General features: G+C 46.0%; 1 protein-coding gene across 1 annotated transcript; it reads right to left on the bottom strand.

Moving 5' to 3' along the window:
• Nucleotides 1-47,429: 47,429 nt before the first annotated feature.
• Htra1 (HtrA serine peptidase 1) lies at nt 47,430-98,384 on the bottom strand. The gene is made up of 9 exons (XM_051193170.1): nt 97,821-98,384; nt 72,161-72,260; nt 71,544-71,748; nt 53,557-53,751; nt 53,017-53,049; nt 51,239-51,353; nt 50,790-50,847; nt 49,346-49,441; nt 47,430-48,129 (listed from the first exon to the last, which is right to left on the bottom strand). The coding sequence occupies exons 1-9, from the start codon at nt 98,290-98,292 to the stop codon at nt 47,961-47,963; spliced, it is 1,443 nt and encodes a 480-aa protein (XP_051049127.1). The 5' UTR covers nt 98,293-98,384; the 3' UTR covers nt 47,430-47,960.
• Nucleotides 98,385-114,765: the final 16,381 nt, after the last annotated feature.

Below are 114,765 nucleotides of genomic sequence, written 5' to 3'. Positions count from 1 at the left end.
CACACCCTGCTCTGGAACCTCTCTATCCAACTCTGCCTTTGCCTAGATCTTATCTAATACTTGCTGATCAGTGTCCCAGCCAGACTTCTTGAAAGGCATGCTTCATGCCCATCGCTGTCTTGAGGACTCATCTCTGTCCCCTGATTGGTTCTTGAGTTTCATCTTAACAAAGTACATTTATATTTTAGTTATTTCCATGCCCAAAGTGCTTCAGCATTTTCCAGGAATCCCAGTGCTTGGGTGGCTAAAGATCTCTGATAAAGTTCAGAATTATCTGCATAAGGAGTTCCAGTTCAGCCAGAGATACATAGTGAGACACCACCACCTCACACACAGAGAGAAAAAGGGGAGAGAGAGAGAGAGAGAGAGAGAGAGAGAGAGAGAGAGAGAGAGAGAGAGAGAGAGAGAGAGCACTGGGGGATCTCACCATGTAGCTCTGGCTAGAACTCCTTATGTAGACAATACTTCAGAGTACTCGGATTAAAGGTACATGCCATCATTCCTGGCAAATGTCGAAGCACTTTGGGCATGGAAGTTACTAAAAATATACATGTACTTTGTCAAGATGAAACTCAAGGACCAAGCAGGGAACAGAGATGAGTCCTCAGGACATCAATGGACATACCTGATTGTGGGTGTGGGGATGGCCTGATGTAGTCTGTCCTAAGTTCAAATCTCACCTTCCTATTGTCAGCCAGAGAACTGTACACATGCAAGTATTGACATATTATCTAAGTATATGTTTTTTCATCTGTAAAATGGAATTAATAATACTTACCTCAAAATATTGGGAAGGTTTCATGATAATAGCACATATTACCTATACTAGCTGAGCATTGATTATGTGCAATATTTTTAATTGTTGAGAGATTTTTTATATTTAATTATGTACACAGGCATGTGTCTGTGTGCGGGTATGTGCACATCAGTACAAGGGTCCATAGAGGCCAGAAGAGCATCAGAACAGCTGGAGATGGAGGTATAGGTAGTTATGAGCTACCCAATATGGGTACTTAAAACTATTCTTGGCAGTGGTGGTGCAAGCCTTTAATCCCAACACTCTGCAGACAGGGGCTAGGGTATCTTTGTGAGTTCAAGGCCATCCTGATCTATAGATCAGGTTTCAGGACTACACAGAAAACCCCTGTCTCAGAAAAGAAGGAGAAAGAAGAGGAGGTGGAGGAGAAAGAGAAGGAAGAAGAGGAGGAAGAGAGGAGGAGGAGAAGCAGAAGAAGCAGAAGTGGAAGCAGAAGAAGAAGAAGGAGAAGAAGAAGAAGAAGAAGAAGAAGAAGAAGAAGAAGAAGAAGAAGAAGAAGAAGAAGAAGAAGAAGAAGAAGAAGAAGAAGAAGAAGACGAAGAAGAAACAAACAACTTGGGTCTTGTACACATTTTGATGTGTTCATTTCATACATGAAAATGACTTGGGTTGGAGTGCATAGCAAGTTATCTGGCTCTTGATGGTGATGTTATTTACCTTTGCAAGAACGGCTCTTATTGTACAAAGGAAGAAACAATGACTATTTCCAACCAGCTTTTCTGACACTAGACTAAAGATAATTTCACCCACCAAGTGACTGAAAGGCATGGGGAAGAAGGAAAGGGAAGGACATGGATTGGTGGAGTACACCCATGTCTCTCATCTTGACTCCATCCTTGAATTCTGTGTCCAAAGCTGCAATTGGATTCCACTAGACAGCAGCAGCAGCAGGGTGGTCATCTGGCTGAGCTAGCTCCACTGTCAACTTAGCACATCTTAGATGCTGGGTTTGTCTAAATCACATTTGCTTATGGCAATGACTGTGGGCAATTGTCTTGATGGATAATTGAGGGTGACTACCAGCCCAGTGCCCTGGGCATGTGAACCTGTGCTGTATAAAAATGCTAGCTAAGCATGAGCCAGAAAGCCAGTAAGCATGGCTCCTCCAAAGCTTCTGCACCAGTTCCTGCCTTGGGCTCCTGCCCTGGTTTCACTGGATGATGGACTGTAACCTGTAAGCTAAATAAACCCTTTCCCTTCCATTTTCTTATGGCCAGTGTTTTGTCAGGGCAACAGAAAGAAAACTGGTCCCCCATCCTGAGTAGCCTAAAGCCAAAGACTAAGAGCAAAAGAGAAGGCCTTACCATTAATTGTTGGATCCGGATTCAAAAAACCTTAAGAAAGATGAAACTCAGTTTAGAAAAAGATCTACTGTTTAGAAATGGTCTCCTACAGGTTACAAAATTAGCCTCAACTGCATGGTACATTCCTGCTGGGGGTCAGGGAATTTGTCGTTCAGTCTTGGCTATGTGCACTGCCCAAGGTCTTGATCAAAATGATTTTTTTTGCAAAAAAAAGATAAAAGCAAGTGGGTTGGAGATAAAAGTACACATCATTTCTGATACGATAAAGATAAGTTGGGCATGGTAGCACACTCCTGGAGTCCCAGAACTCTGGACCTAGAGGCAAGAGGATCTGGAGTTCAAGGGTAACCTTGCCTACACAGCAAGTCTGAGATCAGTCTGGGCTACATGGGCCTCAAAAATAAATAAATAGATAAATAAACGAGAAAAATATGTACATACTTTCTTGTTTTGAATGCTTAGCAAATCCATGGCCCTATAACCTTGTAAATATTAAAGTCTTATTAATCTTAAGCCAAGCAGGAGTTTTCTCCGAGTATGGAGGAGGGCAGGTTATCCTTTCATATCATATACCAAAGCACAGATCCCAGAGCTGCTCTGTGTCTCCCTCCGAGTCAGATTCTCTAAAGGGAAGAACATGAATCCAGGTACCTGTACTCAGATATTCTATTAGGTCTGACACACACTGAAATTTTAGGAAGGGGCAACATCAGATTGAAGACGTGGCTGATTACCACATGACCCTTTGTGTTCTAGCTGGCAGAAGCTTCTGTTGTCGTTACATGTCTAGATGGGACACAGAGTATTTAGGGAAGCCTCATATCATTCACTATCATTTAGTGAAGCAGTCATTATTATTCTAAACTGATACAGGTCCATCTTTTCAAAGTACTTACCGGATGTGGGGTAGTTTGTTTGAGAAGCTGTAAGGGAATAAAAACAAATTCAGATGTGTGTTTCACCCACAGGGATCCTGGAAAAAAACTTACCTGAGACGGAATAGCACCGACTCTTGATCAACTAGGAACACATGAGGCCAAGTTCACCAACCCCTGAACAGAAAGATTTTGCACCTCTGCTCTGTGGGCTCCCCCAAAATCAAACAACATTGAGGTTCCATTTTCATTGGTCAAATGGGCAAAACAGTCTTAGTACATTCCAGTCGGCACTCTGTACCCATGGTTTCCTTCACAGATTACACATGCAGTGGGGGGAGGGGGGGACACCTTCATCTGTACTAAGCTCGCAGAGACATTCACTCTTGTTGTCTTCCCAGAAGCAATGTGGCACAGCAATGACTTACACAGCCTTGATATTCTATCTGGTGCTGTATCTGAGGATGAGTAGAAGGATACAGGAAAACATGTGTGGGTCACATACCAGGTTATATAAAGACTTGAGGATGAGGGGTGGGTATAAGCAAGGGAGTTCTTAGAACCAACCTCCTATGGAGACTGAGATATAATTGCTCAGGAACAGTGAGGATGTAGTTAATATTGTTCCTGGTTTAGCATATGTGTATTTGTATGTATGTATGTATATGCATTTATTATGGTAACAGCAGGGCTGCTCAGGTCTAGCAGGAGGCATGAGGTTGGGCTGCTCAGTTACATCCTTTGGCTTGCTTGTTGAAATGCATCCTTGTGAGCCAGGCACCCTGTTAGATTCTTGGTACATGTGCCAAGCTGGGCACTACATGAACGAGGTGTGTTCCCTACCCTATAGAGCCTTCCAGCATAGTTAGGACCCTGAAGGCATCATCAGACAGTCTTGTACAGGGGACAAATGCTAGTAGAAATATGGTGTGGGAATATGAATATCTACTGGATGACATGTGTATGGGTGTGCCTGTGTGTCAATGTCCATATCTGTCTCTATGTGTCTGTCTAGGATTGTATTTGTCAGTGTCGTGTGTGTGTGTGTGTAACAATTTCTCTCTATGTCATATCTGTCTGTGATATACTTGTTTGCATGTGAGAATATATGGGTATGTATTTCTGTGTCCATGTCTGTATCTCTCTGTATGTTTTTGTTCATGCAAGTATCTATGTATGTATAGTTTTATCTCTCTTTGTGTGTCTGTGTATGTGTGTGTGCATGTGTGTTTCTAAGTATATTGAGTATAAATCAGGAAAGGGCTTCTAAAGGGGAAAATGCCCCTGGTCTTCTAAAGGGGGAAATGCCCCTGGTCTTTAGAAAGAGCAGTTACAACAAGCTGGTAAAGAAGAGGACAAAATAGACTGTCTCTAGAGACCAGAGCAGTGAGAGTGAGCTGACTTGCCTACAGGTGGCGCTGTTGGAGTGTGGACTGTAGCAAGCATGGCTTTGTATCGTGAGTGAACTGCAGACCCCTTTATGGTAAGGACAGTAATAAATAAATAAATAAATAAATAAATAAATAAATAAATAACCAGGAGGTATGCTGGGCACAGTGGCTCACAGCTGCAATCACAGCACTTGAGGGGCTTGAGGAATTAGTATTTGAAAGTCAGCTGCCAGGGTCATACTGATAGACATGTCTGGGTGAGACAAGCAATGTAGAAAATAGCCAGAACATGGAGGAGCTGACATACACAGGGATGTCAGCCTGCAGCAGCAGAGACACAAAGACACAGGTCTTTGTGTGCCAGCCCGCAGGTCACCATTGTAAAGCCTCACCACCCCCCCCCACCACCACCACCACCACCACTCAATTCAATAGCATTCAGCAGCGGGGTTCTATATGCCCAGTGGTGTGCTCATACAGCAATAATGGCATTGAAAAGGGATAGGGATATCTGTGACATCCTCGGGGCCCATTATGTCAGTGACCCGGAGAAGCCTCCCCAATCAGCACCACTTTCAGTGCTGCCTGGAAGGCTCATTCAGATCTCCCCTGCCCTCGTGTGAGGTAGGACACAACTTCAGTTACACTGTGGAATGCCTAAGTACAAATGAGGAATCTGCCAGAGATGTCTTCATAAGCAGCTCCCTCATTCTGTAAAACCTTGGCTGTGAAGAAATGGGAACAAATGAGGTGAGGTTTAAAAGGTGTTTTGCTTGCTTGCGTGTTTGTTTTTGTTTTGTTCTAGCTAATTTTAGATTTAAACCAGCGTAGCAACAACCGCAGAGTCCCCATGGGCCACTTATTCTCTACCCTCGCCCAACTATAGCAGCCTGCATCTCACAGTGCATTTGCCACAACTGACAACCCTCCTACTCCCTGCGGAGCCTTATTTGGATTATTCCCAAGACTCCTCTTCTGGGAGATATTCTGAGATCCACTCTTTCCTGAAGAAGTCACATTAGGACACAATGTTAGGGAAATGCCTGGAATAGAACACAGACCATCTTGAGGCTTATTCCACCTGATAGCCCTTCCTAGATGACCTCATTCCTTGATATCCCTTTGTATAACACACAACATCGCCCCATTTGCAAACAAGTAGACTGCGGTCTATGGAAGGAGTTAGGCTGCAGCACCACTGCTATCCCAATGATGTTCTTGGCTCTGCCACTGAGCAGCAGAGGTGCCACAGCCTCTCTCCTGCCCAGCACAAGATGTGCACCTGACTTGTACAAAGACAGCGTTGAGATCACCCATGCAGCAGATTCAGCCACCTCTGCTCCCTGCCTGGGGAGACCATGGCTTTGCCCACCATAGCTGCTACTGACGTGCCAACACATTGGGTTCTACTTCAGGTTCAAAGTCTGGTCCAGCTGCCAGATACCTGATCTCCTGAACCTGAGTGTCCCCCATATGATGATGCCTAACTTTGGGGTGTCACCAGGCTTGATTCGGAGAAGCTCATGTGGAAGAGGGTCAGCTCCCAGCTGCATGCTGAAGCCACAAGCTTGTATGAACATGCAGGCAGGCAGGCCTACATGCACACGTGCATTGTCTATACATAAGCATACATGTAGCATCAAGTTAAAATGACAAAGTCTCTCAGCCCCATAGTGCTACTGCCTTGATTACTTTGTGGCTAGGACAATACAATTAGTTTTCTGTTCTCCGGGTCTGTGGTGATTTCAGGTTACTGGGCGAGGACAGAACCAGTCTGTACCCTGAAAGCTGGCCATGCCTCCCATTTCATACTCTCCAAGATGACAGCCTGTCTAGTGCCAGGCTGCTTCAGTCTAGAACCCCTTGGTCAGTAGTGCAAGCCTGAGGATTTAGTCATGCTCTCATGAAAGCCATCCCCCCAAATGAGTCTTCATCTTCAGCAGACCCTCACCCAGCCTGGAGAGACTGGTTGTTATGGAACTCTCTGGCTAGCAAAAATGTGAAATCTATCCGAAAGTGCCCTCAAAGGAGGGCAAAGGGGGAAAAGATGTGTGAAGATGAAAAAGGAAGGAAAGGGAGGGAAGCTAGAAGAATGGAGATGAAGGAATGAAGGAGGGAGAAAGGGAGGGAGGGAAGGAAGGACTATGAGGAGATGAAGAGATAAGGGAACCAGGAATATGGGGAAAGTAGGGGAGTAGAGAGAGACAGAGACAGAAAAGAGAGATGGGCAGAGGCAGAGAGCAGACAGAGAGACAGAAAGCAGAGAGAGAGAGAGAGCAGGTAGATGGGCTTGTCCTCTGTGAGATGACACAGATTCAACCAATGCCAGCAACTGGCCAGGTAAGTCTTCCTTGCTCATAAATTGACACTCTGAGAACATGAAACCGTGTTGGAGCGACTGAGTGTAAGTAAGTGACTAGCACAGTGACACCATTCTGTCTGTCGATCACTTGACCCAGCTTTGCTAAACAAATACTGGTCACAGAGCCAAACATGCAAGAGAGAAGGCACATGCAGAAGGTTGACAGAAGGCTGTCTCTGTCCGTTTTCACAGCACACCACCTGTGTGTTTAGCAAGGGCTAAGGCCTCTTCCTCACACCATAAGCCTTTCCTGAGCCTGGGGACTGGTAAGCAAAGTCAGTCATTCCCTTCATTGAACGACTCCCTGAAAACATCAACAGAGAGGCTGCTTTTTCTCACTGTCACCATTTGTACCTCTCAGGCAGACACAGAGCATTTCTTCTACATACTTGCAAGAATGTACACTTATTAGCAAATAACCTCCTTGACATGGACAGTCACACAGCCATGGACAAATTCATCTAACCCACCAGGACCTAGGTTTACAGGAGCACGATTCATGAATATAAATAATGAGATAGAATACCTGTACAAAAAATTGGACCCCATAAAAGACATATTTCGATGATGACCGTGGAGATCCCCATCGTGCAGTTTCCTCTCAATTTGAGTAGAAATTCCTTGATATTTATAAGTTCCTAGGTGGAAGGAGGTGTGCCCTCCTGGGTGGTATATTTTTATTGCTGCCATAAATCAATATGAAGGAAGTGAGGAACTTCGTTAACTGCCTGGTTAATCCGTGGGAACAAGGTTAGGTGTGTTTGATTGATTGTGGTATGAACAATCTGGCTATTGCCCAATGCAGAGGCCTGACTTCAGTGATAAAACTTCCTTCTAAGTGAGCACCAAAGATTCCCAATGGGTCCTTGAAAATGGCCTTGGTTTTCATCTTGGAGAGAATGAAGGAAATTATGGGAAGCAGGATGTGGGCTGTTGGGCAAATAAGAGACGCAATGCCAAGAGGAAGGCATGTGTTTGGGATGGTTTATACTGGCAGGCTGTCCTCCTAGTTGGCTCTTGTGGGCATCTCCAAGGCTCAGAGAACTGAGAATGCCTTTGCTTACTGGCTAAAGAGTGGAAGGCATGAGGGAGTGTCTCACCCAGACTGTGCACAGTACTAGCTTCCACCAGATGGGCCACCAAGAGCTGAGTCTCACCAATGCTATAGCCCAAGAGCTGAGAAATGCATGACCTCAAACTAAACCACCCCCAACCATCTCACCTAGCTTTGATTTCTTGTCCTCAGCAATCACACCATATGATGCTCAGGCCTTGACAAGGATACACAATTTGCCCCTTGTTTCTGTCTCTCTTACACTCAATCTCCTTCCTCAAGCTTGTGATATAAATGCCCCCTACTCTTTGGGACACACCACTCTGCATCCCAGGAGTCTTATAGACCCCCACACTCTGAAAAGGTTGCTTGGCATTTGTAAGATACTCTCCGTGGTATAAAGTGGAAGCAGCCAGCTCAGCAGAATTGCCTGTTTTCTGGCCTGGTGAGTAGGGCCTTGCCTCCTAAGATCCCAGGGTACCTTGGCTCCTTCACTTTACACTGTTTCCCTGTGGTCTCTGTACTTGATTCTAATGGGATGCTGTGAAGTCACCTTTAGAGGCTGAGAATCTGCATCTAATTTCATCCAAAGGCAAGCTTGATTTCTATGCTGGCTAGGGTCTTCAGACAGTGAGAACACCTGTTTGAGGAAGGTCCTCACAAGGATAGCACTGCCACCCACGTTAGACTTTGAAATCAAACTCAGCACAGAACACTCAGATCACTGGAAGTCCAACTGCATTAATTACACTGCTCAGATGCTATTGGTACACCAGGAAATTTTAGTCATTGACAATGGAGGTGTATTTTGGCTTTAAAATGAGTCTGCATGAACTAAATTATGTTCCAATTGTTTGTTTGGGAGCAAAAAATAAGAACAAGGAAACTGAATGGCATCCAAGGGCAACTCTTACCCAGATAAAGGAAACTGTCATGTTCCTCCTCAGGCAGTTTCTTCACAAAGAACTGTTCTGGGCACCTCTAATTGTTTGGTGTCACAGCTGCCCCTCCAAATCATGAACATATGGTCACAGGTAAGTTGGAGACATGGGAGAATTGACTAGGTCATCTCCAGGCTAGACATGCATGAGTATGACCACAACCAGTTCAGTTCATCTAAGGATTCCTGTTGAATTCCAGTTGGCATTCATTGGCCTTTGGGGAGAAGTGAGGGGCGGACCCATTTCCTCCATCAGAAGACCTTTGGGTCTGAGTGGCTGATGTTGGGATAGTCTCATCCAGAAGGAATGCCCAGCTAGAGTGTCTCCTCTTCCCTTCAGTCATCACCTGGACCTGTGAGGGAGAGATGAACAGGAAACAAAGGTGCCACCAGCACCCATGACAGTCTAAAACTACAGAAGCCACTGAGAAAGCAGAACATGAACCCCCAAGTCAGATCTGTCCTAGAGTCTAAAACTCAGCTGTGCAATTCTTGGAGGGTGAGGATGGTATGCATCAGGAGGCAAATGGCAAGGCAATGCTGGGTTGAAATCAGTCAAGATTGACTGCAATTCTAGTCTAGTGGACTAGGCTACCCCAAAAGGTAGATTGATCTTAGGTCCTGAAAGGAGAAAGACTATTTCCCTCTGAATGAACCACCCTACCCTAAGCATTTCTGCACTGAACCCCTTGCTTTCAAAGAATGGGCTCTGAACTACATATATCTGCTAAGAGCTTATAGAAAAAATTCCAAGACTGCCACATAGGACTTGGTGATGTATTCCAACAGGCCATGCATGGGTCAGAACCTTACTCAACATAGAGAATATCTATACTGAAGAGCATACAAGGAAGCTTGTCAGTGTGCCAGGTTTGTTTACATCTGGGGACACAGGGACAAAGGAGGCACGGCCCTGAATTCCATAGACCAGGCAGTCAGTGACCACAGGAAACTCCATAGATGACAGTTATTTTGGAGAAATGGGCACACAGGAAACACAGGAGCCCAGAATGACCCTCAAAGCTGGGCTTTGAATCACTGGAACCAATTAAAAGGTGCCACCTATGTGACAGGAACCCAGACAGAAGGCAGGAATTTGGAGAGCAAGTATTCCCTGGGCCATGTCCCTTCCCTCAACTCTTCTTCCTCATGACAGTCCATCTAGTCTGCAGCTTCACTGACCTTCAACAGACTCAAAATCTCCCCTCCAGACCTGCTCTTAACTCCTTTGCAACCTACAGACTACCTCAACCCTGTGAAAACTGTCCTGTAGAGCTGTCCAGAAGAGGAGGACCAGGGTCAAAGGTATACTGGAGCACTAACAGGCAGTGGCAGTAGGAATGGGTTACACAGAAGGGGCCCAGACCTACTCAACTGTGACAGCTTCTAGGAGAGTAGAGAAACCAGTACCTGGTGATTTGTCTGGAAGGTGGAGACAGAATGCTTGAAAATGTAGTGGGAAATAACACAAGTAGGACTGGGAGAAGGAGGAGCTGGTGAGGGGTGGGCGCATGGGTACAAGGGAAATAAAGTGAGGCATGGGGACTTCTCCAGCTACACAGTGAAGCCAAGGAAGAGAAGGCAGGGGCCTGGGCCAACATGGGCACTGGTCCACCAGGCTATTATCTTTGAAGTAGGCAAGACTAGGGTGTGGAAGTATGACTGTGGTCAAAGTTCAAGAAAGGAAAAGTCAGGGAGCACAGGAAGTCAGAGAGCGGAGGACTTCTACTGAGCCCCATGCCTCAGGGCCATGTGAACTTCCTTCTTCCTACTAGATTTCACAAACCTGTAAATATTCAGATAAATTCATTTCTGAAACCAACACAAGGATGCTAACTTTTATTTGGTAAACAGAAGGACTTCATTGAGGTCAGTTTTCATCCCCTCCATGTCATAAACCAATGAATAATTAAACAAAAAAAGAGGCAAGAATGATACAAGCTCAGAGTAGAGGCCCAGCCTCGTGGACAAGTACCAGTCTCTGGTTTAGCACAGCTACATAGTCATGGGTGACCGTGTCAGAGATGAGTGGCACAGGCTATTCCAAAGAGCCATATCCCAGCCCAGAGTCAGCCTCATTCAGTTTCAGCCCACCCTAGTTCTGTACCTCCATGCATCCCCTTCCAACCCTTCCTAAACCCATCTGTGGGCACCTCAATGTATCTGCATAAAGACTGAACTCAGTGACTGCCCCAAGCAGAGGCCATGTGTCCAGTCAGCCTGGGCCAATAGGAGCCCCTACTTCGGATCCAAGGGTTGTGAATGTCAGAACCCCTTTCCCTCACATGGATGAAACATTGGGTTAGGATCATTACGTAGTTACTGGACCTAAGGTTGTTCCCAGTGCATGCCTAAGCCCTGTTCGTCGTCCTTTGCCCTCTTGGCTTCCAGCAGACTGGCCCTCTGGCCTTCCTTTTCCTGAGATCTGGAAAAAATGTTCTACCCACTGATCTTTCTCACCTTTGATATTATTGAGCTGTATGTTTCAAGTCTGGGAAGCCACACAGGTGGGTAGGGCAAGAAGCAATGTGACCCAGGTTGGGAGAACAATGTTGCTGTGACTGCTCAGAGGAAGACATGAAAGAACCCAGGTCTGAACAGTCCTGGGGCTTGAGCCGCAGCAGAGCCCTACGGGGCTCTGGTTGGGGCCTCATCCCAAGCCATGATTTCTCTAGCTGTGCAGTGCCAAACTTCTCTAAAGACAGAGGCAATATTCGGAGATGCTAGCTGAGTAGGTCATGTTAAACAACCCAAAGGATCCTCTCTAAAAGGAAAACCCTAGAAATGGAGGGGCTGTAGCTAGCAGAGTGTTCACTTAGCATATATGAAGACCTGGGTCCCAGCCCCAGAACATTACAAACCAGATATGGAGGTACATGCCTGGAATGCCAGCACTTGAGGTGGAAGGTTCATAAATAAACTCAAGGTCATCCTTGACTGCACAGCAAGTTCAAGGTCATCTTGGGCTAAGTGAAAATCCTGTCCAGAAGAAAGGTAAGAAGGCAGGGAGGGGGGAAGAGAGGGAGGAAGGGAGGGAGGGAGGAAGTAAAGAAGGAAAGAAGGAAGGAAGGAAAAAAGAAAGGAAGGAAGGGCCAGCCCATGATCTATTGCTCACTTTGACAAAGAGTCTACCACATTTGCAAATGAGTTCAGGTGTGGCTGTGAGGACCCAGCAGCCACCACCAGGCCTCTCCACCATAAATTATTGGTTCATGCAGAGTTTAAGGCAATGGCTCAGAACCACTGATTTGCCCAACAACTACTACTATGTTCTCAGTCAGCTTTTGTCCATAGGCTTGGCAGGTGGCATTGAAAAATACAACAAACACTGTCACTCCAGGGAACTTGGAACAAAAAGGGAGCGCTTTAAAAGTGTATGGAGCAATGACGGGTACACGACACTAAGCCAAGCAAAGAAAATAAAAGTGCCATTGGTGTCACCAAGCTAAAGGGCAGCAGGGCCATAATGGAATTCTTATGTGTGGCTAGTGAAGGAGCAAACCGCAATGGATGGCCTCCACTGAGCTCACTGACACTTAGATGAGTTCTTTGAATGGGGAAAGCACTTTGGTTTTATTTCCTCCTTCCTTATTACAGCCTCAGGCCGGAGAGCTACAGTGTGTGTGTGTGTGTGTGTGTGTGTGTGTGTGTGTGTGTGTGTGTGTCTGTCTGTCTGTCTGTCTGTCTGTCTGTCTGTCTGTCTGTGTGTCTGTGTGTGTCTGTGTGTGTGCATACGTGTGTGTGTGTGTGTGTGTGTGCGCGCTTTCATGTATGTTGAAATGTAGTAACCCACAGCAGATAACACAAGCCTGTCTTGGTGGGTGTAGTTAAACAAGCATGTGCTTTCCACTGCCTTGAAGGCCACCTTGCTGGGGGTTCTGATAGGACAGTGTCAGCCTCCAGAAGAAGCTAGCAGAGTGGGAGGAAGTAGCCTTTTCCTGGGATGCTCTCCACTGCCCCCAGGTGGACAACATGAACACTGCCAACAGGCTCTGGCAGAAAGAATTTAGATGCAGCTCTGCCTGTGTCACACAGGCCAGCGACCAGGGGGTCTTCCTCACCCAACCAGAAGAATCCACTAAGAGTCTTGGATTCTGATCCTGTTCCCACACGGAAAGCTGGCACCTTCTTCTCCAGCTCCTGCACACAGGACAGCTCACCTCACTCTACTCACACCACCTTTATCTGTCACACCATGCTGCTGCAGCCTAAATCCACACGCACCCATTCCAGATCCTACTTAGAAGTCCCACCCCCAATTCTATCCCCATGGCATGACCTCAAAAAGCAGCTTGGAGTGTCTGGCAAATGCCACCACCTTCCTGTAACCTTCATGAGGTACCCTGCACCTCATGGAACAGTTCCACAAGTCTTTGGACAGTACAGCCATCTTTCAAATAAAGAAATGAGGCTCAAAGGAGGGAAGTGACCTTCCCAAGATGGTGACTGAGAAGTGAGGACAATGGGGCAGGTTCAGGACATAGGCCATGACTGTCTAACTGAGGTCCTATCTGTCCCAGGGACACTCACTGTCCTTTCTTGGCTGATATGATAGTTTGATCCTTTGTGGCCATCCTACTTACTCCAGAACAATCTGATGCCATTTTGAAAACCTCATGAAGTGCTAGAGCAAACAACGATGTGGTTATGATCATGTAAACAGAAAAGTAATGACAGGCAAGGACATGGAAGCTAGGGAAACGGAGCATAGACTTGAGACGTACCATAAGCCTTTCCCATAAACACAGCCGTACGACTCTCCACCTCTACCCTTCCCACCACCTGCTAGAGGGACTTAGCTACTAAAGATCACTAGCATTGTGCATGTGAGCTTCCTAACAGTCAAAAAAATTGAAACAAGATGTTAGCCCAGGCTGGAGATACAGCTTTGCCAATAGAATGTTTGTCTGGTGTGCTGAAACTCAAGGCTTGAGCTATCTCCACCCTGGTGGAGGGGTTTACGTACCCATTACCCCAGCACTCAGAATTAAAGTCAGGAGGATGTGAAGTTTAAGGCCATCCCCGGCTTCATAGCAAGTTCAAGGCCAGACTGGAGTACAGGAGACTCTGTCTCAAGTCTCTTTCTCTCTCTCTGCCTCTCTCTCTCTCTCTCTCTCTCTCTCTCTCTCTCTCTCTCTCTCTCTCTCTCTCTCTCTCTCTCTCTCTCTCTCTCTCTCTCTCTGTGTGTGTGTGTGTGTGTGTGTGTGTGTGTGTGTGTGTGTGTGTGTATGGTGTCCGTCCATAAGATTATAACCCCTCTTTTAGTTCTTAGATGCATTACTTTCCTATTCCCAGGGCTGAAGTTTCTTTCCAGAACTTAGAGTCTACCTAATGGACATTTCTTATTTTCCAAGAAGGAAGTGAAGGCTGCAAGGTTGTGTACCATCCCCAGACCTCTAGCTAAAGTCTCACCACTCCATCTGTTTCCTCTTTGCAGGCTTTTGTTGTTTTATTGATTAAGCCTTACTTGACTAAACCTGCTAGTCAGAAGAAAGCCAGGAGGAATGAAGAGATAAGCCAGTGACCCTCTAATTTTTCTGCCCTTGCTTCCTGCAGTGACACAATAGACGCAGACTGCCTCCTTCTAGTCCTTTTAGAAGCTGCCTTAGTTGGACAAGAGAAACTTAGAGTGTAGGGCCATGTGAGTTGGCTTCATTCCTCTAGGATGCTAAACGTCAGCTGACAGAAGGACTAGCTTGCTCAGAACTGACCAGGCCAAACTCAGAGGCCACTGAGCTATTCTTGGTGATGATAAGACTCTCCACAGGTCTGCCTGAGCTTCAAAGCATATGGATTCTGAGTCCCTGAGCTTAATATAAGGAGGGCTGCAGATAGTGTGGCCTATAAGCTGTAAGGCACTCAGCAATCAATGTCCACACAAGACTTGTTTTTTGAATATTCTCAGTTTATATATACAGATGTTCCTTACAATATCATGGAGATATAAAGACTAAACAAACATCTCCCCAAGCAGGAAGTAGTTGTTTGGGCTGAAATATTGCTGCAAGGTTCTATTGAGAAATCTCCCATAAGAATTCTTTGGAAGCTTGCAGACTCAGCCTACATCCTCTGTGAAGTCTTTCAGTTGTGGCAGGCTGGAAGAATGGCGCTGACAGGTCCGGGAGATCCTTGAGAGCGTAAGTCAATTGCTAGTGCTGACAGGTGGACCTGTGTGGGCCCAGCAACAGTGCCATTTGACCAGTGGCCACTGAGTCCAGGGCCGTACAGAGAGAGTCTCAAGTCTTCTTGATAATGGGCACCAACTCAAAGCACATACAATGGTGTTTGAGTCACACAAAATGGTTTTTTACTTATGCTCCTAATAAGAGCCCAACATGTTTTTGCTCAATATAGGTTTAAAATTTTCTAGATTAGTGATCTACTGAGATAAAATACACACACACCTGTGTGCAGGTAAAGAATTTTGCCAGGTGGTGGTGGCTCACACCTTAAATCACAGCACTCAGGAGGCAGAGGCAGGCAGATTTCAGTGAGTTCGAGGTCAGCCTGGTGTACAGAACAAGTTCCAGGATAGGCTCTAGGGCTACACATAGAAATCCTGTCTTGAAAACTAAAATAATAGTAATAATTACTAAGTTTTAAACTACAAAGCTTTTAGGAAAGCATGATGACCCCATACTGCCCTACTTTATCCTGCCTGGAATATGCGCTGTCTCACTATCCGGCATCTTCATGCCTTGGATGGTACCTGCCTATTGTCACTTAGTAGCAGTCTCAATCATCAGATTGATTGTTGTGGTGTAGTAATACATGCATTCAAGAGACCTATAGTTTCTAGCTAGTTACCATAGTTACTAACACTGCCTCACAGTGCCTACATCATCACCTTGCTTTACTTCCCACACTGGACCCTCACATCTTCAAGGAAGGTCAAGTGATTTACGATGATATTTAGAGGGAAACATAGTCACAGAACCTCTAGAACAGTGTGCTGCTGGTGGTGGTCATACCAAAAACTGCCCACATTCAGGAGCCAGGTCCCTCGGAGCACCTCCATCCCCCAACCCCACCTTCAGTGACTCGGTGCCAACGGCCCATGGTCACTAACCAATGTTGCATGTTTCCACTGTTGTGTATTTCCCTATACTTGCTCCACGCCCCATTTAAAGTCTGCCATCACTTCCTAGCCTGTTGCTGTCTCCATCTTCACTCAGAGGCAGCCATTTTATATCCGACCCCCCCCAATAAATCTCTTGCATGAGGTCCCTTGTGTGGTGCGAATTTTGTGGTATTCCTGGGTCCCCTATAGCCAAGGTACTCTTTTGCCACAAAACCCTTTCAGTTAGGCCACCAACTAGCTCCCAAGTCATGACTAAGGAACTTAGTTTTGAATGTTCAGCCCTAGCTTAGCTCTTATTTTAATCTGTTTCTTTTTATCTAAATTTTGTCTTGGGGATTGTTACCTTTATGTATGTGTGTGTGTGTATGTATGTATGTATGTATGTATGTATGTATGTATGTATGTATATCCTACCTTCACTGCTTCTCATGTCTGTCTGGCTGGCAGCTGCCTAGCTTCTGGCCCCCAGGCATGCCCCTCTCTTTCTCCCTTGTTCTCTTCATCCTTCTTCCCATCTCTCTCCTATTTATTCTCTCTGCCTGCCAGCCCTGCCTATCTCTCTCCTGCCTAGCTATTGACTGTTCAATTGGGTGCCTTAGGCAGGCAAGGTGAAATAGCAAAACATTTTTACATCGTTAATAAAGGCAGCAGAAGCAAATGTAACACACCTTCACATAGTTAAAGTAGTATTCTGCAGCATAAACAAATGTAACACATCTTTACATAGCTAAAATAATATTCTACAAAAGGACTCTACTAGAGGTCTTGAAATACATCATTCATGGATAAGGGGGCTGCTGAACACTGAGGACTTTGGGAGCTGCAATGCAGTATTGCCTATATAAGTCATGAAGGACTCTGACTATAATTTAATGGCAATCAAGAACCCTGGTGGATTTTTGAGAAGGGGGTAATAAGAAGACAGAACAAGAAACTGTTAGGTCTCATACAGTGCATATGTCTATATGTGCTCTAGCTGGACTATAGAAGGATTTCTGATGGTTAGGTAAAAGCCAGAACTCATCAGGAATTTGTGAAAAGTGTTACTGATTCCCTCAGAGAATCATTTCCCTGGCTTGTGGCAGAAGGGATACATGGCTGTCTGTTGACATATACCTGTGGCTTCACATCAAAGTCTATGCTGGCCTCCTTCAGTCCCTATTCATAAGTACCCATTGTACATTTCAAAGCCACAACACTAGCACCCTGGCCCTTCACCTCTGCCTCTATCCCAGGCCTGTTCCAGGTCATGGCTCCCCCCCACTCCACTACTTAGCCTTCTTATAACCCACTATCCTCTACTATTCCTGCCCTTGCTCTCTTGTATCTCTGCTATCCTCTCCCCCATTCTCTTTCTTCTCACAGCTAGAGTAAGGGCTAAAGTTAACCTGTAAGCCCCACTTGCCTAGGGACATATAGCTTCCTGGAATGCTGGGGGCTGCTGTTCATATGAGATAACAAGTCGTGTGTTTTTACTTCGGTAAACAAGGTTGGTTTCTCCCAACTTCACTGGAAGTGCTCGATCATACATAGGTGAGAGGTATGTTAGGAAGTACATTAGGATGTATGCTTGTCCCCAGTTGGATGAAGGTGGGAAGTACCATAGCCTTGTGGGTTCTACCTTAATGAGCACCTGACTAACCTAATTGGGTGCCATTCTCTGGGAATCCCAAATGGACCTGGCCAGCATCTATTTTCCTGGCAAGTACTAAATAAAGCTTGCTTTAATTATACAATGGTGGATTTAGTCTTCCTCTTTGCAATTTTAGGTTTTACAATAACCCAGACCATGTCCGGTCTACTTCTTTCTCTCTGTGCTCTGAACTCTTCCAGATGCTTCTGGATTTCTCTCTCTTTCTCTTATTCAGAATAAAAACCTTTCCCCCAATGGAGCAGTCATTTCAAAATCTGTTTTTTTTTTGTTTTGTTTTGTTTTGTTTTGTTTTGTTTTACTGTGCCCATTACATCCAAAGTGAGAGTCAGTTTGCCCTATGTACACTGATTCATAGAGGACAAATGTAGTCAACGCACTGTTCCAGGCATCAGCAGAATTGCCACAAAGACGCCATTCCTATCTGAAGGTACATACAATCCATTGGGGGGGGGCAGTCATCAAAAAAACAAAAGAACTTGATGAAGCCCTGGAAAGTAACTGACAACTTCGGATAACTTGGATATTTCAAGAGCTCTGTAACAGAGCTGGCACTAGAAATGTGTACTCTAGACCTCAGGGACCGCTGATGTTAAGAAACAGGCATCATACAAGTCAAAGGTCTCATGACCTTCAACCTAGGAAACAGATAAGTGTTTGATCAATCATAGTCAAAGATTTATGAGATGGAAACCGGACTTGCCTACGTACTTGAACTATAAATCCTAATCATCTCTACTATACATCACTATTTTTAGAAATAGGAAGTCATTATTTTTACATATAATCTGCTAAAAATAAAAGCACAAACAGATACAGGCTGCTCTGCTGCATTTGCAGGTGATGTGAGCTCTGCTGAAGCCAGCACTCTGTGCTTGAAGGATGGAGTGAGGCTCACAGAGCAGTTTGTGGCCTCAATGGGGCCTCACAGGGGATGTCCCAAAGTGACCACTGACATTTCTGAAGTAGCTGTTTTCTCTATCTTTTGTTGAAACACAAACCACTTTATTATTATTATTTAGTTTAGTGTGTGTGTGTGTGTGAGCTGAAAGGAATTTAATCAAGGATAACATATATCTCCAGCCATATTTTTAATTTTTATTTTGAAGCAAGAAGCATTGTGTTTTGATGATATCATGGATAATATTATATTAATTCACTATATTAATTGTACTAGCAAAGTTCTTAAGGGCAAATACAATTTTTCTGAGATCTTTATTTTTATTTAATATGTGCCCACGCGTGTTCATGCACTCCATGCACAACCTCATAGATCTAACAAATACAATTTTCAAATGTAGTTACTATGCACTGTATGAGTCTCTTATCGTTGTACAAGGTACCTACCTACTCCCAAAGATTCTTGGGTCATGATCTGTCTCTAGGCAGGTGCTGCTTTACACAGCAGAACTGTTCCTGAACCATCATATTTGTGAGGGGGGACTTAGGTCACTGAAGAAATCCTCCACCGTTCATTGAGAAATCTATTCCTAGTTATCCACACTCGGGAGGGTGATAACCTTACTTCTCAAGCATCAGTGTACTCATAGAAATGTTTAAACCATTTTTCCCATTTGGAACTAAGAATATGGATATGAGGAAGACACATTGGTTGACCTTGAAGCCAAAAAGTGAGGGCACCAGTGAAGAGCTTTTTCCTCAACAAGTTAGCAAAAACCCCTTGTTTCTCTGTTTGGAAACTACCATGCATGAAGTTAGAGGGTTCCTTGAGTTGTAGGACTCTCGAAGCAGTAAGAACCTCAGGGGATAGCCTGGTCCTCCTCTATTCTACAGATGAGAGAACAGTGCCAGAGGGCCCACAAGAACAAATTTGCCCTCCTCCACTTCCTGTTCCATTCCCTTGCCCCTGGACCATGGCAGGAGCTGATGGTCACTCCAAGAAGGAAGCCCACTGTAGATGCCCAGTTTTTTCTTTGAGCCGGGCTCATGGGAAGCACTGTGATGGGAAGGCAGGGTGGAGTGAGATGAGGCCACATTGGAGAAGGGCATCTTACTCAGTCTCTGAGTGGTACGAGAGATTTCCACAGGTCCCTGTGTTCCAGAAGGATAACTGAGCAAACTATCTGCCGCCCGGCCACTCCCTAGAAACCCTGGCATAGGAGACAGGTTATCTTATTTCTCTTTGTGCGGCAGTGACCATAGCTGAGTCTGCAGAAGACTGGGAACAGCTTCCTCTTCCTGCTGCCAACGCTGATTGCTCAAACCCTCCCACTTCATCCTTAGCCCCAGCTTGTTATTTCATGAGGTGAGGTCTTCACTGTGTCCACCCGCTATAAAATCCATCTCCCCTCTTAGTTTCCCCATCTTCCTTTCACCTGGCTTTCTTCCAGAACCTTCTTCATCGCCCTCTCTCCTGATCAATTGGTGTTTGGCTGTCTCCTCTCAGAAGGCTGTTTGGTATTACAGAGGAGCTTAGGGCATCTTGGACCGAGGCCTGCCTATGCCTGGCACCTACCTGCCTGTCTCTATCATAATGAATTTCCTCTTGGCATCTGGCACAGTTCTCGTCCGTGATGCCTCTTTCACAGCCATCCTGTGCCGCTCCCACTCTGCTTTTCCTTTCCTCTAGGATATCCAGAACACTGCAGCTGTCCATCATCACACAGAGCTTTGTTTGAGGAAGTGCTTTTAGATGCTCTGTTAGGGCACTCGGCTAGGCTCACACCACAGCTGTCTTCATCACAGAATGTGTATCTCTGGGCAAGAAGGGACTCATAAAGAAGCCAATTCATCCATCCCTCAGTCTTCTGCTTAAGATATCTCTTTGAGCCACCCCAGATGATGAAACCTGTTTTAAGACATTTAAACATGAGGTGCTGTGTCTGGTTTAGTTCACTTAGCATACTCCAGGTCCATCTGTTATGTGACAAATGCCAGGACCATCCTCTTTTCTAAGGCTGAATTAGGATCCATTACATGTCTCTCTTTCGTGTGTGTGTGTGTGTGTGTGTGTGTGTGTGTGTGTTTTATATGTGTATATCATATGTATGCATATATATGCATATATATATGTGTGTGTGTGTGTGTGTGTGTGTGTATCATGTGTCCATTGATAGTCATCCTAGTCTGTTTGGATATCTTGGCTATTGTGAACAATAAGCTTGCAATGAACACAAGAGTTCAGATGTCTTTAATCAGGTGTAACTTCATCTCCTTCAACTCTAAACTTGGGGGGGGGGTGGATGGAGGGATGTGGGTGTGTAGGAAGGTGATTATTCTGTTTTAATTCCTTTAGGGATCTACACCTGTTTTCAATCATTATTATGTCAGCCTATATTCCTCCAAGTGAACCAGAGTCCCTTTCCTCTTGCTAACATTTGTTGTCCTCTGCCCCTGTGCGCTCCCCCCACCCCCGTCCCAACATCCCTCTCTGCCAGACAGGGCAAAAAAAATACTAACATACAATTTCTTACATATGGAATAGAAAAAGGAAGATGATGAGGTTAAAGTATACTGAGATGAGAATGAAATAGTAGGCGTCCAGGTGAGTAACAACAAGGAAAAGATTTGTTAAAAACACAGAAATAACAGACATGTACAATGAACAAGTTTAGATAGCTAACATATAGCATAAAGATGAAAGGCAATAACAGAATTGTGTCGAGGTTCTGTTAAAAAATGTATATGACACTAACAACTGTCACACACACACACAAGTAACCAAAGTAACCATGTTTGATGGGTAGTTTCATCTACCTCATCATAATAAGCATTTTATTCTCCACATGTATCCCATAATGTTGTGGTGGAACCCTCAAACATACATAATAAAAGTTATTTAACAAGGAAAGAAAAGCACAATGAGGTTCCATAACTCTTACTCATCCTTCTTCATGAGAGACAAAACACAAAATGTACAAAAAGGAAGGCTGTTAAACACTGACCCAGATGTGGAAAGGAAACACCCATCTCCTTTGTCCCCACATTGCAAGGATGGGAGCTACAGGGCAGCATTCCTCTGTCTGTCTGGGAGACCCACAGAAAGGAACTGATATACCTTCTCCTGGCAGAACATTTCTGTGCAAAGCAGCAGAGAAACAAAAGAGATTCAGGTGAGAGCCTGTGCTGAGGCCAGCCAGTCAGCCAGCATGTTTTTAAAAATCAGTTGTATCATCATCTCTCAAGTTGACCACACGTCCCCTGGATTTTCTTTCTGACACAGAATGTGGTTCCCCTCCTTTTCTTGTTTTAAATGCCCCCCCCCACATATGAAGTCATGGTTCGAATCTCAAGTCTTCTGCAGGCTCACATTTTCATTCCCTGGGCGCAGGACATGCGCTGTTCTGGGAAACTCGGAAACGTTTTGGAGGAAGAGTTAGGCAGGGAGAGGCTGGCCTCTAAGGGAAAGCCTTTGATGGTTGTAGTTCTGGCCACCCTCTGCATCCATCATGCCCCACAATAGGCTCCTGATACTGTGAGTGAAGCTGTTCTACCATGCAGCTTCTGTAGCATACCCAAAACCCTCCCAAGGGCCAATTTAAGTCTCTCTTCCTTCAAGGTGCTTCTTCTGTGTTCTTAGTCATGGTGGTAAAGAGGACATTAACAATTACTCTGTCTTGTCATCTTGTTACAGGGAACCCACCAGAAATGACCACTCAGACACAGTTTATAGTCTGTTGAAAGTCTTTATTCCAGCTGATTGGGACAACACTCAGATATTCGGGACCCAAGTGTAGCTCCAAGTCTAAAAATTGAATAACCTTAGATTTCATAGAAAATGATGAATTATTGTTTAGATGTTTAGAAGTAAGAATTAAGGGGGCTGGAGAAACAGCTCAGCTGTTAAGAACACGACATGTGGCTGGTCCAGAGAACCTGAGTTCAGTTCCTAGCACACACATAGGACAGTTCACAACTGCCTGGAACTCCAGGTCTAGGGGAATCTGACATCTTCTGATCTCTGCAGGCACCTGCACACATGTACACACACACACACACACACACACACACACACACACACACACAAATAAATAATATTAAAAAGTAATGATTTCTACCTATTACTTGAGCAGAGAAGATAAAGAATAAATGTTAATAAACACTATCATCTATTGAAGGTAGGATGGAAAAGATACACAATCAAAGTCAAATGTGACTGTATATACCTGTCTTCCAGCACACTGGAAGTTGAGGCATAATGATCAAGAGTTCAAGGCCGGCATAAGCTACATAATGAGCTCAATACCTGTCTGGGCTATGTAGCAAGATCCTGTATCAAAAACAAAACAAAAATGAAAGAAAAGGAAATTGTGGTCAGACATGGTGGTACATACCTGTAATCACAGCACTTGGGATGTTGAGGCAGGAAGATTGCTGAGAGCTCAAGTCCAGCAAGAGTGAGTACCAGGACAGACAGAGTGGCATAGCAAGACCTTGAACAAGAAAGGAAGAATGGAAAGAGGAAAAAGGGAGGGAGTAAGGGGGAAGGGAGAGAGCGAGGAAGAGAGGGAGGGAGGGAAGGAAGAAGGGAGAGAGGGAACCAAAAGGAAATCATGAGGGTATGAAGTTTAATCTTGGTGTCAGATAAATTGGTTAGGTTTTGAATAGAGGATAATTCAAGAGGACACTGAGATGAATCACTGGAGACTAAGAGGTTTATTAGAAGCATTATTAATATCATGAACATCAGATAGAGGGGTGACAGCATTGGAGAGACTTCAAGGAAAATTCAGGCAGCATGCAGAGTATGTGAAGAAAACCAGTGCCCACATTGAAGGAGTCTCTTCTCATACCTTTCTTAGGATGGAAGACATTTACAATAAAAGCCTGTAGCCAGGCAGAAGACAAGGAAAGGAGTGGAGAGCAGGATGTGGTTCTTTCAGGTGAGCTGTCACAGTACCAGAAAGTCTGTTAGCTAGGGATCTACAGACAATGTCCAAATATGGTTCTTGTCAGAATCTGTGAGAAGAAGCCTGAGATGAGACTGGATTCTAATATTGCATTCTCCCATGAAAATCTGAATAACACAGGAATGCAAATAAGTTGGGTAGGAGCAGAAAACATAAAATATTTATAATAAGCCCAAATAGATAAGAAATCACACTAAATGTAAATGGTCTAACTTCACTTTTCAGTAGAAGCAAAATGTCTACTGTGTTTTCTCAATCAAGCTATACCCTGTCTACAAAAGTCATGACTAAAAAAAAAAAAATGACCTTGAGAAAAGAAAAGAGATCATTCAAATATCAAATAAAGACTTGTGTGGTGGTGTCAAACTTAAGCAAAATTATAATTTATACTAAAAATGTCAACAAGGATAAAGAAGAATGATACAGTCTTTAAGGGAAATACTACACCAACATCTGATTACATTTACCAACATGTGATCTCAAAGCACATTAGACAATAATTTATATGACTAGAGGAGAAATTAAAATCATAACCATCATCAAAGATTTTAGTTCATATACTGTAAAATAAGAAGGTCCAAAATTGATAGGAATATGAAAAAGTTATAGAAACATGATTAAAATCAAACCTCTGGCAGGAGTTCAGCAAAAGCTCTCATACTGTGATTTCGACACCCTATGTCAACATCATTTCCTCTTATCACTCTCTGAAAATCACTAACCTATAACCAACCAAGTGGAGATTGCTACTGGGAAGTGATTCAAGAGCCTGGAGTGGGGTGCAGACATATTTACAACCCTTGCAGAAGGATAAGAGCTTCATAAAAAAAAAAAATTAAAGTCAGCCCCTGACTTTTTACCATATGATCACCTTGAAAATAATGGCAGGAGTTTAGAAAACAAAAAGGCCGTTGATGCCCTCCTCCCCCCAATCACACCCCAGGACTTATGGCTTGTGATTGATAACGCTTACAATTCTTTCTGGGGTAAGGGTTTCTGTATAGGATTTTTATGGGGACTTGAAGAATCAAACATTCAAAACAGTGTCGAAATTCACAAGAGAATTTCTGCATTGCCTATAAAAGCATCAGGCTGGTGTGATTATCCAGTTCTTCCCACCAAAGCTCTGGCAAGGAGCTCTTAACATCCTGACTATACTCACATGTCCACATCAGTCTCAGGCTCAACTACACACTAAGCTCCTAACTCTCCCCTGAACAAAGATCACAAAGAAGTTCTCTCTCTCTCTCTCTCTCTCTCTCTCTCTCTCTCTCTCTCTCTCTCTCTCTCTCGCTCTCGCTCTCCCTCTCTCTCCTCAAATGTCCTGATTCACTCAACAAGCTTTTGATGGGTACTGCAATAGCAATATGTCTTTTATCATAATGAAAATGTATTGCAGATGTTGGTCCAGATCCACTGACTATCTTGAGAAGAGATCACAACACATTGAGTTGCCAAAGCCCAACCTCTGAGAACCATGATGCTAGCTAGCTAGGGTCTCACCATCCTTACACCCTTTATAGAACTGTGTAATGTGTAGAGCTTTGCTTTTGTATATTTAACCTACACAGTTCATTTAGAAAGAACATTTAAAATGCCCATTCCATGTTAGGTCCTGGATCAGCTATTAGGAGTCAAAACAGCTGGATGGTGGTGGTCCATACCTTTAATCCCAGCACTTGGGAGGCATAGACAAGTGGATCTCTGAGTTCCAAGCCTGGTCTACAGATTTCTAGAACAGCCCAGGCTACATAGAGAAACCTTGGCTCAAAAGAAAATGAAACAAAACAAAACAAAAAAGAAGTTAGATAGAATCAAATAAGGCTATAAGAGCTTATGGTACAATGGTGGAGAGCAGGGAATGAGAAGGTAATTACATGGCAGGGCAATGCAAAAAGGCAGCCAAACAGGTGCTAAGGGCACCAAGGAGAGGTACTTGCTGGAGGAAGTTGCACAAAATATGGACATTAAGTCATTAAAGTAATCATGAGAAAAAAGTAGGCAGGGTAAGAGGCAAAAGCAAAAGGGATAGGGGTGAGAAAGAGGGCTTCAGAGCGGAACTGGCATGCACAGGGGGCATGAAGATATTAACAAGCACTGCAGTGGAAACTAAGAACGTAACTACAAGTCAGGAGGAAGTGAGGAGTGGGAGATGGGACAGCAGTGGCAAGTGAGGGTCAGACAGCAGCCTTGTACACAGCAGAAGACTGGTGCACAGACAGCAGCCTTGTACACAGCGGAAGCCTTGTACAGACAGCAGCCTTGTACACAGCAGAAGACTGTACACAGACAGCAGCCTTGTACACAGTGGAAGCCTTGTACAGACAGCAGCCTTGTACACAGCAGAAGACTGGGGCACAGACAGCAGCCTTGTACACACACAGCGGAAGCCTTGTACAGACAGCAGCCTTGTACACACACAGCGGAAGCCTTGTACACAGACAGCAGCCTTGTACACAATGGAAGCCTTGTACACATAGCTGAACAAGTAAGATGCATGTCTGGCTGAACAGGAGACTACAATTAACAACAACACAAACTCTTCATTATCTGAAGGCTAGGAAGAGCCATTTTGCTTTGTCTTCTTTGGGATTTGAATCCATTTTGGCCTTTTGTAGTTTCCAGCAGCCACCAAACTCACTTTCCATAACCTTCAATGCCCACCACCTACAAGACAGATTCTTAAATTTGAAATTCAAGGCCTTCCCCCAGCTGCACTTAATCTACGTGGCTGTCCATGGGCTTTCTGTCCTGGACAAGCTGTGCCCTAGTAGCAGGACCAACAGGCTCCAACCCTGCAGCAGTTCACCTATCTTTCTGCAACACAGCTTCCCAGAGCAAGCCCAGTAACACAGCACTGGACAGATGAACTAGTGTGCATTCTTGCCATGAAATGCAAATGAAAAGTACAGCAGGATATTACTAACCCTTGAGAAGCATGAGTTTAGGGTCTCATTGTCCTTGTGTTGGCTTTGCCCATTTTCTTGTGTTTATTTCTCATCTTCTGAGCTGAGCTGCTAGCTCCTGAGGTGGGGAATGTGTATTCAAAGTGGGTCAGAAGCTGAGTTCTTCCCCACCACTGCGGCAAGGGAGACCCAAGTAGCTAGAGAATACAAAAATCCACACCAAACAGAGCCTCTTGGCGTAACAGAATGCAGGAGGAGAGATGAGAGCTCACCTGTCTCATACCTGCCTACCCACCACCAAGATCAACTGTCTCCCAACCGGCAACTTTTATCAGTGAACTCTGTCATCCACAAAATTCTGGATCACTGAAGATCCGGGTGTGAGGGAGATTTACCTTTGAAAGTGATTTGTGTAAGTGTCCAGGGACTTTACCATATGCTCTGTGAACTTTGATATCATTTGAACCCTTAGCTGTCATTTAAAATACACTTATAAACACAATGAATAGCTTTAAATTTTTTAAACAACAAGGAAGCACATAAAGGTCACACACACACGGATTTTGTGTCCTCTTCTATCTTCCTGAACACTTTACAGCTCAGGCAGGTGCCAAGGAGACATGCTGAGCTGGGTACCAATAGAATTCAAAGCATTTTAATTAAAAAACGTAAGTGTACAAGTGCATAGCATGTGCTAAGACATAGACAGACAATGCAGGCAGCAGACACCAGTCAAGACAGACACATAGAAGTTCTTCATCCTGCCCTCAAAAAAAAAAAAAAAAAAAAAAAAAAAACACAGTTCTTAGAACAAGAGAAAGCAGGCAAAGGATGACATTTTGATTGGGGGGGGGTGCATCTGCTAAGAAGACATCCATTTTCATTATTGTGCAACTAGAGAAGTGACAGTAATATAGGGTGGATACCCCTGAGAAAAAGATACTACACATTCTGGGAAGATATTTTCTATCCAGTCCAGAGTTCTTAGGGATGGAGGAAAGCTGCAGAGGTACATACAAAAGTCATCTCATCCCTGCAAGTTCACGTGACCTGTAGAGCCATCTGAGGCCATCCAGGATGGCAGAGAAAGTGCACACTAAGAAGTCCCTTCCACAGTCCCCATGTATAACCTCTGGACAATTCTAGCTGGTGGTACAGCCATAGCATACCCCAATCTGTTGCTGATCTATCTTTTCTGCCAGCAGACCAGTCCAGACTAGCGCCTCCTCTCCCAGACAGCTTCAGGAGTCTCCTCACTAGTCTGCTCTCTGTCTTCACGCAGCCTCCATGACCCTTCTTTCTTATACGTACACCAGGGACTGTGTGAACAAACAAGCAAAACAAAAAAAAAAAACCCACAACACTTAATTTGTATTGAATATACATGATGGGATGGCTAATAAAGCTAATACATATGCACTGTCTTGTACTTACTGTTCTGAAGTATGAATGTTTAGAATCCATATATCAATTTTCAATAATACAATGCATTGTTATCAATGAGATCCCATGTTGGCCACATTGTTCTTGAATATGTGCCTTCTGTCTAAACGAAATCCTATACCCTTACTCCAACACCTTCCAATCCACAGGCTGTGGCAACCACCATTCCATTCTATACTTTTATGACTTCATTTTATTTATTTTCCTTACTATCTTTTTTTGTTATTTATTTAGTTGGTTGGTTGGGTAGGTGGTTGGTTGGCTTTGGTTCTTTTGAAACAGAGTCTCACTATATAGCTAGCATGGCCAGGGGGCTTCAAATTTGTAATTCGACCTCAAAACTGATTTGGCTATTTGGGAATATACATGCTAAGCTCTGTGAAGAGATCAAAGAGATTGGGATTCTTCCCTCCTGAGTCTTCTCAACAACCAGGGACCAACAAGCAAACACACTTTTAAAAAACGGGGGTGGTTGTACCTATGTACTTCTTTATCCTGACTTGCTAGAATCACCCAATGTGCTGTTCAATGACCAGCAAAAAATGAATTTTTCAGAATTTCACCCATTTTTTTCTTAAATGGGTTCCTAGACTAGCTTGTCTATCTTTGACTGCAAAACGCTTCTCACTTGAGTTATTAGCTGTGGGATGATTCCCACTATTATGGGTATCTTAATCTGAGAAGCCAAGCCTTCCACTGCCAAAAGATGCTTCTCCCTCTCAGAGAACCTAGATTAGACCTGAAGAAAAGCACTATAGCACAAACAAAGTGACTGAGGTCAGCCTGCCACATGTTCATTTTCATGGATCTTCACGCATGATGCATTGTTCCATGTTTGTGTTCCATTATTGACTTCATGAGCTGGGGCTTCCTGGACATGGCCCAACAGACATGTGGGCTTCAGGACTCCATGATAGAAGTGCACTTGCTCTCTCTCCTGGAAACCCAGGAGCCCTAGAGTTACAAAGAGCCTATGCTAGTGGCATGGAAGCATGGTCAGAGAACCTCTGTGCATTTTTTTAATTTATTATTTTTTATTTTATTTTACATTCCAAACACAGTTCTCCTTCCCCCCACCTCCTCCCCCCAAATTCCACCCCCTTTCTCTTCTTTCAATGAGTAAGGGCTCCCATGAGATGTCAACAAAGTCTGGCACATTAAGTTGAGGCAGGACCAAGTTCCTTCCCCCTGCATTAAGGCTGAGCATGGCATCCCACCATAGGGAATGGGATCCAACAAGCTAGCTCATGCACCAGGGATAGATCCTGGTCCTAATGCCAGGAGCCCCTCAGATAGACCCAAGCTTCACAGCTGCCTCCCACACACAGAGGGCCTAGTTTGGTCCCATGGAGGTTCTACAGCTATTGGTCTAGAGTTCATGAGTTTCCACAAGCTTGGGTCAACTGTCTCTATAGATTTTTCTATCATGATCTTAAACTCCCTTGCTCATATGTTCCCTCCTCCCTCTCTTTGACTGGATTCCCAGAGCTCAGCCTGGTTCTTGGTTGTGCATCTCTACATCTGGCTCCATCAATTATGGAATGGAGGCTCTACGATGATAGTTGGCATTCTCATTAATCTAATTACAGGGGTAGGCCAGTTCCAGCATCCTCTCCATTATTGCTAGGAGCCTTAGCTGGGGTCCTCCTTGTGGATTCTTGGGAATTTCCCCAGAACCAACAATGACATCATGGAATTTGTAGGCAAATGAATGGAACTGGAAAAAAAATCATCCTGAGTGAGGTAACCCAGATTCAGAAAGATAAACATGGTATGTACTCACACTCATAAGTGGATATTAGGCATAAAGCAAAGAATAACCAGACTACAAACCACAGCTCCAGAGAAACAAGGTAACAAGGAGGACCCTCAGAGGGATACATGGATCATCCTGGGAAGGGAAATTAGGTAAGATCTCCTTTATGTAACTTAATTACAGCTGAGCAGAGAGACAACGGCCTCAGTTGGCACCTTTCAGATCCAGCTACTTACTGTGGTCTGTTCAAAGATGAGAACCAAGTTCTTCATTGCCTGTCAAGATGACTTTTCCAAAGCTACTAAAGCCCACTCACCTGTAATCTAGGCTGAGCCTAATACAACACAATAGGCCCCAGGCAACTGTAGGCAGGAGACTGGACACAAAGATGATTCCAGCACCTTGTGTAGCTTCTCTGGAAAGAATCAGGACGTGCCTTGTGTAGTTGATAAGTGAAACAATGGGATTATTGAGAGGGTTTTGTTGTTATTTATTTTGTTTTGTTTTTCAGTTTTGGTTTGGTTTGGTTGGTTGATTTGCCTTTTGACACAGAGCATTTTGATACATTCTGTATTCCAAGCGGAAGCTGAACTCACAGCAATCCTCCTGCCTCTGCCCCCCAAGCACTGAGATTACAGATGCAAACTACCATGCCCAGCCCATTACCATCAGTTTTATATGCTGGGGCTTGTGTATTCTTGACAACTGCTCTAGCACTGCTACACCAGGGCCCAAACCACTGCTTCAAATGTGTCTAAAGGGCCAGGTTGAAAAATTGTAATAACACAGTTTCCATCTCCAATTAATAAGGACTGAACTTGAGTACAGAATATGTTTTCATAGAATCTACACAAGTCTATGAAGTAGACTTTTTTACAGATGAGGTAGAGCTGGGAAAACTATGCAGTAGCACATAGTGAAGGGCCCAAGCCAGGGCCTAACCTTGGTTCTCATTGTCCCCAACCCTGCCATCTACTGAGATGAGAGCCTTTGACTGTAAGAGCAATGCAGTCCCTAGTTTATTCCATTTAACCACTTATTCTTGCAAGAAGCATATTGAGAATACTGATACAGGAAATATACTCTAATTCTATATTTGCAATTAGAGATTATCCAATGTGGATCCGTGTCTAGAAAAGACAGAATATAACATCATATGAGACTCACATCCTCACTCAAGCATGGGCCTAGGGGTCCAGATGCCATTCCTGAGAGCTATATAATAACACTAGCTAATGAGTTGATTTCCTTTGCATAGAAATGATTATGAAAACATGTCCTAATTGTCATCCCATTTGGGAAAAACTCTAATCTTTTCATTTATTTACTTGTTCTATTTATTTTAAGATTTAATCTATTGTTGTTGATATTGATGTTAGTAGTAGTGGTGGTGGTGGTGGTGGTGGTATGTGTGTGTGTGTGTTTGAAGACATATGCATGCCACTATATGCATGTGGAGGACAACTTTTGGAACTCAGTTCTCTCCTTCTACAATGTGGACCCAGGGATGGTATGCAGGTTATCAGTCTTTCATGGCAAATGCTTTTCCTACTGAAAGCTGGCCCTCTAAGAATGCCCATCCCTACAATGCAGTTAATCATTCACAAGATCCCTTGCTATTTGAATGGTGCCAGTAAAACACAGTACAAAAAAAAAAAACCTATCAGAAAGATTAGCTTTTGTCAGAATATGTTATAAAATAACCGCATTGCTGGCCCAGAGGTTATCAAGCACTAGGACTATGTAGAAACATGCTGTGTTTCTACGCACTCTACTGTTTCAAATAGACTTGATTCCAAAAGCTTTCTAGGCAAAGTCCACCACCCTCCACTTTTTCCATCAGCTCCTAAATGCTACACATTATCCTGTAGTAAACGGATATTACATAAAATAAGGCGTTGAATAGGAGTCGAGATAAATTATAATTTACTGAAATTGGTGTATGATTGAGGGTCCATAAAATACTTACCATCGTTACCTCTAATAGTTAATAGACAGGAACTATGATATACCTTTTATCAAGACCAATACATACTCTGGAGGAACTTAATCAGAAATTAACCACAAGAATCAGTTGGTTCAGCCAGCATACACAAAGGTCCTAAATGTTGTATTTTATTAATTAAGCTCATAAAACCACTATAATAGTATTTGGGGGGAATGCTTTGTCTGATAAGGAAAAATAATTATCCTGTCCCAAAATCTAGTATGACATCAGAATTGAGAGGTCTGAGATGGGCTTAAGATCCATTAAACATAGGGATACACACCTTTAATCCCAGAACTTAGGAATCAGAGGCAGAAGGATCTCTGTAAGTTGAGTTCTAGGCCAGCATGGTCTACATAGTGAGTTGCAGAACAGCCAGGGATACATAGTGAGACCGATAGATAGATAGATAGATAGATAGATAGATAGATAGATAGATAGATGCATAAATAAATAATCAATCCTAATATGGGAGCTGGAAAGATGGCTCAGAGGTTAAGAGTATGACTGCCATTCTATATGGAAAGATACCTTGCCCAGCCTAGACTCAGGGGTGTGGGGGTAGAGAGGTGCCTTGTTCCTGCCTCAACTACCTGACATGGGACAGACTTAGACTTCCTAGGGGAGGCCTTACCCTTTCCAAGGAGCAGATGGGAGGAGGGAGTACTGGGGGGGAGCAGGATGAGAGAAGGGAGGGGAAGCTGGGATTAGAATGTAAAATATAAGTTAATAAAAAAGTAAAAAAATTAATAAAATCTAACCATACACCCCCCCCCCCAGAAAAGAGTATTGGCTGCTCTTTCAGAGGTCCTGGGTTCTATTCACAGCACACACATGGAACCTCACAAACTATGGTCTATAACTACAGTTTCAGGGCATCCAACACCTTTTTGCTGGCTTCTGTAGGCATCAGGCACATGAGTGATACACCAACACGCACACACAGGCAAGAAAAAGCTCATACACTGAAATGAAATAAAATAAACTGTAATGTGTATTGCCTTCCCTCCGCTGTGAGTGAACGCAGACAGAACTATGCAGAAGAGACAGAGCTGACCTATGCCTGGACAGTAGCCAACACTGCCCAGGGTCCACCCGCTCTGCTGCCGGGAACAGTAACTCTAATTGACCCAGCCCTACCTCCTACTTTCTTTTCTGAGCCAAGGGCTAAAGTGTAATGATAAAAATGGTGTTATCCTTTGGGGGGAAAGGCTAATGTATCCATTAGCTTAAAGAGAGGGCTAAGAATACATAGCTCACAAAAGTCAGAGCTATTTACAGAGCCCCTCCTCAGCCCAGCACTTCCTGGCCTATTGAACTCTACTGTCCTCCTACTGAAACAGTATCTCACTGCATAATGTAATTCAGACCTTGGACTCACAATCCTCCTGCCTCAGCCTCAGTGCTGCAATTATAGACATGTATCCCCACAATGGCCACAATCATCTTATTCCTCCCTCTAGCTAGTCACCAACTTATAATCTTCCCACATCTCCTGAGGGGCACATGCATGAAGATACCAAATTCTCAAAGTATATCTGCTAAGTAGACACATGTTCCCAGGGGAGCAGAGGGTTCATCTGGCTGGAGAGATAGATACCTGCCAGAGAGAGAAATCACAGCATAAGCACAGCCCATTCTAGTTCCCTGTACAAACTTAACTATTTCACAGTTCTTGAGGCAGGTGGTGCAAAACAGATCTTAGGTGCTAAGACCTAAGTGTCTGACAAGCTTGTTCCTTCTGCAGGCCCTAGGAGAAACCATCTGTTTACATTTCCATCTTCTAAAGGCCTTTTGGCTTCCTTGGTTTTGGCCTCTTCCTCCACAGCCTTCAATGCTCATCAGTTCAACTCCTGCTTCTGTGGCCACTTCCCTTCTGCCTTCAGACCCTCCTGCCTCCTTCTTACAGAGAACTTGGGATACACTGCACCCATCATATAATCCAGAGCAATCTCCGAATTTCAATGTCCTTAATCTAGCCACACACACAAAGCTACCTTTGCTACAGAGAAGAACATATTCACAGATCTCGAGAATAAGGATAAACAGGGGTGTTGGTTATCCCACCCCCACAAACAAATTCTGGGAATCCAGAAAAGAGGGCTGGGAGGGGATTCCCTTCCCATAGGTTGACAAATGTTGGCACACTGGTAACAAATTAAAGAGATGGTTCCTGAAAGTATAAACATACAATGTTGACATTCTAACTAGTACCTTGCCCACCTCCTCCTGTGAGATAGGTCAAGTGAGGTCACACTTTAGAATCCAACCTGAGGGAGGCCTTAGTTTCTTCTGTGGATAAGTCATTAGTCTACAATCCAAGATGGAATTCAGGCCATTTCTCCTCAGCCTCTCAAGTGCTTGTGATTATGGGTATGACCCATGCTCAAATTCCTTACACTGTAAGTATATTAATATCTATTTCATGGCCTTACTCAAAGACTAAGGTACTGTCTGTAAAGTATCTTCATGGTGTGGCTAATGTGTAGAAGAGAAAGGCTGGGGACTTTGCAGACGCCACAGATGACCTCAGCACTCATTTCACAGGGCTGAAAGGGCACAGAAAAAGAGAAATTACCAACGGAAAATACAGCATCCGAAAAGAAACCACAAACACACTAGAAGATGCTATTCTCTCCTTCCCAGAAATTGTAAGGGCCCCATCCAGTGGCTAAGGTCTCCTGCCAAATTAGTTGGCTATTTCCATTCAGAAGGAAAAGCTAGAGGGGTGGTTAAACCAAAGGAAGAGCTCAGCTCCAATCAGGAAGCTGTTTCCATGTAACCTAGCACCCAGCTTAGCTTTCTGAAAAAAACTGGGCTGCATTCATGAGAAAAATGAGTCTGACAAGAATTGCTGGTTTCAAACCCAGAAGTGGCTGGCAGCTGGGATCACCCTATTTGCCTCCCAAATGTGCAGGATCTGAGTTCTGGTATTTGACGATACCATAGGCTGAATGTCTGTGTCCATGTGCTGAAAGCTACTACTCAACATGGTGAAATGTGGGATCAAAGCTTATGATGGTTGATGCGGTCAACTTGATTGGGTGATCTAGATAAAAACAAATCTGGGCCATGTCCATGAGGGAACTTCTAGAGTACACAAGTTAAAGTGAGGAAACCCTCACTAAGGGTATGTGGCCTCATCCCATGGGCTGAGGGTCCAGACTGGATACAAAGGAGAAATCGAGCTGAGTGCCAGCCTTTATGTCTCTACTTCCTGACAACAGACGCAATGTGTCCTCAAGTTCCTGCCACCATGGCTTCCTACCATGATGGGCTGAACCCTACAACGTGAGCCAAATACCCCCTCTTCTTAAATTGCTTTTGCCACTTATCTTATGATAGCAACAAGGAAAGTACTTAATATGGATTTACTGGGAGGTAATTAGGGCAGGAATACTATGGGATTAATACCTACTAGAGCAGTGGTTCTCAACTTGTGGGTCGAGATCCCTTTGGGGTCAAATAGCCCTTTCACAGGGGTCGCACATCAGATATCCTGCCTATCAGATATTTGCAAGTCATAACAGTAACAAACTTGTAGTTATGAAATGGCAATGAAAATAATCTGATGGTTGGGGTCATCACAACATGAGGAACTGTATTAAAGGGTCACAGCATTAGGAAGGTTGAGAACCACTGTACCAGAGGGACCCCAGAGAGACCTCTTGCTCCTATGAACACACAGAGAAAAAGACGGCCTCCTATGAACCAGGAAGAGGGCCCTTGCCAGACACAAAATTTGCCAGTGCCTTGACCTTGGGCACAACCAGGTGGCTGACAGTGGGGCAGGGAAGGAAACAGAGTGCACTTCCTCCTCAAGTGACATGATTTTTCTAGTAGTGAGATGTGACTGATGGAACCAGGCCAAGATTTCAGTGCACTTCCTGGAGGCTTGGGCTGGACTGCTCTCCAGCTTGCGTAAGCAAAAAGATCAGTTGCAAACACAGAAACACAGGTGTCTCCCATCTGGGGGCTGACTCCCCCCCATAACTGAGGCCAGGTTGATCCTTTTAACAAAGCCATGGCTTGGCCCTTCTTAAGCTTTGGATTGAATTTCCCCTGTAGCTCCTGCATTTTATTGATTCTGGTATCCCACTGCCTTCCAAGTCAGCAGAAGTAGCTGAGAATAAATACTCATTTCAAAACAGGCTTCATTCATCCAGGGTGTGTCATAGTCCCCCGTGGGCAGGATGAAGCCAGTCTCCGAGAGTGGAACTGTGGACCCATGCCCCTCAGGACTCTGTCCTTCCTGCATCTCTGCTGCTTCAGACTCTGCAGCTTTCTGAGAAAGTGCTAGAAGTCCCCTTCTTGATCAGTTTCCTCTGCTGCTCAGAGAAGCCTCAGACTGTCCATAATTCTTGGATTGTTGAGTCTTCTTAACACAGCTTGAAGGTCCTTGCACCACAGATCTCCAAGAAAATCGGGAATATTAAGCACCCAGGATTATTCTTTCTAAAGGAAGGACATATAACTTGTTTTTCCAGAAAGCTTGGAATTGGCCTGTGTTATCTGTTGGAACTGGCCATGTCAAGCTCCTACATTCAGGACTAGTAGTCTAAATGACCCTAACTGTCAGCCAAGTTATACCTCTATGCTATCTGTATAACTGAAGCTCTTAAGCTTGTACAAGTAGCATATCTAGAAATGTTACTTATGTGGAGAGGTCATTATGGGCATCAAAGAAGAGGGGCAGGGACAGCAACCAGTTCAGCATCTGTTTCTGCCCATATGGACTGGAACAGTGTCAATATGAAATAGTCCCCTTGACTCATATGCTGAATGTTTGGTCCCTAGCTGGTGTTGATATTTTCGAAATCCATGGAAGGTGTTACCTCAGTGCAAGAAGTAGGTCACTGCATGGGATGGAGAGATGGCTCAGAGGTTAAGAGCACTGGCTGCATTTCTAGAGGTCCTGAGTTCACTTTCCAGAAACCACACAATGGCTCACAACTATCTATACTGGGATCTGCAGGCATACATGCAGACAGAGCACTCATACATTAAAGGGGGGTGTAGATCACTGAAGGTATGCCTTTAAATATTCTACTTGGTCCCTTCAATGTTCTCTACTTTCTGTCTACTACAAAGTGAAGATGCCCCTCCTCTCCACACTCCCATCTGTGTTCTGCCTTGCCACAGGCCCAGAACCAACCTTGCCAAGGACTGTGAGCTCAACTCTGTCCTCCCTTAAGTCATTTGTTTCAGGCATTCTGTCACTGTAATGAAAAGGCTAGCAGAAAAGCCATCATGTTAACCACCACCCTTCCTTCTATAACTTGCTTTCTCCTTCAGGGCTCTTGTTGCTCCAATCCTGAGTAGCAGGAAAGACTCCAGATGTCTGAGGAAGACTGCTTGCTCAGCTTCCCAGAAATAAGTGCTAAGGAAGCAGCCATAATGGAAGAGCCTTGAGGGCCTTGTGAGAGGAGGCAGAGATGGCTATAGATACATTCTTGATCATACACACACACACACACACACACACACACACACACACACACACCCTGGAGAATACTGACTGGGATGACTAGATCTATCCATTCCTACCATGCTAGAGAAGCCTGGCATCTGCTGATTCACAGCTTTTTTCCTGAGAGGAAGAGGACCCAGAAAGAGAAACAAAGTGTTGTAGATAGTTGGACTTCTCCCCTCCATTGCCCCCCCCCAAGAAATCTAGGGCTGTGAGGGAAAAGAGGCTGGTAACCCAGGCAGAGGGGGAGCTTGTGCCTGGAGGTGAGAAGACAATTTACAGGGTCAAAGCTCGTCAACTCACCTTGCAGCCGAGACTGGAGCTGAGACAATGGTGGCTCCATGATGAGCAGGGCTGCACCTTGACCAAGGCTGCTTAATTACACGTCTGCCGTCTTCTGTTTAGATCCCATCCTCAAGTTAGGACTCTGAAGACTTCTTGTGGGGAAGAGGGCCATTCCTGGACCTCTTTGCCCCTCTTCCCAATGTGGCCACATTGAATGAATTGCCTTTTCTTGCTTTTTACTATTAACTATTTAATGGACTTATTAAGGACAGGTGGCTAAATGCTGTATGGCATTTTGATCATATTCCAATGCTCCTGAGACTGACAATAAAGTTTGCTTTGAATCAGAGAGCAGAGTTAGCTACTAGAGGACCAAAATTAACTGTGGATATTTTGGAGGACTGAGGAGGACAGATAGACACAGGAAGTAGTGGGGTGGAGCTTAGAGAGGAGAGGGAGAGAGAGAGACAGAAAGAGACAGAGAGAGACAGAGGGGGGTTACTGGTCACTTCTCTGCCAATTCTCTGATCATTCAGGCTCTTACCCCGATATCTGACTCCTGTGCTTTTATTTGTTAAAGAATAATTAGATAAATGCATCAGCCATACCTGGATCATTGGCACTGCCAGGGCCCAGGATCTGACTCTTAGTAACTCTGGTCACAAGCCCCTTTCTTAGTGGGGTTCTCATGGCTATTTGCATGCCTATTTGCAGACACAACCTGGGTAGATAAGAGTGACTCCATGCTGAAGGGGATCCCTAGATGTTATGCCCCTGTAAACAAAGGTTCAGACCTGAGCATCTCATCATCACCAAGGAGATAAAGCCTTGTTAATTTTCCATATAGGAGAAATTTTAGAAGAGTTTCTTAACCCATCAAAGATAAATGCAGAGAGATGTGACGCCACTCTTGGAAATGGACCTCAGAAAGTTTCTCTTGTCCCATACAATGTTCCCCTGCCCCTCGGGTCCTAAAATATGACCATATTTCAAGTTACCTAAAGGCAGGGACAGCAGGTATTTCCTTTAGAGTGAGCCAGATATGGGGCATTTTCTTGTGGACTTTTCTTCTTTTTTCCTTCCTTTCTTCCGCTCCCCCCCCCTTGGATTTTTGAGACAAGGTTTCTCTGTATAGCCCTGGCTGTCCTAGAACTCACTCTGTAGACCAGGCTGGCCTCGAACTCCTCAAACTTAAGATCCGACCACCTCTGCCTCCTGAGTGCCGAGGGACCAGCTTCTCATGAACTTTTCTTTCTTCCTGTACTGTCCATATCTGCTGCATGCTTGTTTTGCTCCTATTTTCATCTCTGTGACAAATGCCTGACAGAAACATGTTAAGAGGAGGAGGGAAGGTTGCTTTGGTTCAGTGTTTTAGGGAATTTGGTCTATGGTCCCTCGGCATGGCAGCTCTATGCCTGAAGCAAGGCAAGCTATCATGGCAATGGGTGTGGGCAGTGCAGGAGGAAGCTTGCTTGCCTCATGACAGCCAGAAGCAGACAGAAAGTGCCAGGGACAAGATATGCCTTTCAAAGTTGTCCCCAGTGATTCATTTCCTCGAACTATGGACTGTCTTCCATACCATCAAACTATGTCTCCATGGATAGGTTAATCCATCTGCTAGGTCCAAACTCCTCATGATCCAGCCACCTCTCAAGATTAGATCCACCAGCTGGGGACCAAACCTAGAGCAAACCCCATAACTGTGGGGAAACACTTCACATGTAAGTATCATACTGCTCCGTGCTGCTGAGGCTGAAGCATCCACACACAGGGAAGGTCCTCACTGCCACTGGGCTTCTACTTTAGCAGGAAGTAGAATGACCGAGCAGGTGAGTGAGTTTTGCATGTACAGGAGGTGAGTGTGACTGCAGCAGAGGAAGATGGGAAGTGGGCTCTGGGCCCCTCCCTGCCTGAGGTCTGATGGTGCTGTCCTCCACCGTGGGGCTACAGGATATAGGGCCTGCTGTTGCTACCAGACTCACATCCTCATTCTCTCTCCATCCCTCCCTCCAGGTTTGCATCCCTCTCCACAGGTGACACCTCCCTCAAGTCCCATGAAGTCAGTTCACCACCTAGTGGACAGACACATGTCACCACCTGCACAAGTTTTGTTTCATTTTTTCCCCTCCTTCCTAGCAAAATAAGAAGCCGTCTAAGTGCCCTAGACCTTGGGGCCCACATGCCTCCTTCACTGGCTAGTTCAAGGGTCTACAGAGAGACAGAAACAGGAGGAGGTGTTCAGGTGTAGAAGAAGACATGGACTACGAGGCATTGGCTCAAGATGATGCAGGCTGGGAAGCCCCACAATTACATGTACAAGCTGGACTCCCCAGCAAAACAGGTGCTATTGTTCCTGCCCAAAGCTGACGTCCAAAAAAGAGGAACCCTGAAATCTAAGATACACGTCTCTGCTGAGAGAGAAAGAAAGCAGCAAACTTCCTCTATCTGTTTGTCCTGTTGACTCTTGATGAGTTCAGTGATGCTCACCTATTGTTTTAGGGGCAATCATCTTTATTCAGTCCACTAACTCAAAAGCTAAGCTCTTCCAGAAACTTCCTCCTGCATAATCAGAAATAAGATTTTTACCAGCAGTCTGGGCTCCCCTTAGCCCCAGTCCAGTAAACACAAAAAGTTAGCTATCACACCCACCATGATGAAAAAGGACCAGGGCTAGAAACTGAGCCAATGAGGGGGGTGCTGTGTGAGCAGGGACCAGACTATCAGATTTGCCAACCCAAGCATCCCCTAAAAGAGCTAAGCTTGGTGGGATACAGGAGGAAGGAAAGTAAACAAGCTGCCCGAGCAGGTGCTTCTGAGGGGTTGATGAGGCAAGGAATCAAGAAAAGCAACCTACAAGGCCAGCAGACAGGGTGGGTGACTGTTTGGAGGAGGCTGTAGTTGTGGTCACAACGACAGGTCACTACCCCTCACCACCTCAGGAAAGGCATATGTGCTCCTAGTATAGAAATACATGCTGAAGGTGGCACCAAGCAGGCACAATGTGTCCATCTACCTTCTCAGTTCCCAGAGAGTCCTCAGTCCAGAACAACTTTTCTTTCACAGGAACATGTGTTTCTATCATAGGAAAAGGGTGCGGCCAGATGTGCTGGCAGAGTAGGGAGGACACTTAGAGCCTTGTGGGAGCATCTGCCATGCTCCCAGCAATTGCAGCAGACTTCTCCCTTTTATTTCAGGTTCATTTTACAAGTGCAAGCTTGCTGGGAGTCTCCTCCTTCTCTAATGAGTCCTTCTATGCTCATCTTTGCCCGGGACATGTCTTGGATCTAAGTATGCCCCAATACGGGTTGAGGCAGAGGGTCAGTGTGCCATCTCTGAGTCAGTCAGGCCCTCCCCCTGGGATTGATTGCTACCTCTTATTGTTTAGGTTTTTTGTTTGTTTGTTTTTTAATCAGTGAACTGTATCTTTAAGACCAGTTTAGGATCACAGCTAAGGTGAATATAAAGTATAGAAAATTCCCATATATGCCTGGGCCTCTAACTATCTCTCCCACTGTCAACAGCCACCACCAGCTACATCAGCCCCTCATTGTCACCCAAAGTCCACAGTGTCCTGTAGGAATCACTTCTAATGTTTTGTTGTTGTTTGTTTTGTTTTTGTTTTCTGAGACAAGCTGTCTTGGAACTTACTATGTAGATCAGGCTGGCCTCCAACTCACAGAGATCTGCCTGTCTTCACCCCACTGAGTGTTTGGATTAAAGGTGCGCACCACTACACCTGACTTAGTTGTGTGGGTCATATGTACGTGGGTATACATGCCTGCACATGTAGACAGCAGGGATCAACATCGGCTGTCTTCTTCCCTTATTTTGATGCAGGGTTTCTCATTAAACCTGAAGCATGCTATTTAGACTCTCTGCCCCACAAGGCCTTAGGATCCATTTGCATCTAACCCCTGCCCTCCTGCCCTCCAGCTCTGGGCTTACAGACATACACACCACATCTGACTTTTTCCTGAGACTAACTCAGTTCCTCATGCTTGCTCAGAAAGCTCTTTACACATGGTGTCATCTCTCCTATGGGTTTTGTCACCTGCGTGCATCATGATCATCTCTCCCATTGCAATATCACACAAAGGAGTTACACAGCCCCAAAGCCCCGCTGTGTTCTTATTCATCAGTCCTGGCCCAGCTTTAGTTTCCATGATCTCACTCTCCTGGGATGCCCTCTATTGGAACCATCTCAGGGTGGCATCTTCCAATCAGATTCTCCCAGCCGCATGCATTTAAGCTGCCTCTGTCTTGTTTTTTCATGGCTTGACAGCTCAGTCTATCTTAGCACTGAACAAACTTCCACTGGATGGCTACACTACAGTTTGTTTAGTCATTAACTATTGAAGGACATCTTCGTTACTTCTAATTTGAGGCAAATATGCATAAAGTATGAGTTTTCTAATCATACTCAATTTTAAGTACTGCTTTCCAAGGCTAGCCTCAAAGTTGCTTACATTAAAGCTGGCCTTGAACTCCTGGTCCTCTTTTCTTCACTTCTCTGGTTTGGGCACTATAGGTATGCAACATAAAGAATAAAAAAAAAGGTAGCACTCAGGAAGCAGAGGCCAGCCTGGTCTACAAAGAGAGTTCCAGGACAGACAGGGCTCCACAGGGAAACCCTGTCTCAAAACACACACACACACACACACACACACACACACACACACACACTATCTCTCTCTCTCTCTCTCTTTCTCTCTCTCTCTCTCTCTCTCTCTCTCTCTCTCTCTCTCTCTGGATTATTGCCTACAGTACTACTTTAAGGGCTAAGAGGGGGCTTAGCAGTTGAGAGCACTTGTTACTCTTACAGAAGACCCAGCTTCAGTTTCCAGCACCAAAATGAATGTCTACAACTGCATTCCAGAGGGTCTGATGCCCTCTTCTGACCCCCACAGACACTGCATGCATGTGGTACAGACATACATGCAGACAAAACACCTGTACACACAAAATAAAAATAATTTCTAAGACACGATTTTAAGTACTTTTACTGATAAGAAAACTATATTTGATGAATGTTCACTTCCATCTTCAGTAGGGATAGGACTGTTTACCTCCTGACCATTAAGCCATTGAGGACTGCAGGCCTAGACAACCTGATGCAAACTTGGCAACTGCACTGGGAACCAGCACACAGGCTAGGTCCTCCCCTTTTGCTTCTGTAGCTGTGTACCGTTGAGCAAGGGAGAGTGCCTCTCTGAACTCTGAACTTGTGCTCTCCCCACTCTCGAAAAACCATCCACACATTGACTGTGGCAACATGGGAAGTCAGTGGAGTGTGCGTAGCACTATAGTACCCTGGTTCCTGAAAGCAGGACATGACCTGACCAACCCCCACCCTGGTCCCTGATGCAGAGACTAGTGTCTTGAAACCTCTTTTCACTTTGATCCACTTTCCTCTGTGGCTATGAGAAAAAAAAAAAAAATCACACACTCTGACCAAAAAGCAACATGGATGAGGAAAGACAAAATGTGGGACAGAATTCTAAATTCTTTTTAAAGTTTTTTGAAATAGGGTTTCTCTGTGTAGTCCTGTATAGCCTAGAACTCATTTTGTAGACCAGGCTGACCTTGAACTCAGAAAGATCCACCTGTCTCTGTCTCCCGAGTGCTAGGATTAAAGGCATGTGCCACAACCACCTGGCTAGAATTCTAAATTATTGAAACATTTAAATGCCATATTCTGTAGGTCTTTGAAGTGTCTGAAGACTACCTGTCTATGTGGAGTACATTTTCGTGCATCAAGAGAACATAACATAAGTATAAGTGTGACAAAGATGGGTGACTATTAACCTGAAATTCTCAATAATCTATGTAACTTAAAGACGAAAGCTTTACATTATAAAAATAAACTATTTCAAACTTGTGTACAGAATGAGGACAATGATCTCAAAATTTTAACAATATATAAAATATCTTAATCAAAGGTAGAAATATATATTGCAATATGACAAAAAGTATCCTTAATTGGTATAAATACACAAACTATCTTAAGCACAGGTAGAACTTAGGAACTTGAAGCAGAAACACACTGCTTGCTTGCTCAGTCACAGGCTCATACTTAGCAGACATGCCCACATCAATCAACAAGACAATCCCTCCCTCACAGACATGCCCACAGGCCAACAAGACAATCCCCCACAGACATGTCCACAAGCCAATCTTATTGGGCAATCTCTCAATGGAGATTCCCTTATCAAATGACTCTAGACAGTTAAAAACTAGCTACAACATCACCTTTCTCAATTTCAGCTTTTATACCCAACAGTGACTGATTAATGAGGGAAGAACAAGAATTAACAGGACAGAAGTGGTTGGAAAATGGGGAGTATGGATTGCAGAGCAATTGAAGATGGAGCTGTGTACACAGTCTTCTGGGAACCAGAACGCATTCCCTGAGCTCCGCACCAGCCAGGGGTCTAAGCTTATGGAGCCTGAGCTCCTGAAGACTTGCATGTACTTCAGACTTCACATCCCAGTCCAATGAGTTGTTGGAAGAGAACATGATAGTTATTGCAAGATAGACAGACTATCACAAGTTCATGGAACCTAAGCAGCTGCATGAGAAAAAAGTGTACCTGCCTACTTCCTCTGCGCGCCTGCCTGACTCCTCTGAGTGCCCCCTGCTCCCTCTGAGTGTCCCCTGCTCCCTCTGAGTGCTAGCCTGCTCCCTGTGTACCTGCCTGCTCCCCCTGCATGCCCACCTGCTCCCTCTTCCTCCCTGCATGCCAATAATGCTTGCACAGGAAACAGTGCCCGTGGAACATGGTGAGAATCAGAACATGGTGACAATCTATCGGTCTGAAAACTTAGTTGCATACCTACCCCTAACCCTTGGTCAGGCCAGCTTTTCTTTAATGCTATTGTAGAAAGTAAGTCTTCGGTGACAAATGTCACTGGAAATCTGACCAAGGGGATCATACAGCTAAGGGAGAAGGTTCTGGAACCCAACATCCTGGCTTCTCATGTGTCAGCTACCTTTCCTCTTTGAGGATGATTTCAGGCTGGTCACTGAACAGCTCTGAGCCTCAATGTCCTCATTTGTGGAATGGGGATCCTAACATTACCTGTCTCTTGATTCGATGAGGCTATAACTACCTTCAGCACGCTGCATGATTGGTGGTGAAGGCAATGATGGTGGATGAGGAAAATGAGACCAAGAGACTGGCAAATTCCTTACCATGCATGCCTAGCTTGCTTGACCTAGTAAATAGAAAGCTGTCACCAGACAAAGGCTGAACACATTTTTAATTTAAACTGAAAGAAAAATGCATGTGTTCGTGTTTGCTGCATTTGATCTTTCCTGGCTTTTGGCAGGGGCCCCGCACTGAGGCAACTGCTTTGCAAAGTTCTAAATAAAACAGAAAGGCCGCTCCCCTGGCTCTGCTCCACCTACATCTTGATGGAAGCACCAGAGGGCCCATGAGTCCAACCCATCTGGGCCCCAGACACTGGACGCAGTGGGCAGACCTCCCAGCTTTGCTCTCCCAAGGTCAGGCTGGGTGCCCTGGAAAGGCCGGCCCCTCTGATGTGCGCTTGCAGCAGATAGACACAATTTGATTCTAAGCACGGGCATCTTGCTTGGTGTTTGAACTTCTTTCATGCTTTCGATATGTTGGAAGATGGAAAGCACAGCGTACCCACCTGGAAGCTATCTGTGTGGCTAAGTAAGGCTCCAAAGAGAGGCCAGATCCATATATGCCACAAGGGGACCTGTACAGGATCTCCAGGGATGTATGAAAGTTGTGCACATACCAATAATGTGAAGACCCAAGAAAGTGAGGGAGCAGTATGGTGTGAGAACTCTCAAGTCATATGGACATTCACATATTGGCAGTGTCCAAGCCTCAAACAGCCATTCCTTTCCTGGTTTCATGGAACTAGGTGATAATTACAGATAGTGAGGAGACAGAAGTGGGTATGGGATTGGATCTGGCCCTGCCTCTTTCCAGCTCTTTGTGCTTCCACTTCCCCTCACAATGAATGAATACTTGGCATATATCACCGTACACTCTGCACATGCTCAGTAGGGACCACAGATTAGTGATGGTGGATCTGATTATGAAGAGGACACTCATGGTTCTGGGTCTCCTCCAACATTCACTGCCTATTCAGACCTCAGAACTGTTATCAGTTAGTTTATCAACTTGACACAGTCTAGATCCACCCACTTCTGCCTGGGATTGATGGCATGCATCACCCCACCTGGCTCCCTCTCTGCTCTTGACTATGGATGTGATTGGCTGCTAAAATTACCTTGGGCTGTCTTTAGTCCTATTAACAACTATTAATCACCAACTTCTGTATCTGACCTAAAATTCTTTTGGCTACCAGGTACAATCTTTAAAAAAATGTATTAATTAACTAACCAACTAATTAACTAACTAATTAGTATACCACCAGCTTCCACCAAACTAAAATCTAAGTATATCATCAATAGTATCTAAGGCCAACAGCAGAAGGGAATTCCACCCAGGAGTACAAAAGCCAAACTGGGAAGATTAACCAGGAAAAGACTGGACAGGGTAGAGTCCTCTCCATACCCAACAGCACTTTTCATCTGCTCCTCTCAGGCAGACAGCCTGGGAGACCTCATCTACAGAATGCATAAGCCCAGTGCTGTGGGCTTCAGGTAAGGGGCCACCTGAGCACTGGTCCACTTCTGAAGAGATGATGGAAAGACAGTAAGGTCTGCTGTGCAGAAGGCATAGAACAGTATGCTTTGATCAGAATATTAGAGAAGTAAGAGCCTTTTAGAAGATGCAGACATGCTAACAACAACATGAACTTATCCTTAAAGAAACAGAGGTGAGCTGGGAAGGTAGCAGGGGCTGCATCAATAGAAACCACTGGGTACTGGGGAGATGGTAAGACCTGTTCTTGATGGCCTAAAGGCCCAACAGTGTCCATTTATGTTCCCAAAAACCTGTACCAAAGGGACATGAACTACCATGGCACCCAGTCTGCTTCTTGCTTCTGTACATGCCCACAAAACCACATTCACCATCCACCAGGGACAAGCAGGGTCGCCTTGGGCAAGCTACTTCTTGCTGATTGTCATTTCTATACCTCTAAAACAAGGAAGCAGCAACTTCTATTCCTAGTTACTGGGGAGCTAACAATGGTGTGTGCATTACCTGCACTGTGCTTGGCACAGACATCCTTAGCCACTACCCTGATGCAGCCCCTCAATCCCCGGACCTTCCAGGGAACAGCTTCTCAATGCATTTAAGGATTAACCTGAAAGATCCTTCCCCCTTAAGAAACATAACATAGAACACATGCTAAGAACCTAAGCATTGTTTGGATCTTTTCTGACACACCTACACCATCTAAGTAGAAAGCAGAAGGCTAGACCAGGATGCAAGGACTACCAGATACCACAGATGCAAGGACATCAAAGACCCTACTATCTGGCCTTTGACAGCCTCTCCAGGTACAAAACTGGACCTTGCTGGAGAGATAAAACTCAGTCTGAACAAAGAAAGCTCTCTCCAGTGCCAGAACCATTTTGTTGATGCTGTTGATTACTCGACTTTTGACCACACCTCCCCCACACACCGTGTAGTCTCCTTATGGGCACCTGGGTATGTGTACAACCCACAGCAAAGCCATGCAACCAATTTTGTGAGTCCCACTGTCCAGACTCTTGTTAAGCTTTCTCAGAGATAAAGGAACCCTGCAGCTGTGGAGACTATACCTGTGGGAAGGCAGCCTGAGGGAGCCCTGCTCTAAACTCCAGAAGATGGAAGTCTTGTTCTTATTTTGGACCTAGGATAAGTGAGTTTGCAGTAGTTTGTACATTCTATAGGCTTAGACCAGGCCACTCCTGGGAGACCTGATTGACTACAGAGCTTGCATCTGTCCTGTTGTGCTCTGGCTCTCTTCCACACTTGACCCACAACAGTACAGATGCAAGGCCTTTTGGCATAGAGCAGAGACCCAGGGAAATCATTGTTGACTGATTACATGATGTATGAGAGCAACAGACCTTCCTTAGTTTGGCAAGCTCCAGATAAAAGTAGAATTGTCCATTCAGCAAGCCAAGATGGCCAAACAGGGTTGTATAACACCAGCAAATCCCAAGGGGAGATTTTTGATACAACTTGTAGGACTGAAAGCTCAGTCCTGCATACCCAATGTGACTGAATGAGGAGCCCACTGACATCAAGACCCATTTCAAAAGGACTGAAGCCAACTGGGAAAAGAAGCACACACACCAAAATCCAAGTATGAAGAAGTACTTTAATGGCTGAAACTCAAAGTCATTGTGCTCCTGGTTCCAGGATTCCTAAGAGGCATCTTTGGCCATCTCAGAAGCCAGGGTCACCCACCTATGGTCTCAGGGCGTCAACTTCATCTAGGTGCTGAGTTGGAGGAAAGTGTAAACTCGTCCAAGACCATGACTGTGAGGACCTCCCTCTCATCTATGCATCCAGTCAAATGCATTAGTTGCACAACTTGGGCTAAGGGAAGAGACAAACGTTGACTAAACAGGAAGAGCCCAAGCTTGTAAGAAAAAGCGCGCTGCATACATAGCATACGGAGGGTAGGGCTTCTGCCCATGCACCTGCAACATTACATTTGTTTTGCCTGCAGACTATCAAGGAGAATTCTGTCAGCAGGGGTGTTCCCTGAACAAGCAAAATGTCGGGGGAAAAAAGTCCCAGATGTCCTGCGTCACCAGCTTAGAGTTCTCATGTGTCATTCACTGGAGAGTTTTGAGGGAAACATGAAGTCAGGCTCCTGCCTCTGCCTATGGGTCGATCTCTTCAGGAATCACCGTAATCATAATGTCTTCATTGCCCCTGCGGACAACCATGTTCAGGGTGTTTTCCTTTTTAATGACATCACTGACATCATTGGCAGTGACCACCGACTGTCCATTGATGCTGATGATGACATCATTTTCTTTGAGCCCTCCACTGAAACACAAAGGAAAACATACTGGTAATATTTCTATTCTTCCCCAGTCATCAAGAAAGGCACCGCTTATAACCTGAAAGCCCAGAACACAGGGGTTTATGGGATATGATGCTGGACTCAAGCAGAAATGACTTCAACTGGAATATATGGTATTTCCTATCCAGACTTTTTTTTTTTTTTAAGGTCAAATCAACAATGTTCATTGAAGAAACTTCTTTGACATTTGTATGAACTATGATCATCTGTCCACAGATGGGGCATGGAAATGCCAGGTACTATGACCACAGCCAATTTGCTCATGAATGGCACTGTAATTCAGAAAGTGATCCCTCCAGGAATGTTGAATACCTCTATTCAGAGAAGCTTCTTTGTGTTGTGGCTGGAACTTTAGCTCATATATGGTAGGGTCACTGTGCTACCACAGGACCCCTCGTCCTAACATAAGTCTATAGACTTGCTCCACGAAGGGCCAGATGGGAAACAGCTCAGGCTTCACAGAGTATTTGGTCTCTGTGTCTTAGCTATTGAATTTTGCTGCTTCGGCATAAAAATTGTTCCAGACAAGATGTCATCTTGTCTGGGGACAGGGCTGTGGTCCAATTAAACATGTGTGTACATATGCATTTCAGAGAATTTACAGTATCACAAAGCAGTGTCATTTGGATGCTTTTTTTCAAACCATGAAAAAAAATGTAAAAACTTTTTTTTTCTCAGCTCTCAGGTCATTGTCGACAAGCAGGCATCAGGCCAGATCTGGCCCCAGGGCCTCATATCTGCAGCTTCAGTCCACACTGATTTAAAGATGTCATGGGGGTGCAGGTAACAAGCTTAACTTTTGGCTGAACTGTTTCTTTCACAATTTTCATGTTATTTGGATTGCTTTTCTATAGGTGCTGACACGTATGACATCACTAGTCACAAACATAGCTAGACAAGGCTCTAGGGAGGATGAATCCTGCTCCATGAAACATTCCCTATAGCCAGGCTTCCCGGGAACTCCCAGCAAGCCCACCAGTCAAGTGCCCTTCCTATATGGATGACCCCAGCAATGACTCAAAGCAAGAAAGCTCCTTCTATGGACAAGCCAACACAGTCAGAAGCCCTGGCTATTAGGAAACTGTGGGCTGACATGGTCATCTGAGCCAGCACATAAACACTGCTTCCTAACTCACAAGCCATATGGATAGTAGGAAAGAGGAAAGACTTCTCACTCACGCTTCTGCGGGGGTGTCAGGAATGACCTCAATGATATATGCTCCAGAGAGTACATCCGGGAAGTCTCGGTGGCGGTCCTTCAGCTCTTTGGCCTTGCTGCTTAGGAGAAAAAGCTCCCGTGTTAATATCAAGCACCCACAGCTTTTGGGTGCCAACACTCAGCTCTCACAAAACTCCCCTCTTATTCTCAGCTTCAAGACTTTGGATTTACTTGATCTCAGCACACACAGACACAGGCTTTGGCACAGCACAGCACATGTGAGGAGGTCTGAAGACAGCCTCAGTCATTGCCTTGTACTTTGGCACAGGGTCTCTCATGCCTGCTTCTGCACACACTGGGCTAGCTGGCCTGCGATGGAGATTCTCCTGCTGACCTCCAATCTTGACACAAATAGCACCGAACTACGGGCATGTACTTCTATGCCCGACTTTGCATGGGTCCTGGGGATTTCAACCTAGGTTCTCATATTACCATAGCAAGCACTTTATCCACTGAGCCATGTCCCCAGCCCCCAACTCTCCTTTAAAATGGCCTGCCTACTAGCATCAACAGTGGCTATGTAATAGCAGATGACTAGTTTAACCACCAGCACAAGACAGGTGCTGCTACAGCTGCTTGTCAGGCTGAGCTGTACCTGACGATACAATAGGCACACCCACCCACACTGTTAACCTCATCCTGAGCGAGAGTAAACTGAGAACTATAGGAGCTTGGGGACGCAACCCAGAAAGGTGACCCCATAGCCTAGCTTCCTCTCCCACCCACACTTCCATCTCTTCTGCTCCCCAGGACAACCAGTGTGATTTCAGTCTCAGCAAGCTTGGCAACACTAGGAAAAGTACCATTGTTCATAACCCGTATGGGGAGTCTTAATATTTTAACAACTGGGTAAAACGGTACTATCGACAGTACATCGGCTCTAGAGTGACTCAGACATGCTGGTCAATTCAGTTTCCTGTATCTCATGCAGGTTCCCCCAACACCTCCTCCCTCCCCAGCATGCCATGAGCTTGGCAACCCCAGGCAGCAACTTCCACACTCAGGAAAACAAGTCCATCAATCATCAGCACCCCGAGGCAGGGCCTGCCCGGGCATTCCTGCAGCCACACCCCGTGCTGCAGCATGCAGGGGAGGAGGGTGGTGCTCCAGGCTGGGGCACTGGAATGTGAGTTTCAACAGAACAAGTGGTGAGAGGCAGGCACGAGAGTGCGCAGGAGTGAGCCAGCCTTCCGCTGTTCGGGCCTGCCTTCGGGGAGGAGGGCAGAGTTCTCCAGGTGGCCAGAACACAACAGCGAAGAGGCCCAGGCCCGAAAGTCCCTCCCCTTCCCCAGTGAGACTTTTAAGCAGAAACTGAGTTATCTGAAGGAAAGAGTTTCCCATGAAGCCTTGTGATGCCCCAGGTAGACATTCCTATTTATATAATTGTGTGTCCTGTTTACCCACCTAGATGTGAGCGACATCATTCGGATACCAATATACTTCTTCTTGGTGACAGCTTTCCCTGGTGTGACAACAAAGGGGCAATAGGTCAGCCCAGTTGGTGGCAGTACTGGGACACAGGAGCCAGAGTCCCAACGCTCCAGTTTGTAGCATGAGCCAGAGGGGGGCACCCAAACACTTGGTTCAGCCCTGGCCTGGATTCCCATCTACAGTGGGACTTTAGAAATGTCTCTCACTTCAGAAACTGCCAAAAACTCGGGCACGACCTAACCCCTATAGGTATGTGGAATAAGACCCCCTTTGTTTAGTCTTCACCCTCCCACCCTGGTAACAGATACTGGCTCTGGACTCTTGAGAGGCCTGGTCTTAGGAACTGTCATCTTCCCCTTCCCCAAGTCCTCAGGGGCCAGCTAAGCCACGGGACTAAACCTGCAATACCTGGCCCTGGTTACCTTTGGCCTGTCTGTCGTGGGACTCTGTCAGGAACTTCTTTATCTTATCCGATGGGATTGCGAAGGAGATGCCTGCCGTCACCTTCAGTGTGTTAATTCCAATCACCTCGCCGTCCTGAAAAGCAAGCATGGCTCACTAAACAACCCAGGAAGGTCAGAGTCAGACATAGGCTGGAAGCGAGCAGAGAATCCTTATGACAGAAGTCTTTCAAAGGCGTTGCCGGCTGTGGGGCCTCACACCTGTAATCCCGGCATTCAAGAGCAGCTGAGATAGGATCGCTGTGAGACCCTGGCCAGCCTGAGCTCTGGTTTGGGACCTAGTTTCCAAAAACAAGAGTGAGAAGAGGGTGCTCTATCTTCACTGGTCATCGTACACTCTCCCCCACAGATGCGTACAATTAAAACAATAATAAAAAGGAAGAAAAAAGGCGCGTGGGCTGAGAAGATGACAAGGCGGTTAAAGTGCTTGCCATGCAAATGAGAGGACTGGGAATTGGGATCCCTGTGTATATGTTGGGTGTGTGTAGTGGCTTGCCTGTAATTCCAGCCTCAGAGGCAGAGGCGGGATCCCAAGGGAAAGCTGGCTAGTACCTGGCTGCAGTACCTGGCTATGGGTTCAACTGAGAGACCCTGCCCCACTGAATAAGGGGGAAAGTGAATGAGAAAGATCCTTCACCAGCCCTGAGCTTCAGACACAGATACATATGTGTACAGGCAACACACCCCCATCCACCCACACTTGTGGCCATACATGCAAGTAAATGATCATACATATAGACAACAGGGATATTACTTTGGCCACGTCTGAGAATCAGGAGGGCTGGAAGAAGGCCTGGGGATAACAAGGTGGGAGACATTAGGGTACTGTGTAGTGTCAGCCACACTTGGCTTTGGGATGACAGACACAAGCTCTAGGTAGGAACTTAATGATTGTCTTGTTGCATGTACAGATGATCTCAAAATTCACAATGTTTGCTATTTTCACAGGAACAATACTTCTGGAATCTCTGAGTTGCTAAGGTGATCATTTGCCCTTCCTTGCTCTCCTTTTCCAATGATGTAATGATAGATGCCAAGTTGAGCCTTGACTCTCAGGCTCTACTCCCAACAGCCACCCCAGTGTAAGTATGGTGGGGACAAGTGAGGATGTGGCTCTTCCCTGAGAAGTTTCTGGTGACCTAACGATGTGTAAAGACAAGGATTCTAGGAACATTCAGCATACATTGCTGCTGGTGTACTTTGTACATATCAGTTCCAGACACCAAGGGACCCAGCAGGAGGTATCATTGGGTGGCCTCGATTTTATACTCCCAAGCTCTGGCATTCTGTGACCTTCAATTTTATGCTGAGCTATTAAAGACTAGGTTAAATGAGATCTCTGTGAGCAAACGGATGGTTCCCCGTCATACCCACAGGCATTCAGGGAGGGTTCTGGCATGGAGACAAGCCAGGCCAGCTCATCCCCTCTCAGCCACCCTCGAGGCTGAAGGCACCTTTCTGCAGCTGGCAGCACTGCAAGGACCTTCAGTCCCCTTTCTGCCTACAACTTCATGGCATCCACCTGTGGCCTGAAACACAAGAGTGTCCTCTGGCCTTGCTGCTTCCTGAAAGGGCTGGTGGGGTAAGGTGCAAAGATACAGCACACACACACACACACACAGCTCACTGTAAAGTTAATTACATCATGTGCTCTGACAAGCGCACGTCCAAAGAGAAAGCAAAGAAAGTAACATGCCCACAGATGAAACAAACACAGCACAGGTACTGAAAGGCCTTACCAGGTTTACTAACGGGCCTCCGGAGTTTCCATACTGAAATAAAACCAAGAGGGAAAGGTCAGACCTGCTTCATGTCACCATTTAGCCAATGTCTCTGCCCAGCGTGTTTCAAAGCACTGTGCTGAAGCAACTGGCAGGGCTCTTCCCAAGATTTGTCTCTGCTCACCTAATATTCAGCTTAGAAAAATGATCTTGACCGTTTTCACAAAGCTTTGGATGTGCCATAGTGGGATTATTTACCTCCACGCCCACTCTGAGCACCTAGCCCGCTTTCACCTCCTCCTCCTCGGATGACACTGGCTATCCACTTGCTTCAGGACTGCATAGTTCAACTCTGTTTAGCCCCAAGTGGGATACCACCATCAACACCACGACCACCACCACCACCACCCATACACACCCCAGTAGGACTACACTCTATGTGGTTTATTCTAGTTCCGAGAAGTCATGCAGAATACAAGTAAGTTTGAGAAGAATAACTAGCTTCCTCTGGCAAAAACTTGTCTCCACCCCAACAGGCAGAGGGAGCGAAGGACTCACATTGATGATGGCATCTGTCTGAATATAGTCCATATCGGAGTTCCGGAGCCCCAGCTCTTTGCCGCCTCGCTGGGTAGTGCTGACAATCCCGGTGGTGACTGTGTTTTGAAGTGAAAAGGGGCTTCCGATGGCTACCACAAACTCTCCCGGCCGCAGCTCAGAGGAACGACCAAGCAGCAGGACTGGCAGCTTTCCCTGCAAGCACAAAGGTGGTCATTGCCACATTGCTGCTTAGCAAACTGGATAGTGCAAATAAAGGGGGCACAGAGCAGTCCGGGCTCTAGGGGCTGAGCTTGGGGCTGAGCTAGGCACAAAGCCCCTGCATAATCCACACTCCACAGGCCATTAGAGAGCCAATGAAACAGAAGATACTCACAGCAAGGGAAATGGGAAGAAGTGATAGACCATTTCTAGGTCTCACATCTTGGAGCCAGACAGAGGACAAGGGGAGACAACTTAAGCTTAAGATGGTCTTAGAGATCAAAGTCTCAGATGGGGGATCCTGAGCCTCAGCAGAAGCAAGGAACCAGGGGCCTACTTTCCTACATGCATAGCTTCCTGAGGCCTGGAGGAACTCTGAAGGCAGGGACTCACAATGACTTCCATGTGCACTCCAGTGGTGGTGAGGCACAGAGATGAGCAGAGATGCCAGCAGCATCCAGCACCCAAGTGTTGGACTGTCTCTCATGTCTATCCTGGGAAGGTCCCTATGCTCCCAGCCTAGGCAAGCTGAGGATTCAGCTGAAGAAGTCCCATCCCCCATGCCCTCTAGAGAATGGGCAGAATCATGAGCCCTAAATAACTCCTCATAACAAGATAGGACCCTCTGAGGGCCCTGGAGGTTGATGGGCTGGGGGAAATGGCTTCTTTCCTTCACTAGCAAGGCCCCAGGCCCTGCTTTCTTCCTCCCACATAGTCCAGCAATCCTGGGTGCTGCTCACAGAGTTCAGTAAGAGCTAGTCCTGGCTTCCTTCTAAGGGAAACTCTTTATATTCATTCACCTTGAAAAGTAATAAGCTAAAGATGATAGATAGACAGATACATACATACATACATACATACATACATACATACATACATACATAGGCAGATAGGTAGACAGATACCCAGTGTGGGTGGAGATGGGATGGACAGAGACCAGTGACCATAGCAACATTTCTACAGAGAGAACTGAGCTGCTGATGAGCTGGGACAATTGTTAAGCAGATAAGGGAGTCTCCACGAACCTGGGTGACTTGAGACAGAACACAGCACCACACACACACACACAGAGAGAGAGAGAGAGAGAGAGAGAGAGAGAGAGAGAGAGAGAGAGAGAGAGAGAGAGAGAGAGAGATCAATACTGGGTAAGAAAACTCATGTAGAAGGTGCAGATTCTCACCAGCTAGGACCCTGAGAAGCCACACCTCCTGACTCTGAGATACCACCCCACCCCACAGAGCACCAGTCATCTGCAGCATAGGCTGAGGCCAGGCTGTCAAACCAAAATTCTGCATGAGCTTCCAAGCATGAGCTCCTCATCTGAGAAGCGGGAATAAGACTGTCCACCATTCTCGCTGGTCTCCTGTGAGAACCGAATGGCAGGAGCCTGACTGGCTCTCTGGAAGCCGCTGGCTTGGCTGCTGTATCAGCTGTGCATCAGCTATTTACCAGTATTCAAGCCCCTGAAAATTGAATGAAGGATTCCAGCAACTGTGCTGTGACAAGCTAGCATATGTCACCTTTCCAGACACAGTTCCACCCTGTCTTTGACCCTTTCACTTTAAGGTCACCTGAGGCCAGAGCCTATGGCATTCCCCAAACAGACCCACTCAGCATCCAATGGCATGTAGCAAGATCAGCGCGACGTGTTTACCCTGGGTGGGCGCCAACCATCCCTGCCAGCAAGCTCTGCCAAGAATGACCTCAGCAATCACAGCAGGGTGAGGCAGAGTCTGGCTGCCTATGTGTGTTCGGCCACACTGGAGGAGGCCCACCAGGACAGCTCTGTTCCTTTGGGGCCCAGGGCTGGCTGAAAGTCCTGTCTTGGAGGCTTCAGGGATAACTGTGAAGGGCAGGCAAGAAGGGTGGCCAGGGCCAGCAGCCTGGACATCCGAGGAAGCAGAGCTACACAGATAGAGTCAAGCTTAACTTGGAACAGTGGGCCTGGCTACCTAGTGGGGACTCTATCAGGTGTGAGGTAAGATCCACTGTGAGAGTCAGTCAGCATTTGGCTTGTGCCATGCCCCAGCCACTGCTTCTGCCTGCTAGGAGTGCCAGATGCAGGCTTTAAGCCTCAGGACCCTTAGACAGCAGGGACCTAATGTCAATTCTGTATAGCACTTCTGTTCCAGAGTCCAAGCTCAAGCCCACAGGATGCTGGGAAAGAGACTTCTACAGTGGAAGAAGATAGAGGCCTCTACATTATAGAGCACTCAGAGGACATGCCAGGCTCAAGATCCAATGGACTTATCCACTGTCACCAAGATGACCATGGGCTTGAACAAGGGGAATACCAATGATGAGGCCCCATAGAAATGCCCATGTGATCACCCTGTCACACCTGCCCAGGTGGGCAATCCCAATGACCATGTCTCTTTAAATATATGTTCTAAATCATGAAGGTGATTGTAAACACAATAATAAACAGGCAGACACATAATGGCAGGGTAAGGAAAAGGGATATCATAGTCCAAATCCTCAATTTATATGAAAGGGATGAACCTTTCCCTGCTAGATGACCAAGTTCTTACAGGGCACTCTGATGACTTGGGACATAACAACCCACCACACCATTTTACAGATATGGAAACTGAGGCTCAGGACGGAGGCGCTTCTCTCAGCCATGAGAAGTCTGGCTAAGCTGGAGAACCAGCTTCCATTCCCAAAAGGCAGGAATTCTAATTGCTGAACTCCAATTATAGGCAGAAATCCTTACAAGGGGGGAGGGGGAGGGGGGAGGTGGTGCCAAGATGGCTCCCAGGCCAGGCTCTGTGAGATTTACTGCTCCATGAGGTCAAGCCGCCTTAAGGGGCCCTTTTGGCCCTTGCTCCCCACAGGTGCAGGCTGGCTGTGAGCCGCAGGCTCTTAGCCTTATTCCCATCCAAATGGGGCTGTTCTCAGCCACATCCTCACCCAGGCCTGTCTGCTCAGTAGCTATGCCTTTGCTGGCCAAATTCCTGCTCAGTAATTGAGCTTTTAATTCTATCCCTGTCTAGACAGCCACACTCTTGGGGGAGACATAGGAGATGAAATGTACATGGCTAGAAGGCATAGCCAGGCTGCAGCCTTGACCTTCAGGCACTCTGCCACACTTCAGGGTCCCTGTTCTATGTTCACAGGCTGCTTCCCATGTGTCCACATCAAAGCTGTCTCCAAGCTCCTGGCTGCAGACGCTCTGTCTAGGGTTCCCTTTGAAGCAGCCCCAGCCACAGGCTATCCAAGAGACCAGCTCCTCTCCTGACAGGCACTTCCCACACATACCCCCATCCCACATCTCAATACTCTCCTAAAAAGTAAACAGGACAAATATCCATCCTGATAAGTTGCAAAGGCTGAGAGGAAGAAAGGGACCCATTGCTGCCTTGGCCTCACTGCTGGGGAGGCATGAACACGCAACTTGTGGGAATAATAAAGTCATAAGATGGAAAAACAGAGCTCCAAGACTCCATATCATGAAGCGAAGAAGGAGCCAGGAGCCTCTAACAGGACGGTCAGCAGCTTACACTGGGCCAAAACTTAAGTCCTTCTAGGATATGGGACATTGTACAAGTGAGTCTCTCACTATGAATTTTTACCAAGCTGGAGAGAAACAGTAGCCTAAGAGGCCAGCAGAAGAGAAGGGTATGAAACAGGAAGATGTATAACCGCCATATCTTCAGGGTACTGCCTGATGATGCTAAATGGTATCCTCAGTGTCACTAAGAAAGTAACCAAGGAAAGAGAAGAATTCCTGGGAGCTGGGAAAATAGCTTAGGCAGGCAGCCAGGTGACCTGAGTTATACTCCTAGAAACCTCATAGAATGCCACATGAGGTGCCACACATCTGTAATCCCAACACTCCTTCTTCAAGATGGGAGACAGAAACAGGAGATGCAGTTCATGGACCATTAGCCAGGATAATTATATGCAGGGCAGTGGCAGAAACAAGAGGGATCTTCAACAAGGTGGAAGACAAGAACTGACACCATAAAGTTGTCCTCTAATCTCCGTGCACACACCTGTATACATATGCATAGGCACATGCACATGTGCATGTACACACACACTAATAATAATAATAATGATGATGATGAACCTATAATTCCCAAATTATAGGCACACTATCACCTGAGTAGTAGGAGAATGTGCTCAAGAGAGTGTCAGTGGCCCTGAACATAGACTCCAAACTTTCCACGTCCACACAAATTATTAATACCTGACTGGATGCTATTGGTAGGTCAAGGGCTTGTCCACAGCATGGATTTAGAAGGTTCCTCCTAGCTAGGTAAATTATAGCCATCACACAAACAGGCCTACGAGCTTTGCTTTCAGGACACACTGCCCACCTGAGAGGGAACAGTCTCAACAAATTGTCTTCCCAGTGCCTGGCATAAGACTTCAGAACCAATATATCCAGTCCAGCTCTCCAGACTGCCTGTCTGATGGGCAGAATATGGATGTAGGGTAGACGGGAATGGATCTATACCCTTGCTGTAGGCAACTGGGCACAGAATAGTCTATAATGCCTAGCATAGAGCAACATTGCAAAGATCTGTGCCTGTCTCACATGTAAAGAGGAGAAAATTCAATCCAAAATGGACACAGCCATGTGTCTAAAGCCAGCCTTGTACCAGATCTGAGAAAAAGGAGAAGCACTTTGTGAGGTGAGCTAGGAGTGGGCTTGTCCACTGTGCCCAGGCTTTGAAAGCTGAAGGACAACATTAAGAATCAGAAGCATTGTCCTCTCTATTCCATCAACTTCAGCAAGCTCATGGTCAAAGACAGCCACCACCACTCCAGACATTACACAAAGACAAGATGCCTCATACCAACATGACAAAGAGGGCCAGTAAGATGGCTCATTGGGGAAAAGGGAACTTCCACCAAGCCTGAAAATTTGAGTTCTATCCCTGGGAAAGGTTCCACAAGCTCTGGGCTGCAACACACATCTCAGCTGAGTCTAGATGCAAGTGACTGAGTAGAGCCAGATGGACCAGCCAACACAAGCAGAGCTGCCCTTGCTTGTTATCCCACAGTATCTTCTGGGGCATCTCTCTTACCCTCAGCCCTGGTACCCTTGGCCTTGGCTTAAAGGCATATGTACTGTAGGTTTCATTAGTGAACAGAGCATGAAACCTAACTGCCAGAACTCCTCAGGGCAGGAAAGATAAGCCTGTGCTAAGTGACACTCCATGGTGACAGCTGCTCTTCTAGGACTCATGGTCAAGAATCTAGGGCTTGATGGTCCAACATCAAACAAATTGGTGGTGAAGAGAAAATTAGGCAAACATGTTTACATGCACACACGTTTCCCAATATGTTCCATGCCTACTGGAGAAGCAGACATCTGGGTATAGTCTGAGTCCTGGATATTTAAAAGTTATTTTACTTATCTCTCCTTCCTCCTTTCTATGGGCTCTGAAATCACACTGATCATTAGGCTTGTGTGCCAAGCACCTTCACCTACTAAGCCACCTCTCTGGTTCTGGGTTCTATATTAACCCAGTCTGTTACTTGATTGATTGCCTCCTCCAAAAATAAGGGAGCTGAGTCTAGTCAGTTGTGATGAGAGGACTCTTTCCAGATGTGGCTGTTGCTGAAAATTCCATTAGCAGCAGTTAAATGGAGAAAATCAAGAAGGTAATGGGGACCTTAAATTGCAAACAACTCCCAATGAGATCTCAAGATCCTGGCCTACATCTGAAGCATTAAGAGGAGAGATGTCTGGAAACCATGAGGTGGTGGTATAGCCAGTCATCCTCCCTCAAGGACGGCAAAAAGCCAGGCCCATTCACTAGTTCCGCAGCTACTACCAGCTCACTCACCTCATTCCCTGAAGCCTGAACAATAAAATGAACCAATGAAGCTGAAATGAAGGGGAAGTTGCCAATTTTTTTTAAGCCTAATGAGCCAATTCAATCACTTCAACAGGTTCTTTGGTCACAAAAATATTTTTCCTGCTGAGTCTGCAGTTTCACTGTGTTTGCCAGCTGCCCGACACACTCCTGTTTAGGGATGGGCCTTGCAGGCTGGGCCTCTTGTTGGCTGAAGTTTTCTTCAAAGGCTAATGTTGCAGCCACTGGCTGCAACTCAACTGAGTGATTCAACATGCCTTCTGGAAACAGTTATGTCAACCTTTCATTTTCTTTAAAACTATGCAGTGGGGGGAACTGTGCATTCCCCACACCCAGAAGAGGAAAGCAGAAGAGGCTAGGAAGTTGGGAGATGGGGGATGTACCACCTAAGAACGTGCCTAAAGGCAAGTAAGTGTTCCAGACTGGGTGAGGAGAGATGCAGCACGTGACTAGCAGGGGTGATAGAACCATGGACTGAGCACTAGGTGAGCCAAAGCTTTGTTCAGGGCCAGCGATAGCATCTGCAGGGCAATGTGAAATAAAACATGATCCCTTGTTAGAGGCTCTTTCCTTTTCTCTACATACTCTCCCCGTATCTTAATGGTTTGTATTTGCTTTGGTCCTTGAAGAACAAAGAAATCCCCAGATTGGCAAGTGCAGACACCCAATTGGCCTTATAACCCAGCACTTTGCCACACAGTTATGTAACCTGCACACTGTACCAACTGGGGTAGAGAAAAAAGCCTGGCATCTCTCCGTTCCAAAGCCCAACCCATAAATGAAGGGTGATTTCATGGGCTTTGGCATTACCACCTCTATGTTGGGTACCCAGAACAGAGTAGCTTTCTTTGCCCAGTGACCCACAGGACATGCCATTAGTCTGTCACTCCAAGCCTTGTTTAACTTGCTGCCCTAAGATCTGTGAAGTGTGACAGTAACCCCAATACCCGTGTCTCTTCTAAGAATAGGATGTTTTCCAGGCATGAAATATAGTTACAATGACTACACAGACAAAGTGGGACAGACAGGGTCAGGGATCTCTGTAGCAGGGTACTGGGAATACCAGGACCTATCCTAAGGAGGAAGAATTACTTGAGCCAAGGCTCCAAGCCCACATAGCATACATCATTGTTCCATTGAGTATCTAAGACAAGATACAAATTTAAAGATCAAATTAAGACAACAGTTTCAGAGCATAGGACCCTTCTGAGACCAGGGCTTATAAATGCACAGATCACATGTCCATAGTCACCTGCCAAGTGAATCAAGAGTGAGATGCTTAGAATTTATATTAAAGAGTATAACCTTGACAGAGTCAAGGATGGCTGCTATGGTGAATGGGGGGTGGGGTGAGACTAAGGAGCTGAGAGGCCAGGGCAAAGAAGGACCTGCTACATAGGCACTGAGACCACCAATGTATCCACTCATAAGATGGGTGTCACTGTGTCACCAGTATCCGTTTCCCCATGTGACATGTTAGCGATGTCTAGGAATGCAGGACACATGAGAAGTTGGTTGGAAAGGAATGGGAGAAGTGAGAGGGGGAGGGGGAGACAGGAGGAGAAAGAGAATGCAGGATGCAAGAGAAGAGAAAGAATGCAAACAAAGAAAGTGTAATCTCCTTCCTCCTCACTGTTTATGAACAGCACCATAATATTTAGTCTCCTGTAGATATACCAAGAAATGTTTGCCACTTCAAATGTCCTCTTGCTCCATTTTGAACCACAACATGTCAACAGCTCTATATGGGAGCCAGCAGCCAGAGGCTTTACATTCTGTGGTACCCACGGGAGAGGAAACAGGGTGTTGGTCAAGTCTTCTCCATATATCAGCCCCTTTGACCACTGCTGCTGCAGTGTCAAATCATGGCAGATGCAAATGAAAGATCTTAAAAGATCCATTAGGTTCTTGGGAGTGAAGGGGAAAGTACTAATAATATTAGCTAAGGCCTAGCATTTCAGCCATGGTAACTGACTTGAAATGTCTTGGTTTGGAATTATCTATAAAGTGATTTTGCTGAGATTTCAGTGCCATGTTTGACAAGCATCTTTTCAATCAGTGTGTTTATTAGAACAATCATCCTCAATGCACCACAAGGTCTTACCTCTCCCTTACCACAGAAAGAGGTCTGGAGAGTTCAGACACCAGTTAGGGAACAGTGTCCTATGATCATATAAGTAAGAATTCTTTTTTTGAGAGCCTCTCAGGAAATTGACCGAATAGGAATTCCCAGAAGAGGAGCAGGAGAGCCAACCAACCAAGGCCACTAAGAAGCAGAGACAATACAAAGAGATAACAGCTAACTAGAAACACTGGCCTTGTGTTCTAGACGTTATCAGAAACTCACTAGAAAATGATTGACACGTACCAAGATTCAGAAGAGGAGAATTAGCAGCTTTACCCATCATCTCCCACCTGTCCCCTCGGCTGGCTCAAGGGATCCCATCTCAGCTGGACTGTCCCTTCTGCAGATGCGCTCCTCACCTACACCATCTACGGAAGCCTTCCAGCCTCCAGAAGATTTTTGTCCTTCTTTCCTTTGTCTCCTTCGCTGCCAACCATCCCACTCCTGTCTCAAACACTAATCTTCATCTCCATGGCCTGGGCCACTATTGCCACATGCACAAACCTAACAGTTCTTAAAGCTGGATAGCACTTTGTAAATCATCTTGTAATTCTCATAAATTCCTTTTTACCGATACCACAGAAATGGACAGACCTCCTCTCTACTCAGTCTGGCAAAACCAAAGCTTCATTTTCACAGAGGCAAACTCCTCCCAAAAGAAATTCAGCTTTACTGTCTCCACTTCTTCTGGTCCCTTGGGTCTCACCTAGCTTGGTGCTTATAAACACATTCTTCCCACACACTTCCTGTTCCCTCAGAATGGGGGAGGGGGGGCTATCTGCCACTAGCATTAGCTGTGAAGTCCTGGAAAGCAAATGTCTGGCTTCATTTGCCCTATGGTCTCCAGGCCAAGTGTGCAACTCCTTTGGTACAGAATGAAAGCAGCCACAGACTCTATGTAAATGAACAGGCATGGCTGTGTTCTGATAAAACTTTATTTACAAAACAGATGGAGGGTCAGATACAGACTAGAGGCTACAGACAGCCAATCTAGGCTCTAATACGTGGTCATGCTCACAACGATCAGATAGACACCCACCCACCCCCACTGTCTCCCCTACCCTAGGTGAGATGGACAGGAGACATTCCCAGTGACTTGAGATTTGCTTTGCCTGGACCTCACTATTCTCCCTCTAACTCCCTGCAAAGAACGCCAACGTGAAAAAAAAGGCATTGCCATATTAAGAGAAAAATGGAGCCAAAGAATTTCCTCAACCATCAACGAAGTTCTTGAATCGGGGCCAGAGAACACAAAGGGCTCTGCTTCTGAGCTTGGGGAAGTGAAATATTTTCACATGCCAAAATGAACTACAGTCAGAACAATAAGGAGCCATGCCGCCATTCACTTCTGGGCAGAGGGCCGGCCCTGCAGAACAGAATCTACCTTCCACAACCCTTGTCTGCCCTTCTTTCCTCATGAAATGCTGATGCTCACCACCACTTAAAAAAGGTAAATATCAATCCAGTAACAGGAGCCCCGTCATATCAACAGGCTCTGTGGCATCTTTGGCACCTGCAACAGAAGCCCTCCTCTTTTCTAGACAGAAGACCAAGGGAAAGAGCAGCAGGGGGAAGCACAGAAAAGCATCCAAAATGGAAAGACACAGAAGCCAGCTAGGGAGGTTCCGGGGCAGCGCGTGTCTACTCCAGACTCCAGTTTACTTTGTGGGAAGCGTGAGAGCATCCAGGGGATGCACAGGCTTTGCTATCTGATTTGCTTTTGGAAGAGCCCAGGGGCTTAGTCAGCATCCTCAGACAATCAGGTTGCCTGAGGAGAACCCGTGTGAGTCTCAACCAGCTCCAAGCCACCCCGCCTCCCTGGCTCCTGCCTCATCCCCAGAGACTGCTGAGGCCTTCGTCACTCAGAACACCAGGGGCTGACTCTCCACACGCAGGGCCAAAGATTGTGAGTTTTAAATATGAGTGCCCAGGTCCCCACACCCCTCATGTGACCCTGTTCTGAACTACCCCAATCCCCACACCCCTCAAGTGACCCTGCTCTGAACCCCATGATCAAGCATCAGCCTTCAGACCCTGTCAGCAGACTCAGCAGTAAGAGGACCCTCAGCAAACAAAGCAAACCAGCACCCAGTGACTAAGCTTCAGCCACTTCAAGCAGGTCTGTGGGATGGGTGGGTCAAAGGTGGCCGGGCACCGTTGTAGACCTTGCGGGGAGGAAGAAACCACCTCAAGCCTGGATAGATGCTGTGTTCAAATATTTACCTGGTGGTTGGCGTCAGGGAAAAGAAACCACAGGAAGTTTCATTGCCTCATCAGCATTCTGAGGTACCAAGCCCACAGGTTCAGTGTAGCCCTGGCACAAGCTATCTCCAGCCAAACTCCAAAACCAGGAGATGGATGGAGGCAAGAGTGTGCATCAGCCTGCTGCATAGTTCTCATCCGAACCTGATTCTGAAGAGCTAAGTACTAGCCCGTGGTGTCTCTCTTAATCCATCACACTTGGGAGTTGGGGGCCTGGCTTTTCTCCGAGCAGATGCTGTTGTCATAGTTAAGGTTACTATGGCTGTGATAAAACACCATGACCAAAAAACAAGATGAGGAGGAAAGGGTTTATTTGGCTTACAACTCCACATCACTGTTCATCATCAAAGGAAGACAAGATGGGAACTCTAAGAGGACAAAAACCTGGAATAGGAGCTGATGCAGACCCCATGGAGGGGTGCTACATACTGGTTCACTCCCCCTGGGTTGCTCAGCCTGCTATCTTATAGAATCCAGGACCACCAGCCCAGGGATGGCTCTACCCAGGATGGGGTGGCCCTCCCCCATCAGTCACTAATTAAGAAAATGCCTTACAACTGGATCTTATGGAGGCATTTCCTTAATTAAGATTCCCTCCTTCCAGATGACACTAGCTTGTGTGTTGAGTTAACATAAGACTAGCCAGCACAGCTGTCCAACACCCATGACCTGAAGGCCAAATAAAATGTGTTCCTCATGCTCAGGCAGAAGAAAGCTGAGTCTGAAAACAGAGTTGGGGAAATGGCTCAGTCAGTAAAGTGCTTGCTATGCAAGCATGAGGACTCCAGTTCAATCCACTGAACCTACAAAAAAGCTGGGCAGAGAGGTGCGCACCTATGATCCCAGCACTGGAGAGACAGAGGTAAGAGGATCCTTGGAGCTTGCTGGCCAGCCAGTCTAACCAAATCAATAAGTGGGGCTTCAGCAAGAACACAGTTAAGAAAACAACTGACATCAACCTCTAGCCTAAAACGCAGAGACACACAGACACACAGACACACACACATACACAGGGGTGGGGAGGGACAGAGAAATCAAAATCCAGTGAAGCCAGGCACAGAGTTACATGCCTGAATCTTAGGTATTTGGGAAGCTGAACCAGGAAGATCACTTGAGCCCAGTAGTTTAAGGCTATCCTGAGCAACATATTAAGCACACACACACACACACACACATACACACACCCCAAGACAATGGAAAATTAATTTATAAATTGCATCAGATTTCTATTTAAATGAGGAAGGACAGCAAGTCCCGAATGTATGGAGTTTAGAGTCTTGCCCCTCCCATGATGGAGGATGTTAAGGAACCCAGATGTCGGGAACTACGTTATGCAATGAGTCAGACGAGGGATGCCCCTGGGGTCTAAAGCAGGATGTGATTAAATACCTGAAAGCCAAGGGAAGGCCAGAGAAAGAGAGAGAATGTTCTAACTCCCAAGGGTCCTGAGGAGGATGAGGGAAGGGGCTCCAGATCAAGTCAGGTGACCAAGAAGTCCAGGACTCTCTGAAAGAAAGGAACCTACAGAGGGTTTGCATGGGCTGGGCAGGACAGTGTCCAAAGGCATGAGCACAGCTGGAAAACCAGCTGTGTGACAAAGGTACTTTCCCTTTTACCTTAACACTTGCCGGTATTTCTACCCACGCCCCGCTCCTGAAGACGCCTGACTGGCTCACTTCTTATGTTTCCCTCCATCTCTTTTGGCTCTATCCTCTTTAAATGCTAGGGGGAGGGGGATAAGGCAAAAATGAAAAACCTGCCTTTGAATACAAATTAAAAATATTCTGTACACATGGCCGGTGGCTCCTGTTAAACACATTTGAAAGCAGTATCCCAAAATGAACTAGTTTGCCCTCAAAGCTGCTTTCCATTGAAATGCTGACATGTGTGATTCTCACCCCCCCCCCCACCTCCAGACCAACATTGATCCCATGATCCCACTGAGGATCCTTAGTGTCATCTCTGGGACAGGAGCATCCCCTGAGGCTAGGGAACCCTCTCTCCTCTAAGGGATGGATCTGTAGCCCAGCCCTCAAGGCCCACAAAAGGGTTTCCACATGTGAGCTTCCCCTAAGCCCTTTAGGGTCTCAAAATGCAGCACACAGAGAGGATGCACATGTGTCGGCTCAGCAGAGAGAAACAGAAGAGTCTTTTGGTCACAAGCCCAGAAACCTCTCTGGCAACTGCAAGCCAAGCAGCTTCAAGCCCTTAGAGATGTGAGGCACACTCTGAGTGGGAGGAGGTGAAGGAGCTGGGGTGGAGCCTGCGCTGTAGCAGTGACCTTACACACGGTCCCTTCTGTGAGCAGCATGCAACAACAGTTTGCAATTTTAAGGGGCAGCATGTGTTCGCCCTACTTGGGCGATGAGGGTTGAAGCACGGTGGCTCCCAGCCACTCCCCGGCTCTCCTATGGTGGAGGAGCAGATTCGCCGAAAGAAAGGATGGCTCGTGCTCTCAGACAAAAAAGGGAGATGCATATCAAGAGGACAATGACATCAGATGTCAATTACACCTTCCATTTCATGAAACACATGTTCAAAAGGAGCAATTTCAGTATGAGTCACGGAGAACCCTTCAAGCAAACTCACAGTGTGATGAGAAACTGGGCCCAGATGACCAGTCCTTGAATTAGTCACTAGGCTTATGCATGTGGTGCGTGGTCCCACACCAGCTTCTCTGGGCCATTCTTAAATGGCTCTGGGGAGGCCCAATCATATTCTCACACGACAAAACACCCTTGGGAGTGATGTTCCTGCCTGAAGCCCAGGCTGACCTTGAACTTGATGTTTAGCAGCAGCCGTCCTGAAGCTTCTGATCTTCACATCCTCCACTTCCTCAAATGCTGGGACTGTAGGTATGCCCCGCTACACCCTCAATCCTAGGCTGTCTTCTCCGACCTCCCCTGACCTGTTCTTTTGTTGCTGCCTAAGAGGACACAATACCAAGCAAGCTCCTCTCCCGTCTACTGCCCACCACACCTTGATCACATCACACACTAATGGGTAAATTCTGCAGGAATTCAATTCACCTGGTGGCCAGTTCCTTCCCAATCAAGGTTTGTTAACAAGCCAGGCCAGACTCTTTCCATAAATAACTCTCATCAAAACAAGCACAAATACAAGAAGGCGGGGAGTGGGGTGGGGGTGTTAGTCGGCAGAAATCAGGCTTTGATGTGGGTGTCTGCAGTGTAATAGCCTTTCACTTCCAATTCCATTTTCCAAAGCTACGTCAGTTCAATTTTACATTTCCAAACATCCTTGTGTGTAGGGGGGTGAGGGGTGCAGCACATGTCAAACATCAGGCTTCTGGCTAAAAAGCTAGACTCCTAGGGACTGCCTGCAACCCTTCACACAGCAACTCTGTAGAGAAATTTTACATTTTGCCTGGCCATGCCAGACGCGACACGAGGCTCCTGTCTCCATATTGGCTCAAAATCAGAAAAGAATATCCCTGGGCTGGAAGCAGTCACATGGTATGCACCCACGCATTCCAAACATGAAATTACTTGAGGAGACAGCTCACACACCACACAGGCCAGAGCCCTGCCTGCAGATGGCCAGGAGGCTCCCAATGTTGGCTGTCTTCCACGAATTCAATGGATCTGAAGGTACTAGCATGTGACCACCGACTGTGCTATTCTGGCCAACCTCCTTCCGGTGCTAACGCCACATTCTAGACACCTTGCTAGCAGCATTCCTAAATGGAGATGTGCCAACCTATTTAAGGTTGTGCTATTCTATCCCATGTAAAGGCCAGGCTCTGTCCCATGGAGTTGGGTACCTGGAATCTGAAGCCCAGGGGTGACAAGGAGCAGGTGTGTTCTCAGAGCTTTCTTCTTTTCTAAAATGGGAATAACACAGCTACCCTGTGTATTAGAGAACGGTTAAATGTGAAGGCTCAGCCTGCTCCATTATCTTGGTACAAATAAACACTTTTAGAAAGTTAAACTGTAGATAGAAATTCCACAGTAACCTAGCAGAAATAACACACAACTGTGGCAACTGTGACCTCACTAAAGACCAGGCATCCACATGGGCACAGAGCCATTATCTACTACAGCCTTCAGTCCTGGCCTCACCACACAGCTAGGTGTAGGGGTGAATGTCTGGTCCTGTGGTTTTTCTGATAGAATGCCTGATACTGTTTTTAAAAAGATAAAAAAGACCCAGCATCCTACTGCCCCAACAATACACTGAGCTGTCTACCCAACAGCCAGATCACATAGTAGGACTTCACACCTAGCTGACTTCACAGTTAACAGTCAGATGAGAAGCAAGCAAGAGCATCACAAGAAGATGCTATTCTTCATTAGCTACTCAGTGGGAGTGTCTTTTACTGCACCAACCACAAAATCCCCACTGACCCTCCTACCTTCTATCTAAAGAATTTTTTTTATTAAATTTTATATTTTTTTTTCTTACCTTCCCACCAGCCCACCCTGAAGTCCACTCCTCCTCACCAGTAAGGGCTCTCATGAGGAGTCAACAAAGTCTGATACAATAGGTTGGGACAGGGCCAAGCCCCTTTCCCATGCACTAAGGCTGAGCATGGCATCCCACCATGGGGAATGGGCTCTAACAAGCTAGTTTATGCACCAGGGTTAGATCCTGGTCCTAATGCCAGGGGCCCCTTTGATAGTCTAAGCTTCACAACTGTCTCCCACATACGGAGGACCTAGTTAGGTCTGCTGGAGTCTCCCACTGTCGGTCTAGAGTTCATGACTTTCCATGAGCTTGGTTCAGCTGTCTCTGTAGATTTCTCCATCATAATCTTGCCCTCCTGTGCTCATATATTCCCTCTCTTCCACTAGCTCGAAGCTAGGCCTGATTCTTGGATGTGGATCCCTGCATCAGGTTTCATCAATTACTGAACGAAGGCTCTATAATGATAGTCGGGGTATTCGCCAATCTGATTACAGGGGAAGGCAAGTTCGGGTACCCTCTCCACTATTGTCAGCAGTCTTAATAGCTGGGGTCCTATGACCCAGCTAAGGACATTTCTAAGGACAGCAAGAAAGCAGAAACTGCAGCCTCACCACACATGCAAACTGAGATCTCCACCACCATGTGATTTACATGAAGTGGAGTGGGAATTTTTGCTGGTGATCCAGTAAGAACTGGATTTGGTTTCAGGTATGAAGACTTCGCTAAACAAGGGTGGGAGATTGGCTCAATTGGTGATAGAGTGTTTGCCTAACTCTCACAAAGTTCTGGTTTGATCCACAATACTGTCATAAACCTGCCCTGGTCATACATGCCCATAACCCTCACATATGGAAGGTAGAGGCAGGGAGTCAAAGGTTCAAAGCCACCTATGAGTTATAAAATATGTTTGAAGGCAACCTGGGCTACATGAACAAGAGTAACTGCTTTTCTTTTCCTTTGATTAAAAACAAAAAAAGTTGCCAAGCATGGTGGCACATGCCTTTAATCGAAGCACTCAGGAGGTTGAGCCAGGTGAAACTCTGTGAGTTTGAGGCCAGCCTGGTCTACAAAGTCCAAGACAGAACACTACACAGAGACACCCTGTCTCAAAAATCACACTTAAAAATAATAAACTAATTAAATGATAAGTTAATTAATCCAGGTAGGACTAGAAGTAGAATCTGAGCTATAAACACCCCAACCCACAAAGCAATTTCATAAAGCATTTTTCAAGTTGAGTTCATTTTTACTGCGTCTTAGTTTTATACCCTGGTCCTACCTCAAAGTTACCTGCTTATAGAAAATTATAATTTGGGCAAACATTGCAACTGAAGAATGGATAAAGAAAATGTGGTATATTTACACAATGAAGTACTACTCAGTGGTTAAAAAAAATAAAAGACATAGACATCTTGAAATGTGCAGGCAAATGGAGGGAACTCAAAAAAAAAACATCCTGAGTGAGGCAACCCAGAAAGACAAACACTATGTCCTCATTCATAAGTGACTATCAGACATAAAGCAAAGGATAAACAGCCTACAGTCCACAACCCCAGAGAAACTAGGTAACAAGGAGGGCCCTAAGAGTCATTCAAGGATCCCCCAGGAAAGAGAAATAGACAAGCTCTCCTGAATAAAATCAGGATGGGGAAGATGGAAGAGGATGGGGGAAGGGAAGAAGGAAGAGAACATGAAGAAACAGGAAGGTCAAGTTGGGGGGAAGGACAGAGAGGGAGAGCAAGGAAAGAGATGTCTTGATAGAGGGAACCATTTTGGGGTTAGTGAGAAACATGGCACTAGGGAAAGTCCCAGGAATCCACAAGGATGACCCAACTAAAACTCTAAGCAATAGTGGAGAGGGTCCCTAAACTGGCCTTCCCCTATAATCAGATTGATGACTACCTTAATTGTCAGCATAGAACCTTTATCCATTAACTGATGGAAGCAGATGCAAAGAGATCCACAGCTAGGCAATGGGCTGAGTCAAAGAGAGAGAAGAGAGACAATATAACAAAGGAGTCAAAACCATGATGGAGAAGCCCACAGAAACAGTGAGCTAGTGGGAGCTCACTGACTCCGGACTGACAGCTGGGGAACCTGCATAGGACAAACTAGACCCTCTGAACATGGGTAAACAGTTGGGTGGCTTGGGCAATGGGACAAGGATTTATCCCTAGTGCATGAACTGGCTTTTTGGAGCCCGTTCCCTATGGAGGAATACCTAGCTCAGCTTAGATACAGGGGTGAGAGCCTTGGTCCTCAATGTGACAGACTTTGTTGACACCCCATGGAAGGCCTCACCCTCGCTGAGGAGTGGGGGGGGATAGAAGGTGGGAGAAAAGGGAGAAAGGGAGGGACGGTGAACTGAGATTGGTATATAAAATAAAAAAAAAAAGGAAGCATAACTTGGGAAGATATTGCATTCCATCCCTTTTGCAGGAGGCTATGTGCACATCAGCAGATTAAAGATCCTAAGGGGCTCAAGGCAGAGACATAAATTTTGTCTTAAGGTTCCCAAACCCTTGAGTATAGAAAGCTTGAGAAGGAGCTAGAGAGATGACTCAGTGGTTAAAGGAGCACACTGCTTTTTCAGAGACTCGGTGTCAGGTGACTTATAACCTCCGTCACTCCAGATCTAGGGTATCCAATGTCTCTAAGTACATATTCACATACAAACACAACACATGATTAAAAATAATTCTTCACCATCTTTTTAAACCCATTTCCTACACACCAAGAATCCAGGATACCTCCATATATGTATGTGGAGACAACTTTGTAACAGATGCCTCCCCATCAGGGACAGGAGCTTCTATTCTCATCACTTACCCATTAACTTCTTTATAGTCTTGATTTATAAAGATAAAAGATACTTTTAATTCTGATTTGTGATGGGCAGTGGTAGTGAAACTCCGCCTCAGAAAACCAACAAATTAATTAGTGAATTAAATTTAAAAACTCTGATCTGTAAAGCTTTTTCCAGGGGATTCCCAAGTCCCTCCTCTCCCACCCAGGTCCCTGTAGCTTCTGTGTTGTTCCTGCATGCTCCAGAGAACCTAGTGCCCTCACCCTCTGCAGGCCTGGCATCTGAGCTGGGTTCTGCAGGCTGGGGAGGCACTCCGGCCTCAGGAGCTTCTCACCTGATGGTCAATTTTGATAAGTGCGATGTCTGCCTTTTCATCCACATCCTTGATCTTGGCTTCATAGGTTGCTCCATTCTTCAGTTCAACCTTGACCCGGTTTTTGTTGGTCACCACATGAGCATTTGTCACAATCAGTCCATCTTCAGACACGATGAATCCAGACCCACTAGCCACCGGTACCTCCCTCTTGGAAAAAGGAAGCCTGAAACAGATATTAGCTGAGCCTGAACACCTCAAAACACACACACACACACACACACACACACACACACACACACACACACACACACACACGGAAATGATTCCCCAAAAGCAACCCACACACATCTAGCAAGTGTTTAATGTTTTAAAAATAATATTAAGCTACTTTTTGGAATGCACCAAAAATTCCACTTAGAAAATATTCCCTGGGAATCTCTTCACAGCTAGAAGTTATTAAAAGAAGGGCCAAGATTATAGATTGAAGTAGGGAAATTTTCCTAAGGCAGAGGACTCTATCATAATATAGGAATCTATCCAGTGACATTCCTGACACTTTAATGTGCTCCAAAAATAGCTCTGTCATTTATTAGTGAAAGCTTCAGACATTACGGGAAAAGGAAGGCATCCTTTACTTGCGATAGAGTTCGATGTGAACCACAGCAGGAGCGATCTTCTCCACCACGTCAGCAATAAAGTTGTATTTATGGCGCAAACTGTTGGGGTCTTCCTGCCCTGAGAAAAAAAGCAAAGATGAGACAGTTTAGTGAGGCTGGGCCTGTGCTGGGGCCTGGAACAAGATATGGATAGGTTAGAGGGAGCCAAAATGCATTGAAGAATCAACACACATATACATACATACATGCATACTCACTCAGGTACACGAACTCATGCACATGCATGCACTTCCACACATATGTCTACACTCACACATACAGAACTTATATATGCACACACACATTTGCATAATCATAAACACATGAACATTTACACATACACATTTGTATAATCATACACATAAGCATATGCACACATATACATGTCTGTATGTAAACATCTCTCTCACACACACACCCTCTGTGGAAGGGAAACAATCATTCCCTAGTCTCTGGGCTAAGACCTGGAACCTTCCCAGTCCTCCTGTGACCCACCACAGCTGCATGTCCCCAGGCTCCCTGAGAAGTTCCAGGGCATCTGTAGATTATTCCTGCTCCACTAACACCCTCAGTACTCCAACTGGACATAACTGGGCAAAGGGACATGCAGGGACCAGCTTCCTGTGCTGGAAGGGTGCCTCCATAAACAAAGAGGCCTCTAGTCCTCTCTTGCTCCCCCTCAGCCTGGTTCCCCTCCCTAAGCTGCTTAATACAGCCAAGGAATCCAATCTCTCTTCCCACGATGTGATGTTCTCTGGTTCAGGAAAAGGACTACAACTTCTAGGGAGATAAACTAATTTGAAAAATGCATGACAGCAACATCTTTGTCTGCCTCCAAAGCCTTTTAACTCTCTACTTCCTTACAGACTTTGAAAATAAGTATTGTTACCATATTATATTTGGGGGAACTGAGGCAAGGTTTCCTCCATAGATACCAAATGGTCTTAATAATGAACACAAACAGCAGGGAAATCTGGGAAGCTCCCCCAGCTTCATGGTTTCCACTTCCACAGTGGCATCACACAGGTCTGCTTCTGCATCCGCTACTTTCTGTAGCTGTGATTAAGACTCCATGACGAAGGCAGCTTATAGAAGGAACCCTTTATGAAGGCTTACATTCATTCCAGGGAGACAAGAGCCCATCGTGGGTTGGGTGGTGGCAGCGCACACCTTTAATCCCAGCACTCTGGAGGCAGAGACAGAAGGATCTCTGTGAATTTGAAGCCACCCTGGTCTTCAGACTGAGTTCCAAGACAGCCACGATTGTCACACAGAGAAACCCTGTCTCAAAAAGCAAAGCAAAACAACAACAGAAAAAGAGCCCGCCATGGAGGAGGTGGCAGGAACAGGAAACCTAGAGCTCACATCCTCAATCACAAGCACAAACCAGAGAGAGAAAATGGGAAATGGCGAGAGGCTTTTAATGTCAAAGCCTACCCGCAGTGACGTCCTTCCTCCAGCAAGGCTGTACCACTAAGACCTTCCTAAGCAGCACCACCAACTAGGAACCAAGTGCTAAAATGCCTATGGGGAATGGGGGGTCCTTATTTAAATCACCATGGTTCCTCTCCCTGGTTTCTAGGTAGTTGTGATTAATTGGTGCATCCCTGAAATAAAAGATGGAACTATGGGAGTAGAACATTCACATTCCTTCTGAACACAGAGTCTGGCAAGCATCATGAAGAGACAGCTGTAAACAAGTGCATCTGGGCTTCCTGGGACCAGCTTCCTGGGCAAGGACCAAGTGGAGGTTTAACTCCAGCTGGCCAGCAACCAGAGGGCACGTGGTATTCTGAAACTACCAGAAGCACAGCTGTGAGACTCCTGCCTTGAAGGATAATTAACTCGAGTCTCCTTTCTGATGTGCAGCATTAGGTATAAAATGATCTGCCAACATAAATATGGGATTTTTTTTTCAGGCTCAAATGAGAAGCAGGTAAGGAAAGTGGTTCCAAGGTCTGTCTACCAGACAAGCCGCAAGAAAGATCTAGCCTAGCCACATGAAGGCCTGAGACTCCTCCTAAGTCCACAGGACAGCCTCAATTTTCTCACCAGTAAAGTGGGACCATTGCCACTAGGATGAGTTGTGTATGTGTGCGGTTTGCTCCTTATGGTTAGATCCCCTATCAGAACACTCAGCCTGGCAAGAGGCATCAAGACAAAGAGCATGTGGCTCTAGGAATGGATACAGGGCTCTCCGGTAGAAGGAACAGAGAGAGAGAAGATAGACAGTGGCAATCCAGCTGCCGATTTCCATTGCTGTCACTTGGTAGACATCCACATAGAAACTAAACGGAAGCAGCTAAACACAGGGGGACCCACTAATGGCTCAAAGGCAGACAAAATGACAAGGAGACGAGGAGCATGTCTTCTGTACCTACAGCTTCAGAGCATCTTCACATACAAAGCAGAGTGGTTGGGGCCCATTCTGCTCTCATTTAACTGGAGAGAGCAAATGTTGGTGCTCCCTCCATCTGTCTGCTCTGCTGCTCCGATCGCCACTACAGCCCTCTGTCCTCCTTGTGAAATGGTCAACCCAGATAGACACAACCCCTCTCCTCCCCCCATAGGTGAAGTCAGGTTGGCTCTGCCAAAATTTGCCCTCCCAGGGAATGCAGAGGGCTGAAGGCTGCTGCATCTAGACCCCTCATCAAGGGAAGGGTGCCAACCACTAGCTCTGCCCTCTAATGGTCATTGATGGCTCTGGGCACCGTTCCCAATGTAGCTGAAGTTTCTCTGTCTTTTGCCCGGTCCCACAGCCACTTCTAAATAATCTCTCAGAGGCTTAATATTAATTACAAACTGTTCAGCCTATTAGCTCAGGCTTGTTATTAACTAGCCTTACAACTTAAATCAACCCATTTTTATTAATCTATGTATTACTACAAGGCCCATAGCTTACCATAGACATCTGTCTCCTTTGGCAGCTAGATGGCATCTCCCTCACCCCGCCTTCTTTTTCCTTGTATCTTTGCTTGGATTTCCCACCTGGCTCTATTCTACCTGGCTATTGGCCAAATCAGCTTCCTTATTAACTAATGGTAATAAAACATATTCGCGGCCTACAGAGACACATCCCGTGTCAACTCACTAGTGCATGATCTCAGTCACATCACTAGATTCTACGCCCCTAAGCTTGGTCCCTTGTCAGAAAAAAAAAAAAAAGAAAAGAAAAGAAAAGAAAAGGAAAAAATTGTGAAGATAAGAGCACAGAGCTCAGTGTTTGCTTCACAGAGTGCGAACATATGAACCCTGACCAGGAAGTGCTCCAGAATACAGCCTAAGAAGAGAATGGCTGTTCAGAAGGCCTCTGGGCAGATGTGAACACTGCACATCAGAGAAGTAACAGGGATAGGAGGGAGGCTCGAGTGGTCCTGCACTGGTCTGAAAGGTAACCTGTGATCACAGCCTGTGCCTGTTTCCCACCTCACACAGTTACCCCACTATTTTGTGGAAGAGGGCCAGCGGTTAGGCCCTACATGATCTCACCCAGCCCAGGTGGGCACTCCTCCCCAATGGAGGGACCCACCAAAAGGCAGCAACTTCAGCACACCCTGAAGTGCATGACCCCACACCCTTTCTGCATTGATCCCTTAGCCTAGAAGTCACAAGGAGGGAGGATGGCCCTTCCTAATTGTTCCATGGCTATACAGAAAGCTGGGACTGGATGCTTGTAGTGATGGCCCACCCACAATGATGCAAGAAAGGACAATAAAAGGCATGGAGTTTGGAAAAGAAAACATAAAAAATTCATTTGCAAATGACATGATGGTCCCTCTAAAAAAGTCTTAGGAATAATATGCCAGGATAAGTGAGTTTCAGTGCCATAGGCAAAAAAGATCAATATGCAAAATTCATTAGATTTTGCATATCTAGCAATAAATAATTGCAACAAATAACTTTAAAATACCATAATGACATCAAAAGAATTAAAATACTTTGGGAAATATTTAACAAAGGTTATCCAAGAACTACCCACTGAATGTTCTAAAATAGTGTCAAAACAAATTAAATAAGACCTAATTAAATGCAGAGAAATGCCAGGCTTGCAGTTTGAAGATTCGGTGTGGCTACATTTCCAATTCTCCGCAGGTGGATGTACAGATTAAAACTCACTTCCCACAGAAAATCTCAGGAGTTTGGTAGAAACTGATAAGCTATTTCTAAAATGTATGTAGACAGTAAAGGCCAATAATATACACAGTGGCCCTCAGGAAGGAAAAACTGGATGACTTACAATAGTACTTCATTTTTAAACAGAAAATTCTAAATAACCAGGATTAGCAAGCGGAAAGATGAGTCACAGCAATTTACAGAGATAAATCTTTCCACTTAGCTAATAAATATTTAGTGTTACTGATTTTAACACAACAAATGGCCCATTAAGTACAGCCAACAATTTCTTATAGCTTTATGAGCTCATGGCTGCCAGGATTCAATCCCAAGAAAGCAAATGACCCGTCTCTCTCCTTTATAAACTATTAGGCACAGCACTTCATCGTCTCTGGGGGTTTACAGACAGTATGTATTAACCACTTTCTTTTATTTATTTCTTTATATTTTTGACACAAAGTCTTTCTTCATAGCCCTGGTTGTCCTGGAACTCATTGTGTATAGCAGACTGGTCTCAAACTCACAGAGCTATGCCTGCCTCTATCTTTGGAGAGCTGGGATTAGAGGTGTGCACCACCACAACACTTGTCCTTTTTCTTTTAGTTTCCTGGGGTTTTGGGGGTGGGGAGCAGGAAGTATGAACTATTTTCAACAACTTCCTTCTGTGAGGAAGGAGAGAAACACACGGTTAGAGAAGTTTCCATATCCACTGCAGAATGCTTACTGAAACAACAGGACCCCAAGTTCAGCAACCTGAACTTCAGCACAATGGGGAATGGATTCTGAGATCCTCAGCAGATGCTATGTTCTTTAAATAAACGACATGGTATGTTTCATACAACTTACACATCCTCCCATGCATGGTAAGTGGGCTCTAGATATCTAACTATAGCTGATATGGTGTAAATGTCATGTAAATTGTTGTTATACAAGGAATTTTCACGAGGTGAAAGCCTACACATGGTCAGTACAAACAGAAGTTTCCTCTGTGTATGTAAGAAAAGTAATTAAGTTGGTGGTGCATGCCTTTAATCCCAGCACTTGGGAGGCAAAGGCAGGCGGATCTCTGTGAGTTCCAGGCCAGCCTGGTCTACAGAGCTAGTTCTGTGACAGGCTCCAAAGCAATACAGAGAAACCCCGTCTCAAAAAAAATAACAAACAAAACAAAAAAAAAAAGAAAAGGAAAGAAAAGAAAGAAAAAAGAAAGAAAAGAAAATATATATACATATATATTGCATATAACTATATATAGTATACGCATATAAGAAAAGTATATACACACACAGTGGGGGGAATATCGATGATAGATGACAGATGATAGATAACTGACATCATGACAGAAATGTAGCTCAGTTGGTAGAAGGCAGGACTAACACAGCAGAGGCTTTGGGTTTCATCCTTAGTACTGCCTAAAATGGGATGGTGGAGTGAACAGAGCCTGTAATCCCAACCACTCTAGAGGTAGCAGCTGGGTGTTAGGACTTCAAGCTCATACTCAGCCTCAGCAGCCCTTGGCCCACTTGGCTACTTCTCTAAGAAAAAAAAAAAAAAAGGTAAATAAATTGACGATAGATGATTGATAGCCAGACAACACAAACACAAAGCTGACTATCTGACATCATACATGACCATATTTAAGAAAACTGGTTGCAGTAAAAATGAAAAAAAATCACAGGCAGACAAGGCTTTTTTGTTTGTTTTTTAGTATCTCTCAGGACAATATACACACAGTAGACATGTGTTTTAGGTTTCTTTCACTCCTCAGGCAGACACACCATGAAAGATGAGAACGGAGTTAGAGAGAACAAAGTCATGATGCTCTCAACACCATGATTCTCAATGTCTGTTCCAAGGCACCCCAGAGCATACAGCAAACCCATGGGATACTTCCCAGTCCTGGTGATAGCCGGTACCTAGTGGACATCTTGTAAGTGAATCCAGGTTGTTCAGTTTCAAAACTAGGTGTCACCACATTCCTTGGGTTATCCCCTACCCCCACAAGGTGAGGCCACAGGAAAATCACTCAATGTTGGAAATAATGGATGCAGTACTGACTGGAATACCAGAAAGGTCAAGGGGCACTAGTCTCATTTGTTTTTCCTGTGGTTGTGATAAATTCCACAACCAAAAGCAACTCGAGGAGAAAATGGTTTATTTCATCTTACAATTAAAATCCATCATTCAGGGAAATCAGGGCAGGAACTCCAGCAAAAACCATGGAGGAAGACCACTATGTATTGGCACGCTCTCCCTAGTTTCCACCCAGTTTTCCTTTCACAGTCCAGGGCCCCTTGCCTAGGAATGGTACTGTCCACAGTGGCCTGGGCCCTCCTGTATCAATTAACAATCAAAAAATTGCCCCACAGAGCAATCTGATTAGCGATCCCCCAAGTGAAACTCCCTCAGCTAACTCTATTGGATCCTGAAGCTATGTCACCAAGAGATGCATACATCCCACATACATCCCATCCACAGGAAATGTGTTAATTGTGAATGACTAGTACGCTGTAAGGACACACATAAGTTATTTAGCTATCACAGCTTTGCAAATGGAACTCTCTGGTATCCTTTTGGTCTGGGAATGCCATGAAAAAATTTACTGTAGCACTACTGTCTTCCAGGAAGAAAGAGAGGAACACACACAGCTCAGATACACTGAGATTGTCATAAGGCAGGAAAGTTTGGGAACCTCCAATACCACTGAATCCCTACATCCAGTGTGAAAGATGGAGAGCCGAGATGACACACAATATAAGTCTCCCAAATAGGGCCCCATGTACGAGGAGGGGCCCAGGCGTGCCCCCAAGGTGAGGGCTACAGCAAAGCATTAACATGTGGGAAACTCGCAGAGGTAAAACAGTTAATCTGCTATGGTTGCTAGAGCATTATGGGTTGGACATGAAGTGTCCCCCACTCAAGGCTCATATGTTGGGAACTTGGTCTCCAAATGGTGATGAATCCAATCACAGAAAGACTTTGACTTCACCTGTGGGCTAACCCACTGAAGAAGTAATTATGTGGTGAGGTAGCAGGAGATGGGACCTGATTCAAAGATCACTGGGCACATCTTTTGGTCTCCAGATCTTTCCTTTCCTCCTCCCTCCATCTCCCCCTCTCCCCAACCCACCACCCTCAAGCCCTTCTCAGCTGGCATGAGATGAGCAGACTCTCCCGCCACCAGCTCCTGCAAGTGTCTCACAAGCCCACTGAAACGGAGCCAGTTAGCCATAAATCTGTCCTCTTGGCATTGGAGATGTAACTCAGTGTGCAGACTGCTTGCCTAACATGAAGGAAAGCCCTGGTTACCAGTGCAGTAGCTGCTAGCACTCCAGGCAGGCAGGAGGACCAGAAACTCAAAGCCATCCTTGGCTACGATACTGAGTTCAACAGTAGCTTGAGATCCCTAAGATCTTGTCTAAAAAAAACAACAGAACAAAAACCACTCTGTCAAGTATTTTGTCACAGTGACAAAAAAACTAACAGAGCTGTCACAGGCTCTGTCCTTCTGTCACACAGTAGCTATCCTAAGTGACATACCATACAGAGAGCACTACTGCCCAAAGCCAAGGTCTCTGCTATCATCAGCTAGATCTTGCTTAGCTAACACCGGGGCCAGTGCCTGGCAACAACTCCAAGTGGCTCTTCCTGTGCTTTGGAATCTTCTAAGAATTTTAGTTCCCTTCCTCCCAGTCCCCAAAACACAGTACTCCACTCCAGCTCCACCCTCCCCCCCCCCACCCTGTACTCACACCCATTTAGCTTCCTGCCTGAAATACTGTATTCTTCCCTACAGCTAGTCAAATTTCAATATTGGCAGTAATATACTAGGCAATACTAGCCAATGAGACTATGTGTGCTTAAGCACAATGCTAGACACAGATGTTTCCTCTAGTTTTCCCTCAAAGCCTTCAGGGTGACTCTTATGCCTGAATCTATACAGAAGGGAGTGTGTTGCTTCAAGCCCCAAAACTGGATTGAGAATGTAGCTCAACTAATGAATGTTGGCCTAGGGGGTTGGAGAGATGGTGCAGAGGATAAGAGTCCTAGCTGTTCTTCCAGGTCCTGAGTTCAATACCTAGCAACCATATGGTGGCTCACAACCATCTGTAATGAGATTGCCAGCATACATACAGGTAGAATACTGTGAATATAATAAATAAATCTTTTTTAAAAAAAGGGTTTGCCTAGTAGGCAGGAAGCCATGGGTTTGGGGTCCCTGGTACTACACAGTGGTCCAGGCATCACCCCTAATCCTGGAACCACTCCTGTAATCCCTGAATGCAGAGGAGGAGAGGAAGATCAGAAGTCCAAGGTCATTCTTGACTGCCTATCAAGTTCCAGGCCAGCCTGTGCTGGCCCCACACCTGCTCCCCACCTCCCCCCAAAAAAGCCTCAGAGCTGGTGAGCAGCAGAGCAGGAGACTGAGCCATGCCAGCGGCTCCCAGCTTGATCTGTGTTCTGTGTTTGTAGCCTCCCTTCTCAGTCCCAGCTCTCTCAGCCCCTTACAGCCCACACCACTGTGGGAACCCGATTCACACTTCCAAACTGAAAGATCAGAGCCAGGATGCAAGTCCAACAGTCCAACCTTCGCTTCCAGCAAGAACAATCCCACCATCTAATTCCTCTGCAGAGTTGATAAGTACAGCTAATTTGGAAAACAGAACACAGTGTGTTCGAGGGAGAAGAAATGAATCCTCCTTTATTCCCAGGGAACAGCCTGTTCCCCAAATTCATTCAAATCAGTTGCAAGTACAGATTGATCGAATCCTTGGCATTTTAATGTACTGTCCTACATTCAGCCCTGGCTACATCATCTGCAGGGCCCAGGGCAAAATGAAAAGGAAGCTTTTGTTCAGAAGATTAAGAATCTCAAGGCAGTGACTGCAGGGCATTATAACAGGTGGGATCCTTCTGAGTGTAGCTACAGGACCCTGTGTGACTAGATGTGTCTGTGCCTGAAGAAGCTAGTCTGTCAACACTTCAAGTTCATCTGACATTTAAAGCCATGCTAGAGCTGCTAGAGGCACATGGTCCTACTCTATGGAGCCAAGGAGCCCACTGACCATCTGCAGGGGCTCATACCTGCTGGGGGCACTGACCATCTTTAGGGGCTCACACAGCATCCACCTGCTAGGAGACAAGGAGTCTTCCTTGTCTGTGGTGATCTACAATGTACAGTGTACACACAGGCAGAGGTAATCTATGTAACCACAGGCTGGAGCTCCTCTACTTCACAGTGAGAGGTTCTCCTGGGTGGCCTCTATGGTCCCTCCTAGCTCTCAAATCAATTTCTCCCCCCACCCCTAATTTCTTCAACTCCAAATACTAGCACAGGTGGTGAGACCTGAAGTCATAGCTGAAAGACTACAAAAAAAGAGATGTGGGTCACTTGTGACAGAAACCAGGACCCAAGAAAAGGAGAGATGTGAAGAAAGATAAAAATACACAAGGGCCGCATCAGGGCCTGCTCAGCAGGATGCCAAGGGGGTGAAAGGGGCTGGACAGGGCCCATGACAGGAAAACGCATCTTCCTCCCTGGCATTTCAAATTCAGAATGGCTTCCTTCTGCCATGTAGGCCTGGCCAAGCAATACAAATCACTTCAAGGCAAGGAATGTGTCAATTCTCACTGGAAGGGCCTTGACCACTGTGATCCCTTGCCTTGACCACCTGAGGCCCAGAAGCTATTATCTAGGAGATTGCCTCCCGGAGCCCTGGCCGCTGTGAGCCTGAAGTCCCGCCCAGGAGTCTGGAAGAAAAATCTTCCCCAAGCTCCCAGACACAAGTAAGTGTTCTCCCACTGGCACAGCAATTATAAATAGCACAGGCAAATACAGCAAGCACCCTGCGGGTGTGGAGGAAACTAGGAGTGATCTTTGGGAAAGGTCCAGTGTGTGAAGGGGTAGGACACACTCCTCAGCTGTCACCATCACCTTCCCACAGTCAACAGTCGCCATGTGAGGTCCAGCTTCTGGGGCCGCAGCCTTCAAATGCCAGCAAATCTTAAATGCAGAAGATGCCCCCGCTTAGAAACTATAGCCAAGTGGGTACAAACTGAGCGTGTCCTCTTCTTCATCTCTAGGCTGTCCCAGAGCCCCATGTAGTGTTTGATATTTAGGTCAGCCCGTAACATGTAACTGCAAAGTGCTAGCTCCTAAGTCAGTGTAGGCCCAGGAGAAAACCAAACCCCGCTCCAGGAGCCCATCTGCAAGTGTTCCCACTTGCTCCACTCAACGGGCAGCATCTGTGCTGAGTCCAGGGCAGAGCAGGGCAGCTGGGGACTGGGGTGCAACTTTAGCCAAGCCCCCTGCACTCCCAGCTCAAACCAAAGCTCTCATGAACTAACTGTCTGCTCACTCTCTCTCCCCACATGTGTACATATGCATGGAGGCTAGAGGTAAGGCACGGATGATGCACACATGTACATGTGTGTGGAGGCAAGCCACGGACGTTATCCTTCAGAACAACTACCACCTTGTTTGTTTTTGAGATGGCATCTCTCACTGGGACCTGGAGCTTGTGGATTTTGCTAGGTTGTCTGGCCTATCCCATCTCTACCTCCCCAGTGCTGGGATTACAAGCACATGACACCCTGCCTGGCTTTTTTATACAGGTGCTGAGTGAGAGTAGGCTCAGGACTTTAGGCTTGCCCCGCAAGCACGATACTGCTCAATGCATATCTCTGCTGGGGATGAGACACAGCAAAGCAGCAAAAAGGAGCAACCTGCCAGATCAAATCAGCTAGCACCAACTGCTGGAACCAGCCAGTCACCGGAAGGAAGAAGAAAGCACCTGGGCTATCCTTCCCCAGCACACCAAGTTCACACCTTGGGACTTTCCTGGTCATGTTGGAAATACAGGAAGCTGAGACCCAGGCATATATGGGTAGCATGTTCAGACAGGACTAGAACCCACAGCTGGGGAGGGGTGTTCTGGAAAATCAGGGAGAGGGTCAGATGGAGAGCATCCTGCTATACAATCTTGGAGGGGAACACATGATTTGTCCCCAAGAAAAGCTCCCTTTGTGAGAGTTCTTGCTGAATTGGAGAATGGCCTGGGAGGCCAAGGGCAAAAGTTCAGATGAGCTGAGTGAGGAGGGAGGTTGGAAAGCTCCAAGGAAAGAGGCAGGCGAGGGCCTAAGGGAAACTTGCAGAGCTCCTCCTCTGACAGTGAACTTGGACTGCTTGCTCTGAGAGGGTCAGGGAAATCTGCAGACTCCACGAGGTATAAAGTGAGGCCTCCTGTTGTGGGAAGATGTGCCTGGAGGTAAGAAAAATAAGACTAAGAGGAGTATAACCCAGCAATCAGAGCAAAGACCCCACACTCAGTCTGGATGCTGTGTTCTGTACATCCCAGGCGGTTAAATTCCAGTGTCAGCAGCAGTCAGCAGGGCTGCAGGGCTGAGGTGAGAAGGCAGTGGAAACAGAAGGAAGACCTTGAACATTCCAGGAGCCCAGACCCCCTTTGCTGAATGGAGCTGTGACTGTAAATCCCAGGGTGTTGAGCTTGGGACGGACACAGGCAAGAGGAGGGGGGAGGGGAGCCCTGGCGGAGAAAAGGTGCACAAAGGGCAGAGGCTGGGCAGCAGCAGGGACAACCAGCGGAGGTCTGAGATTAACCTGAAGACAAAACCCTGTGCCATCCTCGGGCACCGCCCGCAGACCGGGACAAGAAGGAAACAGTAAAGACACGACAGCCTTTGGTGTCCCAAGTGTGAAGTTTATGTGGTGAGTATTTTGTCCACTGAACCATTCTTTTTCCTGTTGGGGTGTGAGAAGTGAGGGGAAGCAGTCCAGGTCTCTCTATGCAGTCCAGGCTGAATTTGTGGCAATGCTCTTGCCACTGCCTCCCGAATACTAGGGTGACATACGTGTGCAACCATGCCTGATTCGGTTATTTCTCATGATTAAAGATCAGGGCACTAGGGATGCGGCTCAGTTGACAGTATCTAGTATGTACAAAGCCCTGGGTCCAATCCCCAATAGGGGAGATCTGTAACCCTAACACTCAGGACATGGAAACAGGAGGCTCAAAGATTCAAGGCCATCCTTGAATAGGGAATTCAAGGACAACCTGGATACATGAGACCCTGCCCTGCCTCCTCGCCCCCTCCCCCCCCAAAAAAGGTGGACTCTGCTCCTGTCTTTTGCATAAAATTCCCGAGAGTTTCCTGTGACCTCTTTCTTTCCTCCTAATGAATAAAGAAGGAAGAAGAGGCGGGGCCAGAGAGCCTGGCCTTGATTTCCAGCCCACACTGGCACTTCCAAGCTTTGGCAGCCCCTCTTTCCGGTACAGTCTCCCAGACGGCTCCACGTGGGAAAAACTTGCCCTATGCCAGACCTCGGGCTGTGATGGCTAGGGATGGTGCAAGAGACTGCCTGCAGGGACCGGGACAAAGCTGCAATGCCAGGTGTCCAGACACTCACAGCAGGTGAAGCCAAGGGGTCTGGGTCATCCAAACACATCTTAGGCTGCTGTCACCCTCAACTGACCACATGGGGACCCAACTGGGGGCACCTGGCCAGCTGGCCTGCAGCCTCTTATCTGTGCTGTGACTCACAAGCTCGACCTAATTCTGTAGCTTTGGCTTTCCTGGGAAAAGGTGCCTTTTACAGAAGCATGTATTGACGTTGAATGACACGTTTGTTGAAAAATTATTTTTCAGTCTCAAGGGCAAGAAAAAAGAAAATGATAGGAACCTTGTTTGCATGCCTGTGGTGAATGCTTGTGGTTGATTGTCTTTTTCAGACATCTCTGAATACCCGATGTGTGTCTATTATCAACTGCAGGGACACAGCTGCCAGCTCACTCCATGCCACCTCCATCCACTTTCCCCTGATAAGCATCTGGCTCCAGTCCTGACCTTCACAGATTTCTCGACTGAGCCTTCTTCCTGCTGTGATTCCTCTAGTTGTTTTGTCTAGGGCTGCTTGGCTATTCAGTTCCTGAAACTCCAACCTCCAGGGCAAGGCTGGGAGGTGGGCCCAGAGGCTGCTCCTCTAGAGGCAAGAGCAGGGCTGGAGCCAAGAGATGAGAAATCAAGAGGCCAGAGAAGCACCGATGCCCACTTGCCCATGAGCTGCTGTTCCTGTGGACAAATCGAACATCAAGTGGCACTTAAAAACCTGGACCGTACATCAGAATGAAATAATGTCTCAAGCAAGAAGTGGAAAGGGGGGTCTGGGTCAGGAAACAAGGCAATTCCTCTTTCTAGGCCTCAGTTACCTTGTCTGTCAGGTGAACAAAGAGGTTAGACCATTTCTGACAGCTTTCTGATAGCTACAAAGAAAGTTTGATAACCTAATAAATCTGAAAGGCACATCTCCTGATCTTAGAATGTGGAATTCTCAACCTTATAATTCTGGCTTCCTGTGGTTTGGGTACCAGCCTCCTCCCAAATAATCAGGAAACATTACTGCCTGAGCAGTTTAGACTTTCAGGATTGGGATTATTTGTCCCCAGCAGGAAGAGATGGCTTCCCATAATCACACAATGGGAAGATTTTTTTTTCTTTTCAGTCATAAAATCATAACATGATGCCAACTGACAGAGGCCAGTCCCAGCGGACCAGCTGGTGCTGGCTAGAGCCAGGCAAAGGAACATACAGGGTAACTGCTAATGACTGCTGTGCTCATTTTCCCAGATGATGAGAATGCTCAGTGTTGTAGGAATTTAGCAGAGTCGCTGTATCTAGGGTGGACATTAGAATGAATAGTGGTTTTCTAGACTACTTTGACCTTGAAGAATCATTGCAGCAAACAGGAATGAATCTTTGTGGAAAACAGTGATGGCTTTCTGTGATTTGTAGAATTGTTTTACTGATGGGGCGTTGCAGCCATCCCATGACTTTGGTCACAAGGCGGCTCTGGCACACCTGAGGCTCTTGAATTGTGTACTGCAATTGATGCACAATAAAGGACTAAAGTCATGAGGGCATGTGATGCTCTCCGTTAGAGAGACATATAGATTAGATTAGGGACCTTGGTATGAGGAAATACTTTATCCAAAAATCAACTTTGTGTAACAATCAATAAGCATGACTTTGTACAGCTGTTCAGGGTTTAACTCATCACAAAGGCTGGATCTTCCTGCTGACATATAGGCCTTAAAATTTTATCTTGGAGTGACTTCTTTCTTCAACCGACCCTACACAGAACACCCCAACAGTTCTGGAATTAGAGATGATAAAGCCACAGTTCTAAGGACATACAAAATCCCTGTATGTGAATTATGTCTTGAAAATGTTGTCATTAAAATTAAAGCTAATAATGTCCTGTTTTCAATTTCTTTTTTAATAGAACTCTCAAACTAGAAAACTGAATTTATGTGGCTCACATTACACTCCTACATGTGTCCAAAACATCTGAATAAATACATTCTTTGATTTTTTTCAAACCAGAAACAGTCTAGCCTTAATCCACATCTGGAAGGTTCCATGTAGTGAGCCCTGAGTGTCTGGTGACTCACATTCTCTGCCAAATACCGGGCTAATGACCTTAGACCTTTGTATCCCCTCCCTTGTCCCAGGCTCCTCGACCAAAAAAACAAGAGATGAACCAGATGACTGATGTGACAGTCACAAGCCCTTTCAGCCTAGATGGTCTATGATCACAATTCACCTATCCCAGGTAAATCCAAATTTATAAAATGCTCCTTGCACCCCAAACCCTGCTTCCCCTTATAAGAGATGAACTCGAAGGTACTGCCGACTGAGCAGCATCGCCGGCCTTGAACCAACATATGCCATTTATCATGAAGGATTTCCTTCGAGGGAATTTCTTGTTGACTTTCAGTGACTTGAGAGGCTGACATTCCATAAATGGGCTGGGAAGATAGCTCAGGCAGTGAAGTGCTAGCCACACAAGCACAGAGGACCTGAGTTCAATCCCCAGGAGCCACAAGAAGCCTGGGGTGGTGGTAGGTGCTTGCAATCCCAGCACCAGGTGCTCAAACAAGTGAAACCCTGGGGCTCACTCACCAGCCAGTCTAGCCTACATGGCAAGCTCCAGGACAATGAGACCCAAGTCTCCAAAAAAAACAAGGTAGACAGCACCAAGGAGTGACCTCTGAGGCTGACTCCTAGATTCTGAACTACCACAAATAGGTGGGCAAACATGCACCCCCAGACACATACATTCATACTCTCCCCCAACACGCATTTTAAAAAAAGAAGAAGAAAAGAAAGAAAGAAATTCCATCACTTGTGACAAAATGCTGTAGTAACCCTTTGGGAGAGTTTGACAATAAACGGGATGGGCTACAGCACACCGATCCCCTCCTCTCTGGCTCCCGTATTTATTACTGCGTATCCTAAAAGAAGGGAAGATGGTGGCCCAGGCCCTTAATCCCAGCACTCGGGAGGCAGAGGCAGACAGATCTCTCTGAGTTAGACACCAGCCTTGTCTACAAGAGCTAGTTCCAGGACAGGCTCCAAAGCCACAGAGAGACCCTGTCTTGGGGGGGGGGGGTATTTAAGGCAGGAAAACATGGAAGAACATGAAGCATCCACCTGGAAGTGTTAACCACCACCACCCCTGAGGGGAAGAGGGGATCAAGCTTGTACTCCTTGGTGAATGAAGGTGAACATGAATTTCTTTCCTTGTGTATTTTGATGTCCTTATGCTACTGATTTTCAAAAGCTGATAGAGTACAATGGGTCATCATCAGATGTGTATACAGATGGATTCCCACAGAAGGCTGAAGGATATGGAGCAAAGACAATGTCTGTGGAGGGGAAGGCAGGCTCATCCTCAAGAAGCTCAAACCACAGGTTAAGTAAGACACTGAGGCTGTTCAGCCCTGATTCATTCACTCTAACATTTACACAGCTTTGTCCCTGAGGCACGGGCACTGTAATTAGCATCCAAGAGCCTGTAAATGCTTCAGGGGAGAAGCCAGTTACCATACCGGTCTTTTTAAGGAGAGAGAAAAAAAAACCTCTTCAGTGACAGTTTGAAAAGGGAGTCTAAGTGAAAACACCCACTATTTCTCAGGCCTCAGGGGAAATCCTCCATGTGGAACCTGACCTCCTCCAAACACTTAACACAGCTCCTGTCGAAGGAGATCACTAAGATCACTTCATAGCATCAGCAACCCACAAGCACACAGGCAGGCAGCATTGTGATAGGGATGAACACATTCTTTGTGAAAGATTTTTTTTTAATTTTTAATTATGTGTGTAATGTGTGGGTTTGTGCATGTGAGGGCCAGAAGAGGGTGTCGGACTAGAACCACAGGCAGTCCTGAGTCACCCAGAATAATGAGAACCCAACTTGGGTCTTCAGCAAGAACTGCTGAGCCATCTTTCCAGCCCCAGATACAAAGATATTTTAAAGAAACTCTTGCCAGACGGTGGTAGTGCATGCCTTTAATACCAACACTCAGGAGGCAGAGGCAGAGGCAGGTGGATCTCTATGAGTTCAAGGCCAACCTGGTCTACAGAGCTAGTTCTAGGACAGCCTCTAAAGCCACAGAGAAACCCTGTCTTGAAAAACCAAAAGAAGAAGAAGGAGAGGAAGAAGAAGAAAAAGAAGAAGGAGGAGGAGGAGGAGAAGGAGAAGGAGAAGGAGAGAGAGAGAGAGAGACTCTTGTGTCCCCATCAGTCTATTGAAACAATGGTGCCCAACAAATTGGAATTTCCCCAGGAATCTCATGCTGGAAGATGGAGAGGGGAAAAGCCTGGTGCCAGACAGAGGAGGAACTTGTCTGCAATTCTGACATGTCAGAGCATCCTGCAGAAAAGACTGGAGCTGATACAATGATGGGTCAGTGATGGGTGGGGCCACACCATGACCTGGACTGCTTAAGCTGTCTGCTTCTTAACCTCTATTAAATATAACCTCATGTCTGAACTCCCACAGATAAACTTTTCACTTGGTTAGTTTGTCTCTCATTCCAATGCAGCTATATTAAATATTTTAATTCTGCTTTTCACTATTAATTGTGACTTTAATTGACCTACTGAGGACATGCAGAACCTAGGTCATTAGGGCTGCCAGGACTCAGGCTCTGACTCTAGCAAGTCTAACACAGCTCGGGAAAATCTAGTTTCCTTTAGGTGCCTCTCTTTCCCCATCTATAAAGTGAAGAACTGGATTATAGGGTCCATAAGGGTCCATAGCACCTTTCTGCTCCAGTTCATGCTGTGAGAGACTGTCTTCCCTACAATCAGTTGGTGGCTTTGGCCAGCTGCTGGTACCTCCAAAAGGCAGTGTCTTGGTCCACAACAGCCAAGGCAACATGAAAATGAGGAGCTGGTGTGGTTAGAGATGTGAGGGGAAAGTACAGGACATCCCCATGGTGGGGATGATGAGCTGCTGTGGTTTGAACATGTCTCCTGTACGATGGTTAGGGGGTGGGACATTCAAGCGGCAGGACAAGTAGATGACTGGGAATCTGGCCCTCCCTTCGAGGATATTAAGGCAGTTCTCCTGGGTCCCTGGTTAGGTTTTTGGTTTGGTTTGGTTTTGGTGTGTGTGTGTGTGTGTGTGTGTATGTGTGTGTGTGTGTGTGAATTGGTGTTTGGCCTGTATGTGTGTCTGTGTAAGCACATTAGATCCCCTGGAACTAGTGTTATGGACAGCTGTAAGATGCCATATGGATGCTGGGAATTGAACCTGGGTCCTCTGGAATAGCAGCCAGTGCTCCCAACCGCTGAGCCATCTCTCTAGCCCACCCTTTCATTTCTCTGGCAGGTTAGTTCTTACAAGTCCATTGTTATGATAAAACAAACTTGGCCTTTGTTGGTCTCTCCCTGACTTCCATATTGTCTAATGATCTCTCCAGTTCACACACTCCCACCATTATAGTGCCGCCCACCATGACATCTCTATCAGAGACAAGCATATGCCTGAACCTCCAGAAAAGTGAGCAGAATAAACTTCTGTTCTTTGTAAAGTACCCAGTCTCGGGTATTTCCTGACAATGACCATGACCAGAAGAGGCCCAATGGCATACACCTTACTGCTCCATCTTTTCTGCCTCATCTTGGTATTTTTTGTTTGTTTTGTTTTGTTTTGTTTTCCTAGCAAGAGATCTGGAATAGTCTGGAACTGCTGCCTAGCAGCCCAGATAACTATCAATCATTTATATTCCTGACTGACAAAGCCTTCTCACCATCTCCTCAGTTAATCTGACCTCACAATAGCCTGTTGATACCCCAGGCAGTATTTTTGTCCTGGTGTAACACATCAGGAAACAGTACATACAGAGTCAGTAACTCATCCAGGGGTGGGGGTGGGGCCTCAGGAGAGCCAGTTTTCTAAAATGGAGTCCCAGAATAGTGACTGCAGCTAAGGGCACTTCAGCATCCATCCCTCTTTCAGACCCTGCCAGCAGAGGTTCAAAATCAGTGTCTAGTTGACCTGAACAGCACTGCCAATCTGGAAGTATCTGGAAGATCTAGCTGGAAGATTCCAGCCAACAACAGCTGAAGGCATGCTCTTCTAGAGCCCATGTGGAGCAGTTACCAAGACTGACCACAGTCAAGGCCAGAAAACACACTCGAGTGAGCTCAAACAAGCTGAATTCATAAAGCATGTTCTCAGACCACAATGGGACTAAACTAGGAAATCCTAACAGGGAAGAGGCTGGAAAAGACTCCAAATATTTGAAGATTAATCAGCATGCTTCTAAACAACACTTGAGTCAAGGAAGTCCCCCCCAAACAGTTTGATAGTGAAGCGAAGCCAAGTTCAAAGTCCTCCTTCCTGGGTGGCTCTGGGGGAGTGAAACCTCTTGGAACCTCTTCTATGTCCTCAGCTAGGTAGCAGAGTTTAATGCCATTATCATCCTGTGTGTCCATGAAGGAACAAGACAAGGCCTGCTACACAGTTAGAACAGTAGTGGTCACTTTTTAGGTCACCATGGTTTGGTGACATTTCCCCCAGCCTGACCCAAGAATATACCGCTTCACTTCCAGGTAGCTCACTGCGTGTGTGAAAAAGCAGCTGTAACTGTTGGATGAGTCCTCCTTCCCCCATCTCTGCTGGCTGCCATCTACTGAGGCAACCCCAAATGGCTGTACTCTGTGTCCATCTGTCCACACAATGATGACTCCCACTTTGAGTATAGGCACCAAAGAGAGAACTCATCTTAAGTCACAAGGTGTGAGATGCTACGGTGCAGGATGATCAGGTAGCATCTTGCCCAAGACTGTGCTGTGGAAAAGGGAATTTGACATCTCATCCACGCCGGGACAAACACAGCTCACTGCACAGGCAGCCTAGCATCTCCTTCTAGAGAGCTCATTGCACAACCAGGGGAGAAGACGTTCCTGAGGTCTGAAACATTGCACAAGGCTCTGACTCATGAAGACATGGGTTATTCAAATTGGGAATTATCAGAAATTCCAACCACGACAACTGGCCCTCAGAGAATTCAGTGCACAGATGTGACTGTCCTATGGCTAGGGAGCAGTTGCTGTCAAGCTATGCTGTACAGGACCATTCAGGAAACATGCTAAGTCAACAAATAGTCCTAGTAATCAAAATAATAGGGCATTTGTAAACTCCCAAACTGGGTTTTTTTTTTTCCCTCTTTTCTAAAGAAATAACAAATTTCCCCCTATGAGGAATTGCAAGAACATAAAAACAAAACCAGGCCAGATTCAAGAAAGACCTGGAGTCGATCAACTGTCATGCCAATTAACTGTCATGTCTTGCATGTCACCAGCTCCATGAAGGGCAAATATAAAAATGTGTAAAAGATAATGTCTTAAGGGCTGGGGAAATGTCCAGGTCAGTAAACTGAGGCACAAGCATGAGTTCCCAGCTCCATCTACTGCACCCAGGTGAAAAAGCCTATGGGGCTCCCTGGCCAGACAATCTAGCTGAATCTATGCGCTCTAGATTCAGTAAGAAACTATCTTGAAATACAGGGTGGAGCATGATTGAGGATTGACTGCTGATTGCTGATCTCAGCACACACACGCACACACACACACACGCACACACACACACACACACACACACACACTCCCAGGTGTCCCACACATGCAGCTCTTATTTCAAAGAAAGCCACATACTTTTCAGAAGATCAGTGATTAGGTAATGACTGGGACCATCAGAGGATATGGGAAAATGGCACTAGACTCCTTTGGCCCCGAGAACCTTCCCAATCTAGTAAACTCCACGTCAGCCTCAGGACACATGCTCCTATCACCCCTTCTCTGTGTATCCTTCCTAACCCACCCACTCACCAACCCAAAGTGTCCCATGGGACAAGGACATTCTAGACTTTACCTCTGAGCTGACTACCTCATGAGAGCTTCAGTGATGATGTCAGTGGTTATCATTACAGCTGACAGGACAGAGTTCTATCTAGAAGGGTACCAGATGATGCTAAACACTTCATGAAACCATGTCCTCCTATGCTAATTGCTCCAAACAATCTTATTCCCATTATTGTTTTACTGGTGAGGACACAAGTCACATATCCCAGAAAGCTCAGAAAGCAGCCTAGCCCACAGTCAGAGGTCATATAAGCTGCTCAACTGGATCTGACCTCTCATTCCCTTGATTTGGTATACAGTAGTTGCTCAGTAAATGCACTGGATGAATTGATTCTGAAAGCTGGATTCGGCTGGCACCCCCCTCCTAGCGCCATTTGTACACACCCCTCTCCATTACCACTTATGTCTGCTTCTGAAGCATGCAGCGATGGTTAATGTTGCCCTGTGGTTCTAGACACAGGACCAAATCACACAGACTTTCCAGCCATTTCTGAGAGCCTTTAGAGAAAGCATTTAGAACGTCTACTACCCTCCTCAGTTCCTCTGTTTGGAAGCAAGATGGGAAAACAGAAGAAATAGCTCAGTGGAACTCTCAACCTCACAGACCAAGAAGCAAGGCTCAAAGTCTCAGAGAAGGAGCAAAGACTCTCTGGCATTGGTTTTCTGTAGTGGCCACGTGACTCCCATGGTCTCCCAGAATCATTCATAAGCTGGCAGAACGCTGACATGAAGGTGGCTAAGCACAGGATGGGGGCCACCATCCAGTGCCACCCCCTGGCTGTGTCCCATTGTAATTTAAGGGAAAACAAAAAGCATCTCTTAGCATCCTTTGAAACAGATGCAGGACCACAATCTCCTCATGAACCAAGTTCCTTAGAAGACCCATACATAGATCATTCTAACTAAAAAGGACCTCAGAAGCCACAGGTACAGGCCCTTCATTGCTGCAGTCCTGAGAGCCAGAGGGGTCTGGTTCTGATTAGTACTAGTCAGGTCTAGACCTACACAAGCCAGTGCCTGGGGTCTCTCCTCAAGGCTTCCTCAAGGCCAAGCGTGACCATTCCCTCACAGCAAGCGGGGCCAGAGCTATTTGTCCATGAGAAATGTAAGCTCATGGAAAGTCTGATGTCTGAATCCAAGACACGAAATCCATCCAGCATCATCCAGCTCCAAACCAACTCAGAATTCAGCCCGCTGTGCTGAGGCAGCCAGCCAGCCAGCTCACAGCCCCACCATCCCTGACCAATGGTGGTTAAGTTCCAAGGCAATCTATTTATTGCTCCCTGGGATGGGATAAAGTAAACCAAATGCCTGGCTTTTGATCCAGTTAACTTACTAATTTTACCAAGTCTTGCTGTTTAACACTTTAGCAAACCATTGGGGAAATAAGGGAAGACACCAGCCCATGAGAAAAGCTGTATAAAGGCTAGGAAGACAGCTCAGGTGGCAGAACCCCACTCACTCTTTCTACCAACCCTGCCTTGAGACAAAGCCTAGTCCCCGCCCTGTATGAATATTTTCAAGTGACAAAAGGTACATCCAACTGCCAACAGCAGACATGATTCTAGTGAACTTGTACTAGACAGAAGGACACAGCCTCTGGTAATGACTGTGTTAACTGTGAGCTCTGCCAGGCAGGGACTTTGTGCTATGTCTTGTATCTCCGTGGTCCAGCAAGGCCAGGCACTAAAGCCCACAGTGACAACCTGCTCAAGGCTCACATAAAAGAGCCACCTACATAAAGTCAGTTTTACAAATAGTCCATTCATGCCTCCAAGAGTTCTGTTCTGCAGCCTCAGCCTTCAGAGGCTCTGGCGTGAGGTCAGGAGGTCTGAAAACTTCTCGCTGCCCCTGCACTCCCTCCAGCCCTTCTTTGTCCCCACCCGAGGCTTGGAAACCAACCTCTAAGCTTGTTCCTTTGGGATACCTTGGATAGGGAAGGCTTTCTTGGGGTGTACAGCATGAGGAATGGATGGACTAGGCTTCTCCTATGTGGGAAATCTTTTTCCTGGCTCTTTAGCAGACATGTGCAGCACCTCATACCGTGGTTGGTCTTTTGGAATGGCCTTTCCTGCTCAAGAATGGTTTACAGTCTGGAACTCTGGCTTGGAGCCCCATCTTTACCACAACCCCTTCTGCTCTGTGCTTCTCCTTGGCCAGTAACTGAAGGCCACCTTGCCCTGACTCCTGTGACCGCTAAAGGAGAAATCCAACCCTCACTGTCCCACAGCCATGGCCATCTGGAGCATTGTTTACTTCAGCTATTAGCTGCTACTTAGCTGGATCTGGTTTATAATCTCCGTTGCTCCATGAACGGCACAGAGTGTTGTGTATGAATGGACTCCGGATCCATGCATGGGCGGAAGGTGCTGCTGTGTGATAGTCAGCTGTACCAGGAGAATCACAACACAGGCCTGTTAGGAGGACCAGAGATTTGGTAAACAGATGCCTGGTACAGAAGTGTGAATTATAGGACATCCTTGTTGCTGCTACCCTGTATTGATCGAAACTTTTTATCTTTTAATTTGACATGGTCTGTTGCCCAAAACTGGCCTTGAACCCTTGGAACTCTTGCTGGGATCACAGGTGTGAACCAGCAAACCCATTTACTCTCACTTCCTTTTTGCACTTTCCCAGTCAGTAATAGCAGACCCTTGTCTTCTGCTCGCTTGGGTGCTTTTCAGACAAACCCCCACAGCACTGATAATTTGTCTTTATTTCCAAAACAAGAGATGTTCTCAACGTTTTCATTAACCGACTTACAGACAAAAGTTTCATTTGGGCATGGTGGCATTTTCTCCATCCAACGGGCTACCATGACTCCCAAAGCAATGCCTGGGACATCTCCTTCCTCCACATTCCCGCCGTCTCCTGAGCTTTCTGCCTAGATCCTACCTGAGAACCTCTCTGACTTCAATGTGTTCTCAGAGAACTTCCCCTCATCTTCTACTTAGTGGTACTTCTCAGAAAAGGCCTGTGTCTACCCAGCTACTATAGTCATCTACCCCTCACCCTGGAGCAGGCAGCCAATTCTCCATATTCAGCTGTGATGTCAAGTGAGCTAGCTGCCCTGAGCATCAGCTGCTAAAAGCTGGAGTTGGCATAGAGCCAAGTGAAGGTGACTGACTCCTAGGGCTTGGATGGGGAGTAAAGGCAAAGCAAAGCTATGGGTCAGCTGCGTGTGCCAAGCATCTCCTATCTTTCTATCCATCCACCCACACCTAAATACCGGGTAGGCACACATAGTATGTCACACAACACAGAACAAGTATTTACAAAAGTAGGAGGGATGGCTGACTCCAGCTCTACACTCCCTTCCAGAGCCACCAATCTCAATTCTTCCCTGGCTGTCTCCACATTGGGGACCTGGGCCAGTGAGGGGTCTGTCTCCCCAGGGCAGCTCAACCAGCCAAGTATTTGGTCTCTGCTAACTCCAGACCTTCACTGACTCAGCCCCACATGGTGTCAGTAACTCAGGGCCCCGTGAAGTGACGCTACAAACAGTAACAGCCACCTTGTTTTTCACCAAAATGTGCTCTTTTAACATCCTGGCCACACAGTCAGATTCTGGCAGAAGTAGCCCAGACGTCTACCTTCTGCACGCCTCCTCTAGGTTAGGACAACAGCCTTCCTCTGAGCAGCACCTGTTCGAAAACTATTCAGGAACATCAGCTTTCGCGACACATCTTCCTCCCCAGGGGGCTCTGAGACACTACTCTGGGCTCCCTCTGAACATCTCTAATTGTCTCCAGCAACAGCAAGCTAGTCTCTACCCCAAAGAAGTATCCACTCAGCGGCTGCCTTGTCCCGGCACTTCTCCCCAGGGTGAGATGGCCGTTCCAGCCCACCGGAAAACCTTTCCCTACAGCCTTGGGTTCAAGCTCTGGCCTGATATTTATGAAGCTGCCTGTTGGGTCCAAGTTCCAGCTGAGTGGCCTTGGATGAGTTATTCAACCTCAGTGCCACTTTGTATAAGACAATTACGAGGGAAGCTTCCTCCTCCAGAGGCTGTGAGACCAAATAGAGTGGAAGGATAACTCGTTTGTCACATGCACTGGGGCTTAGCTGGTTTGTCTCCTCACCATGTGGGTTAGGAAGCCGTCAGGATCAGCCCTCTCTGGGAAAACTCTCCTCTCTAATAAGGCTGAGTTTCCTGGGCCTGAGGTTCAGCAGCCCTGTGCTCCAGTGGTAAAAATATAAATACCTCTTCCTACATCACTCTTAACACCTTCCTATCCATGTGAGTTAAACTTTGCCAAATCCAAAGTGGTCATATGGGACCATATTCCTATAAAGAAAAATCTAGATCAATCCCTTTGTCCTGTGCTTTCCTAGCCTCCCCACCACATGCCCTGAGGGAGGTGCTAGGTTTGGGCAGGAGCCCTGTAACTGAAGCCAAGTACACTACCGAGCCCAGCTGGCTGGTCCCCACACCACTGGAGTGGCCAGTCTGAACTTAACTGTTTTTCCGCAGGGTATCTCTGAATTTAACTAAAGCATTTCTCTGGAAGGGCCAGCAGGGAGATGGGCACCTCCCCAACTTCCTTCACCCCATCACCAGCTCCCTGCCACTCCAGCTCTTGTTGGTACAGAAAGGTCGCATAAGGAGGGGAGTGGGGGGGGGTATTTTTCCTCATCCCTAGCGGGCCTCTCCTCCACACCTCGGCAAATTTAGTGTTTCAGCACCTGGTTGAGATCATTCAAAAGAACCAAAGGACGAGTTGTGGGGTTTCTTTTTGTAAAGTTAACTCGAATCAATAGAAGCAAGAGGGCCGTGGTACTAAGTGGGTTTTTGCTTAGGAGACCAGGTGAGGAAAGCGCATGCTGACTTAGGAAGCGCTGTTCCTTCTTCCCATCTCTCCAAACTGAAAGTTTTCACTAAGAGAATCTACGAGAAAAATACTGCCTGGCTAATTCCAAGAAGAAAGGGAGCAGGAAGGGGAGGCGACAGGCAGGAGTTATTATGGTCCCAAGGCCATGTGTATCAGCATGCCAAGATCCCGGTGCTGTGTGGCTCTTCCCGGTGCTATGTGGCGGGGTCACCCTGGAAAGGGGCTGGGGGACCAAAGCGCACAACACCTGCTCGGAGTTGCACGGAACGACCCGATGTTGGGCTCAGAAATTGGGTCCGAGGAAGCCCATGGAACACAGCCACCCCGAGTCCCGTCCCTCTCCCCCACCGACTGGATACCCAGAACACCACACAGTTCTTTGTTGCCCTCGGCCCGGACAGGTCGCGTTGGGATGGCGAGGGTAGGGAGCCACTCAGGAGTGCAGCGTAGGGTGGGGCGGGTACCTTGGCCACAGGCGCCGCGCTGCAGGACGATGACCGGCGGCTGGCGAAGCTTCTCGGAGCGGCGGCTGGCGGCGCGCAGCTGGCACAAGTTGGTGTAAGTCTTGGCGTCGCTGCCGCACACCGGCTCGCTGCTGGCACACACGCACAAGCCGGCCTGGGCGCGCCGTCGTACTGTGGCCGAGGCGGGCACCCCGAAGGGCACCACGCACTGCAGCCCCTCGCCGCAGGGACCCTCCTGCAGGCCGCATGCTGCGCCCTCAGTCGCACCGCACACCTCGCAGCAGCCGCACGCGTCCCGGACGCGGCCGCCCTCACAGTCCGTGGGCGGTGGGGCGCAGCGTGTGGGATCGCAACGTTCCGGGCAGACGGTGGCAGCTGAGGCCGAGCGACCGGTCCCGGACGGCAGCGCCAAGGAGGGCGCCGCCAACAGCAACAGCAATAGAGAGAGGAGCGCTGTGCGTGGGGACAGCATGGCGACTCCGACGGCTGCGGACTGGACGAGGGCCGAAGAACCCTGCTAGGGACGGCGTGCCGGGGTCTTGGGGACAGCGGGTGTGAGTGCGAGCGGCCGTGCGGCCCAGCCCATTGGCCTAGCGGCGATGACGAAGCGCCAGGGGGACGGGCATGGCTCTTGGGAGGGGGGCCCGATCGGGGACCGCCCGCGGGGACGAGGCGGGGCAGCGCACAACTCCGCCCTGCGGCCAGGCTCAGTTTCCCAATCTAGGTTCCTTTTTCTTCAGAGATTAACGACCTTAAAACCAGAATAATAATCAAAAATGAGAAAACTGCCCAGTCCCGCGCGATCGCCTGGGAAAGTTCCCGCAGGTCGTCCAGCACGGAGGGCGGTCACATAGACCTGAGCCACAACTGGAATGGACCAGTGCCTAGCATAGGGGACTGTGGCCGTGAATCTGACCCCACCGTGGGAAGGCAGCTTCAGTGGGGCTGGCAGAAACCCAGCGCCCAGACCTAGTTTCAAGTGAGAAAAGCAAAAAGCAGAGGCAATTGACAGCGTAATTCTTCCTGATGCTTTTTTAAAAAGTCGTTTTCGGTGGTGTTCGTGCCCAGCGAAGCGCACGCGTGGGTATCTGGGGTTGGTACCTGGAAGGCTCGCCAGGAGCGTGCAGCTGCTGCCTGATTTTGTACTGTTTGTAATTGTTTTTTCACCCTGAGTTGTCAGGGAATGTGTCTTTACTATACAGAAGTGTCCAGTCCCTGCAGTCCCAACCCTGGGCAAATCAACCGGGTCCCTATCTCAAACATAATATTCGTCTTAGATCTCTCATGTGACTTCTTTGGGACAGAGAAGAGCAACTGCGACTCTGGAAGGGGATCTCTGTGCCTGGTGCATTCATTGGCTAGTCTTGTATTGGAGGATCAGAGAATTGAGCTGTTTGCGCATGTACCACCTGAGTTGCCTGCCCCCTTGCTACACACACACACACACACACACACACACACACACACACACACACACACACAAACACCCCGGAGTGCTGTTGACCTTGGAGACAGGAGGAGACACTGATATAGCTGATGTAGCTCTAATCTACATCTATCTGGGTTACTCCCTTGTGCACAATTCCTTTTCCAGTAAGAATACTTTATAAAATAAAACCCAAACGCAACTCCTCTCAAAGCATCCCCCGTCCCCCCCCCATAAGTCTCAACTGCGACCAAGTCCCAGAGGGTCCCTTCCACCAATGGGCAGCAGAAAGGTGCCTCCCAGGAGAAATACTTTGGTGTACCAGCTGGAATCCTCTGACCCTACAACAACATAAAGACAGGCCCAAGAAGGGAAGTCCTTAACCCAAGATCCACTCACCTCAGGATATGCAGAAGACCTTGTGCTTTCTCCTATTGTAATCAACAAAAGGGGGGAGAGGAGAGAATGCATTTGCTGAGCTGATTGGCAAACTTTGTTCCATCCCAGTAGGCCAAAAGGAAAAATAGGGTAATAAATTGTGAAACTTCCCATTGTCCAATCCCTTTATTTTTCAGGTAAGACTGAAGACTCGAAAGGCTAAGTGATTCCCTCAAGGAATAAATCATGCCACAAGTTCAGAGCAAGGAACCAAGAACCCTTCCCATCTTATATGCGCCTGCAGTGCCACCTTCCCCCATTTACTCAAAACACATGGTGGGGCCAGTGAGATGGCTCACCATAAAGGTGTTTGCCACCAAACCTGATGATCCCACTTCAATCCTGGGGACCCACGTGGTGGAAGGTGAGAAATGATTACTACAGGAAGTTGTCCTCTGAAGCCCAGCATTGGTGGTGCATGCCTTTACAAAGGCAGGTAGAGTTCTGTGAGTTTGAGGCCAATGTGGTTCCAGGACAGCCAGGGCTACACAGAGGAAAGCCTGTCTCAAAACAAATAAATAAATAATATAAAAAGTTTAAAAAAAAAATCATATCCAAACCAGAGCAGGTCCAAAATGCTTCCCCAAAAGTCTCACTAAAGAGTTCTCAATCTTCCTAATGCTTCCACCCTTTAATACAGTTCCTCATCTGTGGTGACCCACACATGCTTTCTCTGTTCTAGGGTCTTTCCCTCAGCAGCCACTTAGAGAGACTTCCTTTTTCCTTTCAGTGCTTTTTTTTTTTTTTTTTTTTTTGATACATCATGAAAACTCATTTCTCATCCATCAGGTCTTGGCACCATTCCCTTGAGAAGTTTTTTTCCAGAGTGAAAAGGGGAGCTTTGATGGCAGAAAAGCAAGTCCCCTGACATTCTTTCTCAACCCCAATTTCTCAGATTTAAGCTTCAGTTCTGAACAGCTGATCTAGACATGAATAATGAATGATGAGATACCATAGCTGCCAAAGCCTTACTCAGCAACAGAGGCTTCAGAGTTGACCCCAACAGCCATGGTTACTGCAAAGCAGGAGAAAGATCTGTCATTCACGTGATGTGTGAGTTCACTGGTGTGCAAAACACCCAGAAAGGTGGGGGATCGGCCCCGGATCAAAGGAACTGTATTGATGTTGATGCCTTCTGTGCTCTGAGCACTCCGTCTTCTGTCAGTCCCAGCAAGATTAAGTCCAAGCTTCTCCATTTGCTTTCCAGTGTCCTTCCGGCTCTCACCAAACTGCCCCTTGATCGGAGCTGCCCACTAATCGCAGGGCAGCAGGCAACCTTTTTAACGAATCCACTCCCCTCCCAGCCATAGTAACAGACTTCTGAGGTGTTTCAGGGAGGGTTCCATTTTTCTGAGCATACCCCTCCCTCACATCACTCCAGCATCAGAAGGCCACACAGATGCACTCCGGCCATCTTCCTGGCGGCAATCCCATATCTGTTCAGTTTGGTTCACTGTGAGAGAAATTTCATCAGCATGTGCCTCAGGGCAGGTAGGTCCTCGGCAAAATTCTGTATGTGGCAGAGTGACTGAGCTCAGCCCCCAGGAACTCAAAGTCTAGCATTCCTCACAAGAGTGGAAATGTTCTCAGTGCATGCTGCCCAAGTATGACAATTAAATAGCTGAAGAGTGGTTGGGGCAAATGAGAAAGGATTTTTATTTATTAAATGAGGGGCTGGAGAGATGGTTCAGAGGTTAAGAGCATTGACTGCTCTTCCAGAGGTCCTGAGTTCAATTCCCAGCAACCATATGGTGGCTCACAACCATCTATATTGGGATCCGGTGCCCTCTTCTGGTATGCAGGCACACATGTTGTATACCTAATAAAAAAAATAAATCATTTTTAAAAATCAATTTAAATGAAAGCTGCCAGTGAGTTGGCCCCATAAGCCTCAAGAAGCCAGTGCCTGTCACACTGCAGAAAGGGAACGTATAAGAAAGCAACAGCAGGGTGACAGGGGAGTGTCTGATGAGGGCTGGGGAGAGCAAGGACACAAGGGGTTGACCGAGTGAAATGAGCCAGGCATAGAAAAAGAGGCAAACGGCACATGTTCTCATTTGTGCAAACCACAAATCTATCTCATGAAATGCAGTAGATAGTGACCACTGGAGACTGGGAAGGGGAGAGGGGAAAGATGGAGGAAATGGGTGCCAAAGCATAGTTAACTAGGAGGATTAGGTCTAATGTTCACAGCATGGTCAGGTGACTCCATTACAAGATGGTTAATCTTGATTTTCAACTCCACAGATCACCCAAGAGACAAACTTCTGGAAGTGTCTATGAAGTCTTTCCAAAGATGTTCAGTGGAAGTGGAAAGACCTACCATGAACAGGTGCAGTGGTGCCGTAGGGTGGGGAGAGGGGAAGGGTGGGGGAGGGGGAGGGGAAGGGTGGAATACCACTTCGTCCGCTGAGGGCTAAGGCCACAGAAAAAGGTGACCTGAGCACCAGCATTTGTCTCTCTACTTCTTGACGGTGTGTGCAAGGTGACCCACCACCCACACTCCTGCCATCATCCTTAGAGTCACCTCCCACCATGACAGACTAACTGTATCCTTAAACAGGGAGCCAAAATAAATCTGTCCTTCCTCAAGCTGCTTTTGTCAAATATGTCCCAGCAATAAAAAAAAAAAGTGACTAATATAATGATGTAGTTCAAGATAAGTGTGAGACGGCTGGAGAGATGGTTCAGCAGTTAAGAGCACTGGCTGCTCTTCCAGAGGACTGGAATTTAGTTCCTAGCACCCACATGGTGGCTCAAAACCATCTGTAACTCCAGTTACATACTCTAAAGAATCTTATGCCTCCTTCTGGCTTCTGTGGGCACTGCCCACACATGGTACACATGAACACGCAGGAAAAAAATCCATACACATAAAAGTATTTTTAAAAATTTTTTGAGAGTGCAAACCTAGAAAGAAAGAAAGTTGGCCAGAATAGTTCAAAAGTTCCCAACATTTAGAAATGAAGCATGGAGGCAGCAGAAAGGCTGTTCACACTGGATTTTAGCACAAAACATCATATACACATATTGGATGATCTTCTTGTACTCTATAAATATGTACAAATATATATCTATTAAAATACTTTACAACTTTAAAGAGATTGGGCTGTATCTCCAAGGACAGGAAGGGTTTGGGCATGTTGATAGGTCAGTCTTGTGCAGGTGGCTGGTAACCCACAGTAGCTGTGAATTTGTCCAGGAGACAGCATTTTACAATATTCTTGTCTTGTTTTCCCTTCTCTTGCTATGAAAAAATACTCTGATCAAAGCACTTTAAGGGAGAAAGGGTCAATTTTGGCCTCTGTTCCAAAGGGCTAGAATCCATCATGGCAGAAATGGCATGATGGCAGGAACATGAGGCTCAGGGCTGGGGAGATGGCTCAGAGGTTAAGAGCACTAGCTGCTCTTCCAGAGGACCTGAGTTCAATTCCCAGCAACCACATGTTGGCTCACAACCATCCATAATGAGATCTGGTGCCCTCTTCTGGCCTGCAGGCATACATGCATGCAGAACATTGCATGTATGCATTCAGAATACTGTGTGCATAATAAATAATAATTAAAAAAACTAAAAACAAACAAAAAGAACATGAGGCTCTTAGTGCCTCCAATGAAGCTTCCAAAATAGCCTGTTCCTGTTCCCAGCCACACATTTTCACTACCACAGAGCCACTAACCCAGCCTCCACTATGACCAGCCTCCACTATGACACTATGATGGAGCCAAAACAAATCTGTTCTCCCTTAAGTTGCTTTGCAAAATCATAATGAAAACTGCTAACGTAGATAATGAGGTGCAGACTTCAGCAGCTGGGATAAGAATGCCCCCTGCATGTCACCATGTACTGTCCTCCTGCTCGGTGATGAGCACAGACCCTCCTATGGTAGAAATGGAGGACATACATTTGGCTGTTCCCCAACATCCCAGGTCCCTCCCGAAGAGATTCCTGTTCCTTGATCTGTCTCCCACTTCCCCACAGCCCACTTGGTCCTAGAAGGGAAGGGTACCTTGTGCCAGGGTACAGAATCATAAGGCAGAGACAAGAACATTGTCTTCTTGCCAAGACAGCTTACTGTCTCCATCAGCCTGAGTGGATATGTCTTTCCCTACATCAGACAAAGGGGTCAGGACACCCTGACAATTCTGCCTCAGACTGTTGGGTGACCTTGGAGTGAGCATCTTCTCTAGTTCTCATAGTCCTTGTCTGCCCCAGGAGATGATGGGAGTCCCTAATGCTGAAAAGAGTTAATAGACAGGAATTTAGCAAGCCTGACTAAGTTTGGTAGATCACAGAACTTAATCAAGATTGGTTTCTCACTTTGATCATGTCATAAGAGAAAATTTTGGATTAGTATTTTTAGATATTATTAACATGTGTTAATTGTATAAAATTATGAGTCTCATAAGACTTTTTATAAATGTATAGAAAATCATCTAATTATACTCATGCCACTGTTTTGGATTTTAAAGAAAATCCTGCTGAAGTATTTACATATAGAGGGTCCATATGTTTGAACTTTGGACTTTTAAACATTGTTGAGACTGTGTTAGACTATGGGTACTTTTGAAATCAGACTAAATGATATTGTTAAAGGTTTATGGGGTCAGGGAGTGGAATATGATAGTTTGAATGTATTTTGACCCCCATAACCTCTTAGGGAGTGGCCCTGTTAGGAGGTGTGGCTTTGTTGGAGTGGGCATGGCCTTGTTAGAGAAAGTGTGTCATTGGGAGGGCAGGCTGTGAGGTTTTTTATGCTCAGGATACCATCCAGTGAGTCAGTCAACTTTCTGTTGCCTACAAGATGTAGGACACTTGGCTATTTCTCTAGCACCGTGACTCCCCGTATGCCGCCATGCTCCCCACCATGATGGACTGACTCTCTGAACTATAATCAAGCCCCCTCAATTAAATGTTTTCTTAGTGAGAAAAAATAATAATAAAAACTTCTGTCTAGACCTGAAACTATTTCAAACTAAGGAAATTTTAAGGGGGGAAAAAGAAGCCAAGTGTAGCTGTGCATGCCTTTAATCACAACACTTGGGAACCAGAAGCAGGCAGGTCTTTGGATATGAGGCCAGCCTGGTCTACAGAGCAAGTTGAAAGACAGCAAGAGCTACACAGAGAAACCCTGTCTGAAAAAATATATGTGTGGGGAGGAGAAGGACCACATTAATGAATGAAAAACTCTAAAGGCACCAAGAACACAGGAGAAGATGCTACTACACCAAGCAGCAGTAGCCAACAAATTGAAACCAATGAATGATGAGAAAGTCAGACAGCAACACTGTAAGGGTGTGGAAAATCAGAGTCCTGATTGGGAGGGATGTAAATGGTGCCATGACTCCAGAAGACAGGTGGCCCTTCTTCAATTAAATGAAGAGCTCAGATATGACCCATGTTTTTACACCTAAGCACACATATAGCCAAGAAAAATGCCCACACAGAAGCTCGAGGTCAACATCCACAGTGGCATTATTCATAAGAGTCAGAAGGTGGAAGTAACCTAGACATCAACTGATAAGTAAGCAAACAAAATGTGGCATATCCACAATGAAATACTATTCATCCAAGAATGACTGTCTGACCCATGCTACAACATGAACCCTAAACTGAACCCTGTGCTAAACGAAAGAAGCCAGGCACAAAAGAACAAACACAGTGTGTGATTCCTTTCCTAAGAAACACACAAAACTGGGCAACTTCAATAGGCAAACTACATACTTTTTAAATTACCTGTCAGTGTAGATGTTTGAAACAACTGGGGTGGGAACGGAGCATCCCATGTTTCTGATCTGAACACTCAACCAACTCTGAGCAGCAGTGCTGAGAACCACAGACGGGCCATCTATGTACCGACACCATGTGGGCACATATGCATGTATATTTCAGTTACTTACTTACTCCATAGGTGATACTTTGTGTGTGTGTGTGTGTGTGTGTGTGTGTGTGTGTGTGTGAGTACACATGGTCCTGTGGGTACATATGCACGTAGACGCCAGAATAGGTAGTCCTCCTTTGGTGCTATCAATATTGTTGCCTTGAGACAACAATCTCTCACTAAAGTAGAAGTTCTCATTTGGGCTAGGCTGGCCAGCGAGCAAGCTCTCAGAAACCACCCATCTCTGTTTTATATTGTTAGGGATATTGGAACATCCAGTCACGCCCAGGTTATTTTCCTTCTTGAACATGGGTGCTGTGGATCTGAACTCAGATCCCTGTGCTTACAAAGCAGCCATTCAGCCACTGAGCCACCCCCTTGGCCAGTTATTCTGTAGTGATTCTGTAACAACCTTAGAGGTCTAAAACTCTGGGACACTTAAGTGTCCCAAATTAGCACTCATCTTTACTCAGCCAGTCTGTGTCCAGGTGGTGATTTCACTCTCCTCCCCTAACACAGAAATCTGACTTGCCCAATGTGCCCACATTGCTGGTCACACAGCAGGCTCTGGCCTAAGGTTGCTGTGTGAACAGATGTGTGTGGCCCCAACCAGGTTCAATACATCTTCCTTTCATTTGGTTCCTTTCCTCAAACTTATTCCCATGTTTGATGAGACTCTCAGCTGTAAGCTGTATGCATGCCAGATGGGTAATGGTGTGGCACCAGCCGAGCATTGTCCCCAGTGAGTCACGGCTGAGGTACTTTTCCACTTGGCCAGCTGCCGCCCTGCCTTCTCCATCCTCCCAGGGAGCCCTAAGGCCTTGACTTGTAGCATTAGTGTTCTTCCCTGCCTGGCTGCTCTTGTCTGGTCCTGCAACAGGCACCAGTTAGGAAATTCACTCTCCATTCCTTTAAAAAGAATAGTCACCAGCCTGAGAAACTAGGACCCTGGAAGTCACACCCCCTTCCTTTCAGGAAGACCTACAGCTTGAAATAAAGAGGGAGAAAACCTACCCCATAAGCTTCAGGAAGACCCAGCCCAGATACTTGGGTCACTCAGAGGAAACTCAGGAACCCCTCCCTAATGGCTGAACTTTGCTGGTGTGAGGTTCGAAAGGAAGTAGCATCCCTAGGGTGAGCCTCAGCAAGATGCAGGCAGTGAAGTGTGTGTGTGTGTGTGTGTGTGTGTGTGTGTGTGTGTGTGTGTGTTGCTGCCCTGTTTGATGAAATTGTTCTCAGACCCAAATCTAGAAGAGCTTTATGGGGACAAGGGTGTGCTCCTTGGATGGGAGGGTCAATGGATGGTGTTTTCTGCTTTTAATTTTCTATACTAACCATTAATACTGAAGGAAGTAGCCAATAAGACTACCAGAAAGGTAAAGAAAGCCAGCTTTCCCCGCCATGCTCACACAAGCTAGACCTAGGCAGTTCCTCCCTTTGGAGGCCCCACCTGGCACACGGCTCAGCTCCTACCTGCCCTCCTGCTTCTTCTTCAGGTACTTCAGACCTAGCCTGCCTAACTCTGAGCTCTGCACCTGCCTTCTCCCTCTGCTCAACCCACTCCCTCTACCTACCTCTGCTCTCTGAATTAGTCACTCACCTGAGGGTATACCCTGTGCCCAGCACCAGAAGATGACCACAGGCTCCTTCCAAATTTCAGTATTCTCAGGACTAATCCTGAGATGGGCAGCTTCTTGCCAACATTTTCCAATAAAATGTGTTTTGATTCACACTCCTTTTGATAACCTCAGCCTATCTAATCCTTAAAAACAGAAGCTTCAGGGCTGGGTAGATAGCTCTATTGGTGAAATTTTGCTTGTGGTGTAAACATGAGGACCTGAGTTCAAACCCCAAGAACTTAAACACACACACACACACACACACACACACACACACACACACACACACAAAACCAAAACAAAACAAAAACCTGGCATGGTGGCATGGTGGAGCACACATAATCCCAGTGCTGGGAGGCAGTGACAGGTGAACGCCTGGGCTCACTGGCCAGACAGCCTAGCCTAAGTGGGAGAGCCCCCACATAGAAAGACACACACACACACAAAAAAAAAAAAAAAAAAAAAAAAAAAATCAAAGGTGCCTGCCATCTGAGGAGCAACACCCTAAGTTTGACCTCATTTGTGTGGAACATGCACATACATGCACCTACACACACACACACACACACACACAGAGAGAGAGAGAGAGAGAGAGAGAGATATGCATGAGAATCTTAGGTCTTTGCATATCTAAATGTGTCTTATTCTTTCCATTTCTCAGCCTCACCTTCCCTGTGTCTCACAGCTGTGTCTGTTTCCTACCATAAGGAAACAGTTTGCAATCTAACTGTCTTCATTGAGGTGGCAGCTCCTAGGATTCCTTTGCAGGTGGTGCCTAGGTTTCACAACATACGCTGGCAGTGTGGTGCTGGCACACAGATAAATAAACCACCTGGACAAAGGGGAGCCCAGGCCAGACTCATGCAAGGCTGTAGACACCTGATTTACCAAAGGCCTTGCTGCAATTCCATAGGGTGACCTTCTCAATAACAGGTGCTGAACTGATTGATTGCTACTCAGGTGGGGAAAGGGAACTTTAATTCCACATATACAATGACAAAAACTAATCTTACTGTTGATATTTTGCAATTTTACTGAATAGACTAAATAATTCAAGATTTTATTGTCCACACTATAGGATATTGGGATATACATAGTTATCATTTTCTTTACATAATAAAATGATAATCTTGTATAGGTCAACCTAACACTTCTCTGGTCCTTTGTTGTCTTACTTGATTATTATATTCTCTGGCCAATGAAGTTTGAATGTGGTAGCATGTGTCACTTCTGAGCAGGGTATCTGTTCCTTCTTGTATGACTTCTAGACATTTTTCAGACAGAGGCTGCTCAGTTTTCTTGGGTCTCAGAATGAAAATGATGAAGAACAGAGCCATTAGTAACCCACAATGACATCTAACAATCAATGAGACCATGGTGGTTTGAATGACAATGGTGACAAAACTTTTCCTGGGGAGACTCAGCACATGTCTACTCATTCTGGCAAGGGAGCTCAAGACAGACCAGACAGTATGGATACCACGCAAATCCAACTTGATGCATCTTACTGGGATTACTTACAGAAATAAGAGTAAGGGGTTACTTACAGGTGCAGAAATAACTCAAAAGCAGCACCATCACCTAAGCCTACCTCAACACAGGTGAAAGCTCACAAAAGCTGAGAACCTGGAGCTCACTGCTCAGCCTGCAAGCAGCTCAACAGGTTTGAGCATGTCCTTTCCAGGTGCCTCAGTTGGTCTAAACCTCTTCCAGTCAGCTCAGATGGTTTCTGCTTCTTCAGGCAGCTGTTCAAAAGTCTTTGCAATTTGTTTTATCTCAGAGTCTTTGCAGCTTTTACTGCTGACTCTCACAGAAAAAGGCCTAGTGAATCTGGTCAGTTTCAGGGACTTCCTGAAGCTACTTTGAGTTGCTTACTTTCCTGTTTAAGGAATCTCTGAGGTTGCACAGCAGCAAGTTTAGGAAGTACTGGGGGTGAGGTTTCAAAGGCACTGCCACTCTCAGTTCAGTTCATTCTTTCTCTCTGCTTGCTTGTAGTCCAAGATGTGAGCCTTTAGCTTCCTGCTTCTGCCATGCCTTCCTGTCATGATGGACTCACCCCTCCAGAACCATTAACCCAAATAAACTTCTATTTGCCTTGGTCATAGTATTTTAGCAAAGCAAAAGAAAAGTAAGTAATACAAAACCTCTATTACAACCATCCAAGACCCTTCCTGTAGAATAGCCTAGAATGTTCCTTCAATACCTACCTGGTGTGCCCTGCAACATTGGTGAACTTTGTGTGTCTGTCTCTCTTACCCCTTACTCCCTGGGGCCTAAGGAAATTTCCTGCCGATGAGAAGCCCTTGAATGTTGAGTGAATTTAATCAAGCACATTATTTCTTCTGCTGTTAAGAAACTGGCTGAGCACAGCCACAGACACTGTGTGGTGTTCATTAAGGCTCGTCCTAGTTTTAAGCTTAAGGACAAGAATCAATCATGAGCCAAGCCGTTTTAGGTCAGCAAAAAAATCCCCTAACAATTAAGGCTCCGTGAAAGCTGTCTTGGAACAGCTTCCAGAATCAGAATAGAACCCAATGTTCAGCATATGAATGCTGGCTCCTCTCGCTGGGGCCTTCCTGTCACCTTAATCAGGATGATGACACCAAAAAGGCAACAGAAACTGGGGCCACAGTGAAACCATGTTGGTCTTCATGGACTGAGACACAAAGTAGTGGAAGTGATCAGAGGTGTATGCATTAGAGTGACATATATGATTGTGAGTGTGTGTGTTGTTTGTTTGGTTTTTGAAACAGTCCCACTATGTAGCTCTGGCTAACCTGGGATTCCCTATATAGACCTCCTGGCCTGGAATCCACTGAGTTCTGCCTGTCTCTGCCTCTCAGTACTGGAAATAAAGGTGTGCACCAGCATGCTTGGCTCAAGTATTTAAAAAACAATACATCATGGGGCTGGAGAGATGGCTCAGCAATAAAGAGAAGCTACATGGCAGCACACGGACAACTGTAACTCCAGTTCCAGGGGATCAGGCACCTTTTACCCTCGCTGGGCACTGGGCACACATGTGATGCATTTACTTCTTTGTGTTCCTATTGCTGTGATAAATATCATAATCAAAACAACTTGAGGAGGAAAGGGCTAGTCTGACGTACATATCCCAGGTCACAGCCTATTGGGGGGGCCAAGACAGGAACCTGAAGGCAGGAACTGAAGCAGAGGACATGAAGGAACACTGCTTACTGGCTTGTTCCCCATGGCTTCCTCAGCCTGCTTTCTTATACTACACAGGACTACCTGCCCAAGGGTGTCACCTGCGCCCCCCACCCCAGCAGTAATCACTAACCAATGTTCTTTTCTACAGGCAATCTGTTGGAAACATTTTTCTCAACTGAGGTTCTTCCTCCCAAATAACTCTAACTTCTGTCAAGCTGACTTTCCTCAATTCGAAATTTGTTTATCTAACTGCCTCCTGGCCATTTCTACTTGGATGTCTAGTTAAGTATCTCAAACATAACACGTTCAGTACTGAGACTGTGGGCTTCTCCCTCAAGCCTGCCTACCTGCAGATCCACTACTCAAATCATAGCTTCTCTATGCTTCTAATTATTCAGGACAACAAAACAGGCTGTTCCCTTTTTTGTTTCCTCTCACTTGCCACACATAATCCACTGGAAAACCTCTCCCTTTCAAAATATAAACAGGCAAATGGAAGAGTGAGAAGGAAGGATGAGGGACAGCAGGAACCAAAATTATAAGCTAGATATATATATGATGGGCACACCAGGCACAGATGTCCCTGGGACCAAAGGTTCCCATTTCCATTTGGAAATAATAATGTGATGGTTAACTCTGATTGTCAACTGGAGATGATGTAAAACCGCCTGGGAAAGGGATCACAATGAAGGACTGTCTAGAACAGGTTGGCAACTAATGTGGGCATGTCCATGTGGATTGTCCTGATTATGTTAACTGAAGTGAGAAGATATGCCCACCGTGGGTGGTGCCATTCCGTGAGTAGGGTGTCCTGGACTATACAGAGTGGAGACAGTGCTAAGCACTAGCATACATACACTAACCCACCGTTCTCTGCTCTTGACTGCAGATGTGAGGCTAGCATACATACATTGATCCACCGTTCTCTGCTCTTCACTGTAGATGTGACCGGCTGCTTCAAGCTTCTGTCACCTTGACCTTCCAGCAGTGATGGACTAACCAGGAAATGTGAGCCCAATCAGCTCTTTCTCCCTTATGCTGCTTTTATTAGGGTGTTTTATCATGGCGCAGGAAAGGAAATTAAGAGGGTGAATACCAGGTAGGAGGACTTAACTGGGCAAGTTCCTCAGTCATGGAAATTCCCCCACATTCTCTCCCTTTCTTACCTTCCCCCTGAAGAGGACTAGGGCAAGGAGAGATTTGTGAGTCATAGCTTTTAAGAGAGTATGGTCCTTGAACCTTGAAGAGAATGACTAAAATTCTCTATCCACTTGGACCATTGAGATTACAAATCAGCATTATGCATTCCTTGTCACGTAATACAGAGGTTTCCTAGAAGAACCTTATTCTGGGTTTCCTAGACGTCCTCTCTTACCCATGCCATCATTCTTCGACCATCTCAGTCTCTGGATGTGTAGTTTTCCACATGAGATCTTATTGTATGTTGAACTTTGTTCTTGGAAAATTCTTTTATCTCCTTAGGTCTGCAGTACATGAAAATACAAGAATCTGACTCCAACCCCAAGAGGTCAAAAGACGATAAACATCTACCAGTCACGTACATAAAATAGTTATCTTTATATTTACTCTCTACAACTACATCCAAAGCCTGATGAGCCATCAAGATGGCTGAGTGGGTAAAAGCAGCTGCCACTAAGCCTGAGTTCAATCCCCAATATCCACAGGGTAGGAGAAAATGGCCTCCTCAATGCTGTCTTCTGTCCTCCACTCACATGCTTACACCCACACAAATAAGAAACCTTTAAAAAAAAAAGTTAAAAAAGTTAACATTCCAACTCTTGCACTGTGGTTCTCAACAAGTTATTCCCTATTATTCTCAAAGTTAATTGTGTGAAATAGGTGTCTGACAATAAACTGAAAATTCCATCACTTACCAATCAGGAGATATGAAGGGCCTATCTCAAGACTCCTACACAGGCAGCAAAGGGACTAAGGATCAAACTTCAGCATCTGAAGATTGTTTTAAATCCTAATGTGCCTTTAGGGAATTGAATGAAAGATGAATGTGACTCTACTAGGACAATGAGGGGTCCTTATAGTGATGGGACTGTTCTATTGCTGGACTATATCATGGTTATAATACTGTAACTTTATAAAATAGAGGTCATTAGGGAAAATTGAGTAAAGAGCATACAAGATAATCCTGTGTCCTATTTTTTTTTATGAGACAGCATCTCACTATTGACATGCCCACCTTCTCTATATTATTTCTTATATATGTGAAGCTACAGTTACTTCAAAAAAGTTTAATTATAATCATTTAGGAAAGATGATTTCAAATTTCTATGAATTTCAAAGCTATCCTATGCTACGATGTATCTTCTCTCATTTTCTGCTGGGTGAAATAACACAGATGTCAAATTACTTTAAATGTAGCAACCAATACCAGAAGGTGGCACTATTGTCACATGAACATACAATGGTAAATCACTTTTTAATGTTGGAACAATGGACTACCGAGATTTCATCAAATAGCATTGTAAACACTAACCAGTTCAGCAATATTTTTCAACATAAGCCATTTGAAAATATTTACTTCTACTACTTTTTTTGTGTGTGGGAATGCACATGTACACATACCTGAGTGCAGGCACACACACGAGCACTTGCAGAAGCCAGAGTGCTTCCTATGTCCTGCTCTACAATACTCTGTTGGGTAAGGGTCTCTGCTTAAAGCTGGCAGCCAACAGGCTGAACCTCATATACATGCCCTCTACCAGCACTGGGGTTACAGGTACAAAACGATGACCACAACCAGCTTTTAATGTGTGTGCAACTGGTCTTCATGCTGTGTATCAAGTGCTCTTACCCACTGAACCAACTCTCCAGCCCCAAAACACATCTTGATGTTTGGGGAAAATACATTTCCCAAAATGCATATTTATTCTTTGAAAATTTCACATATGTATACAATGAATTTTTATTTTCTGAAGAAGTCTGAGGGCTTACCTGCCCTGCCTGAAAGCAAAGGGGACCAAGGAATTTTAGGGAAAATACAATCTTTACAAATCATTTGAAAATGGAGAAAACTGAATTTTAATCTCTGTAATGTGAAAATTAGCAAATCAGAAGCATGCTTCTAATCAATCATGCCTTGTATGGATTTTTAAACCCTTCCAAACACCAAGGTTTCATATGAGATCCAGAATTAAGCTTTAGGACTTTGGGTTTTTGTTCTGTTTTTTTTTTTTTTTTTTTTTTTTTTGTTTTTGTTTTTGTTTTTGAGACAGGGTCTCACTATGTAGACCAGGCTGGCCTCAAACTCAAAGAAATCTGTTTACTTCTGCCTCTCAAATGCTGGGATAAATGTATGTATCTCCTTGTGCAGTCCTATATCTTTAAATTTAATTGATGCTTGCTTACAGTTTCAGAGGATCAGTCCATTATCATTCTGGGGAGTGTGGCAGTAAGCAGGCAGGCATGGTGCTGGAGAAGTAGTTGAGAACTTATATCCTGATCCAAAGGCAGCAGGCAGAAAGAAAGGGAAACTGGGAATACTGTGGGCTTTTGAGACCAGTTACAGAACTCCTCCAACAAGGCCATACATACCTGGTAACCTTTTCCAACAGTTCATCATACACACAAATATATGAGCTTATGGGAGTCATTCTCATTTAAACCAGCACAGAGAGGATCAGATTCCCTGGAGTTGGAGTTACAGATAGGTACTGGGAACTGAACTCAGGTTCAGCAAGAACAGTACATACTTTTGTTTCTGTTTTCGAAACAGGGTTTCTCTGTATAACAGCCCTGGCTGTCCTGGAATTCACAGAGCTCTGCCTACCTCTGCCTCCTGAGTGCTGGGATTAAAGGTATATGCTAACATGCCTGGGTGCAGTGCATGCTTTTAACAGCTAAGCCACTCTCCAGTCCCAAAGCGATATATAATAAGGACAGCCTTTTGTATTTCAAATTATAACTGTAAAGTTCAATATATTTTATATTATATATTATAAGTTCAATATATTATCTTATATTGTTGGCCTGTCTTTCACTTAGATGATAAGTATTTGGGCTTCCTCTGGGAAGCAGGCACTGAATTAGACCAGACATATAGTTCACCACAGCTGGTAAACTGAGTTCACTATCAAAAGTAAAAAAAAAAAAAATGCAAAAAGTAGGGGAGAAGGTTTTTGTTTGTTTGGGTTTGACTGCATCTGAGTACTCACCCCACATGGCACACACACATACGTGTGTGTGTGTGTGTGTGTGTGTGTGTCTGTCAGTCTGTCTGTCTGTCTGTCTGGGGATCCTATGCCTCCTGCAATTAGTCTTGCCTCAGCTCAGCCTGGCCAATAACCAAGAGCTATATGCAGCCCAAATAATTCAAACATGCTTCATAGGTAATTTTCAATTTCATTTTGCTTTTGAGAACATGCTTTTCATTT

This window comes from Phodopus roborovskii, unplaced genomic scaffold, assembly GCF_943737965.1.
Source record: "Phodopus roborovskii unplaced genomic scaffold, PHOROB, whole genome shotgun sequence".
In the NCBI taxonomy this organism is placed as follows: domain Eukaryota; kingdom Metazoa; phylum Chordata; class Mammalia; order Rodentia; family Cricetidae; genus Phodopus; species Phodopus roborovskii.
The sequence above is the reverse complement of the archived record's forward strand: the minus strand, read 5'-3'. Positions and strand labels throughout refer to the sequence as shown.

Bases quoted from the DNA above. Each gene is read 5' to 3' on its own strand.
- Htra1 (XM_051193170.1), bottom strand. From the start codon at position 98,292: ATGCTGTCCCCACGCACAGCGCTCCTCTCTCTATTGCTGTTGCTGTTG. The intron at 51,354-53,016 runs GTAAGGCCTTTC...CTTGCTTTTCAG, and splicing joins GAGGCCCGTTAGTAAACCTG to GACGGCGAGGTGATTGGAAT. The intron at 49,442-50,789 runs GTGGGTAAACAG...TCTCCTAAGCAG, and splicing joins ATGATGTCGCTCACATCTAG to CAAGGCCAAAGAGCTGAAGG.